The sequence below is a fragment of the Pleurodeles waltl genome, chromosome 4_2 (assembly GCF_031143425.1).
Source record: "Pleurodeles waltl isolate 20211129_DDA chromosome 4_2, aPleWal1.hap1.20221129, whole genome shotgun sequence".
NCBI lineage: Eukaryota > Metazoa > Chordata > Amphibia > Caudata > Salamandridae > Pleurodeles > Pleurodeles waltl.
In genome coordinates, this window is record NC_090443.1 from 468,317,328 (window position 1) to 468,461,506 (window position 144,179).

The following is a 144,179-nucleotide window of genomic DNA, read 5'->3' on the forward strand; positions in this document are numbered from 1 at the left end:
GTGTTAAGGACTTGGTGGTGTTTTGGGTGGTGTAGGCTTTTTCACGGATTGGTGGAGTTTATACATAGAAAGCATTTTTAGAGTTCACAGGTGAGGGGGCTCAGGTGTCATGAATGGGCGTTTCTCAGGTGTGTTTTTTTTTTTTTTTAGGATTTAGGGATGAGTGAAATTCAGGCTTTGTGAGAGGTTTTAAGGGATCAGGGATGGGTGGGATTTAGGCATAGAGAGACGTTTTTAGGGTTCCGAAATGGGTGGGCTTGTAGTGAGGGAGTATTAGGTGGAGATGGGTAGAGTTTAGGAGTAGAAAGGGCTTTAAGGGTTCAGGGATGAGTGGAATTAGGGGTCAGAGCAGGTGGAGTATAGGTTTGGTGAGGGATTTTTAGGGTTCAGGGATGGGTGAAGTTTAGGCTTAGAAAGCACTTTTATGATTCAGAGATCGGTGTAGGTTAGGGGTCAGAGACTGCATAGTTTATGCGTGGGGAGGTATATTGAGGGGGCAGAGATGGATCGTGTTTAGGGATGGTGAGGGAACATCGAATTAAAAACATCCAAATTAATTGGTTGACAATGTAAAATATATCAATCTGAAATAATATCGCCTGACTTAAAGGATTGAAATAAATACCCTTGGCAAAAATATTTCTGAAAATAAGACCTACAACCATTTTATAAACACCTTAAAAAATAAGTATGGAGAAGCCAATTTAGAAAAAAAGACATTCTATAAATTAGTTTCTATGAAATGGTAAATGCCATTCATCCTATAAATTTACATTAAACCATTTGGATGAAATAGTCTCTCAGTAATGGTATTCCATTAAATTGTTTTGTTTTTCTATGCAATCACATACAACTCTGTAAGTACAGTGAACAGGCAGTATGAATTGAATCAATGATTTCTCTTGACGACATATAAGGAGAATTGTAAAATGTCAGGAAGTTTGCTGTGCTCAAATCACAAGAGCTTTTCTAATATTCATACATTTTTTGATATCCTTATAAATGTTTGAGGATTGGGACCCCACTTTATCTTTAGATTTTCAAATGTGTGACAATCATATTGGATATGCAGAACACTTTATGAAACCACTGTTGACCCCATTGAGGTACAGTTTTCCGAAAGACCAAAGGCATCTATTTTAGCTAGAAGAAAACAGGGCTAGAACAGAAGAATGTTTTTGCTGAAGGGACAAAAAGCTTAGCACTTTTGTATATTATTGTAAGGTCTACGTTAAGTACTGTGCATGAAGCTGATTGCAAGGCTTCACATGGAAAAATGTATTTTCACTTGACTGTTCAATTTCCAAACAGCAATTAGAACAAGAGTACATTGAAAAGATATAACTGAAGTAAAACAGTATCACTTCACATATTAACAAGATAAGTTAAGCAACACAGACTAAGGGCCAAATTACAAAATGTGAGCATTGGAAGTGGTATTTTAGGGTACAGTCTGATTCATGTTTTTTGAGGCTGGCCCAAGGCATGCAAAGGTGGAAAGCTCGAGTGGTGTTATTTCAGAAGTTTTAGACCTTTAATGGAATGTGCTGTTTTTGGCTGGAAATGAAGCAGCAGCATTTGTTGAAGTCTGCAAAGAAAGTTACGTAAAACTACAGTAAAAGAACAAAATATCACGTAAAAAACCCACATCAAAAGCAATCTTGAGAACAATACAACAAAGCAATGAAAATAAAAAAACATACAACAAAAGAATACAGCAATAAAAAATATCAAACGATAGCACAATATAACAACTGCACAGTTTTACTCTTTATTATGCTTACATTGTGGTGTTTTCTCATGGTGTAATGCTAATTAGGTATGGAGCTGCGTTGATGTGTTATTGAGATGTTGATATGTTGTGCTGTATTAGGTTGTGCAGTTGTGTTGTATTGATTTATTGTTGTGTTGGTGTACTGTTGTGTTATTATGGTGTCTTTATACTTTGCTTTGTGAGGCTCCTATGTTGCACATTATTTTGTTGGTGTGTTGTGTTGGTGAATTCTTCTATTGTACTGAATTGTTTTTTACTGTGTTGACGTGTGGGTTTACTGTGTTATTGCATCGTGCTGGTATATTGGCTTGTTGTGCTCTGTTATTGTTTTATTGTTGAGATGGTGTGTGTTGTATTGTGTTTGTGAGGTGTGTTGTAATAATGTTTTGTTGCAATGTTGTGCTGTTAGTACTCTCTTTTGATGTACTGTTGGTGTGACTAGGTGTGGTGTGTTTGTTCCATTATTCTGTTATTTAATTGTGCTTTCCTGCTGTGTTCCTGATGTGTTACTGTGTTATGTAATGTGGTGTGTTACATTGTGTTTCTGTTGTATGTTGCATTGTTGCTGTCCCTCAGGCGCAGTTCATGCATTTAAGCATGTACAAATGCTTTTGTCACACAATACTGCACGCAACTTGTCCCTTGGCTCGCACTTTGTCGGAGTTCCTTCTCCTTCAGCCACTGCCTTTTCAATCAAATCCAAGACAGTAACATGAATATCTACATTTTAATGTGTAGACAACACAGGCCAAACTCAATCTACCATATTCCATGCTGTCCCAAAATACGACAAACTGTAATACCACTGGCACTTTGTATGTTCAATACAAGTATCTGTCAGCCATGGTGACCAGCTAGAAATGCCCACATCATAACACTGTGAAAATGATACCTAGCTAACACGGGTCATAATATGACTATTGGCTTTTCATGTGTAAATTTTTCATCCTCATTCCACTACTGCGCAATTCCAGATCTTCAAGATCCATTTATTATTCTGTTTGGTGTATGCGTCTTTCAAACCAAAGCCTTGAGTGCTTACGTAGGCCATCTGTGGGGCAATGATGACACTTGTCAATTCGATTTTAAAAGTCTTTTAATGTTCATCAATACAATGTCCAGTGTACCAAAGTAGTAAAAGGTATATTTAATTGTCCATGAAGGTTTATCGATATTTCCAAAATACCAACGCCCCAACAACTGACAGACAGCTAATGATGATGATGATGACCGTTGCCCAAACAGGAAAGCCATGTGCTGGAAGGTCTAAAAAAGAAACAAACAAATTCGACGTAAGTGTTGGAAGGTTGGCCATGGAAGCAGTCTACACAAAAACTTGTCTCCTGCAATAGGACAGTACAGTATTGCCTCATCATATAGAAAAAAAAAAACAACAATAGGACGATCAAGGTGGTGCATTGCATTTTTGTAGTTCATTCAGTATGAGTTAAGGTAATACTCTTTCTATTTTGTCAATCTTTCTACATTTTTTACCGGTGCATAAATCTTTACTTAGACGTCTGGTTGTGTCTTGTCTCACATCTGGGAAGAAATTGTTGAGAGCGAGTCTGGCTACTTTCACCAGTCAGGAATAAGTGGGCCTTTAGAAACCTGGAAACTCTGATATATTCTCCTACAGTATGTGGAAAATTGGTACTCTTGGTACTTCTCAAAGCTTTATGTAAACTAAAATATAGAAGACGTTCTACTTCTCATAACTGTTAAGTGAATGTCATTGTACTACTCGCGATTGCGCATACTTTTTTGTGGACATCTTTCTGCTTCTTGCATATGCACAGAATTTTCTTTTTGTTATTATTCTTTCTTGTGCATAGGTGATTATCTGAGTACCCTGGTGTATCTCACAGGCTTAAATCATGCTAAAATGTTACTGCTCATTTAGAGTCCTCAAAAAACATGATGTATAGTTCATCTGACCCGAAGGTCACTGATATTTGTGAGGGACCACAAGAATTGCTGAGTCTCTGAGAAAGATAGTCAAGCCCATTCTGGGAAAACGCATACATTGTTCTTGATTTGGCAGAGGAAAGGCATGTATTTTGTTGATTAAAGAAAAAATAAACAAATAGCCTTTTAAAGACAAGGGGTGATGCGAAATATTATCGAGACATAGTGTAAAAACAGGAAAAGAGTACGTTATTAAATTTGCTTTAGACTATATTTATCTGGCAAAAATTCTGACAGTCCATCACAGAGCCACGAGTGTGAACATTTGTATTTTACAAAATCAGAATAGTGGCATCCTTACCTTTAAGAAGAATATCAACTTTCGACGTAATGGTTCCAAAGAGGTTCTGTGCCCTACATTCGTAGGTCCCACTGTGTACCCCTTGCGCAGAGATGATGGTGACTGTTGACCCATTACGTGAAGTTCGTATGCTTTCATTAGAGGGAAAATGCCACTTGAACACTGGAGAGGGGTTTCCTTCAGCGTAGCACTTCACCGTGAAGTTATCCCCTTTTTGGAAATTTGTCTTGTCTGTGGAAATATTAATATTTATCGGTGGTCCTGGGATGTGAAAAGGAAAGAAGGAGAGCAATGTTTTAAGAAAGATGCAATATGATACAATATACTCTCACTGCGTCAAACTAACTGACCCTGTAGCTTAGTATTGATATTCATGTTTTGGGAAGAAAAAAACAAAGTCCCCACTGCGCATGGCATACGTTTCCATATGGAAATTCCTATCCATCAAACTGCACACTGCTCTTGATTCAAGACTAGTCGCAGAATGTTACTTCTGCGCAGCAAATGAGCTTTGACATCTGCCCTCTTTGCTTACAATAATCCTAAATACTGTCCAAAACAACCACTAGGGTATGGTGCAAGCTAAGCAATACCTAAAGAGTGTTTACAAATATTGTAAAATGTCAAGATCTGTTACATTCCATATCCAATGGGAAATCAAGGACATATGTGACAGCAACCATAGTGGAGTTTAAGAACTTTGGCCTAGATGTACAAAGCTATTTAGTTATTTAACATGTTATCGAGTCGCTAAATTGGTATAGGAAATCATAAGGTATCACAATTTGGAAGGGGTGTATTTAGAGCATCACTTCCAAACAGTGATTCCTTATTGTATGTAATATGTTTTTCAACCAAATCCATGTTGTAAAACAGTAATACTTTACCACCAATTCAAAACTGGTTGTAACCCATTCCTAAATGGGACGGGTTCCCCATGAGACCTCTTCCACTGTGAGAAAGTAAAAAAAAAAAAATTAAGAGCAGGCAGTGGTCCCACAGACCAATGCCTAAAGGTAAATGTATTACTTTTTTAACACATCCCATTTTCCTTTAAAAGACTTTACATTATTTAAAAGCAATCACAGACATGGTGGTCTGCTAAAACCAGCACATCCCCCAGATGGCTATCATTCCAGTCACAAACTGCGACCTTCCTCTGTACTACTTATTAGGGAAACCGATCTGTGACCCACTAGAAACCATCTTGACTCTGCATCACAGAGTAGGGGAGAGGCCTCTTCCCCTGTCAATTTTTACATCAGCCCATGCTTTGTCTGGGTCACCGATGGCTCATGGAGTAGGCAGAAGCTTCCCCTGTCAGGTTTCTGGTAGAAGAAATTCATGACGGTCATTTATCTCCTAATAGCCAAGAGAGGATGTCCCAGGCTCCGGGAGCTCAGCGAGTACACATCCTCATTGGTCCTTGCCATGCCATACCCCTGCATTGCTGAACTGTTAAGGTTGCAGTCACAGTGTCACTTTTGTGGCACCCAAGTGTGGAGTACGTAAACTACCAAAGCTGAAAGGATAGGTGGCACAGTCAAGAGTATGAACTTACCAACAATGCTGACAGATTTCCGGAGTGATGATGCATTGAAAACTTCCCCGTTGGGTCTGAGATCTAACACTGCTATACAACTGTACTCAGCCCCTTGGTCTCTTCTATGGGCAGTGATGTTATGTGTGATGGTGACATCAGTGCTTGTAGGCGTGAGATCTTCAGAGAATGTCTCTCTATGGAGTGTCTCAAACCCCCTCAAGATGGACAAGGATAGGTTTCTTTTTGGAGCTACTTTGAATGCTTGACATATCATGCTGTAGGACTCACCCACCAACATCTGTGGAGGGAAGTCAATGCGCACATCAATTGGGGCTTCTAGAAAAGAAGAAATGCAAGCATTAGTTTACCTTTTCTCAATTGTTTCCCATAAATGTTTACCTTTTTTCATTGCTTCCCATAAATGTATTCATCTAGTCGAGTACAGGTATAAAACAAAGTTGACATTTTATCATTATTTCCATACGCACAATACGCTCATGACAACATTCCAAAGTTTAAAGCGAAGCCATTCTCATACTCCATCGCTACTGTACTGAATGTTTTATTTTTAAGACATGTTATGACAAACTAAATTCATTCTGTTTACATTTAGAATGCAGCAGACCAACACTTTGAAATATCATCTGCTCTAAGCCCTTTTAAGACGTTCTTCAGTACATTGTGGTCGACTGTGATTTCGTGGTCTATCTGTCTATTGCTACACATCATGAAGCAAGCAAAGAGATAAGGAAAGGGACAGCCTATGCACCACCTCTCTCTTGTGCATCCACATTCAAAAAGTATTGACGTTTCACATCTGAATACAAACCTAAAATGATTGGGTTTTGTTCAGGTGAAGATGATTAATTTCTAAGGAAACAGTGCCAACAGGGATAGGGAGGTCAGGGCACAGTTTTCAGGTCTCAGAACTCGAAGCATACTCAGAACCCCCTTAAGGTGGTTTGTGGATATGCACATACATACTAAGATCGAGGTAGATATTCCATCAAAGGTCTAAAAATACAGGTCAACTTAGAAGTTTATATCTTTCTTTATTTCTTATTTTATATCTAGGTAACACCTGATTGGGCATTTACTGTGTGTTCATGAAAATACATTCATGGCACCCACAAATTACAGGCAGGGTCATTTGGTTAAAAGGGGGTTGAAGGAATGGGGTTCAGTGATATAGCCTCTTGTGTGAGACTAAGATTGTTGTCAAAGGTCATTTTAGTTTATGTTTTGACAAGTAGAGTGTATATTGTAAACAGAATTTCCACCACCGGTGTAAATATATCCACTGGACAAGCACACATAACAGACAAGTGACTATGAGTAGGTTTCAAACAGATATGGGCCCATACTTATACTTTCTTTGCGCCACATTTGCATAATTTATTTTGACGCAAATGCAGCGCATACTTAACTCCATATTTATATTTTGATGTTGCACACTTCTAACGCCAAAATATTGGAGTTTGCACAGTTTTGTAGATGTGTGAACCTACCTTGCGTCAATGAGATGCAAGGTAGGCGTTCCCATCTAAAAAATGGTGCTATCCCCATAGCCCCATATTTATCCCAGTGCTAAAATGGCACACGGGTGGGAGGAGGGGCCAAATAATGGTGCAAAGCTAGCTCTGCACCATTGTTTAATACCTGGGTCAGACCAAGTGTTGGGGGGCCTGTGGACCCATTTCCGTGGTCAGACACCATGGAATGGGTCCTCAGGTGCCCTCCCCAAGCCCCAGGAACACCCCCACCAGAGGGACAGTAAGGATAAGTATGTTTCAAACTTTTTTAAAGTGCCATTGGGAGCCCTGAAGCAGGCCCCCCTACATGGCACAGGGTGCACTGGCCATGCCCAGGGGATCTTGTCCCCTTTGCTGGCCATTGGGGTGGTGGGCATGACTCCTGTCTTTTATAAGACAGGAGTCATGTGGTATGGATGGTTTTGCATCAGAAAACGAGGCTACGCTGGTTGAAGGCATTTTTTTTTACTGTAACCAGCCTAACGTCATTTTTTGGTTCAAAACCCCCTTCTCCCATACCGCCACCCCCTCCCGGCTAACATCATTTTTTAGACACTAGCCCACCCTTTGCACCAGCTTGTGGGGTTCCATAATTTTGGCCCCAGGCTGGCACTCTGGAATGACAGAAGCCGGTGCTATACTTTTTGATGCAAAACTGCATTTGTGCAGTTTTGCGTCAAAAAGTATAAATATAGGCCATGGTTTCTAAGGATTTGGACTGCAGCACTATAGGCTTGAGCTGTAAAAGGGATTTTGATCTTCGCATCTGCACTTAATGGTCTTGTGGTATGTCAAATAGATTTCAGTATGAATAACTGAATAGAATTATTTTCATAATATTCAATGGTGGTCTTTCATACCCAGACCACCAATCGTAGAAACATTATGCCCTGATCCTTGTACACTGAAATTGCAAATGAATGCTTAGGAGAGCAAAAGATATTTCATTAAAACAGTGGTAGATGGAAAACCTTACTGTATGCAATACAATTTGCAAGAAAAACAAGTTGTAATATCCGGGTCCCAAAATTAGATGCAGCTAGGCTGCCAATTATATGTATCTATCACACACATGCTGAAAACACAATTATCCTGTGACAGAATGATGGCTATCACTGACTTGTATTATATGAAAAATAGTGGTATGAAAATATTAAAGCAGGGAATTCTTACTTAAATGTGTTCAGAGTTTAAACTTGAGGGCAGGTGGGTTGATCCAGGCCAGCTTTCCAGGACATACATAGCCTATGTAAAGTAATCTATATTATAATTTAGATTCATTTTATGTACATTTTTAGCATGTGGCCATCCTGCGTATCTGGAAAGGATGACAGACTCATGAACAAATGTTGGACAGCCTAAGTGAAAGCTATATGAGTCTGTGATATATTTTTAGAAGCTTGTAATTTATAGTAAGTTTTGCATTCAACTGTACTCTGTATGCTTTTCAGATTGAGTATTTCTGATTTTACTGATCTCATTGACTGCTCTTGAACCTTCCACCTTTTTTGTTTCCCCACATAAAGTGCTGTGAGTGTTACTAGAAATATAGATATTTTGGACCATAAATTAGGACACAGTTCATGCATGGGGAGTATGAATGAGTATTTTCAAAGTATAAAATAGCTGACTTGTAAATATATAAGTGAGCAGAATAGGATAAGGGGCTGAATGAGGAGGAGAAGGGACTATCTTCAGTTAACATGAAGTGACCTCCTTGCAATGAACCCATCCACTGTGGCAATGGGTCGTCCACTGTGGCAATGGGTCGATCAGTGTTGCCACATTTTAAAGATTTGTAAGAACACTTCAGCAAAGATACTTAAAGTGTGAGGATGAAGTCTGAAAGACCATTGACGCCTGAACTGCATTGGAAAGATCTGGACCAGTCTTATTTGAGAATAAGGCCCACATTTATACTTTTTGACGCAAATCAGCACTTGGGCAGATTTGCGTCAAAAAGTTTACCGCCGGCTAACACCATTCCAACGCGCCAGCCGGGCGCCTTATTTATGGAATGACGTTAGCCGGCGCTGCGGCCTGGTTAGCGTACAAATAAATGACTCTAACTGGGCAGCAGAAGCGAAGGAAAGACGGGGGTGTGCGCCAAAGAATGGTGCAAGTCAGGGTAGAGTCAAAAATATTGGCTCTAACCCGACTAGCGCCATTTTTTTACTCACAACCTCCATGGAAATGACTCCTGTCTTAGCAAAGACAGGAGTCATGCCCCCCTGCCCAATGGTCATGCCCAGGGGACTTCTGTCTCCTGGGCATGGCCATTGGGCACAGTGGCATGTAAAGGGGCCCAAGTCAGGCCCCCCTATGCCACTTAAAAGAAAAATATTTATATACTTACTTGCACTCACCATGGATAGGTCCTCTCATCCATGGGTGTCCTCCAGGGGTGAGCGAGGGTGGCAAGGGGTGTTCCTGAAGCAGGGAAGGGCACCTGTGGACTGCTTCCCTGGTCTCCCACCATGGAAATGAGCCCACAGGTCCCTTAACGTCTGCCCTGACCCAGGCGTCAAAAAACGGTGCAAATCTGGCTGGATGCCATGTTTTAAGGCCTGCCTCCTCCTGTGCCTCATTTTGACCCCGGAGGATAAATAAGGCGCACATGCCTTAGAGTCATTTTTTGAACTGGAACACCTACCTTGCATGTCATTAGCGCAAAGTAGGTTTTCACTTGCAAAAAATGACTCAAACTCCATAAGTTTAAATATGGAGTTAAGTTTGCGCAGGATTTGCATAAACAAAATGGCTCAAATCCGGCACAAACAGAGTATACATATGGGCCTAAATCTGCCTCAACCCTATAGTTCTCTCAAAGTCAAAGTATCCCGTCTGGGAACTAAACTAAATTCCCCATAGATTTCCTCATCTCTGTTCTAGTGATTTCGTTTTTTAAGCAGTTTCCTTTTTCCTGTGTAATATGTCTCTGGCTTTGTAGCCCCAAGCCAGTGCAGAAGAAGTCATGAGGGGTGGTTAATAGAGGCCTACAGAGCCATAGGCCTGGTAGAAGACGAGGATTATTGATATTTAAAAATAAGTTAAAGCTTAAGTCGTCACTGCCCTCATCACTACGTTTCACCTCAGTCTTCAGGAAAAAAATTGCAAAAACAATTCAAAATACATTTGCAGTAATTTTCTTTATAGTAATACTGATTTGTTTTTTACATAGTGTTGGGCAGTGGAGTGTACAGGGATAGAGTGGAAAAGAATGCTGTGGAGTTATATCGAGTGGAGAAAAATGTCATACAATGATGCAGCATTCTAGTGGTGTACTATTCTTATCTCAGAAAAAGGAAAACTGAGCCTACAAAGGACTTAAGGTTGACTAATATGTTACAGAGGTTATGCCAAAATAAACAAAACTCATCTTTCACCACTGACATAACGAAATTTTAACTCTCGTCTATGACACATCTAAATGTTACACACAATTTATCCTCAGAAAATTTCACAACATACATTCATTAACAGTCAACCACAGTACAGTAGTACTTTAACCATGTATAATACTTAATTTAAAAAACATGCGTTATTCCTCCATTTACCACTATCACAACAAATTCATAAACAGATCCAAAAAGGAACTTTGACATACCCCAGAAATAGTAACACTGTAATATTGAGAGCTCCTGTAATGCTCACAAATGGAAATAAGGGAGACCTGCTTTGGTGGAAGCTTATGTAGCATTCACTCCCTTCTTCACTGTGTTAGGTGCCCATTGTCCATGCAGCATTGTGTTAACTCCAACCCCTGCCTGATGCATCACCACTCTAGGTTGCAGTTGGTGTATGACATCTTTTAAGTCTACACATAACTTAGGGCCAGATTTCGGAGCTCCTACTGCCTCCTTGCGCCAAACTAGCATCATTTGTTTTATGCTAATGTGGCACAACCAGGCCAAAATCGCTGCGCCAAATTTACAAAGTGCCATGATGCATGCTTTGCGCCAATTTGTAACCCTTTGCGCTACTTTATTCCTGCGCCAGGCATAATGTATGCAAATGGGGGGCTGAAAAAATGTCACAAAGAAATCCAAGAGATTTCTCTGGGCCATTGTTTTGGCACTTTTAGCGCCTGCTCACAGCGGGCGTTAAAAGGAGGCACACCATTGATTACAATTGGCCTCAATGGGATTTGCAGGATTAGCATTAAAAAAATGTGATTCTAGTTCCCCTAACTACCACCATGGTGCACCATATCTTAGATACGGTGCACACATTGTGGTGTTGGGGGGCGCTAAGGGGTTCAAGAAAATTGGTGCTGCACTAGGTGCAGCTCCACTTTTCTTAAATCAGGTCCTTAGTGTATTTTGTCATCTCTTTTCTCTAGACTCAATCTAGAGAATTGCAGCTTTCCTTAAATCTAGATATCACCTGGTTAAGCATCTCCTGTTAACTCTAGAGCATGCATTGTCTTCTCTTTAATCTTGAATGAATGTGTTGTTGTCTTCTCTTACCTCTAGAATGCATATTTTTTTACCTTTTCTCCATCTAACCCTTATCCAGTTATTTTTCTCCTCTTTATTCTAGGCCTCAACAGATGCATTGTTCTCCTCTCCACCCTAGGCCTCAGAAGATATATTGTTTTGCCTTTTCATTCTATATCTCAACTGGTGTGTTGTTTTGCCTTTTCACTCTAGGCCTCACCTGAATTATTGATCCTCCTCTTCACTCTAGGTCTAACTGGTATGTTGTTTATACTCTTCTTTCTAGGCCTTAGCTAGTATTCTGTTTTTCCTCTCTACCCTAGGCCTCACCTGATATATTGTTTCTCCTTTTCATTCTATTCCTCGCCTGGTGCATTGTCTCTCCTCTTTACTTCAGGCCTCACCTAATGTATTGTTTCTCCTTTTCATTTTATACCTCACCTGGTGAATTGTCTCTCCTCTTTACTACAGGCCTCACCTAATGTATTGTTTCTCCTTTTCATTTTATATCTCACCAGGTGCATTGTTTCTCCTCTTCACTCTGTGCCTCATCTAACCTATTGTTTTTTCTCTTCATTTTATACCTCACCGCTTCTCTCTAGGCCTCACCTGAAGTATTGTTTCTTCTATTTATTTTATACCTTACCTGGTGTGTTGTTTTTCCGCTTCTCTCTAGGCCTTCCGGTTCTTTGCATCTATGCTAGTCTTTAGATCTCATCTGCAGTTTTTGCTCTTCTTCTTGCCCTAGACCTCACTTGATATACTGTTATTGTGTCTTCTTGTCACTCTATACTTCAGCTGCTGTCTGTACAGTCTCAATTCTCCATGTTAAAAATTGGGATGGCCACAGACAAAATAATGTACCCTGACAGATAGCATGTAATGCAAGGCTTACTTAAAAGAGACACCTCATGCGACATGCATAGCTTCATTTGACAAACAACAGACAGATATCTGGATGTCTACATAGGTCTGGACAGGGGTTGTGAAGAAATTATTTAGTTGTCTCCTTGGAAAGTCCCAGCAATGTGAGTAATATGAAGGTCACGCTTGTGGTCATCTTGTATCAGGCTGCCATCATGAAATGTTGTTTTTCTGTGATTGGTTAGATGCTTGATATATGTGCAACACCAGGCATTTTCTGATCAACACCACACCATGTATTTGCCCACAGTGATGAAGAAATCACCTTTTTCTGTATCCTGATTAGGAGATGTATTTTCACAACGAAAAGTTCTGACAGATATTTCTCTTATAGGACATGTTATTTCTAAACACATGCCCCCATGAATTTATGAATAATACAGCTAAGAATGAAAGTTGACTTTTACTGTGTCTCTTTATTTCAAGGAGCTAAAACACTTTATAATTTTGAATCACAACCTATTTTGGATCTGGAGACTCTAGCCCGCAGAGATATAACATGACAATGAAATTGCAATATTTCTTTAGTATTAAAAACTGTGTTTTTTGTCAGTGATTCTGTATTCGTTTTGCCTGAGTGTTATATGAAATTCCTTCTCTTCTTTATGTCAATCAGCATGACTGATAACGTCTCAGTAACAGGAGGTGGAAAGCTGTGCAAAATTCGAGGATCAATCCATCAAAGATCGGGCTAATAGGTAGAATACTTGGGTAGCGTCTGTAGTGTGAAATTAATGACACCAATTATAAGTGAATGGTGTACTGTAAACACATTATAAGCAGTTTAATATATGTGACTTTAAAAAGCAGCTGTAGTTTAGAATTTTTGGTTGCATGCTGATAGATTCTTACATTGGTCTAATAAAGGGTAGTCATTTATTAATATTTCCACCCTACTGATCAGTGTTCATTTTCAGGGAAACATCTTTCAGAAAAGTTGAAAATGAAGTTCTCATTTTCATTGCTTAAACATCAGTTGCAAATCTACTTTTTTATCTTCTTTTCATACTTTCTGCTTGCTGTGCCAGTAGGCATTAAGACGTCACAACTCAACTGTAATAACTAATTTCACTAGACTAGGTATGTAAATTTCTTTTAACATATGGCATGTGATTAGTGAAGTCACAATTAGAATGTAGCGAAAAAACAGGTTGTTATACAAAAAACTGCACTCCTTAATGTATGATATATGCACACAAGTGTCATGAACAGCAACAATCATAGACGTTTGCATCGGATGCAAATAAAAATCAAAAGCCAAAAAGTTATTAATGTGCCCAAGCTAGCTATATTAAATGTGAAGTAGGCACAATAATAGGAAAATATGGGACAAAACTGACAAGGAAGATTTTCTTATTCCTACAACAAATGTGGTCTATTAACTTTTCTTGTCAAAACAAATGTTAATAAAAAGGCGAGGCTTAAAAACCAGGGAAAGAACATGTTTCAATCCTCACTGCTTGAATAACGAGTCTGCTTCAGGATGTTTGCTTTTTTTCACTAAGAATGGAAGAAAGGGATTGTAACTGAAAATAATGTAAAGTAAGTGCTTCAACAGCTAACAAAGAAAAAATATACAGTGTAATATGCCTGTCAACTAATAATTATGTTGTATAAAGAAAGTTGACGTGAGTTTTTCCAAACTACGCTTAAGTGAGAAAAAAACAGTTTTGATGATTCATCTAAGGAGGTCTGCAGAAACAGCTTACTCTTTAGAGACAGACTCAAATTGGCTGTTCTCCATAACAATTTTTTTTTAAATGGGATATTTTTCAAAATGCAGTTTTTGCACTCATACCTTCTTGAAAACTCACTGTACTCTATTTGCACATAAACAAAGAACATTGATTACTGGAGAAGCTGACTTACGATATGCAACAATGGTGATTTTTGTGGTTCTGCTTTCTGAAGAAGAGTCAATGGTGAAGCATAGTGGGGCAGAGATCCACTGAGTGATGTTAAGGAGATTTGCAGTGATCCAGTATCTGTCCATTGGCCCTTCATCCTTGCGCAGGGAGGTCTCCCAGCCTCGGGATTCTATAGTGTTGTTGCACATCGTCGTGCAGTTTAAAGAAATAGAGCCACCATATTTAACAAAAACTGGATTTGGTCCTGCAATTACTGGTGTACAAGGGTCTAGGATTATCCCTGAGAAAAAACAAAGGAGAAGCATCAGAAAACATCATCATTACCGTATATGTCTCTTTTGAGCATGTCTATTGTGAGCCTTTGGTCATAGGGAACACCCTAATATTCTCCAGTGACTAGATTTTCTACTAAATCATGCTAATCCAAACACATCACTCCCAATCCTCCCAGATCCAGTTTTTGTGTGAGAATTAACCATAAGATTCACTACAATAAAGCGGCATAGTTAGAAGAATTGAACAAGCATTGGCAAAGCCAACAGGTCTTGCCATTGAAACAGCTATTTGTTTTGTCAATGTATCTTAGCCATGTTGTACACCTGTATGGCTGCTGTTCAGCATAGCTAAAAATTAGTGGCATAGAGGAGAGTGGGGTGGAATGGCAAAGTATGGAGTATAGTTTTGTAGAGTGGAGTGGCAAAGTGTTGTGTATTGAAAAGGCATTGAGGGAGTTGAATAGAGTGGCATACACTGGAGTGGCATAGAGTAGCGTAGACTGGTGTAGAGTGCATTGGTGTAGAGTGTTGCAGACTGTAATGGTGTAAAACAGTGGCTCCCAACCTTTTCACTTCTGTGGATCCCCACTTTATCATAACTGGAACCCTGGGACCCCCACTGAATCATAATTGGAATCTGAGGACCCCCCACTGAGTCATTACTGAAAGCTGGGGACCTAATCTCTTAATATTATTTCATTTTCTTAGCAGTCGCGGACCCCCCTGAGAAGGTTTGCAGAACCCCAGGGGTCTCCAGACCACAGGTTGGGAACCACTAGTGTAGAATGCAATGGCATTGAGTGCAGTGGCATCGAATTCAGTAGTGTACAGTGCAGTGTTGTAGAATGCAGGGGAGTAGATTACAGTGGTGCGTGGTCAAGAGAAATGAAACAGTTGAGTGTGCAGAGTGGCGTGGCGCAGAGTAGAGTGGTGTCGTAGAGTAGAGTGGCATAGAGTGCAGTGGCATAAAGGGCAGTGGCGCACAGTAGAGTTGAGTGACATACAGTGCAATGGTGTAGGGTGCAGAGTAGAGTCAAGTGGCATAGAGTGCAGTGGCATAGAGTGGTGCAGAGTTGTGCATAGTGGCATACAGTGCGGTGCCATTGAGCTCAGTGGTGTAGAGTGGAGTAGCACATAGTGGCATAGTTCAGTGGTGGTAGAGTGCTGTGGTTAAGAGTAGAGTGGCGTAGAGTGCAGTGGTATAAAGTGGAGTGACAAAGAGTGGAATACAGTGGTGTAGAGTGCAGTGTGGTAGGGTAGATTGTTTCAGAGTAGACTGAAGTGGCATAGAGTGGAGTGGTGCAGGGCAAAATGCAGTTGCATAGAGTGTCATGGAGTGTAATGACGTAGAGCTAAGTGCTGCAGACTGCAGTGGCATAGAGTGAGGTGGTGCAGAGTAAATTAGTATGGTGCACAGTCGGTTGGCGTAGAGCGCAGAGGCACAGAGTTGAGTGTTAAAGAGTGAAATGCACTGGCATAGAGTGTATTGGCATAGAGTGCAGTGGCGTGAACTGCAGTGTAGCAGAGTGACGTAGAGTGGAGTTGTGCAGAGTAGATTGGTGTGGCCTGGACTAGAGTGGTGTAGAGTGCAGTGATGAAGAGGGCAGTGGTGTACAGTAGAGTGGAGCGAGTGCATTGACATTTGTTAGAGTGATAAAGGGTAGAGAAGAGAGGTGTAGCATGAAGTGGCTTAGAGTGAGTAGTGCAGAATGCAGTGGTGTAAAGTGGTGTCAAGTGGAATGGTGTACAGTAGAGTGTAGTGGTGTGGAATGGTGCAGAGTAGAGTGGAGTGCCACATGGGGGAGTATTCATGGTGTATTAGCACACTGCATTACAGACAACACATTTTCAATTGAAATAGTCCTTACATTTGCACAGATCTACAGTATAACTAATAAAACTATAGAGAGCACAGATTAAAATGTGTGGCAATTACATCCCTTGAATAATGATTTGTTTTGATCATATTAAAGTATTTGTTTCCAACACTCTTCAGAAATAAAAAAAAATGTGCTTTATTTGTGCGTTCATAATTCTGGTATATTCTGAAATATTTTCACAGTTCATTTAAATGTTGTTGTGTTAGAAAATAAGTATTCCCTAACTCTAGTATCCAGCAAGATTGTCACATAAATCCTCACACTTTGAAGTCAGAGAAAGAAAAGTAAACAAGCACCCTCAGAAGACAGCACCTGACATTTGACCTCGGTCTTTGAATGCACACCAAATGTGACAAGAGAAGAACAAGATTTGCAGGCTTGTTAACAGAAAGGGAGCGCTTGGAAGGATACTGAAAATAAGGTTTGGGCAAGGGAAGGTATGAACACAAGCTTGGCAGCCTGAAACAAATAAAGTCAGCAAATGGAAAGCAAGAAAATGTGAGTTACGGACAACAAAGCCAATGGTAAGCAAAGGGTAAAATGCATTCCTAGGTCAACTTTCTGAATGTCCCCAAGATGTCTTTAGCAAACCAGACTGCACTGTCTGGTAGGCTGCGACCTAAAAATGACAAACAACACTCTGAAGTGTCCTTTCTTCACCTGCCTGATTTGTAGATGTAAAGGGTATAACCTCCTTAAAAACTGAAATATATATTTTGATTATAATATTTAATTTAATTAATTAGATATAATTTGATTTAATATTTAATTTATGTAATTAATTTAATTTAATTTTGCAATTCAATGTAATGGTGTCCAAAGCACACCATAACCTTATGTAAGTCTTGAAAAAAACCAAGAAATCGAAATGAGGTTTCCCTATGTTGAAGGAGTTATAAACAGTTCCTACTGCAGAGGAAAAAGGACTTTAGAGAGGAGGATTGCCTTCTATTGCACCACTAAGAGGTGAAAAAATTGAAATGAGGTTTCCCTATGTTGAAGGATTTATAAACAGTTCCTACTGCAGAGGAAAAAGGACTTTATAGAGGAGGATTGCCTTCTATTGCACCACTCAGAGGTATTGAAGAACAGCTCCAAATTCTGGGAGATTGTTAATCAGACATTTTTTTCCAGAATGTATAATAGTGTTTTTGAGTGCTTAGTAACGCCTGACACCATTTTAAGGCAGTATATGGATGCGCATCCATGTGGGCGTCCACTGGGGAAGTCCACGAGCTGAGGTTTGAAGAAGAGGTTGCCAATGCAGTAGTGCTGATGTCTAAAGATAAGGCACCCAGCCCAGATGGGGTGCAGGCAGACCTACTATTTGATTTCATCCCCGCTCTATGAGCAAACTTACTCACCCAAGTCCTAAACGCCACAAGCAAGGTCAGCCTCCCAGAGTCCTGGTCCAAATCCATAATTAGTCTGGTATTCAAGAAGGGCGATAGGTTTGATCCCAAGTGTCATAAGCCTATATCATAAATTGACTCGGCAGTTAAGGTTATGGGGAGAGTGATCCTTACCAGACTAGCCTCCTGGCTAGACAAAAATTAAGTAATTTTTATTCTGCAATATGAGTTTAGACCAGCTATGGGCACTCTCAATCAGTGCCTTAATTTACATCTGATTATAGAAATAAAAGGATTCAAGGAAGGCAGGTTACATCTTGCCTTTATGAACTTAACATCAACTTTGATAGAGTCATTCGGTCACAACTCTGGACCCTGCTTTTCAAACTGAGTATGGCCCGCAAGATAGTGAATTTGTTGTCTGACCTACATCTTAATTTAACTGCCTCAGGGAGGTACAACTCGAATGGGAGTTTGTCCCCCTCATTCATTGTAAATAGGGGCTTTAGGCAAGGCTGTATACTAGCTCCAGTACTCTTTCCTCTATACATTAACAAGCTGGGCCCCATGTTATGTGTAACTTATACTGATATCCCAAGTATTGTCTCCTACTTAATCCCTGCACTACTATAAGTGGACAATGTTGTGTTATTGGCCCAAATGGGGTCACGGTTGCAAAGCCTTCTAGATAGTTTTGTGGACTTCATGACCTCACTTGATCTAAGCACTAATTACACAAAATTGCATTTCATGGTTATGAGCCACAAGCGGAATAATAGGAGCTTAAAGAAATGATTTAGGGGTGAGGTTGAGATTCCTAGAGTTAATGCTTTTTCATACCTGGGTGTTTTGTTTGATGAGAGGGGCTCTTGGTCAGCACTAAAGAGGGTCAACAGAAATGTTATGGCCAGAGCTGGTGCAGCTATCTTTGATTTTGCTTAAAGATTGAGCTCTAAGCTCATCCAGGCCCTTCTTAAAGTATACCACTTGAAATGCATTGCACTGAGCATTTATGGATGTGACATTTGGGGTCATAAACCCATGCCTGATATCCATGTGGAAGAGAACAAGTTCTTGAGAAGACTGTTAACGGTCCCTCAGTCTATAGCCTCTTACATTGTACACAATGAATTAGAAGCCGGATATGTCTCTGACCTCTTGGCCTTGGGCCCAGTGACCAGGTAGCTTAGGATCTGAACTAATCCAGATTGAATCATATTGTTCTAAAGGACTATTTAACATTAGAGAAGGGTAACAATATCTCGTGGCTTAACTACAGGACAAGTTTAATCATCCTGATTTGTTTAGCTCCCCCGAAACAATATCCACAAGAGAGTTGGCATGGGTAAAGAAACACTTCTTATCCCTGGCTCAAGCAGAAAGAGAAGCTAATGAACTGCAGAAACCCCTGGATCAGGCATATGTTCTATTAAATATGGGCCCCATGATTGAGCCTTTCCTCTAAGTAACTATTCCTGGCATCGGTTCCTACTTACCAGATTTAGAACGAACCTTTTGCATTGGTATTTATTGGAACCATCAGACCAGGCTGGAATGTGGTATCCAATTTAGGCCATTTTAGCTGTGATAACGTCTCATCACAAGATACTATACACTTTGTAATTTTCTGTGAACACTATAGATCCTTGAAACAAAAGTATACTATTCCACTATTAAGAGGGTTGGGTTTTGTTCATGTTGGACCAGCCCTTCTATTCTTACAGATGTTGACAAGTGCTACAGTTTGTTTTAATGTAACCAACGTTTTACTAGGGGCCCTGAAATTAAGAAAGAAACGCTTAGCCCCCTTGGATCCTCAGCATTAAGAACTGATATTAATCTTGACACGAGATGCATTTTATATTTCTTTATTTTACATTTTCATCAGAATTGTCTTTATGGATTGTATTAAATTGTCTGGTCATTCATTGTATTTGTGAATGTTTTCAGATATTTTATTGCATGATGTACATATTTCTTCTATGAATTTAAGTAATTGAATAATGAATAATGCACTGACTGACTGAAATGTAATGGTAAACAAGACAGCAGAACAGGAGACCAATGTGCCAAACTGAAAAACTGAAATCAACACTCAACTCATAAGGCTTATAATGAAGACACTTCTTCAGAGTTAGGTGGTAACAGAAGGTCCTCTGAGTTGTAAAGGATGTGGTACATTCTCCACAGGAGGATTCTCTGCTTGTAAAGATTCCCACAGTGGAAAATCCTGCAACCGAGGATTTACCACGCCATAAGTATGACAGTTTGATGTTACCATCCAACATTACAATCCAACTATCAACCGGGTGTTTAATCTGAACATCGCAACTCGATGAAACACAATGCGCAGACAATTCTCAGATGTTTCCTAACCATGTGTGCCTTCTGGCAAGGACCACCGTAGGGAGTTGCATTCCACCGTCTTCTGAAACAGCCAAAGGGGGGAACCAGATTTCACTAAATAGTGTTAAATTGGCCATGTTGTTGGTAGATCAGGGAAGGGCCAAAAAAACATTGTTTCTTTCTTTCTGGAGCTCTGGAAATTATTGCACTAGAGCTGCTCTTGGGTGTGCCAGACTGGTTGCCACAGCCCACAACCTTGCCACAGAGGTCATGCCTGTCTGCATTATTCCCTTTTGCTACTATATATGTGTCTTGGTGCTATACCTTCATTGGAAGCTCTTATGAGTGCCATTGTGACAGTCTAGTCCAAGTCATTGATGGGCATGTTTTCCTATTGGTGGCACCAGTACTATGAGATACTGACTACTGATTTAAAATACCCGCAAAGTTAGTGCAAGGATTTCTCCTGCCCAAAGGCAAATTTTCCTCTACCCTCGTTCTCACTGCTTTTCCCTGCTTTTCTCCCCATTTTTTGTGTGCCCTTTCCTTGCTTTTCCCTCATTTTCCCTGCTTTTGCCTTTCTTTTGCCCCCGTGGTTTATGTGCCTGCTCATTGCTTTTCCCTCATTTACAATGCTTTATCTGTGCTTTTATTGGGTGCCTTCCCATTGATTTTTCCTCATTCTCACTGCTTTCTCTTTGCTTTTTCCCCTTTTTTTGTGTGTCTTCTCCTTGCTTTTCCCTTGTTTTGACTGCTCTGATCTGTAAGCACCTGGATACCCTGTCAAGTGATTAGACACTCTTTACAAATCCTGATTGATTGATTGACCTTCTACTTTGAAATTTGGACATATTTGATGCTTCTGGGTTAAAACAGCACTTGCCAATTGTGTAACCCTAGCTTCACCTTGCCCTGGTACCAAACCTGATTTTCCACTACTCTGTGGCTTTATTGGCCACACCCTACAGAGCTGTGTGTGCCAGCTCAATACCCTCTGTAGTACAGAAACATGTGCAGGCTGCAGAAGATTATTGCCCGTGCCCTCATGACGAAGTGGTTCCTGGCTGTCAGTCTGCTGCACTTGTTTCCAGCAGCAATGTTGATGTCATGTGTGCATGGTGTGATCAGCCACCCCACAACAAAGGTGGCGTTCAAAGACGATATGCTGCTCTCAAGTATATCTTCAAGCCACGTTTCTCATGTTGCCCTTTTTCAGTCACAGCATCAAGAGAAGGGTGTATTGATGAAGTTAATGAAGGGTGTAGGCTCGGAGTGGGTGGTCAATAGAAATGTGTTGTCTTCCCTCAGGTTGATGGCTTATTTTTCCTCTATTTAAAAAGTGTGGATTCACAATGTCTGTTGGAAGGACTCACAAGTGCGTATCCTGGTTTTGTTTGGCATGTTGATATGTCCAAAAGCACATATCCACATGTATGTGCACATCTAAAATGGGCTTGTGGCTTTTCAACAGGAACATTGAGGTGATTGGTCCCTATTCGCTGAAGTGGCATCACAGCAACCAATAGAAAAGTACACCAGTGCTAACAATTCTTCATGGCATGGTGGGTATCTAATAGTCCCATTCAAACAGGACATCAAACATACACTACTTTCAATCAAAACACAGAGGCATTACAATAGGGTAATTGAATTTTTAATTTAACTAAATAGGTTAAAATAACACTAGGGTAAGAGTTAATTATTATAATAAAAATGCAATTCAATTTGGTGATAGGGTAAGGGTGAGTATTAAAGATATGTAATTTAAAGATTGTGGTATGGTGTTGCAAATGCATTTTCGTTCTTCGCAGGAATCAAATGCTTCACTGAGGTCGAAGGACCTTTCAACCCAGAAAGAAGTGCAGTGAACCATCAACAACTTCACATCTACGCATCCCAACTATTTAGACACCATGACAAATGTGGCCACAGAAGAAAACTCCAATCCAGAATACAGTTCAAAGATTTATTTTATAACCACAAAGTTAGTGTCATAAAGACAATGCACAAAATCAAATTATAAAGATATACGATCACGATAGGTTGCCCAAAGCAGCGAAACAAATTCAAACAAGTTAGCATTAACACTATTAGGCATTCAAGAAGAATCAAACATGTCATTAATTAAATTATCTGAAATAAAAAAACATATCTCAGGTCAGATTGTATCAACATTTGTCAAGTTTAATTTAAGCAAAGTATGCAAATTTAGGGCTGGACATAGGTTGTCTCTACAGCTAACCAAACTAGGAAATGCATGTGAGAGGGCAAACACATGTGGGCAAAATACAAAAAGAAGACAAACATAATTTAAAAATATATATATCTCGGACTTCAGAATACCAGCTAGAAAAATAAAAAGAGAGTCAGCATGATAGATTCTATTCCAGAATAAATGAACATGTCAAGTGGCAGTCAGTAGAGAGATATACCATCAGGAAAGGTGCAGAGAGAGAATCTGGGGCCAAGGGGTCTGAAGGTGTTCAGAGACACTGCCCTAAAAGTTCAACGTTCATCCCTTGTATAAAACACATAAATCAAATTGATTTGTTGGTTTAGTGGCATCATGCCACGCAAAAGGGACTTCATCCACTCAAAATGTTAGGCAACCTTCAGGTTGCAACAGTCCGTTATTTTCTCATGTCTAGCCTGAGATCATCAATTCTTTCTGTGTGACTTCAAACATTAGAAAAATCTGTATTCCTTTGCAACAGTTTGTTTTATTCCCATGGTTTACTATGGGATCATCTCAGTTCCATGTAAGTCCACATACTAATAGAAGCAATTAATCTCATGTTAAGTCCATAGGCCCGGATGCTCCTTTCCAAGGTCACTAAAGTAAATGTCTTTGTGCAACTGAACAATTAACCTATTGCTACTTGCAAAGCTTCTCATGTGAACAGAACCTAGAGGAAAACTCACGTTACAACAAAACAATGGTTCACCACTTTTACATGATTGCAAATACAAGTTCTGCAGGCCTAAGTTATGCTAACACAACAAAAAATAAAATGCATTAAAATACTTGGTAATAAAACACACATAATATGCAAACATAAAAATTGTGCATTCATAATATACCATAAGAATACGTAAAACGTCATTATAAATTGTAAAAGTTATAACAGAGAAGTGTATTTTTCTCATTTGCACCTATCGTTAAACTCATAAATCACACATTAAACATTGAAAATGTAAATTTGTTTTGATGCTAGCAAGTGGTCTAAAGACTAAAATACACATTAACATAATTTTTATTTCACTAATATATTGTTTAATAAGGAAGGCACAAATGTGACCCCCAACAAATGAAAACATAAGCACATTTACAAAATGTGTCAGTGCAGCTTTCTACATTAGGATGTCAGACATGAGGCACCTTCTGCTCATCTGGGTCACTAAAATCATTACTAACATTTACACTCAAACAGTATGGTATGGTTTGGTATGGTATGGTCAAGGCCACAGGAATTATATAGCAGAAGAGGCCAAATTATGTGTCAGGTTTGAGTAAATTATGTGGCAAGAAAAGGAAAATTATGCAGGGTTAATGCTGCACATTGTGTGATAGTATAACTTCATTATTTTGACATTTTTACACAACGCTGCCTGGGCATTGTTTGGACCTTATTAGTTCCAGTTTATTATCTAAATATAGCAATAAGCAACAGAAAGGTGACCAGTCAAGCTTTGCAAAGGGCCCTCTACTGTGCAACAATACGTGTTGCTGCGTTTTTAGCATTTTTTTAACCATTTGTGCTAGAGATAAAACGTTTTTGTTAAAATCTGATGATTATGCAGCAGATGATGGATGATGTGGCAAATGCTGCAAACCTATAAGTATGCAAAAAATTCCATGGCCACACAATCACATAATTCCAGTGGCCCTGGATTTAATATGGTATGAAATGGTGTGATATGGTTTAATATGGTATGTTATGGTATTTTATGGTATTTTATGGTATGTAAGGAATGGTATGGAATGTGGACATGTAATGCAGTATGTCATTGTTTTGTATGGAATAACACAGTATGGCATGGTATGCAGATGAGTAGCATACTGCTCCATGGGAATCCGGTGTAAGAGAGTAGATTAGCCCTAGGGTTACAGTTAGTTGTGCTATTTCACTCAGTGTCATGCACCTTGTAATGTCTTTGTAGTCAAATTTGTTGATTGGATACTCAGACTAATGGTATTAAGTGCAACTTGTCATGCACGGGCTCATTTTAACTTTGCTACTTGCCGTTTAGTGTTCATAGTAAGCATTCTTGCCACGCCTATGGATACATGCAGTTTGTAACCTAATTGTCGTGCAACAGTATTTCACATTATTATTTGAGGGCACAGGCTTTACTACATAAGAACAATAGAAAATAGCCATTCAGTCCTACTAGTATGGTCGTTTAAGCTATTCTATACATTTATTTTCATTTTATAGTTAACCTATTCATGCGGCATATTTAGTTTATTTAGTTCACTTAGCAATTATTCTAAAATGCTAGCAGGACATCAGGTGGGCATGACATGCTAGATGAGTATGGTGTAATTTTGAAGTAATGAGTCTTAACTCTTAGCTGTCATTGTTATTATTATTTCATAAACAGGCATTAACACAAGTATTTGCCGGCTCAGGACAAGTAACCATTTACTGCCATTTTCTTGTACCCATTGTTTCAGGATAGGAGCTCTTCTAGCACCAGTTAGCATTGTTAAAACACCTGTGTCAAGATGCTACTTTATTGAGGTGACACTCAGATGGAGTAAACTTGGGGACAGTGAACGATGTGATAGACTTCACTGCACTTTGCCGAGTAGCGTATGTGGGTGACACCAAGTTATGCTATGTTATCTGACCTTTATGTAGCACACAACAGCCACTAGTGTGGCATATTCACGCTCTGGCCAGAGTGAATAAGAATGGATCTGCATGTCTGATTGGAGAGTTGTTTGTTTGTAACATGACCTATGTGTGAAAAGTTGGATGAGATGCGTAAGGTCCTGAAGAGTCATCTGGTTTTATTGTTGCAAACTTGCCAATCTTCAAATATATGCAGTATTATGCAGCAGTATAGAAGGGGAAACAAGAAGTGCATTATGCAGCATTTATTCTATGTACCTGATCGCAGGGCTGTCTGTGAGCAGAAGGGTATCCCAAAATTTTGAGACACCCCGAAGGTTACCTCTAACAAATTTCTCACATTTACTTGATTGGAGATGATGTTAAACCTCAATTTCATGAGGCAGTGTGTCCCCAGTGTTAAGGCACCTCCCCAAACATCAAGCCCTTCATTATGACATTGGCGATCCTTGCGGAAGACCGCCGTGGTGTCGGCTGCCAACAGACCGCTGCAGAGGCGTTAATCCACCTGTCCGATTATGACACACAAAAAGAAAACCGACAGAAACCAGCCACAACCACAAGTCCGCCAAACCCAACGAACGCAAAGACTGTCAGACCCACCACCCTCACCGCTACGCCATCAAAACACTGCCCTCCAAATTATGACCCACAAATCACCACAGCGGACAATTAGCGGCAGTCACCCATTGGCGGTGCACATCGCCACGGCAAAATTGGCACCCAAGAACACTTCAGGCCAACATTGGTCAGAAGAAAAAAAAACACACCGGACACACTTACACACTCCCTACACACCCACCAACAGCACTAAACCCCCCCCCACATAACCCACAATGCTTTGCAAACACGAATAGACTGCTACATCATGCCAGGCCATTCCTTTAGAGAACTGCACACACACACATCTACCCATACATCAGTCACGCTTCACACATCACACATCCTACCACAACACTGAACACCCACTGCACAACACACCCAACACCCAATAGGCATGTCCCCACAGAAGCACCCTTGTTTCACAGATGACGAGTTGCAGGTGATGGTGGAGGAAATCGTCAGGGTAGAGCCACAGCTGTTTGGTGCACAGGTCCAGCAGATCTCCATTGCCAGGAAGATGGAGCTAGGGATGGAGGATTGTGGACAGAGTGAACTCCGTGGGCCAACATCTTTGCACAAGGGATGACATTCGAAAGAGGTGAAACGACCTACAGGGGATGGTGCATTCAATTGCATCAAGGCACTAGGTCACTGTCAGGAAGCCTGGCGGTGGACCCCCTCGTCCTCCCCCACAGTTGACAGCATGGGAGGAACAAGTCTTGGCGATCCTGCATCCTGAGGGCCTCAGTGGAGTCACTGGAGTGCTGGACACTGGTAAGTCAACATTAATACCTACCTCCACTGATACCTGCATGGCATGTCACTCCCTCACCCTGACTCCCTACACCCCACTCCATCCCACACAGTGCACCCCCCAATGACCAAACGCATATGTGTACATCTGCATGCACTACCCACTGCAAGCACACCCCTCCCAGCACTGCATGCGCACCCACCAGCAAAGCATGGACAGCCTGTAGAACTACCAATCCCACAATCCATCACCAAACACTACCAAAGGTGTGAGGACAACAGCAAACCCACAGGGAAAGGTACAAATGCAGAGAAAATAAATGTGACAGACAATGAGCTTAACAAATCACTTACAACCCCACAGGTGCACCAGCCAATGTCAGCGGAAAGCAGGTGCCACGGCAACCCAGTCCTCCACCAGAAGATGCCCTCAGTGATGACACCAACTCTGGATATCCCGAGCTGGATGAACTCCCTGGCCCATCTGGGACCACAGGGCAGTTGACTTCTACATCCCATAGCCAGTCCACCACAGGGGCCCCCTTCCGACTTCAACACCACAGCAGCCACTCAACATCCCCGGACCCTTGTCGCCAGGAAATGTCGATCAATAGTGTGCCCACCTGTACAGGGACCCAAGTCGACACCACCCATGCAAGATAGTGAAGGTCCTGGTGTAAGTGGGAGTGAGCACACCATTCAGGGGACACAGGCACAGGGGGCCAGCTACAGTGAGAGGTCAGCTGTGCACCAGGGGGAGGCCAGGTACAGGGAACCGACTGCCCATGAGGCACTCACACATGTCCTCAGACATACCAAAAATAACATCAGAGGATGGGCCAGGTGATCACATCATGCAGGAGTACCAGCGGATGAAGAGGTACACCACCAGGAGGTCATGCAGCAGTTGCAGGGCCTGCATGCCAACATGGCCTCCATTGTAGGGGTGCTGGGTGACATGGCCAACACCATGCGGGGGAACACCAGCGGCTCACTTACACTAGCCAGTCCACTCACCAGCCGTCAACATCTGCTGCAGCTAGTGGACGGGAGGACCTGCCACAAGACCCACAAGACAACAGCACCCCTCCCTCTGCAGCAGACGAACCACCCCGCAAACATTCTCTGCAACCCAGACAGACACAAGAGACCCATGGACACTGGACCTGAGCTAGCACACCAAGCAGGCCACTACACTGAAGTTTTCCTCAACCATCACCCCACTCCATTGCACTATCCCATTACTTTAGTCACTTTAGTGAACAAAGCGTGTGTAATAGTGCTTTATGAGACAGAAATGTACAATGAAATGAACTGTATCATCCTGTGCAAATGTCCTGTAATGTGTGATCCCATCCAACTAATGTGTCAAAGCAGTCTGTAGTCATCACATCAGTACACAGTTGTGACCACACCAACATCTGCAAAAAGGGAATGTATAAGTGACAGTCAATAGAAATGGATAGGCAGTGACTGGCACAACACAGCTGGCACACTTTACTTAGCTAAATAAGAGATATGATCAGATCTATAGCCTTACCTGAGTGTCATTGGAAGTACTGCTGAATGATATGTGTCCTGGTGTCCACATCCTCTTCCTCTTCCTCATCCTCACTGCCTTCAGTGTCAACTGCTGCCACAGGTGCATTGTCACCCCCTGCAGGTAGGGCACATGGGGCCGGAGGGCCAAATTGTACAGCATACAGCAAACCAGCACAATCTGGCAGACCTTCTTAGGGGCGTAGCATAGGGACCCACCAGTTAAATGGAGGCACCTGAACCTGGCTATTAGTAAACCAACGTGTGCTCTACAACCCTCCTGGCACGACCATGTCCCTCATTGTATCAACTTTCAGCCCCTGTTCTCGGATTCCTAACAGGGGTCAACAGCCAGGACATGTTTGAGTAGCCGGAGTCACCTGAAAGTAGTGAGGGGCACACATTACCAATGTAAAATTGCATAGAGTACAACTCCAGTTGGCATACAGTGACATACATTGTGTGAAGATTCAAGCTTACCTATGAACCACCCTCTGTGCCTCTGTAGTTGTGCCATCACCTGTGGGACGCTGCTATTCCTCAATACATAGGCATCATGCACAGATCCAGGGAACTTGGCAGTGACGTGGGAGATGTATTGATCTGCAAGGCACACCATCTGGACATAAATTGAGCAGAAACTCGTCCTATTTCTGTAGACCTGCTCATTTGTCCTGGGAGGGACCAAGGCAATATGGGTCCCGTCAATGGCCCCAATCACATGTGGTTTGTGTCCCATGGCGTAGAATCCAGCCTTCACAGTGGGCAAATCTTCACTCTAGGGGAATGCGATGTAGCTGCTCATGTGTTTGAGCAAGGCAGCCAAAACCCTTCCAAGCACAATAGAATACATTGGCTGTGACATTCCTGCAGCCAAGCCCACTGTCACCTGGAAGGAACCACTTGCCAGGAAGTGGAGCACTGACAGTACCTGTAGTACAAGTGGAACTGTTGTAGTGCTATGAATAGCAGGAATTAGATCAGGCTCCAATTGTGCACACAGCTCAGTAATTGTAGCCCTGTCTAGATGGTAGGTGAACATGATGTGCCGCTCCTCCAGTTTCCCCAAGTCCACTACAGGTCTGTACACAGGGGCTTGCCTCCTCCTCCTTACCCTCTGCAGTGGTTGGTACCTAATTGAGCCAACATTGAAATTTGTGTGCCTACAGGAAGTATGGACACACAATATCACAGTACACAGAACATGTATGTATGTAGAGGACTGGAACTGTCAAGGTGTGTACAATCGATGCCAATGACGCACAATACTTTGTCCAACATGAGTACTAGTATTAGGAAATGGCAACCGCCTGTCCTGTATGCAGGGACAGGTGGAAGTGACCTCACTCTGCCGGCGTCTGGCATCATGGCAGACGGCGGTCTGCACCGCTGTGCAACACCTCATTGGCTAACATGGAGCTCTATGGAGTACAGGAACCAATGATGATTAAGGCTGGTGGTGACGGTGTTCATCGCCGCGGACGTGACCGCCATTTTCTCTGTATCAATTCACTTGATTCCTGACTCCCTACAGTTCAACATCTCCACTGCATGTGCTGCTGTGACCTGTGTCTGGAACCTGCGATGACCCATGCTACAGGGGAAAGGGCCCCAGCCTTCATGCCAAGGAGTTGGAGAAGCTTGTGATTGGGGTCCTACCCCTGTATGGACATTTGTATAGGTCTCCAAACCAACAGGTGAGTACATTATGGGTACGTTGGATGCAACATGGCTGCATGAAGAGGTATGTGTGTGCTGGCAGTGTGTCATGGGGGTTTAGGCTGCATGCAATGTGTATGCAGAGGTAGGGGTCATGTGTGTGCTTTATGTGGGTCATGTGCTGGATGTAAGCCAGTTGTGTGACAGAATGGATTGTTGAGTTCATTGTATCCTTCTGTCTGTGTCTCCTCTGCAGGTCAGTGCCCATCTGAAGAAAGGGTTGTGGCGTGCAGGACATGCAGACCCTGGAGGTCCATAGCCAGTGGAGCACCCATTGCAGGAAACGGTGGATGGACCGAGATGCTGGGCCTGGAAGACTGCAGAGGCCCAGCTAGGGACGGCCTCCCAACAAGGGAGGGGTGCCCATCGGAACCTGACTCCCCTAATGGCCCGCATACTGGTGGTGGCCAATCCTGAGTTGGATGGGCACCTGAGGGCAGCACAGCAGCCACATAGAGGTGAGTACACACTTTTTTATTATTTTTTGGATTGGCAGGCATGGGGTTTGGGTGCAAGGTTCAAGTCAGTGGGTGCCACTATATGCTGGTTTACTTTTCCTGTGTGGTCCTGCTAAGCTATGTCGGATGGTATGCATATTTGGTATTGATGAGCAGCTAGCATATCATGGCAGACAGGGCTTAGTAAGTCCCAGTAAGAGTGCAGATGGTAGTGTATGGGTTCTTTGCTGCTGTTGTACATAGGTGATGTTTTGGCATTGTGGTCCATACTACAGAGTGTTAGTCCCAGTGAGTGATTGTGATGTCTATGTGATATGTGCTGTTGTTGCTGTGATTGACCCTGTGCTCCCTTTCTTTCTCCCCCACTCTCTCTCCTTTTCTCATCATGTCCTTGCGTGCATTAGCATCATCTGGCGAAAGAGCAGGGGCACCGGCGAGTGGGGGAGAGGCAGCCCACAGTACCCAGAAGGCAGAGAGCACAGACACCGAGGGGACCAGTGGGTTGTAGGGTGAGGGGAGCACCACGGGGAAGACAGGAGCGATGACTACAGACTCAGATTTCTCCTGCAGTGGAAGCTTCCTGGTGGTGGCGGACCTCTCTGGGACCATCACAAGTACGAGATCTTCTGCCACCCTGAACCAATACTGCCCTCCCAGTAACCCACCACCCAGTTGCCCATGCCTGCTCACCGAGGAGGGTAGGCATCTCCTTCACCCCAGGCACCTCAAGCCCTGTCCCAGTTAGCCCTGCTGCCCTCAGTGAGGAGGCTATTGACCTGCTGAGATCCATCTCTGTAGGGCAGTCAACCATACGGAATGCCATCCAGGGGCTGGCAATGCCTACCTGGTGGGCATTCACTGTGGTTTGGTGGCCCTACAGAGATAGTTTCAGGCTCTGGCCTCCTCTCTGACAGCAGCCAGTGTCCGTGGTTCTTCCGTCCCCCTTCCAACTACCTGTTCCCAGTCCCACAACCCTCGCCCCCAACCCATCCTGCACAAATAATCTGACAAGCATTCACCCAAACAACAGACAGGACTTGCACAGACAAACACATGCACCACACTTCACTCCACAAGCACACACACAGCCAACACACAGCTGCACATACTACAACAGCCACTGCCTCCACTGTCTCCCCCTCCTCCTCCTCCCTCACAGTCACATCAACACTCACACCTGCATGCAGTGCATCATCAGTCCAGGATCCTGCCATCTGTACAGCCTTGCCGACAGTCACTACAACAGCAGACATGCAGACATGCACCTCAAACACCACATGCGCAGTTACCACCACCACTGTCACAACCTCATGCAACACACCCACCTCACTTACAGACACCACCACAACATACATACACACATCCTGTTTGTCCTCTTCCACCCTGTCTGCCCTCCTCCAATTACACATAAATGCTCCCACACAGACAACCAACAGCCATCGACCTCACACATGCACACTGTCCATGCACCTGCACCCAATCCAGCACCACTACTCCTCATCCAACCACTCCCTCTACCTTCACTTCCACTCCTCCTCCCACAACCCACCCCTTGGTCCTGAGAAGATTTACCTATCGCGGCTTGACCTTTTCCCTCGCCCCCTCTCCCCTGTCCTGCCCATAAGAGGAAGATCATTCCCCCCACCCAGTACCTCCAGCACCCAGTACCTCCAGCACCCAGTTGAATCCTGTTCCTCCCCCTAAAACTGCACCTGCCACTAAGGGGTAAAAGAGTGGGACTCTGGCCCTCCGCCCCAAACCTACTCCTCCACACCCTAGACAGAAGGGTAAAGACCGGCCCCCTCCCAAACCCAAGCTCAATGACCCCCCTCCCAAGATGAACCCCCCCCACACCCCTGCCTGCCCCCTGAGGTGCCTGCCTCCATCATGATGATGCCCCAGTGGATCGACTGGCTGCCAGGAATCAAGTTGGGCCTTGGATGTTGCCTTGTGGCCATTTGTACACTGTGGACTGGTCAATGGCCCTTGCTGTACATATATATATATATATATATATATATATATATATATATATATATATTTGTTTTGAATTGGGCTCGTTTTCCAACATCATTACAGTCGTTGGAACAGAGGTATGTGTCCTGGCTTTCTTTGCTCCTGGGTTATGTTGCTGTTGATTTACTCTGCAGATTGTTATGTGTGTGTAGTATGTGTGTATGGTGTGTGTTGTGCGTGTGGGTGTGTCACTCTCCCCTCCCTCCCTTGTGTGCTAGGCCGCTGTACTCACCGCCATCGTCTTGGTCAGCGTTGGTGCTCCTGGACTGCCATCGCTTGGTACAGCAGCAACAGGACTTCCAGTTCGGGTTCCATGGCGGCAGCGGACTCCTCTGTGTCCCTGGAGGTGAGTATCTCCTTTTATATGATGTGTTTCTGCCAGGCTTTTAGTGGTGGTGGTCCTGCCCTGGAAATCCTGGTGGTCTGCTAGGTCATTATATGCTGGGCGGGTCGTTGTCTTATGGGTGCCTGAAGAGGGCTACTGCCATGGTCAGTGGACGGACCGCCCTGGCGGTTCAGGTGGTACATTGGCTGCCCATGGGAAGGATCGCTGCCATGGTCATAACTTGGCGGTCCTCACCGCCAGCCTGGCGATGGTACTACCACCATCTACTGTGTTGTGGCGGTCAGCTGACTGCCAATGTCATAATGAGGGCCCAAATCAGCAGAGTAATACAGTTCATTAATCAATTGAGTCTAATGGATTGAGAAGTCCCAAAAGAATAATTGAGTTCTAGATCAATGAAAAGTTAAGTGGTTATGGTACAATTTTTTTTTTTTTAAATGGGAGGTACAGAGGCAATGCCATGAATGCTTTCTGATGCAGAGTAACACAGAGTAGGTAAAAATCAATAAGTATTGTTAGTCCAAACGAGCAACAAAATCATAAAAGTACTGTACAGCATTCCTAAAAGAATAGGAAAGTATTCTGGCTCACCCCCAAAATTGAGGGTGTTTATACACAATTCTTACATAATATAAATTTCTGCACATTCATCATGGTGTGAGCAAATGTAGCATTTATCATTCAGTAAACCAGAGCACAGAAAAAATACACGTCACATAATACTTTAACACCTAAGCACACATTTTCTTGAATTCTTATCGAACACCATCAGTGCTATTATTTGGAGACGTTCGAACAAATGTGGAGCATTAACAATGAGACTTTCAGCAAATGAATAGAGTTCTGGGAAGAAACAGGAGATGTGGCAACATGTATCAAACTGCATCTCAACTGGGGAAGATTCACCATGTACAGAAAAATAACCTCCGTGGAAATAAACATTTTGATTTCAGCTTGAGGGTGTGCTGTGGATCCTTTGTGGAAAGGATGTGCGCAGTGGAGGAATCCCAGTGTGAGTGACAGAAGGACTTCCATCTTGGTCAAAATTGAGTTTGCACAGAAATGTGGCCTGTTTAACATTAATTAGAAGAACACACTTCTACAGATCACAGGAAACTTGTCTAAAAACGAATTGCATTATATCGGTCTGTACACTTAAATCCATGCATACAATTTAATTTTACTAATTTTTAATAATGGACAAAAACATAAAACTTAAATTCTTTCACAGCAGTAGCATGGTTAGTGTGCCATTGCGTCATGGTGCATGCAACCCCAGGGAAATAATATAACGCAGCACTTATTTTGTTAAAAGACTCCATTCAGAAGAGCTGTAAAATGTCACCTGTGGAAATCCCAAACACCTCAGTGAATGCTATAAGCAGTGCTTAATTTGAGCCGGTGGTTTCTGGTGCACAGACCAACACCTAATTATAAACACCGCCAGTTATGGCAGTTTGCACATGGTGGCGGTTTTTTGTCTAATTTAGAGATTAGCACAACCAGTTGTTAATTAATTCAACATGTATTAAAAATGGCTACTATCTGCCCCCCAAACCACTCTTATAACTTTAGGGGCATGGAATAGTCTGAATTGTCACACGTGTAGGAATGTGATGGTCAGTGGTTGTGTTGGTACTGTCATTGTCAGTGCTGGTGGGGGCATAGGTGGTGCAAGCTGCAGTGGCCTCCTGATGAGGACCCTGGCACTTATTTGTTTACAAATCAAGCAATGGCTATCTGTGGGCTCCAAAAGCACTAAGAGTACATGCCTAGATACCTAAGTAAAGAGTCTATGTGGCTAGAAGGGCACCACAGGTGCAAACCGAGAACATCGCTAGAGGCCCCAGTGAAGGGTGTTTGTGGCCATTGAAGCACTAAAGGTGCCCGAGGACATTCCTATAATCTTCAGTGATGTGCCACATAGAGCACTAATGGTGCAGCCCCGGGCATCACTAGGCGCCTGAGAAGGAGTCTATATGGGAAATCACAAAAGGTTTTCATCAGTAACTTTGATGTTTTTTTTTGTTTTTTAAAGACTAATAACACAGGAGAAATTTGTGAACGTTGCAAATTGTTTAAAAAAATCAATAACAGATCCTACGGAAAGTTGGTTTGCGGGAGAAAGTGTAAAAAGCCTACTCTCACCGGGATAATTATCTTGGAAATAAGTTTCCGCAAGAGTATTCAGTCACAAAAAAAAATATTTTAAAATGCGGAAAGTTTATCCTTCGGGTAAAGTTGGGCGAATTTGGTAAACTCTTAGAAGGCACCGTTTGGACCATTGCCCACACTGCTCAAAACCCACTAATTATTGAACACAAATTGCACAAAATACCAACGCACCTCTACGGGCACAAAGTTGGGGCTGCATTAAGGCCTCGACAGCTAAAAGGGCTAACTGATATGGCCACAAGAGGGAACTAGTTACAAGAAATGGCATAAAAAAAGATCTTGCACTCTGGACTAATTAATCATTTCCTACCACAATCATCAGTGACACCTCAACTCACACTCCAGTGAAATCATATGGAGAAAACAGGCGCCTACCTTTAACGACTTTGCAAGAACGTGGCATGTTAGCTTGTTGGGTCCATGCTGCTCCTGCGCGTCTGTATGTGACCTGCATTTTTCGGGTTTGATTATGGCAGAGCTAACTCAGCCTATAATCCTCCTGAGTTCGAAGAAAAGACGGCTATCTAGTTGAATAGTAAGGGCACCTCTTCTGTTATTTTTCATTTTTGTAACCTTTGCCTCTTCTGTTGACTGCTTGACTGACTGACTCAGGCATCTTATACTCTTTCGGTGAAAAGAAAATATTTTTGCTACTTCCCAATCTCAGAGCGCGGCCTCCAGCAGCGCCCTTTGGCCGAAAAGCAGATTTTTTTGGACCGTGTTTATTCGCTAGTATCTCCCAGAGAGGTTTCAACCACTCACCCCGTGTTCACATGCTTGACATTCCTGAATCTCCCCTCCCTGGCCATGCAGGGTAAAGCTTGTGCCAGTCTGGCAGCCTCTCATGCCTGTCTCCATCCTGTTGGGCATGCGGCCCTAGAACCTAGCAGACGACTGCATGCGAGGCCTACAAAAGAGGACAAACCACAACAGGTGAGACTTTCAGAACTGGACACACTATTGCAGGTTAAGCCTTCATAAAGTGGCACTCTACAGGAGGTGAAGCTTCTTGAACTTGACTTCATACTGCAGATGAGGCTTCTAGAACTGGATACACAAATGGAAAGATGTGCGCACTCCTGGAAGCAAGGCCTCTAGAACTGGAAGCAATGCTGCAGTCGTGGCCTCCAGAAGGGGCCACAATATTGCAGAACTAGGCATAATACTCCAGGTGTGGTTACCAGAACTGGAAAATACCATTGCAACTAAGGCCTACAGGACTGGACACAAACAAACTGCTGTTGAGGCCTACAGAAGTTTGCAGACCTGGGTAGAACCCTCCAAATGTGGTCTTCAGATGTGGATACTGCCAGGGAAAGTTCACATGGGGAGTGTGAGGAACTTTGAGGAAGATGGACTGAGAGTAAGGACTGTGGGGCATCACAAGAGCCTCCAGCAGGGGGGCTTGAGACACATGGTCAGACAGTGTGACTGCCATGGAGGCCATGATCAAACAGCGTTAGGAGCTTGGACTGCATGGACAGTGTGAGGGTCTTGAGGTCTGTGGGCAGAGAGTGTGGGTAGCATGGGCCACACCGAACAAAGTGTGATTGTTCTGGAGTTTATAAAGGGTTTTAGGACCTACGAGCAGTGGGTGGTACTGAACCTGAATGGCAGTGAGGGTCCTGTGGGCTATGAGTAGGCAGTACGAGGAGTAGAGGATACATAGACAGTGTGTGGGTGCTTGGAGTTCATACTCAGCCTGTGTGGGGGGTTCAGGGGCTGATGGGTAGATACCGTGGGAGTCCTGGGGTTGATAGGCAGGCAGTGCGTGGAGCTTAGAAAACATGTACAGACAGTGTGAGGTACTGTGGCCAATGAGCAAGCAGTGTAATGATGTTGGGATACATGAACAGACACTGTGAGGGTCACGGGGTGTCTGGGCAGATTGTGTAGGAGCTTGGTGCCAATAGACAGACAACAGGGGATCATGGGGATAATGGGAAGGGGGTGTGAGGAGCTTGGGATACAAGGACAGAATGTGTGAGAGTTCTTGGGTTTATGTGGAAACTGTGTGAGGGTTGTGAAACTCATAGGCAGACAGCGGGGCTCCTGAGACTGGTGATCATACAGTGTGAGGGTCCTGGGCTGACAGGGTGAGGTGCTTGGGACACATGGACAGACAGTGTAACGATCTGTGGGTCTATTTGCAGAAAGTGTGAGGGTTCTCGAGCCCCTGGTCAGACAGTTCGAGGGTCCTGGGACTGGTGGGCATACTATGGGAGAAACATGGGAGCCAGTGGGCGAGGGAGGGCCTAGGGCTGTTGGGCGCAGTGTGAGGAACTTAAGACAATCTTGGAGACAGTGCGAGCCTCCTGTAGCCTGTGGGGAGACATTGTGAAGGTCGTGGAGACCACAGTCAGACACTGGTGGGGGTGAGGGGCTGGGAGGGTGCTTGGAGGTGGGAGAGGAGCCTGGGACACAAGGACAGTGTGAGGAAATAGAAGTATTTTGCCTGCCAAAGCAAAAAAATAAACTGTGTGAAATAGTACCATAAATATTGACATTAGTTTGTTTTATTTTCCCTTATAGAAGTATGGAAAAGTAATTTTACACAACGGTAAAAATATACATGTGTGTTAGACTGGCATAGTCGCAGGAGTCTAAAACTCACAGGGGCTTATTTACAAACACACTGTGCCACAGATGCGTCACTTTTTGTGATGCACCAGTAGCGCATAGTGCAGGGCTGTATACACAAGGCCATGCAAAGCCACTTTGTGTGGCTTTTCATGGCCTTGTAGATATGGTGTAAGGCAGTGATTCCCAACCTTTTGACTTCTGTGGACCTCCACTTTCTCATTACTGAAACCCAGGGACCCCCACTGAATCATTATTGGAATCCGGCGACCCCTTGCTGAGTCATTACTGAAAGCTGGGGACCTAATCTGTTAATACTTTTTAATTTTCTAAGTAGTCGTGGACCCCCTGAAAAGGCTTCACAGACACCTTGACCCCAGACCACAGGTTGGAAACCACTGGTGTAAGGCAATGCAGCTCAAGTCACTGCGTTGCCTTACACTGCATCAGGGAGGTGTTCCATGGGCGTTGTGATGAGTTTTCCCATGCAACACCCATAGGGATTTGACGCATTCCCAGATTCACAAGAATCTGTAAACCTGGGAATGGGTCAAAATCTTACGCCTCCCCAGGGCAGGCGCATCTAGGAGCAATAGATTTATTTCTTGTTTCTCGTTGTTTTTTCCTCTTACTATATGTGATGCATTCTGCAGCACACATAGAAAGAGGAAAACACCATCATGGATTGTTTTTGTGCAGGAAAGTGTCCCTTATTGCAGAGAAAGAATCGTGTATGTGACTCAGGCATCCTTGCACCATCGTGCAAGGGTGCCTGTTCGGCACTAGGCAGCTCATTGTAGATACAGCACATTTCTGCCCTTTTCCTGTGGTGCAGGGCAGCACAGCAAGGTCACTAGCTGCACTGCCCTGCGCCAGGGGCTTTTTAATAAGCCCCTATGTACACAGTTTGAATTCCAAATGGGTGCATCGCAGCCTTTCAACCTTTTATGATTTATACTATGGGTATCACAGGAGAACATTTTCAATGCTGCAAAAATGTACAATCTCTTGTGACAAGCACTACGTAAATCAAAAATATATATATCATATGAAAAAACAGAAATCAAGAAAAATTAAGGTAACAGCATGCAACATATGACCACACCTACAAAAAACAAGCATTGGCAAAGCCAATAGGTCTTGCCCTGCAGATATATTCACCATGCCAATGCTTTTTGAGAATGCAATAGAGCATTAACAAAAATGTATGGTGATGCAGGCGCTGTTGCTGGTGTGACATTCTGTAGGAGCATACGTGCATTACAACTTATGCAAGCACATGCATCACCACGCATGTGCATGCTTACAGAATTACGCATGTGCTATTTCCATCTTTTTCACTGACTGATCTAAGGTAGCAACATTTTAAGTGTGCAAAGGTGCTTTCCTTGTAGCAGAGTGCCTGGCAGCAGCTACCTGCTACCAGCTACAGGAGCCTCCAAAAAATGCAAGTAAAAAATGTTAAATGCCCACAAGGGGTGGGTTAGAAAAGGAGTAGAGAGTAAGAGGGCAGTGAGGAGAGGGTTGAGAGGACTACAGTAACAAGCATTTGGAAGGCAATAGGTCTCACATTTATGAGTGTTAGAGCTATTGGTGTTGTAAATTACAATATCTTTTACGAATGTGTTTTGGTTTGGAGTGTAGTGGATGTATGCTAGGTGCCACAACAACCCTCCCAGGCCTGTTGCTGCAGGAGAGAGAACACAACAAGGCCGCCATCTTGGGAGTGGTTTTGCCTCATTCTTACAAACTGGCTGTGATACCCTAAGTATGCAATCTTTTCTAGTGTGTTTACCTAAACTTTTATAGCACCAAACAAGCTACAAATAGGCAACTGTGTGGCATTTAACCTGGAGAATGAGGGGGGTCAAAAGAGTTAGGAGCAAAGAAAAGGGGGCAGCCATATATTTCTCTGTGTTAAACGTTTAAAGGAAGTATTCCTCTACATTGGCAATACCAGACTAACTTTTAAAAACATTAACTGTATACAAAGAGAATAACAGAAGAGGCAGCTTAACTGCAAATGAATGCTAGAGATGTTGTTAAGAATGGCACCTGCTTTGCAGTGCTATGAAATGGCAGAACCTGTATTACCAAGTGCCATATAAAAAACGAGTTATTCCCAGACTGCCCCAAAACAGAACCCTAGGGAAGAGGATGTAAGGGCCAGAGCTGCCGACCTTAGTGCTGGGGAACACGGTTTGAGTCTTGTTGCTGGATCAACATCCTGTGATTCTGGCCAAATCACTTAATCTCCCCTTGCTACCAAAAACTTAATGTGTTCTTGGGTAAGGTAACCAATGCTCATGTAAAGTGCTGTAATACCTTTGTATTGACTATACGCTAAGTGAAGTGTATTTGAAGAAGCCCGATTTACATCCAAAGGCTAGATGGTTTTTGCTATCAAGCTTGAGGCCGTGAAGTGCTTGAGTCTGAAGTCATGACTTCTTTTCCACCATTTTGGAGTCAACACCTTTCACCATCTTCTTGCCTAGAACTAACCTATGTGCTTGGTTGGTGACCCTCTGGAGGTTATCAAGAGCACATGCTATTGCCTAGTGTTAAGCTCTACTCAAGTCAGTTGGTTAATGCACTCACTGCAGAGGTCTTGACTGAATGAGAATGTCACATGTTACCATCCTGACATAGCTTTTTCAACTCTTCATCTCTGCAAGGTCAATGTAAATGAATTATAGTGATTTTGTTAAGAATAGCACCTGCTTTGCAGCGCTATGAAATGGCAGAACCTGTATTACCAAGCGTTATATATATAAAAAAATAAAAAAAAGAGTTATTTCCAGACTGCCCCAACACGCACTAGGCAAAGAACCCTGTGCCGATGTTGGAGCTGGGGAACACAGTTCAAGTCTTGGCACTGGCTCAACATCCTGTGATTCTGGGCAAATCAATTAACTCCCCTTGCTACCAAAAATGAAAGTGTTCTTCTATAATGTAACTACTGGTGCTCATGTAAAGTGCTGTAAAACCTTTGTATCAAGTTTGCGCTATATAAAACTTAAAAAAACATAAATAAATAATGTGCTCCAATACCTTTGTGTCGAGTCCGCGCTACATAAAACCGCAAAACAAATAAATAAATAAAAAAGACCTCACAAACATCGCACAGGAACAACAAGATGCCCCAAAACAAAGAAAATGAAGAAACAACATACCTCCATGAGCAAAGCCGCGAGGCAAAAGAAAAAATAGTGCGCCAAAACGAAGATATCGGGCTGATTGTGCAATAATCAATGTAACAGGGTCAGTCTCCAAGGCGGTAACAAAACACCCTAAGGTGGGACAAATGTAAAGCATTTACCAACAATATCAAGGGATTTTTGAAAAGCAGGCCCTGAAACAAATGAAAGTGATGGACGTGAGATGGACATGGTTAAAGTCCACAGAATAGATCACAACAGGTCAGAAGGCAGTGCTTGCATGCTGCTATGCTTGACCTAAAAATAAAGGTGAATGAGGAGAAGGGATAACGGAGGGCACAGGCAGCAGATGAGAGAGAGAGTAACATAGAGCACATGGGGAAGGCAAACAAGAGAGGGCAGTACATGAGGAGGACAGCAATATGGAGTGCTGGTATTTGGCAGGGAGAAGCACATGGGGGACCTAGAAAAACACATGAATTCTCATAGAGTGCTTAACAAAAGAGAAAAAAGCTGTGCCCTAAAAGTGGGCAGTGGAATGTTACAAGTCAGCCAACCTGAAGAATGTTAAAGAGGATATGCTCTAGATGAGGGACAAACACAGGAAGAGGAAGGTGAGTCATTGAATAAGAAGCAAGCACATGAAAGTGACAATAAAGCCAACCAATGGAAGCATTTGGTGGGCTATAAGCTCACTGTAAGTTATTAGTTTAGCCTACAAAATGTTTTCCCAACCAGACAGCCAAAAGATGTCTGGTAGGTGAGACTTAAAACGTGTCAATAGCAATGAAATGCATCAGTGAAGTTGCTTTTTAAAATCATGGCCCTTTAAACGCTTCTTAATTTTATGCATTATTCAGGAAGAGTTGTGTTGTGTGTTAACTGTGTCCACTCTAAATTAGTGTGGTAACAGTGCTCACTCTAAATAAGTGAAGGGTTGGGTTTGGTATAGCAGTATTACATTTCACTCAAAAAGCACCTTAGCTGATGCACTTCAAAATATTTGGGGCATATATAGTTTAAGTGTAACACCATGGTACCTTTGTCTTCTAATTAAAACGTTGAATTAAATTAATTCAGTGAATATGGCGAGCTATACAGTGCACAGTACAGAGTTGCCTCGTTAAGTATGAGTAATTTCCAATGGTTATTTAGGATAGGATATTTGTGTGCAGTATAGAGGGAACATTGGTGTAAGTAGTGGGGACCAATAACATGCTTCTTTCTTATGTGGCACATATGTAATTGCACCTAAGCATGAGCTGGAGTGAAAATGAGTGAGTAATATAGCGACTTTCACTTATACATGCCATTGTTTTTTTAGAAAAAAATGTATTTCCATGTTAGCGTTATAACAAGGCAAACAATATTGAACACAGCCCAGTCACACCTCCATCATCTCCCAAATCCTGCCCAATAGTACAATATCAACCCAGTTATGTGCACAAAGTTTTAGCCTGATTACGCTGTTTCCTCAGTTTTTCCAGACAATCGGCCCATAAACTTTTGTCATTTGCAGTAAACATGTTCACCTTTTCATCTCAACTTAAATAGGTTCCATGGTTCAGCCTCCCATATTTTTTCATATTTGTTCATGCATCCTCTACCTTTATATACTTCCTTTTCAGTGATCTTACAATATTCCATTCACATTTCCAATGTTTGGTGTGTAGGAAGAAATCCTACCCCCCATTTGTGAGCAAAACCATGCTTAGCCACCATACATCACAAAAATAACAGGTATTTCTTGGTAGCGTGAATGATCTGCAGCCTCCCATATTCCCAGTGTTGCCAATTGGGGCGATAACTTCAAAGGTATGCTTGTTGCCGTGGCTAGTGGTTTCTCCACCCCACCCCAGAACTTTGGATAGGATGGCAACTCCACAGTATATGATAAATGAGCCTTCGTGGCCTCAGCCCAGTAAGTTACACACATCTTTCATCCAACCTATTTTACAGAACAGAGTGCGCGCATAATATACTCTAAGAAATATTTTTTAGCTAGAGCAGTCAAAAGCTCGCTTTTATGGCCACTTTAATTGGAAATTCTAATATTTCTCTCCAGTCCTCCTAATCTAGGTCTCCCATGTCTTGTATTCATCTGTCCTGCAACTTCACCAAAAGGGTGTGTGTATTTCTCGTTATTGTACCATACCTCTCGGATACTAACTTCTTCTCCACCCGCCCTTCAAGAAGCAAATTTTCCAGTGGGGAGTCTTCTTGCATTTTGGTATTAGATGATATGCTATTTCTGAGTGAGTGGAATAACTGTCTATATTTGAACTACTCTGTATCTAGCATTTGATATTCTTGCTGTAAATAGGAAAAGAGAACTACCCAATTGGCATCCCATACATCTGCCAATGTAGACAACCCAAAGGCATCCCAGCCTTGCCACTATCTGTTTCAACTTAGTGTCCTCCCAGAGTGGGGTCCTGAGAGTCAGTCTACGGCCCCATCCCATTTTCCTACTCAGTCTCTTTCAGCTGTCTACTACAATTCTAATCGCCGGGATTGTTTCTGGGAGCACTTTGGCACTATATATTGCATGTAAGTAACTGTTTGCCCCCAGTCCCATTCTATCTATCCAAAATGCAGGTTTATCAGTGTCTGCGTATGCACAGTCATTCACCACGCTCACCTATGCCGCTTTATAATTCCTTCCTTTCACTTGGTAGAATAATACCCCCTTCATATTTTGACCTCTGTAGAGTTTTCAGGGATAGCTGAGGTTGCCCATCAGCCCACAGCAGGGTTCGTAATAAATTATTTACTTTCATGAAAAAACTCTCCGGCACTTTGTATGGGGTATTCTGGAGTATGTAGAGGAATTTAGGCAGCACCCCCATTTTATATGTGACCGCCATTCCCTAGCGAAGAGAGTGGCAATGACCACCAGTGGCTCACGTCCTGTTCCAGATGGTGCAAAAGGGGTACCAGGTTGGCCTCATAGTAAGTTCCTGGAGTAAGAGTAACCCAGGTCCCCAGATATTTGAACTTAAGCTTCTCTATCTGAAGTGATAGTGTGGGATACTTTTCCAAGAGACAATCTACCAATGGGAACAGCAGAGACTTGTCCCAGTTGATGGCAAATCCTGAATGTTCACCAAATACATTAAAAGACTGCTTGAGCCTTTCCAGTGTCTACATCACATTGGTTAAGTATAAGAGAATATCATCTGCATATAGTGAGATTCATTCTTCTTCACCCCTATCTCCTGGCCAATAACATACTTTGGCATCTACTCTTATCCACGCTACCAATACCTTGGTCACCAAGGCATACAACATCGGCAAGAGTGGGTACCCTTGTCTTGTACCCCTCCTGACACAGAATTCATGTGAGGTGTGGCCATTTATTCTCACTCTTGCCTTGGGATGATCATACAGTAATCTGACCCACTTGATATACTTAGATCCAAACACCATTGTTTTTAGAAGTACAAACAGGTATGCCCACTCCACCAAATCAAAGGCTTTATTGGTATCCAAAGATGCAACAGCTTTTTCGGATTGCGTCTCACGGGCTGATGCTAGATTATTGTGCAGACGCTGTAGGTTCAGTCTAGTCGAATGGCCTGGCATAGATCCATTCTGATCCTGATGTACTAAGTCTGTCACTACAGTCTTAAGTCTGCTCGCCAACAGTTTTGCCAGTATTTTAACGTACACATTAATCAGTGAGATGGGTCTGTAAGAATCACAGTTATCCGGTGGTTTATCTGCCTGAGTATCAGCACCACCATTGTGGTTCGCATGCCATCTGGCAGTTTTTCCTCTTGGTATGCTTTCACAAATGCTGCATGGAATGGAGTCATCGTTTGTCCCCGCAAACTTTTGAATAGATAAATCGGGAAACTGTTCGGTCACGGTGCTTTCCCAGTTTTCATCTGTCCCTTTGCTGTCAAAACCTCTTCCTCAATATCAGCATCTAGGGCTGTTCTTTGATCCCCAAGTCCCTTTATAAGGCAGTCTTTAAGTCTTAAAGAAAGTCTAGTACATATTCGGGGGTGCTCATATGGGAGTCATAAAAGTATTCTAGGTGTTTAGCAACAACTCTGCTATTTCTCTGCTGGTTCTAACTATGCTTCCAGACTCTCCCTTTATCTCTGTAACTGTCATTTTGTCTTTCTCCTTCCTTGCCAACCAAGCAAGCTATTTGCCCATTTTGTTACACCTTCATATATTCTTTTTTGTTTTACCAAATAGTACATCTTAGCCTCATGCTTTGCCAACGCCTGATATTCAGCTGTCTTTAAATTTACAGCTCTTTTACTGGATTCCAGCTGGGTTGCCGTATAGTCTCCTTCTAGGTGTATCAATTCTTCTTCTAAGGTGGCCAATGTTGCGCGCCTTTCCCTCCTACCTCTTATCTCCCCTGAAATAATAACACCTTTTATTGTTGCTTTATACTCCTCCCATAATGTTACAGGACTCTGCACAGTATCTTTGTTTTCCACAAAGAAGTATTTAGAGGCCTTAGTCAAGCATTTAACTTCTTGTCTGTTAGTGAGATGCCATGTCTTCATTTTCCATGACTGTCTAGGTCCCGGGATTCTGAGGTTTAATTTTATCAAAAGCAGGGAGTGGTCACTAAAACCTCTAGCTAAATATTTCACCTTGCTAAACCTCATGAGTGATTCACCAGTGGTGATAAAATAATTTAGCCTGGAATGCATGGAGTGTGCTTCTGAGTAAAATGAGTAGGCCCCGTCTTCAGGGTGTAGGTTCCTCCATGTATCTCAGATGCCCAAAGCCAGTCTCTGAAAACCACCAGTGCTGGAGGGGCCTCCGGTAGTATTGTGCTCACCTTCCTTAGCACAGCAGTCTGAAGCGTTGAGGGTTGGGGGGCATACTATACATACCATTGCTGTGGTTACTTGAGGAAGTGCAGATTTATTAATTGGCATCAGAGGGAGGCATTTTGGTGTAGGGCATGATGGCAGTATTGCTGGGATATTGGAGAAGGCTTAAACTTTGAAGTGAAAGCAAGAGGAGGGAGATATTTACTTTCATATGCTGCTATCTACCATCTATACGTGTGTGACAGGCACAAGTTTGTGCGGTTGCAAAGGTCTGGCACTGTTTTGCTTTAGGAGTGGCATCTCTAAGGGACAGCCAGTTCCTTACTGACTTAATGAATGCTGTGGGGTCTTATTTGTTTGTTATCTTTGCCAAGAGTTAGTTTCAGAATATTTCTTACTGAAATTAAGAAGGGTGTATTGCCAATGTGCATCTTCATGACTGGAATGAATCAGTAGGGTGCCAGTGTTATGGCAGGTTTAGGTTGTGTGTATTGCTAAAGTTTCATTTGGATTCCTCAATGGACAATGAAATGTGCTTTAAAGAAAGAGTGTCTGGTTATGAGTAGCCAGTGAAATGTTTGAGGAGTGAGAGTAAATTGGTCACAAAAGGCATAAGTGGAGTAATTGTGTTATTGCTGCATTGTTTGTAGTCTTCTGAGTAGATACTTTCCATCTGTAAGGATCTCAACTTTGAATGAGTCCTGGTTCAGGTGGTTGGTTAGAATCCGTTGCTCAATGGCTTAGAGGCAGTGGCCTAGGCTGGAGCAGTCTAGGTCTATTTGATCCACAAGAAAATGACCTGGGTGCTAGCTCTTTACAGGTTTAACAGGTTAAATAGAAGGACCTGATATTGAGATGAGCTATGTGTTGATGAACATTGAAAATATGATAGACCCTTGAGACACCTCAGCAGTAGCGTGAAATTAAGTTGATCAGAATAATGGGAGCCAGAAGATGCTTTAACATCTGGAGAGTTAGTCTAGGATGCATCCTTGTAAGCCAAGATCTTCTAACCTTGACAGTACAGTACAGAAATGGACTGCATCAAAGGTTGCAGACAGGTATAACAATTACATTCCTATTAGATGTGCTCTGCCAGGAAGTTTAACCTGTTTGAAAGTTAGGAAGTATGTTATTTCCTTACAGGAAAATGGAGATTTGAGTCAAAGCAACTCTTTCAATTTGTTTGCATTGTCTTATTTGAGAATGGGAGGTGGCTGGCTGAATCAACTGAATTAGGTTCTTCAGTATGACTGGCTTCGTGTAAGAGGCCCTGCAGTCATTAGAGAAGATGTCTGAGTTTAGCAAGTTGTTGATGGCGATTCTGGCCCAGGTAGCATTGATAGTGGAGAGATGGAACTCCTTACAAACTAGAGGTTGACATTATCAAAAGGGAAGCCAGTCTGCATGCTGGGCTTGGTCAATTCTTTGAATTGTTTGAGGAAGTTGCTTGAAGTTTGCCATCATTTATTGTCTGACAGAGGACAATGTCTTATGATTTTGAGTTTGAAGATGGAGTTTGTGGGGACATCTCTGAGATATTGCTTCCAGGGTACTGGGTTTCATGACAAGATGGTTTGCAAGCACATCTCAAAGCGCTTGGTGTAGTGTGATTCTGGTAGAAGAGTAGGCTGGGTTGTGAAATTATGAAAATATCTTGCAAAAGTCCTCTACAGGCATTATATTTTGGAGCACCAATAGGAGAAGTAGCCTTTTTGCTTTCTTTGATGGCCATATTTAAATGCTTGTGTGGCGATAGCGGGCCATGCTGATCAGTGTTTTTTAATGTAGAATCAAAACATGACGCCAGCCCACCTGCCCCACCCCAGCTATTTCAATGATTAGAACCTTAACAATAATGCATAAAAATACACAACTGAACACCATACGAACTCAGCACATCTATTTTCCTCTGCAACTGAGAAGAGCTAAACACCTATACAAAACATAGGTTCTATTCACAAACTAATAGGTAAGCAGGTCAAATGAAAGTTCTTAACAGAAGTGATGGGACACAAGGTGTAACTTGATTGACATTTTTCTCAGACAGATTTAGGGAAGCAATGAAACTTGGCATGGTTAATGCGTGAGACCATGCAGTGCCTTTGTGACAAAAAGGTGACAAAGACAGAGATTGCATAAAAGCCAGAAGACTAGGTACTCATGACAGAATACATACTGCCTAATGGAAAGTGGTACTTAGCATGTGGAACTATTTCTGATCTGCTAAACAGTGTAGGCATGCCTTTTTTTCAATTTAAGAAGTATAGATGCTTAGAAGTCTGTAATTGCCGGTGTGCAGGCCACATGTTAAGGTAATATGTTCATATAAAGTGTAGTCAAATTTGAAGCCGTTTTGAGCCATTTGTACTTCTAAAAACCATTGCTGTGTGGTGTGATAGAGGATAAAGAGAGAGGATGAAATGTTTGGAGGAGAATGATTAGAAGAAGTGCAGTAGTGCCTATATACTTTGAATCACTTTTTCATATGAGTGACTCCTCCGTTTTTCATATTGCCACTATGCAAAGAGCAACCCAGGGCAGTAGAGAGAGAGAAAGTATGAGAGAAGAGGATAGAGGGAGAGAGACATAGAGAAAGACATAGAGAAAGACTGTCAGCGACACAGAGAATGCAATAAATCCTACTGTGCTTTAAAATAAAGAAAAGGTTGACATACAGTTGTAGTACAAGGGGACATTAGTTTGAATGTTTAATTGTATACCTCCTTGTACCACCATAATGCTGCCTCAGAGCACTGAGGAAGGGGAAACATATAAAAAGAGAGACAAGTAGAGAGCAAGGAGAGGCACAAGAAATGAGGGAATGGAGAAAAAAACCTATGTATAGAGCAATCTTCAGAAAGAGTTGGTATCTCACTGGGCAGAGCAACAATGTGTTATGGGTAGTTGCCATAGGCATTGGGTCAAAAGGAGGGGAGAGAAGGAACTTCAGAAATAATGAGAGCAGGTACCAGGAGAGGTAAGGTGGTACATTTTGATGTGACAGATGACAGTGAGAAGAATGGGGGTGGCAGAGAGTTGCAAATAAAGATGAACTGTTCACAAGATATCAGGGAAAACCAAAGCAAGCACTTGGAAGGCTGCCCACCTGCTTCACAGTGTCTTAAGGCAGACCTCTTATAATCCTCCTAATAGTTATATTTAGCCAAAGAGGGCACAAGAGGGATAGACTGAGAGTGAGATGGATTTTCGATAGTGACAGGCCATTAGAATTAGAGATGTCATGTATTTAGCAATGGTTTAGGGTGTGGGAGAATGAAGGATATATTTGCAGGAGGGATAGTACTTAGAATGGATAACACTAAGTGCCAGTATTTTTTTTCTTGAGTTATTGATTCCAACTCAGGGAAGCCAGACCCCCAACTCTGGAAATCAAAGGTTGGAATTAGTTTTGCAGGACCCAGCTGTTGTGCACAGGTGTATGCCGCCATTGCACAGTAGACAATAAGATTTATGCAACCAAGTCTGTTTCTCACACCATGATCACTCCTGTTTTTCCAAAACCTTCATTTGTTCTGATTTAGCCCCATCACTCCTGTTAGAGGCAAGTTTCATGTATTCACCATTCTTCCTGAAAGGATCATGTAATGCTACTACCGAACTTTGGGCCATATGTACGAACACTTTTTCCCATAGACACAGAATGGGTAAAAACCTTTGCTACATCTGGCCCTTTATCCCAAGAGGTTTTATTTTGTTCCTCATTTCCTCATCGACAAATTTGATGAAAATATGCTCACCATGCTATCTGCAAAAACAAATTCACAGGCTTAAGTTATACTTCATCTGCTGTTGCCAAGTATTTTCAAGAAGAGTATTATTATTTATTAATCTGTGCCTGCTGCAATTCATGAGTAGGTTACAAGGGGCATAGGAATTAATTCCCTAAAAAGCCAGATGCCGTTCAAGCAGGATTATCTCCCTCTGACCGGTAACAGTATCATATGCTCACCCTATGTCCCATGCTAAATTCTTCAGCTACTGGTAATTTGCTGTCCACTGGCTAGGTGGAGAGAAAGAATTGTAAACTAATGAAAATTACTTTATGATTCAATCACGTCCCTCATGAGCCCTCAGAACTGAGATATAGCAAGGGTAGTGCTGAAAGGGGGGGAGCATGGCCAAGATGCCAAACGAGATGGACGCACGGTAGCTGTGCTTCATGAGCCTCACCCTCTTTCAGGGATCCTCACACCGTTCACTGGGTGCCTTAAATCTCTTGGCCCTCTTGCACCTTTGAACTAGTGTGCAGAGTGGCATCAACAGGAACATTAAAGGTGGCTGCTTAAGAAATAGTGACAGAGACCTCCTCCTGTGGCATGTCCCTTTACCACACAGGGTGTCTCAGGCCCCTCCCACTGATGGACAATAAACCCTGCCGGCAACCATTGGGTGAGTGGTGGCTACCCCACCACACGGGGAGCACTGGCCTCCCTGGGGACCAAGGCACAAGTGAAGAACGATGAGTGAGGGGATTTTCTCACCCCTCTCATACTTGGGAACTGGCGATCTCTTGTCCTTCGCACGAAGAGCGGTGGCGTAGAGCAGTGCCAACTGTAGTGAACAACGCAGCCACCAGCAGAGATGAGGGCAGGGCCTCTGTCACTCACAGGCCATCAGAGAAGCTGCGCTATTCTTTACGGACCTTCTGACCCCTCTGGTTGGCCTTTTTAGAGAGCGGAGCACACAGGGGGCATATGCAGTGGCATTGAATGGGAGATTAATTTGCTCTACACAGATGGTGCATTGTTATTCTTCAGAGACCTTGGACATGACTTTCCAGAAGTGATGGAGAACTTAGAATGTTTTGGGGCAGCCTTGGCCCTGTGCCTGAATTGGACTAATTCCTGCTTGTTTCCTTTACAGGGTATTCCCGAGGACAGATGCAGGGACATCCGCCACTTTGGGCTCTTGTTGCAGTTTGACACCTTGTGCTACCTAATAGTCAGCATAAACTATAGGGGACGGACATGGTAGGCGGTAACCTTGGTAAAGCATTAATTGGACCACGTTGCTTACTGACATTTTGGACCTCCGTTTCCCTCTCCCCACAGGACAGGTTCTCATCTGCAAAGGTGATGATACTGCTTCAGCTACTGTATAATTTCTTGGCTCTATTGGTCTCCCAGCAGCTTTTTTAGGGACGTAAACTCCCTCTGGTATTCCGCACTGTAGCCAATAATCATGGCTCTGGGACATGGATCAAGGCTGGAGAAGCCACACTGGTGGATCTCTACAAACATCACCTATTGATGCCCTTTCTGAACTTGCAAGACCAATTCAAATTGCCTGGCGGCCAATCCCTGGCATATAATACACTGGTGGCAGCTATTGGGGCAACCTGAGGGCAGATCGCGCTGAGACGCCCATGTCTCCAGTACTGCAGATGCTGCTGGCACATGGCTCTGGCAGACATCCGATCACACTTCTCTATAATGGTTTGCTCACCTTGCAACTGCCCAACCTCTATGGGATTTGAAATAAGTGGACGCTGTTCATTGGGTGTGAGCTAACGGACAAACAATGGAATAATGCACTGGCATAGGTGTGTAGCGTGTCTAGGAACTCCAGTCTGAACTACACCCAATTCAAATATGTTCATCAAACATACCTGACCCCCCCCCTCCCACTTGCAATGTATATTCCCAGGCGTCCCCTCAAAGTGCTCATGTTGCCCACATGATGAGGCAGACTTTTACAATATAGTCTAAGGATGCCCGGAAGTCATGAAATTCTGAAAGGGAGCCACCTAGGCACTGACAGAAATCATGGAGGACACTGTATAGTGTGACCCGCTCCCTTTCCTACTGGGCTTGCTCCCACAAAAGCCAAACAGTAAGTATGTTGTACGCTTTCTTGACTTAGCTTTCCTACTCGTGGAATGCCACATAGCAATGACATGGCAATCGGCTGCCACGCTGCCATTGTCTCTGTGGGTCAGTGAACTCCTCAAATGGGCCACAGCCGAGGTTGCAGCATGGAATACACTTCCCACCATACGGGGAACACTAGCTGCCTTGGATGCTTGGGATGTGTACATGACTAAGTTATCGGCCAAGTCTGATGATCACCCCCCCTGAGGAAGTTTCACTGCTTTTGCATTGGTGATTGCTAAAATGAGTAAGACAACCATGAATCCCCCTGGGTGAGTGGAACCTCCATGCCCTCTCTCCTGAGATCACCCTGCGAGGCCTATGGATCTGGCAAGCCCTCCCCACTCCCTGCCTTCCTTCAGATGAGATGAGTGTGGCTTGAGTGAGCTTCCCTGGGCCCTCACCTTCATCCTCACCTCCCCTACTGCCCACCCTGGTGCTGTTGCCTGCTCCCCCACGGGCCTATCTGAAGGACCAGCTTAGTGGGCTCTTGGATGCTTGTCTTCTGAAGTTAGAGCCTTGATGGCGCCACATCTGTCACCCAGATGGCTACCCACTGCAGACATAACTTTCTTTCTCTTCTTTTGTTCCGACTTCCCGCCCTGATTGACGCATTGCAGGTGCTTTCTGCCATTTGCTTAGTAGAATGAGTGGAGTTCTCTCCCCTCCCTAATATAGTCATCAGTAGTGGGAGGTGATGCCATAGCTCATGGACTACACATTCTATTGGCAGGAAACCAGATGATTGTGTTGCTTTGCAGAGTGTTTATGAATGGAACAGCAATGCTCTATCCACAGTCGTGCCTTGCATGTGTTACAGGGGGAGGGACGGCGCAAGCGGGGGGAGGCCAGGGGGAGGATGTTGGGGGGATGAAATATTAATAAAATTTTAAAAATAAAATAAAAAATAAACTTACCTGCACGCCATCCTGCGCCGCCGCTCCTCCGCCTCCTCTACAGGCTTCAGGCACAGACTCCCAGCCTGCCCTGTGGTCAATCCCGATGCTGCCCAGAACAGGACTGTGTTGCTGGGCTTGAGAAAGCCTACTGTGCATGTGAGAGGGCCAGCCAAACAAACATGCGCTCTGAAGGGGAGTGCTGTGCACTCACCCTCACTGCTCTTCACCCCCTGTTGCCACCCCCCTTTACAAGAATATTATAATAAACAAAGTTCATTATTGTTTTCTTTTAAAGGTTTTGCAGCTGCCACTGCTGGCATGAAGGCGACGCTACTCCGCCTTAATGGAGGAGCCACCCCTGCACAGACGGCTGCCTCTTGAGGAACACATATTGGCCTATATTAATACCTTTTAAGCGCCACATTGCGTCGTTTTGTATGCAAAATTGGCGCAAACTTACAAAATACAATTGCATTTTGTAAGTTTGTGCTGCTTTTGTGTAAAAAAATTACACAAATGCGGTGCTAAAAAAGTATAAATATGGGCCTTTGTATTCATATCAAGCTTGTAATTTTGATCATGTTTGCAGTGTCCCAGTCAGGGATGTGATGTTTGTAATCACTGCCCTTTCCTTTCTTCCGTTTCATATATAAAACTAATAAAGAGTTAAAGGACAGGGATGGAGCATTTACTGCCCTTGCCAGACCAATTTAATATCCATGTGTGATGTGGGGTTACTATGTATAATTCCATTTGTATACTCAGTTTCTGCAAATCTTTCTAAACGTGAATTCTGTTTCTACTGTATAACCATTCACACATTTTAATAGCATGAATATTTACTGAGGGTGGGCCATGCAGGTCCATGGAATGCAAATTCAACATTCAATGAGATAGATAGACTGGACAGGAGGCAACCTTTCACATCAGCAAAAGAGTTGTTTGTTATCCTAACAGTCTACTCTTTGAATAACATAAAAGTGCTATGTGCTGGTAATGGAATATGAACAGAACAATTTTAATGCTTCTATTATATATTATCACTGCTGATAAAAATATGAGGACACAAATATCAGCTTTACATACTTTCCATGTAAATTACACAATATCAATCACAAAAATATAGTGGGACCAACTATTGTCATTTAATAGATTAGCATAATACATTTTAAATGTATCACATTACATTAATCTTATTACATTTAAAAATACACATATATATATATATTAGAGAGAGAGAGATATACACATGCATATATATATATATTGAATCAACACATTTTATAACTTTAAAATACAAAATAAAGATATATACTTCCCAGGAACTTGCTATGGCTGACATTATCTAACATGGGCGTTCCCAAAGGTCTCCTGAAACTTATTGTTCGACTGCATAAGAACACTTACGCACAAATTAGGAGCGGTAAGGACGGGGATCTAACATACCCAGTTGCCCTTAAAAAAGGAGTTAGGCAAGGCTGTGTTCTAGCGCCTACCCTCTTCCTTTCATACATAAATAATTGCATCAAATATTTAGCAAATTGTACCAATGACTCGCCTAAGCTGACAGAGAAGAAAGTGCCATGTTTGCTTTATGCGGACGACACTATCCTGCTGGCCAAAACATCTATGGGAATCAAAAATTTGGTTAACCAATTCAGTGCATTTTGTAGAGATTATGGGCTGGACGTTAATGTTAAGAAAACAAAACCTATGATATACAGCGCCCCGAAAAAGAGAATAAAAGCAAATATAGTAATGAACTCAGTCCTTTTGGAGAGTGTCTCGGAGTATGATTATCTGGGCATTAGGCTATCGGATTTGGGCAACTGGGATGCAGCTATCAGAAAAGCGGCACTCACTATAAGTCAAAGAGGTGGAGCACTAGAACGAAAGGCAAGAGCGGTAGAGAGCCCCCCCTCTGAATCCCATCTCTGAAATATATAAAGTCCAAGTCCGTGCCGCTGCCCTGTATGGAGCGGAACTTTGGGGTTCCTATAGACAATTGGATATCCTACAAACTAAAGAAAATAATTTTCTCAGACACATATCTAGGTTAGGGAAGGGCACACCGATGATCCCTCTCAGACTCGACTTGGGAATAAATAGCATCAAAGATACAGCGGGTCTGAGACCACTTTTATATTGGATCCGATTATGGAAAACAGAGGAATTGGAACCTTTTAGGGCAGCAATCAAAGATCTTATAATACCCCATCAGGTCTGGGAAAAAGTCAGTTGGTTGAGGGAGATGAAATTAACTTGGGATAAGCTGGGTTTCCCCTACTAATGAAAGAACCCTGAGTTGATCCCCGCTAATGCCAGGCTGCTGTTTAATATTGGATATCATATTATATGTTATATTATTAAATTGGGGGAAAGTCTATGACGAGCCCTTCCACTGTAACGGAACAGGCCGGTTGACAGCAGAGTTTTTGCTTGTCAAACACGAACCCCGGCCTGAGATTTTTTTGGATCGCCGTATTCCCGCACGTGCCTGCGCTCTGTTTCTCCAGCTTAGGTATGGTACTTTATCAGTCAACAGTTTCATGGCCTGTTGGTCGACTAGTAGCTCCACGTCCGACAAATGTATAAATTGCCATTCATGCAAGGAAACACCTGAGCATGTGTTGTTTTTTTGTCCTTTATATAAGAGCCCTAGAGGAAAGTGGATAATCCCTCTGTGCAAGGTTCTGCTATTGCACAACCAAGCTAGCGCCTATAGAATATGCAAATATGATTCATTTATGTTGATAGTAAGCTCAGTCACCAAATATTTGTCAGCAGCTTGGTCCATTCGCCATAGGATTATCCTAGGCTCTGGTCTTTGAGTTGGATAGGGGTCTAGTAGTTAATGGATGGGGATTTCAATCATACCCATATTTTTTTTTATAGCTATCAAAATATAAATATGAATGTTCATGCTGTCCTGCTTTTGGATTCGTTTCAAAGGTCCCAGGCTTTTTATTGTTGCTCGGTTTTTTATGTGATTTTTTATCATAATATTGACATGGAACTTTCTGTAATTAGTGTGTGTATTTTAAAACTTCCTGTTGTTTTTATATGTAGACTTATGGTCTAAGAATAATGGAGGATATTCGGTTATGAGCTCTGGAATGTTTATATTATTTTCAATTGCCTCTAACCTTGGGTACCTTTTAACAATCGATTTATAGTATTGTAGCACATAGCACTTTATAAGTATTATGAATTACTTCCCCTGAATGTTTTATTTGCGAAGTGTGTTTTAAAAGTGTACATATATATATATATGTTTAGTCCAAAGTACACACCACTTTACATCCTATATAGATAAGATTAGAAATGCATCAGCTTATAAATTGGTTTTGTTAAACTGCAGTGGCAAATGGCATCCATCAGGGCGAGGAAGCAATACGATAGGAGGGCTTCCCGTAATCTGTTTGGTTTTTTAATGAATGTATCAATCGTATTTGTTTCAGTGATGGTTATGATTTTTATCTCTTTTATCTATGGTTGTTTTATTGCATCTTAATGGTCTAACTTTAGACCGAATAAACAATAAAGTATATACTTTAAAAACTCAAATAAAAAATAATATACATTGGAGAGGTCATGTTCACTATTACCACTCAGAGGTAAATAACAGTAGGGAAAGTGTTGAAATTTCGAAGGGTCAGATTTACTATTCCCACTAAAATGTAAGCAACAGTAGAGAAAGTCATGGACTTTCGACTGGTCAGATATATATATATGGGATAAAGTACCCCCAGATGTACATTTTAAATGTGTTCAATCTATCTATCTATCTATCTATCTATCTATCTATCTATCTATCTATCTATCTATCTATCTATCTATCTATCTATGTAAACAAACACACATACTCACACACACACACATACATATATATATATATGTATATATATATATATATATATATATATATATATATATATATATATATATATAATCCTCAACAGATGGAACAATAACCATCTGACGGCTTCACCAATCCCATTAGTTGAATCTCGACCATTTGAACGAAATCATATTCAGCAATGCCGAATTAGATTAAATTGTATCAAATGTATTGCTTGTAATGGGGACACAGAGTCCTGCAATGAAATGTCAACGTGTTTCGGTAGAACGCCTTCTACTGGACAAATCCGGCCAACAAGCCGGCACCATATATATACAAGTTAAAATCCATCATTTGTTTTCATAGCATTCTAATGTGATCTACTGCAGCGGCCATCTTAGAACATGCAAGAACCTAAAAACAATCAACATATCTGTGCCCAGTTTTGACTCGGCAAACATAACATGAAATTTTTTCAATGGTTTAGACATAGAAAGATTGTGTATACCTTACATATTTCATAAATAAAAATGACATATCCTTATTTTGAAAAAATAATAAAATAAATAGACGAATTTATGTATTAATACATTATTTAGACCAATATCATCAATCTTTCTACTCAGCTATCATCACATTAATTAATCAAATATTTATAGGATATAATCTCCAATGTGGGTTACTGTATATAAATATGAATGTAAATATTTCAAGTATTCCAATTATTATAAATATTACGAAAAACTATAAAATATTATATAAAGTTAATACATATAGACCAATCAGCATAAATAGCTACTATTTTATAATTCGATGTAAAAATGACATCCAAAGTGGTTATAATTTGCAATAAATAAGATCTCATTCATTATTAAATTCAAAATTTAAAACCAATAATAAAATGTCAAATCCATCTCATATAAACAGCTATTCACAATGTCAAGCTAAACCCCATTGGACTTTGATCTTCTGTGTAGTCTGCATCTTCAATGTCAACATATGCTATAACCCTTATACGTAATCGATAAGTTCAACGAACTTTAAAGTTACCTTATTTTATCATGATGTATAACATCGACATCCTGAAAGCAATGAATTTAAATTATGAAGTAAATCTTCTCTACTTTAATCTATGTTATAGGATCCTAATAATGCATGTATATGAATGGATAAAAAGAGGCCACAGACTAAAGTGCATAAGTTCTAATTAAACCAAATTATTTCTCTATTAAATAAAGTGTCTTTAACTAGTGAAAGATGGTGATAAAAACCTATTATCTAAATGTCCACTCTTCTGTACATTTTGGTTTCTGAAGGAAGAAAAATTCTAAAAAAGTGTAAAAGATAGAAAAATCGCAAAGAATTCCATAAATATCAATTGAAGACTAATACCTATTACCAAAATGTCTGTAAAATCACATATATTTCATTTATGTCATTAGAGTCACCCCCTATTGGTGGCAGTTATAGAGTTTGTAATATATCCACAGTATTAAGTAGGCAAAGTTTCACAACATTTTTGATTCCTCTACTGTTATTTCATAAGTGCAATAGATATTCTATATTTTATCTGAGATGGACATGTAGTTCAGCATCAAGGTTATGTCCCCAGTGGGATTCAGAACCCAGTAATAAAATCATTTTCGATTCCATTTGTCTAAGCTCAGATGTTCTGTCACCCACCCTAGGATTATTTTTAATAGATGTAATACCATAGAATGATAGTGTGCTGGAATCCCCTTTGTGTATATCCCAAAAATGTTTGGCCAGGGGATATGTTCTATCTTGATTTTTAATGTCTCTAAAGTGTTGTAAAAATCTGACTTTTAACTTGTGGATAGTACTACCAATGTATTTTTTATGACATCCACATTCGACAACATAAACCACAAATTCAGTGTCACAAGTAATGCGATCCTTGATGTCACAGTAGCGACCATCAAAAGTTTGATACCTTTGCATATTTTGTGCATACTTGCATGCCTTACAATAGCCACACTTCCAAAATCCCAAACTTGTTTTGCTCAACCAGGATGTACTCTCTTTTGTAGAGAAAAAACTTCTAGGTAGTGATCCCCTAGTGAGCGAGCCTTACGATAGGTTATGGATGGATGTGGACCAATACTGTCTCTAATAATGGGATCATTCTGAAGGATGTGCCAATTTTTCTGAAGTATAGTTTTCAAAGTGTTATGTTGTTGGTGATACTGCAAAAATATTCTGTGAGAAGATTGTATTGTCTCACTGTTAGTGGATATGTTATTGAATAGTAACTCATCTCTGCTTTTATTTTTTACTCTGTTCTGTGCATCCACCAAAATTTTAAGAGGATATCCTCTATTTATAAATCTTTCCATCATAGTCCTAATTTCCAAATCATATCTACTCTCATCTGAACATATTCTGCGAGCCTGCAGAAACTGGCTGTATGGTATACTCCATTTTAATGTCGTGGGATGCCCACTATTAGCATGTAGAATAGAATTGCATGCTGTGGGTTTACGATATATGGTGGTCTCTAGATGATCATTCCTCACTTCCAGTAAAAAATCTAAAAATTCAATAGTCTCTCTACTGAAAGTGGGTTCCAAATAGATGTTAAATGGGTTATCATTTAGTATGTTTATATAATCCAACAATGACTGATCAGTACCATCCCAAATGATAAAAAGATCATCAATGTAGCGCACCAACAGCACGACCCTATCCATGTAGATGTTATTATTTTCAGACCGTGCTACCTCCTTTTCCCACCAGCCCATATACAAATTGGCGTCTGTGGGAGCAAAAGAAGCTCCCATAGCCGTCCCTTGTTTTTGTAAAAAACAATGATTATCAAACAGGAACAGGTTATGGGTTAAGCAAAACTGTAGCATGGATAAAAGCATGTTAGTATGCTCAAGAAATTCAATAGGTCATGTTTGTAAGAAATATCTACATGCTTGTAACCCATATTGATGTTTGATAGAGGTATACAGCGAGGCCACATCCATGGTGACCATTAGATAATCTTTATGCCATGGAATATTGTATATCTTAGCCAGAAAATCATTGGTGTCTCGTAGATACGATGGCAATTCATTTACAAGGGTGCACAGAAACAGGTCTAAATATCACGAGGTGTTCTCTAGCAGCGACTGGTTCATGCTAACTATTGGTCTGCCTGGGGGATGTAGTTTATTCTTATGGATTTTAGGCAGAAAGTAGATACATGGAATTTTGGGATAGTCAATCTTCAAATATCCAAACTCATCATAGTCCATAAGTTGTTTAGAGTACCATTCATTAAGCATCTCATGATACGTTACTTGATATTGATTTATAGGATTGATCCGCAACTTGTCATAATGCTCTGTGTTCATCAATTTTCGGTAAGCTTCTTTGGTATAATCACATGCGTCCATGATAACAATATTGCCGCCCTTGTCAGAGGGCTTCATTATAATAGATGTATTGGATCTCAGTACATTTAGATCTTTCCAGTCTTGTTGAGTAAAATTAGATCTCTTTGTTGTTTTGGATGGAGCTTTTGTGCGGAATTTATCAATGTCTCCAATTACTAGCTCATGGAACGTATCAATCAAATTTCCACTGGGTAGTGGAGGATTGAATCTGCTCGATGATTTCAGATGACTGATGTCATAAAGATTGGTCACAAACCCCATCTCATAGAGCGTAGAGGTGTTGGTGTTAGTGTTGTCATATGTCAAGCATCCAAATTCTTTACTCTCCTTAGCGAGATCATTAATGGCAGTCAATTCTGTACTATCCGCTATAATAAATCTTGAGACTGGGGCCCTTCTGTTTACATTGTCTACAAGGAAGTTTTTATCCTTGTTAGAAAAATGTTTAATTAGACGTAATTTGCGAACAAATTTATAGAGCTCAATTCGTGTACTGACATAGTCCCATTGGACATTGGGACAGAAGCTTAATCCTAGATCAAGTATACGTATTTGATTATTTGTGAATACGCTACTGGAGATGTTTACAACAGTACTCGAGTGGTTCAAACTACTAGGAGACTGCGGGTTCAATCCTATTCCTATTGTTGATTGCTTCTTATTCTTGCCCCGCCTCGTCTTCCTCTTCCTCTGCCACATCTGCGATTTTGACCAGAGGGTGGCATGACCATTTGCATAAGAAGCATTTCCCCCTGAAAATCCAATTTATTTTGTGGTGTCTCATCTGCAGAGGAACCTATCTCCGTGCTGTCATCAGCGGATATGTGATGTATAGCAGCCTCTGCTCCACTTATGGACACATCTTTTGTTATTGCAATGTCATATTTCCGAGCAAACGTGTAGATTCTTCCGTGCTCATAATCCAATCTATCTCTATTAAACTTATGCGCATTACGTAATTTGAGTTCTTCTTCCTTACTTTTGATCCTTTCTTCCATTTTGGCTAGCTGATTAAAGACTAAGGGGGTCATTACAACATTGGCGGTAAAAGCCGCTTACCGCCGTGCAGAAGACCGCCAATACACCGCCGCGGCCGCGGAATTCCGCCACAGCTATTATGACACACATCTCGGAATCCGCCGAAATTCAGACACCCACACAACTCCTCCACACCAAAGGTCAGTGTTAAACTGACGAAAACAAATCCTCCACCTCCAAGCCAACAGAAACACGCCCATGCTATCACGACCCACGAATCCACGCGGCAGTCTTTCAAACGCGGTATTCCATTGGCGGTACACACCGCTGCGTTCAAAATACACACACATCTCCAAAACACCGCCACATTGGACAATTCCAAATACACACACCTGATACACATACACACACCACTCCCAAACACCCAATACAATATAAAACACATACCCACATCACCCACAAACCCCTACAACCAGAATTCAGAAAGAAGGCCAGAGAGACAGCACTGATTAGACAATCCCACCACACAGAGGCACACAACACCATCACCCACACAACATCCACGCACAAAACACCACACCACTACACATCACTACACTCATCACCACATACACCACCCCACACATCACACACGCCACCCCATGGCACGCCAAAGACACCCCCGCTTTTCCGAGGAGGAGCTCAGGGTCATGGTGGAGGAAATCGTACGGGTAGAGCCACAGCTATTTGGCTCACAGGTGCAGCACACATCCATAGCCAGGAAGATGGAGCTATGGCGCAGAACATTCGACAGGGTCAACGCTGTGGGACAGCATACACGAAATCGGGAGGACATCAGGAAGAGGTGGAACGACCTACGGGGGAAGGTGCGTTCAACGGTCTCCAGGCACAACATCGCGGTACAGCGGACTGGCGGCGGACCCCCACCTCCTCCCCCACAACTAACAACATGGGAGGAGCAAGTCTTGACCATCATGCATCCAGAGGGCCTCGGAGGAGTCGGTGGAGAAATGGACACTGGTAAGTCAAATCTTAACTATCATATCCCCCACCCTACCTGCATGCTATCACACACCCCCACCCTCACCCCCTCCCCTATCACACCAACTCCTCACTAATGTACCAATAACACAAACCACACTTCCCAACACCAAGCCCTGCATGACACAACTAAGCATGGACACCCAGCACTGAAGCATGCCCACTGCACATACCCAGATCAACCCCCCCAACCATCATCACACAAGCCCACACACAGGAATGCTAGCACTGGGGTACACGCTCACCCACCCATTGCACATCATGACACACACACATGCAATAATCATGCGCTTATGCCCCTGCAGGATCACGAAGGACCGTCACCACACCGGAGGGTCCAGACATCTCCACTCCACCCACAGAAGAGGCCCACAGTGACGATAGCAGCTCTGCCCTACTGGAGCCTGATGACCAGCCCGGACCATCGTGGGCCTCGGGACAGTCGGTTCCCCTTGCACAGGCACAGCCCAACACTGACCTTCCACCCTCTGGTAACACCAGCACAGGACCCACCCAGCGGGCCCAAACCTCCGTACCCAGGACAGGTCAATCAGCTGTGTGTCCACCACTACAGGGAACCCAGGATAACCCACCACCCCAACAACAACAGGGACCTGGGGGCAGTGGTAGTGGGCACAAGGTCCAGGGGACGGAGGCCCAGGAAAACAGGGGAACTGGGAGGGCTGCTGTGCGACAGGGGGCGGACAGGCCAAGGGAACCCACTCTCCACGAGGCCCTCTCCTCCATCATGGGAGCATACCACCACTCCCAGGAGACGATGGCGACGGTCCTGGTCAAGTTTCAGGAGACCCAGCGCCTGCAGGAGGAACAATATTTGAGGTTCAGGGAGGAGCTCAGGACCATCAGCTCCGCCTTGGGCACCATTATAGGGGTGCTGAAGGACATACAGCAGACCTTGAGGGACACCGTGGCACTCCAAGGGGCCCCTGACACTAGCCAGGACGATGAATTGCCCACCACCTCCGCCGGCGCTAGTGGACAGGACGTCACGCCACATGACCACCACACCAGCACCCCATCCCCTGCAGACGGACAACCACCACGCAAGCGGTCCCTGAGATCCAGGAACAGGACAGAGCAAGATGGCAAGACCCCCGCCAGGAAATGAGACCACCCTGATTGTCCCCCCACCGTCCCACTTTGTTACCCTGTCCATACTTAAACTGGCCCAGCTCCACTTCCTATGCCCATATGGGCAGTGCACCTGTGAGACTAATAGACTGGACTCTGCCATGGACAATCCTCCACCATCACCCATCACCATTTTACAACCCCCCTCCATTTTACAGCACTTAAATAAACACCCTTGAAACACAAAACAATCTGGAGTCAGTCTATGATTTGGTAAAATATATTATCAATGACAGTGTCAAAATGCATATTTTTGTTGTAAAGGCAACATACCAATGTCACACATCACAAGTCCTTGAAGGATGCATGCAGATGACACACGTTGGTAACCACACCTGTGAAACCGTAATGGAAAGGAACAACTCAGTTACCAAATAATCCCAGTAAATTACACACAGGATAGAGTAAGACGTGTGACAGTGAATGTAATGGTAAAAATTAAAATGTTCTCACCTGTGTGTCACTGGAAATATTGCTGTATGACTGACTCCCTGTTGTCGTTGTCTTCTTCCTCAGCTTCCTCCTCATCACTGTCCACAGGCTCCACAGCTGGCACAACACCGTCATCTGGACCATCCTCCTGCAGAAAAGGTACCTGGCGTCGCAAAGCAAGATTGTGAAGCATCGAGCAGGCGATGATGATCAGGCACACCTTCTTCGGTGAGTAGAATAGGGAACCACCTGTCATATGGAGGCACCTGAACCTGGCCTTAAGTAGGCCGAAGGTGCGTTCGATCACCCTCCTAGTCCGCCCATGGGCCTCATTGTAGCGTTCCTCTGCCCTTGTCCTGGGATTCCTCACTGGGGTCAGTAGCCATGACAGGTTGGGGTAACCAGAGTCCCCTAATAGCCACACTCGGTGCCTCTGGAGTTGACCCATCATATCAGGGATGCTGCTATTCCGCAGGATGTAGGCGTCATGCACAGAGCCAGGGAACATAGCATTAACCTGGGAGATGTACTGGTCTGCCAAACAGACCATCTGTACATTCATGGAATGATAACTCTTCCGGTTCCTGTACACCTGTTCAATCCTGTGGGGGGGGGACCAGAGCTACATGGGTGTCAAAGCCCAGCTCACCTGAGTCCTTGTTCAGTTCTGATGGAGGTTGAAGACAATCCGACCCCACCCTGAAACTGCTTGTTCCAGCACACTAGTTTTTTAAAACAGTGCACTAAGAACAGAAGCTCAAGGGAAGGGGGGAAGTGGATAAAATAAAAGAAAGAGAAAACAGCGTTCTTGCGTTTCCACTGTTGAAGTGCTGCACAAATCTGCGGCCCTCTCTGACTTCGGTAGAAACTGGTGCCTAATGAAACATAAACAAATAACAGATAAGTACATCCTATTCCTAACTGGGTTCCTGACTATCCCTTTATTTATTAGAAATTTTCTTCTAAAAGTACCTCTTGGATCCTGGTCTCTAGTTTCCAGGTTTGGAATGTGTTACTGCTCTGGGATGTGCTTTCTATTACTCTAAAGCTTCTAAAACATTAAACAAATACCGTTATCAGAATTATCAATATCAAACATTCATCTTAATATAACTAAAGCCTAAATTGCCAATAGCAGACTCACTTTTCCCATATTTCCAGAATCTTTTATAAAACAAATACTGTACTTTTACGTCAAAATACAGCATGTAATTTGTGCAAGTCCTTGATTTACTGTTTGCCTTGCTGTTAATGGTTTCCACGGTTCGATTCTTAAAAGTTCCATAAAAAAAAATGTTTGCTTCACAAAGTTCCGCAAAGTATTGTTGTAACAAAGAGTTTGAATCACAATGTTCGTGGAAGGTATCTTGTTTCAAATTGTCTATACACGAATCCAGAAATTGTTGTCAAAGTTCTTTCAGGTAATAAAAGTTTTGCACTTACTTGTTGCTGGCAAGAGATACTGATCAGTCTAACCTTGTCTTCTTTCTCTTTTGCAGGTTGCTTGTAGGAGAGAGGCTGAGGCAAGGAGGAACCGGAAACCGGAAGAAGGAAGAGCCAGCAGCTGCGCCCATTGAAGCCAATGAAAGTCTGTAGAGAGCAGGAGTGCCAGCGCCGAGGGATCTGTCCTCAGGTAAGCGGGAGGTAGACGAGCACAAGCACTAGGCGAGGCTCGAGGGCTGCCTTTTATAGACAGGGCTGGGTGTGGTCCTCACATGCTGCACATGTTCTTGAAAGGTGTGCAGAGCTGGGTGTGGTTTGAAGAGCTGGGTGTGGTCCTCACATGCTGCACATGTTCTTGAAAGGTGTGCAGAGTTTCAGTTATTATGCAAATGAGTTAAATTAACACATGGCCTAGAGAGGAGTGTTTTAAAGAAGCCTTGGTAAAAGCAAGGCCCAATGTGTAAACAAAACAGCACATTAAACAACATACACAGAAGCCTGGGGGGGGGGGGAGGTGAGATAACAAGAAAGGCTTTCAATAGTAAGTTTAAAAGGGAGCTATTACAGAACCCACTAGTGCAGTGAGAGGGGACATGCTCTTTGCTGTGCACAAACCCTAACAATGGGTCCCATCAATAGCACCTATGATGTTGGGGATATGTCCAAGGGCATAGAAGTCACCTTTCACTGTAGCCAAATCTTCCACCTCAGGGAAAATGATGTATCTCCTTACGTGTTTCAGCAGGGCAGACAACACTCTGGACAGCACGTTGGAAAACATAGACTGGGACATCCCTGATGCCATGGCCACTGTTGTCTGAAAAGACCCACTTGCAAGGAAATGGAGCACTGACAGCACCTACACGTCAGGGGGGATTCCAGTGGGATGGCGGATTGGTGACATCAGGTCTGGCTCCAACTGGGTACATAGTTCCAGGATTGTGGCACGGTCAAACCTGTAGGTGAAGATTAAATGTCGCTCCTCCATTGTCAACAGGTCCACCAGCGGTCGGTACACCAGAGGATTCCGCCATCTTCTCAAATGTCCCAGCTGACGGCGCCTAGGAAGGACAACAACGACGATTGAGTAAATTTTTTTCCAGATATGTACCCACAGTTACACCGAACACGACACCAAACACCAAACCCTTCCTGTATGTGTGTTCAGTGTAGGCCTAGCTATGTGTGACGCAGAAGTAAATGAAGCCATGTGGGCCCCTGAAATGGCGGCTGCCTGACCTCTAAACTGGGACAATGGGATTGTGGGGTAACTGCGTTGCCGTTGCACACCGTCACGGTAGGCGGTCGTAGACCGCGGCGCAATGCTGCATTGGTTAATATTGGACCATATGGGTCCCAGGAGCCAATGAGGAATTGCGCCGGCGGTGATGATACGCACCGCCGCGGACGTCACCGCCGCGGACGTCACCGCCGCGGACGTCACCGCCGCGGACGTCACCGCCATTTTCTGGCTGTTCAATCACTAGAAACCCGATCTTGACAGGAGAGGACCAACACTGCAAGTGCTGCTGTGACCTCGGTCTGGAAGCGACGATGGCTGCTGCGTCTGGGGAAAGGGCCCCTGCCTCCACTGCTCAGGAGTTGGAGAAACTGGTAGACGGGGTCCTCCCCCAGTACACGCTACTCTATGGTCCTCCAGACCAACACTTTAGTACACAGGTAGCACGTTGTATGGGCTAGGCCTGGGTGGAGAGGGCTGGTTGTAAGAGGGAAGGGTGCAGAGTTCAGGGAACATGAATGCATGTGAATGAATGTGCCGCATGGCTAGGGTAGGGAGGGGGGCCACTCACATGGACAGTGCAGTTGGTAATGGCTTCGCTTCTTCCCTTGTGCATGTCATGTAGGTCAGCGCCCACCAGAAGAAGGACATTTGGCGTGCCATTGCAAAGGACGTCCGGACCCTGGGGGTCCACCAGAGACGGGGCACCCACTGCCGTAAAAGATGGGAGGACATTCGCCGCTGGAGCAAGAAGACGGTGGAGGCTCAGCTGGGGATGGCCTCCCAACATGGGAGGGGTGCCCGTCACACCATGACCCCCCTGATGTTCAGGATCCTGGCGGTGGCCTACCATGAGTTGGATGGGCGCTTGAGGGCATCACAGCAGACACAAGGGGGTGAGTACTCTCTCATTCTGCGGACTTTGCGCGCAGTGGAGGGGTCTGGGTGGGGAAGGAGGCCTGTGTGTGTACCTAGACCAGGCAGAAATACGTAGACTAGGCCCCTCCGTAATGCAGGCCATGTGGCACTCTACCCCACTGCAGTAGAGTGCCAAGTACAGGTATAGATGCCCCTGTGGCATCCATGTGTGCAGATGTCCACCATAGCCATGTAGGCCAGATCCCAGAAATTGCATCTGCAGAGGCCAGGAGCACAGCGTAGTGCAGGGGGCTGCTGTGTCTGTATTGTCCGCCAACGGTAGCGGTATGCCATGCACTCAACCTGTCTTTCTTCTGTTCCCCCCCCCCCTTTTTGTGCTCTCCCTGTTCTTTTGTGCATCAGCATCATCAGGCGGAGGTACAGTGGCACTGGAGCACGAGGGAGCTGCATCCCACTTGGCCCTGGAGGGCCACACCATGGACTCAGAATGCACCAGTGGGACGGAGGGCGAGGGGAGCTTCACGTCGGGCACCGGATCACCAACCAGCGACACGGACTTGTCCTCCGATGGGAGCTCCCTTGTGGTGGTGGCACCATCTGTGCGCCCCACTTCTACAGGTACAGCCGCCACCACCCCTACCAGCACCGCCCTCCGAGCAGCCTCTTAGCGTTCGAGCCGTGCCCGCTCACCCAGGAGGGTGGGCATCACCTTCGCCCCAGGCACCTCAGGCCCTGCCCCAGTCACCCCTGCTGCCCTCAGTGAGGAGGCCATTGACCTCCTCAGGTCACTCACTGTTGGGCAGTCTACCATTGTGAATGCCATCCAGGGTGTAGAAAGGGAGATGCAACACGGTAATGCATTCATGGAGGGCATTCATTCTGGTCAGGCTGTCCTTCAGCGAACCCTGCAATCTCTGGCCTCAGCACTGATGGCAGCCATTGTCCCTGTGTCTAACCTCCCACCTCCAACCTCCTCCACCCAGACCCAATCCCCTGTACCCCAGCCCATCCCAAGCACACCTACAGACCAGCATGCACACACCTCAACACCCAAAAGTAGCTCAGGCAAACATAGGCACCAGACAACCCACAGGCACACACACAAGCATCACCGACGTGCAGACACAGCAACATCCACTGCCTCCACTGTGTCCCCCTCCTCGTCGTCTCCCTCCTCCCTCCCAGTCTCGTCTACACTCTCACCTGCATGCACTACATCTACAGGCACTAGGATTCACACCAGAACACCCAGCACCACACCCTGCTCACCTGCACTCACCACCTCCACTCCCATTTACACGTCCCCTGTGTCCTCTCCCAGTGTGTCTGTGACGCCCCCTCCCAAAGTACACAAACGCGGGCACCCACACACCCAACATCCATCCACCTCACGACAGCCTCCAGTACCTGCACCTGCACCTGCACCCAAAACACCTAAAGTGACACCTCCTACAACCACTGCCTCTTCCTCCACTCCCAGACCCCCTCCAACTACCCATCCCAGTGTTCGTCAGAAACTGTCCCTCTGTAAAGTTGACCTTTTTGCCCCCACCCCCTCTCCAATTCATCAGTCCCGTCGTAGCGCCTCAGCCAAAAAGCCTCCAATACCAGTGGTGCCTGTTCAAGGTGTGTGGAGTGCACCGGCCACCAGGGCAGGCAGTGTGACCCGAAGCCAAAGCACTGGCAGCCCACCCCCTGTAAAGGCTCTGAAATTGGAAAGTGGCCGACAGGACCCTGTGAAGACTCCTGGAGGCAAAACAACTCACAGGGGTTCCAGGGGGATTGCAGATTCAGCTGTGACTCCTTCAAAGGTGGGGAAGGGCCAGAGGAAGTCTGCACAGCCTGGTGTGAGCAGCATGGCGGAGAAGGGGGGCATCCTTCCCGGCAGTCGGGACGCCACCCCCAGCACCATCGTCACTGGTCAGGAGACCACCGCCAGAGTCATTGCCCAGGAGGGCCCAAGTATCGTCACTGGTCAGGAGACCAGCGCCAGAGTCAGTGCCCAGGAGGGCCCAAGTATCGTCACTGGTCAGGAGACCACCGCCGGAGTCAGTGCCCAGGAGGGCCCAAGTATCGTCACTGGTCAGGAGACCACCGCCGGAGTCAGTGCCCAGGAGGGCCCAAGTATCGTCACTGGTCAGGAGGCCACCGCCGGAGTCAGTGCCCAGGAGGGCCCAAGTATCGTCACTGGTCAGGAGACCACCGCCACCGCCAGAGTCAGTGCCCAGGAGGGCCCAAGTATCGTCACTGGTCAGGAGACCACCGCCACCGCCGGAGTCAGTTCCCAGGAGGGCCCAAGTATCATCACTAGTCAGGAGACCACGGCCAGAGTCAGTGCCCAGGAGGGCCCAAGTATCGTCACTGGTCAGGAGACCACCGCCAGAGTTAGTGCCAAGGAGGGCCCAAGTATCGTCACTGGTCAGGAGACCACCACCACCGCCGGAGTCAGTGCCCAGGAGGGCCCAAGTATCGTCACTGGTCAGGAGACCACCGCCAGAGTCAGTGCCCAGGAGGGCTCAAGTATCGTCACTGGTCAGGAGACCACCGCCAGAGTCATTGCCCAGGAGGGCCCAAGTATCGTCACTGGTCAGGAGACCACCGCCAGAGTCAGTGCCCAGGAGGGCCCAAGTATCGTCACTGGTCAGGAGACCACCGCCAGAGTCAGTGCCCAGGAGGGCTCAAGTATCGTCACTGGTCAGGAGACCACCGCCAGAGTCATTGCCCAGGAGGGCCCAAGTATCGTCACTGGTCAGGAGACCACCGCCAGAGTCAGTGCCCAGGAGGGCTCAAGTATCGTCACTGGTCAGGAGACCACCGCCAGAGTCATTGCCCAGGAGGGCCCAAGTATCGTCACTGGTCAGGAGACCACCGCCAGAGTCAGTGCCCAGGAGGGCCCAAGTATCGTCACTGGTCAGGAGACCACCACCGGAGTCAGTGCCCAGGAGGGCCCCGGCTGCCACAGCCCCGCTGGGCAATGAGGGAACTTCATTCCACACACCAATGCCCAGTCCAGAGACCGTCATGGCAAAGCACCGCTGAACAGTCCCGAACCGCCATGGCAAAGCACCGCTGAACAGTCCAGAGACCGCCATGGCAAAGCACCGCTGAACAGTCCAGACACCACCATGGCAAAGCACCGCTGAACAGTCCCGAACCACCATGGCAAAGCACCGCTGAACAGTCCAGAGACCACCATGGCAAAGCACCGCTGAACAGTCCCGAACCGCCATGGCAAAGCACCGCTGAACAGTCCAGAGACCGCCATGGCAAAGCACCGCTGAACAGTCCCGAACCGCCATGGCAAAGCACCGCTGAACAGTCCCGAACCGCCATGGCAAAGCACTGCTGAACAGTCCCGAACCGCCATGGCAAATAACCGCTGAACAGTCCAGAGACCGCCATGGCAAAGCACCGCTGAACAGTCCAGAGACCACCATGGCAAAGCACCGCTGAACAGTCCCGAACCGCCATGGCGAAGCACCGCTGAACAGGGCATGCACCGGGGAAGAATGAAAAGGCCGCCACATCAAGCATTGTTATCCCATGTGCAGGTGGGACAGTGACGGGACAGGAATTTCCACGGGGAGACTAATCCAGTCTGGGCACCAGTCCCCCTCCAGAACCAGTGGAGAGTGTTATCCACTTGAGAGACCTTGGCTTTACACTCCCCAGGATTGCACAGTGGGCAAGCCACCCACTGTAGAGACTTGAGAGACTGTGGCTTTGCACTCCCCAGGATGTTATAGTGGGCAAGCCATCCACTGTAGAGACTTGAGAGACTGTGGCTTTGCACTCCCCAGGATGTTACAGTGGGCAAGCCACCCACTGTAGAGACTTGAGAGACTGTGGCTTTGCACTCCCCAGGATGTAACAGTGGGCAACCCACCCAATGTAGAGACTTGAGAGACTGTGGCTTTGCACTCCCCAGGATGTAACAGTGGGCAACCCACCCACTGTAGAGACTTGAGAGACTGTGGCTTTGCACTCCCCAGGATACATCAATGGGCATGGAGCCCCGTCGTGGATCTGGCTTTGCACTCATCCGGCCGAGGTGCCCCCCCTTCCCTTCCCCCTGAGGTGCCTGTAGTATTTCGATCTGATGCCCCGGTAGTGTTCTCTCTGTTTGTGGACAGGTATCTTTTGTGGGCCTCGCCCATGCTTTTTTGGACTAGTGGTGCACGGACATTGATATGTACATATCTGCACTACTTCTCGTAATGTATATACTTTTGTATGATTTTATAATATATCTGTATAATTTTGAGACATGTATATTGATACATTACAATGTTTGAACTGATTTTGTTTTGTCTTTGCATTCTTCCGGGTGGGTTGTGGGTTGTTACTGTGATTTTAGTGAATGCATTGGTGTGTGTGTTGTAATATGAGAGGGTGGGGGTGGGGGTGGGGGTGTTTCGTGTGTGTCCCCCTAACTTTTGCCTCCCCCCTCCCCTATGTTGTATGTGCAGTACTCACCGTTGTCTTCGCCGGTGCCGGCGTTGCTCTTCGTAGATGAGTAGGAATACAAGGGCTGGTAGGATTTGGAGTTCCGGCTCCATGGAGTCCTCCTTCCTCGTGGGATGTGTTCAGGTGAGCGTTTTCCCATTGCAGTAACTGTTTCTGCCGTGTCTTTATCCACGGTGAATCCGCCCCGGAAAAGGTGGCGGATTGGTAGGTTGTGATACTATGGGCGGTACATTGTCTTCCGCCTGTCTGTTGGCGGTGACCGCCGCGCTGCTTGTCTGTACCGCCGTGGCGGGCGGTGTGTTATAGTGGCTGTCTTTGTTGGCGGTTTCCGCCAGGGTCATGATTCCCTTTTTTTTTCCGCCAGCCTGTTTGCGGTATTACCGCACCTTTAACACCGTCCGCCAGGGTTGTTATGACCCCCTAATTGTTGATTACTTATTTTCTCTAAATCTTTACTTAATTGTTCAATCTTAATAATTTATTCATCCATTCGTCTTTTAGCCTGGGTAATTAGAGTTCCCATAAGTTTGGACGAACAGTCTGCTGTTTGCGTCCTCCACTCCTCCAGCAAATCCGGATCCATGTCACCTAAAGTGGGTAGTATTAAGATACGAAGGCCCCTTGGCACTCTACCACTTTCAATATACTTGGTTAATGATGTCATCTCCCACCACTTTTTAAGTTCCTAGATGCGTGCTTTCTCTAACTGATTAATAATGCTGGAGGTAGTGTGCATCTGAACCCCCGGGGGTCCATTGCTGATCTTGGTATTGTCAAACAATTCAGCTGCTGCTTGTTCCCACAGCCTTCCTCTGTTTAGCCATAATTGTAATAACCAGGAATTACCAGAGCTATACAGTCAAAAGATAATGTTCAATTTAACGCCACTAAATGAAGGAAAAAACCACGAAGAGTGAACGAATCTAAAATGCAGGACGCTGTGTAAATAACCACCGATGTTGAACTGGATATTTTTTATACTTATCGATTCGTTCTTGCAAATGGATTCTATGCTTGTAACAATGTATCTAGGGAGCGCCGTGTTATAAACACTGACTTTTAGTCTTTTTGTTGTTTGTTTTCTGGGCTGTGTGCCAATTTCGAATACGCTGTAATGCACCGAATGTTTAATAGCCGAACTGCAAAGAAGAATGAAACCTCCACCCTGCGGGCGTTCTCCAACCCCCCAGAGGAAAGTAACAATCCTACCGTGTAAATTCAGCTGTGTTCACATCCAGATAGCCAGGGCACGGTGCTGCGTGTGAAACACTTTTCAAATTCCTCCAGTTGATAATTCCACGCGCACTCAACCGGCGTACCAGCCATATCGTGTACCGGAGACCACGTAAAAAATAATACTCAACAGATGGAACGATAACCATCTGATAAATAGCTTTAGAAGGTAATAGAACTCCGAGGTGACTTGCAATATCCTAATAATGCCAGCAGAGGGTACTTTAGCACATGTAGTATATGGTTCCACCATTATCTTTCCCGTGAACCACGATGCGTATCTCTTTCATTTCAAAGATAGAGCATGTTTGCAAACATGAAGAATAAAAATAGAACCAATAGTGCAAAATTTAACACATAAAAAACCTGTTACATATTTGTTGAAAAAGGTATTAGCAACAGTTTAATACAAGTCAGTTTAAAAATGCTGCAGTAGTCAGAATGTATAGAAACATTCAGAAAGATGTCTGCAATTATCTAAGGAATGCAAAAATAAACATGTTCTTTCTGGTAGTTCTGTAAGTTAGAAAAATAAAGCTTTTAACGGCTGCTCCATGACCTGACCTGCCTTTCACCTTGGCTACTGGCAGCAGGCATTATGCCTTCAGAACTCGACTATAATAACTTATTACAGTTCAACTATTACACCTTTTCTTTATTATCAGTAACTGGTTGTGTGCCAAGTCGTAGATTATAAAGAAATTAGAGACAAGTGTTTATACAGGGATTGGAGGGTTAGGGGGTTTGGCCTAAGGTAACTGTAACTCTTGCCCCCACCATGAACAGTTTTTTAATGAATAATTCTACAGCAAATGTTGCAGTGATATTATCAATGATGTTATAAAAGATGTCATATGTACTGTAATATCTGGGGTAATTTGCAGTGCATGGCGAGGGTGTGAGTTATAGTTACCTTAGGGCTCGAGTTATAGTTACTTGCAATAACTCAAACAGGTGAATTTCTATGGGTTTGTATGTTTAAAATGTGTGTGTTACAAAACCGTCACTGTAACCTTTAGTTTTTAAGTGCATTTCTATGGTTTTTTTAATTCTATTTCCTAACTATAACATTTGTGTAACTTTTGTTTGTTTCAGTGAATTTGTATGTTTTCTAAGGTAATGTAATTTCAACTATACGACAAACCAACCCCACGTGACACTTAGGGTGGCCGTGCCCTGAAGCCAACCCCCAATAACCACCCAATAACGCACAGCCTACAGCCAGGTGTGGCAGGGGTTGGCCGCAGGGGAGTGATAGAAGAGAGAAGAGTCTAGAAAATTGTATTTTGGAGATCATAGTAGTAAAATGAGGCTTGGGCATAAAATCTGATGTGTCTGTCAGCCTTGCACAACCAATTTCAGCATCTGTCCTCCACTTCCCTTCTCTGTGAGTCTCGACATTTAACTGATAAACCCATTCTTTATGCCAAATTTTCTAAGCATCATGTTCAAAATCAACACTGATTTTTGTCTTATTACCTGGGCAACAGCATACATTGGATCCAGGAGATCCGGGTACCCCGAAAAATAAATAATTCACCTTCCAGGAACCAAGATGTAAAATAGAAGCTGATATATTTTGAGCATTCAATCATCTGACTAGCTAACGGATGGGCAATCAAACTAATCTGGCACATCAGAGCGATCTAATAAAACAAGAAACGTGAGCCTCTTAAATTCTTCCAGGTATGTAGTGAGCACTTTGCATGCGGTACCTGGCAGAAAGGCTGATCGAGTTGTGAAACATAGTATCACATTAGAGGAATAACAACCACATTATATCAATGGTGATAGGTGTTCAGGCATTTCTTTGAGCAGGCACTATGTAATAAAGCCTATTTAATACACCACACTGAAACGTTACCACAAAGGTTGAAAAATATTCAATTCATTATTCATGAGAGCAAATCCATCCAGTGGCATTAAACGCAGCCAGTTAGGTTTGAAATGTTAGACACTCGATGTATGAGAGCTCATATTTTCAGCACGTATCAAATCAATTTAGTTAAAATAGCTGCATGTCACTGAATGATTTGAAGTGAGCATTTGTGAGCAGTAGACAGAACAATATGCATCAAACAAAAAAAACAGTCCGCGCTGGGACTGATCAGAAGACTTAACGAAACCAAAATATATGATTTACAAAATAAAAGTACACTTCTGAACAGACAATGGTGACCAAACGTGTGTGTTTTCTCAAAACAGTGTTTAATACCGCAAATACGATTTATATGTGTAAAATAGAAGAGGGCTATGCAGTTCATAACCCCGCCCTGCCTCGCTGAAGTGTTCTTCTAAAGACCCTGGATAGGTTTGTGCACCTTTAAAAAGCGTGCACATAGTGTTAAAGCTGCATTACTTTTCGCCCAGTCTGGATCTTGTATAAACTTTATTCCGCCCAATGGCCATAAAAGTTGCACAATTAAAATATTTTAAAAGCAAACACAATACAACATCAAATATAATGTATACAAATATCATATATAAAAAATATTCTTAAGAGTATCCACTCTAGCTCTAAGAACACAAAGAAGATAAACAAACACTCGACCACAAAAACCTAGTGTGGTCCGTCAAGCCTAAAAGTACAGTTTATACATGTCATTCTGTAAAAAAATGTATTTATAAAAACTTCATACCCGGCTAAATAGTCATTAAAAAGGGATGCTCAAAACATTACTGGGCACACGCATACTACGTTTCACTCATAGGCATAAAAATTAGTTCATTAGGAACAAAGGGGAAACATCACTTACAACGCAGTAAATGCAACAAGAAGCATTTACCACAATGCCTTTAACGCATATGCGTTTACCACGCATGGCTTTACTACGCATGCCTTTACCACGAATATACCTTTACCGCGTACTCCTTTACAACGAATTTCGTTATAAAGGCATGAATGGTAAAGGTGTATGCGTAGTAAATGTTTTAAAGGTAAGTACAGGTAAGTATTAAGTGGGTTGAGTGATATATATATATATATATATTTATATATGTATATAGTGTTTAAGGTGAGTAACAATTATTGGTGGTAAATGCATTTTCAAGTTTTAGGGTGGGTACAGGATTTGGGGTGGTGAGGGCATTTTTAGATTTTAGGGTGGGTATGGCTTTTTGGGTGGTAAGGACATTGTTAGGTTTTAGTGTGGGTATGTGTTTTGGGGTGGTAAGGGCATTTTTAGGTTTTAGGGTGGGTATGGGTTTTGGGGCGGTAAGGGCATTTTTCAGGTTTAGGGTGGGCATGGGCTTGGGTGTGTTAAGGGTATTTTTAGGTTTTAGGGTGAGTATGGGTTTTGGGGTGGTATGGCATTTTTAGGTTTTAGGGTGAGTATGGGTTTTGGGGTGGTAAGGGTATTTTTAGGTTTTAGAGTGGGTATGGGTTTTGGGGTGGTATGACATTTTTAGGGTGAGTATGGGTTTTGGGCGTAGTAGGGGCATTTTTAGGTTTTAGGGTGGGTATGGGTTTTGGGGTGGTAGGGGCATTTTAGGTTTTACGGTGGGTATAGGTTTTGGGGTGGTAAGAGCAATATTGTCCTGCTTGCATTAATTGCCAATCCATGATCTAGGTAGAATCTGTTAAACTAACTCAAGAGGGACTCTAGGCCCTTGTGTTTTTTGATAGTAATAAACTATCATCCACAAACAGTAGGGCAGGTAATTGGTTACCCCTAGAATCAGGGAGTCATTATCACAGCCCAAAAGGTAGTCAATGCTGACATTTATAAAGAGCAAGAACAATGTGGGGATGAGGCGGGATCCTTGCCGGGCTCCTTTTGCAACCTTAAAAGGTTGGTATTTTCCCCATTTATAACCCATCTAACTTGTGCAAAACGTTCTGGGTGGAGTCTAACTAATAGATCGAGGAGTGGGCGGGGGAGCCCTTGGCCACATAGTCTGCACCATATCTTGTTGTCAGGCACCATATCAAATGCCACATTGAGGTCAACAAAAGCGGCATAAAGGCTAACCCTTTTTATATCTATTTCTTTGCACTTTATTAGTTGGAAACTAAAAACTTGGTCGACTGTGGGTTACTTTTTTTATGGAATCTAGCCTGAAACTGTGTTAAACGTTTATTTCCATTGACTCAAGTAAGGAGCTGATCTAATAAAAGCTTACAAAACTGTTTTCGTCTTGAATGAATAAGACTAATTGGACAGTAGTTGGTTGAGTCAGACATTGGCTCCTTCTTGTATATTGGAATAATCTCTGCCCCTTTTCTATGAGGTTGGAATCTCACCTTCTGCTAAAATGGCATTGAGAAAGTGTGGAAGATAGGGTGCCCAGATTAGCGGTTCAGACTTAAAGAGGTCCACCTATATTCGATCTAGCCTGGGTGCCTTTCCAGCCTTCTGAGATCTAATGGCCACAGCCTCTTTGGCCGCTGTAAATATCCAAACATCTTTAACAGCATCTGGTTTAAACAAATTCTCACAGGGTGCTGGAGTTAACATAGAGCCAGGGTAGTCAGAATTTGCTGGTGTCACAGGGGAGCTACTATATAAGTATTCAAAATGGTTCACCCAGTCTTGAGGAAGAATGTGTGATTCTGGCTTCATCCTGTGTGTCTTAGTGCCACGTGCTACTATATCCCAGAAGGCTACCAGGTCCCTTGTGTGCCTTGCAGGCAAAATTTCACTCCAAATTGCAGTATCCCATGTAGATTTTGCTTGTGTTAAGGTTAGTTTATAGTCTGCTCTAGCTGACTGTATAACCTGCAGAATCCCTCTTTTAAGGGCACTACCAAGATTGCTCTGGGCTGTCGTACAAGCCCTGATGTACCATATAGGGTCTGCCTTGTGGGGGAGGTTCTTAAGTGGGGGGTCAGGTTTAGTAAAAAAAATAATTTTCTGGTTTTCAAACCATTCAGAATGGATATCCAAAATCAAATTGGGGGCTGCCTCTAAATTAGCTTTGTAGGACAAAATTGGAACTAAGGGCCATATGTATCAAAAAAACGATTTGCGTTTCTTAAATAGCAAATTTTAAGAAATCGCTATTTAAGGAATGCAAAATGGTATGTATGATTTTTGTGATTCGGTAATAGCGATTTCTTAAAAATCGCAAATGCTATTACCGAATCGCAAATAGAGAATCCAACCCCATTCTCACCTATGGGCCTGTTGCAAATGTTTTTGCATTTCCCAAATTGTGAATTCCAGCTAGGAATTCACAAATTAGGAAATGCAAATCCCAGGGTGCTGGGGGCCTAAGGCCCCCTCAGCTGCACCCCAAAACATTTTTTACGGACATGTGAAGCACACACATGCCTTAGGGGCATGTGTGCGCTACATGTCAATTTTAAAAATGCATTTATAATGCATTTTTAAAATTCGCAAATGCTTACCACCAAAACTTTTATTTGTAGTAATTGCATTTCCTAAATGCCCAATTCGCATTTAGAAAATGCTTGATAAATTTGATTTGGAAATCGCAAATAGGAATTCTCTATTTTCGATTTCCAATTTAGAGAATCGCAGTTTGTGATTCTCTAAATGGGGTCACAATTATAAAGAATCGCTATTTTAGCGATTCCCCAAAATTGCACTTTGAATGCCTTTCATACATTGTGAAAGCCATTTTTGCATTCGCAAACGGATGAATTTTGCAATTCACACCATTTGCGAATGCATAAAAGCTTGATACATCTGGCCCTAAATCTTGATATAATAAGGCATTCTTGGACTCATTGTCTTAATGCTCTCCCACTTAATTCTTCTCCAATTATTACGGACCGAAAGGAGAGAGTTCAGTAGTCCTACTCCTCCCTTCACCACTTTCACAAAGGGAGTGGTCACTTTCATATCTCGACAGGATTTCCATATCAATAACATTTCTCCAGTATTGGACATGTAATAAAAAGTAATTAATGCAGCTCTGATAGATATTCCTCTTGAATGTGGGACATATATCCGAGTCAGATTTAGTTCTACCATTACATGCCCTCAAACGACAACTCATACAAAGATCCAGCATTTGCAATGCAGCCCCTGGAGGTAAGGGGAACAATAGACTAATAATTTGTGGAATACCCCAGAATTGGTCTTCCTCTCCTGCTTCTTTGTTATAGGGAGCCGATGGTTCCAAGCATACATTAAAATCCACAGCCACTATCACAACTGCATCTTTAGCAGCCTGTCAGATGGTCTACCTGATTTAGACTTACATGCTGGTACATGAAATGTTTTAAAGCCCTGCCCATATGAATGGGAGATCTCCTAAGTTTCTTAAAACATAATTATGTCAGTTGATTCTATAACATCCCCCCAGTCCTATTCCAAGAAAACATTGTCAAATGATTCATATGTGCAGTGAGCGTTTCTGTGGGAACTGTATGTTTAAACTCAGGAGGACGCTACCTCTCCCGCAGGCTAAAATCATTCCTTGGGGTAAAACAGCGAACCTCCCTTTGATCGTGACTTCAATGAATGGTAATGGGTACTGTATCCTCTAAACTTGGGGTCCCGCTATAATTTCCCCCAATTGCACCCTCAAACACACATACTGTTTTTTGGGCTAGGTGTGGGATTAAAAGTACATACGGAGATTTTGCTGGGACAGGGATGCAAAGAGCTATGCTACATTCTTCAAAAGCAGTCCTTTCGGCCCTAACAGCATTCCATTGGGCTGTTCTTTTCCTAATTGTTTTTACTATGTCCCTTGTCAAATTTACCAGGGGGTGGTTCAAATTTAACCCGATCAGGTCTTCCGCGGTCACGTTCTCGTGCACAGGAATATGAGCAAACAGCCGCAACAAGTTCCCTCTAATGAGGGTGTCCATAGAGCCCTTCGGAAATTGAGGCATAAAGAGCAGTACTAGATGAGAACTCTCCTCCCTGTTGCTCTAATGATGGTTTAAATTTTGCTGCTCGTTCAACTGAGCTATAGAGGGGCCTCTGCTGGTGGCCATAAGCTGTGCCAGGGAGCTATTGTTTGCCGTAGAGGTGTGCTCACCTTTTGGGTGCTCCAATTAGGAGTCCTCACCGTCCTGCCAGTGAGTTTAGAAGAAAAATGCCCCCACAGGGTATGCCATTAGTGTGGGGTGGGCACACACACACAGACCTCCAGTCACCCGTGTCCGCCACAGCAAGTCATCCGAACCCTCCAAGGTGCGCGAGTTCCCTGCAGTGAACTCCTCTGAGCCAGCCACCTGCGTCCACTCTGTGCGGGGCTGAACTCCAGCACTCTTCAAAAGGAGTAGCACGTCTGGGGCCCTCCAGGGCCTCCCATGAGGCTTCTTTACTGAGGGGAAGCCTCCCAGGCCCTTCCTGCTTCTCCCCGGGCAGCGCAGCGGTGAACAGACTAGCTGAGAAAAGTGCTTGGCTCTCAGCACCTCAGCCGTCCAAAATGGATTCCTGCATGTGCCCTAGGGGCACTAGATGGTATATGCCTTGTCCGCACACTCCAGAACGGTCAGTGGTCGTCGCCGCACTTTTCCTTCACTCTGGACCCTACACAAAGTGGGGAACCAAAGCAACAGGCAACCAGGACACAGTCACTTGAAGAACAGGGGCGCTCACCATGCACTCCCGGCAGATTTGAGAATAGCACTCACCTTGTGCTACGTCTCCTGTGCTAAAGCCCTCACCTCACACTAGAATTTAAAACAAAACAACCACTGGAGAACAACTGGAGAGCACAAAGATGCTGGGAGCAAGCAGCAAGCCACCACATCAGGTTTCTTGAGCAGAGTGGCAATCTTTCTGGTAGCCTAGCAGGCCACAGGTCAGCACAACAGCAGGTCAGTCTTAACGGCAGTCCTTCCTAACATAACAGCTCCTTCCAGTAGCATCTGTTTACAGGTCGAAATAGTGTCTAAAAACATGCAACTATGGCCCTTGTACTTATTTTCAAAATGCCTTTGATCTAGAAGTGCACAGCTCTCCCTCTCAACTCCAACCCTGGCTCCAGACTTCAGTAGGGGTTAAACGAGCCCTTTGGCGAACACAGCTTATACGAATGTATGTACGCCCCACCTTCCAATCTCCCAGTCCAGGAAGACCATTCAGTATGCAGATGTAATCCTGTTAAACCCAACTCCGTGTGACGGCTGTCTAGAAAGTATGTACAAAGCCCAGCTGTCACTCTACACCAGACGTGGATTGGAGTCAGGCTGCAAAGGACAAGAGCCATAAGCACAGTGAAATGCCAACTTTTTAAGAGTGGCATTTCCACAATAGTAATAAAAAATCCACCTACACCAATATGCAGGATTTCTCACTACCATTCCAAACATACTAAACATGCCCACGCTACTTCTCATAGATCAGAAATTACCACTTAGACATATATAAGGGAATTCCTAATGCAAACCTATGAGAGCGACAGCAGTAAGAAACCACATAAGCTGTTCGTCACTACCAGGACATGTCACACAATGAAGGCACATGCCCTACCTTTTACCTATACAGCACCCTACCCATAGGACTACCTAAGGCCTACCTTAGGGGTGACATATATGTAGTAAAATGGGAGTTCCAGACTTGGCAAGTCATTTTAGATGTCAAGCCGATGTGGCAGTAAACTGTGCACGCAGGCCCTGCAGTGGAAGGCCTGAGACAGGTTTGAAAGGCTACTTCTGTGGGTGCCACAAGCTGCACTTCAGGCCCACTAGTAGCATTTAATTTACAGGCCCTGTGTACATGGGATACCACTGTACAAGGGACTTATACGTAAATTAAATGTGCCAAACAGGTGTGAGCCAATCATACCAAGTTTAAAGGATCAGCAGTGGTAAAGTGCCCAGAGTCCTGAAGCCAGCCAAACAGGATCAGATAAACAGGAAGGGGAAGGCAAAAGGTTTGGGGATGACACAAAAATGGGTCAGGTCCAACACTTACATGCTCTGAAGATGCAGGAATATTACCACATGTCAATAGTCTCTCACTTCCAGCCGCTTGGTGAACAGTTGCACTACTGGAAATTTGTGGGCTCATTTGTGGCCCTCAGGGATCCGAAGGACTCCCATATGACATTGGTGCCTTGGTCCACCTTTTCACTGTGTGTGCCTTGGGGCACATCCAGTGCTGTAGGTTCACTTCCCCTATCAAAGGGAGTGGGCCCCTAGTCCTGGTCACCCACACTCTGATGATTCCTTATCTCATGTTGACTTTAGCACCGACTGGCCATCAGTCTTCAAGTCCTCCCTGTGGTGATTTGACTCTTCTTCTTCAAGTAATACAGGTGCAGCTGGGGGGCTACGATGGATGTATGAATGGGAAGCAGGGGTTGATGTTTTATCTGTGTAGGTGAAACAAAAATTGGTAAAAGATTGCTGGAATTCGTGGATTTCTTCATCACTACTGGGTGTCTTAGGCGACGGGGTAGTTTTTTTTAAGAGGTGCTGCTTTTCTGACTGTTTTTTCAATCTTTTTTCCCGTTCTTGTTAAGCAGGAAGTTAGTAGCGACTGGGATGCTGATCCTGTTTTAGATATCACTTGTGGCCCTCTTGTAATATCTGATGGGTCACTTGCAAGGGGCCTTTCTTGAGACTCCTCTTGTAAAACCATTGGATTGACTGACATGGAGCCGTCTGGCGTTTATTTACTACAAGTTGCATCAAAGAATTCCCAAGAGTCCACCAGAAATCGTAATGGCGTGGTTCGCTGATGTCCTGCAACACCTTATACCATGCACAAAGGACCACACAAATGACACTGCGCAGATCTTCACTAGGCCCCACGATAAAGCAAACATAAGCTTTAAGTTTGAGGTGGAGAACAGGTGTCAAAGAAGCAGGAAATGATAACGGTCTAGGAAGGGAAAACGTGAGCTTTTAACCGGAGGGTGCCTGCAGCTTCTTGGTGAGTACAGCCCTCCTGCAGTCTCCTAGCAACTGACAACATATTCGGGAGCATGTGACTGCCAAGCCATGGGAAACACAAGCTTAGAACAGAAACCAGTTCACGTCACCAACTGTCATACCACTAAGGTGTGCCAGGGATGAGTTCGGATGAGAGTGGTCATGCAGAGGACAGGGTTTGGTGAATGGAGGGCACCACTTAATTTAAAGGAGCCGCACGGGAGAAAGGATCTCAGCTGCAAACACAATCAGCTAGCAATTAAGTATAGTGCTTGACAGCAAGAGTAGGCCACTTCTTAGTGCTACAGTAAAGAGGTTTAGTGGCTACACAGTGTGGAGCGTGGAAACGGAATTATATTAATCCCCACTTTGTTATTTCACCAAATTGTGTTATCCTCAGTGATTAACTGGTTTTCCTCACGTACCTTGTTTTTAGAAATAATCACAAATGTGATCCCTTAGGAACTTATCAGATATTGATATGACGTACAAAGTGGAAATGTGGGTTATTATTTAGATTGTGCAGACTGTGGTGAACCTAAGGGGTGAACCCGTTTTAGGGGGGGCACTTGCTAAGCGAAAAGACAGAGAAAACAGGAAGGAGCTCTCTCACACTGAAATGCGTGTCTTTGTGGCAACGCATGGGATACAGTAATGAAATAGTGGGATGATGGAGGCGGTGCATGGACAAAGACAAGCAAAACACCACCATGAAAAAACAGCATTTGCAATGCAATGGGTCTCGCGTTTCTTCGAGTTAAAACTATTAGCGTTGTAAACTCCTAACTGGACTTTTCTTGCCACATAAATTAAAAATGAAAAGTAAAAGTTTCACATAAGTGAGATGACGCCCATCATGAGTGCAGAGCAGACACACAAAAGGAAACAGAAGTTCGCTCCCAGTGAAACGTATTGGCAAAAGTGTAATTATCCATGTAACCAGCAAAAGTGCAAATATCCATGTAAAAGGGTTGATGTCATGCAAAGCCCTCGACTACTGCCCAGCGAGATCACGCTGCTACGAATTAAAGGAAAAAGTAGTGCAGAGACCACACGGAAAACATGGACCCTTGTATGTTTTCAGTTGTTGCCCGGTGCGCTCAAGGCGGGCCAAACACCAGAAAAGACATGACGTATGCATGCCTTTCACTAATTAAATCAAGTGAATTTTAAAAGGCAAGCCCACGAACCAACCAAACTGATGGGCGTGTGGTGGGTGTGGTTATAAGCCCACAGAGAGAGATTACACCAGGAACACAGCGCTTTGCGCTCGACCCTAAAGACCACACTTGGATGAAAATAATGGGTACTTTGTGGCTGCATGAAGCCCCAGAGGGATACCTGTCCACCCACAGAACCCGTGGGTGGCTCAGACAAAGCTATGTTTATAAAGCTGGTGGAGTTCGCTGGCTGAAAGGGCAGCCGGCACAGATGCTCTGAAAACTAATGGAGGTCCAACATATTACAAGAGACCGATGCCTCTAGTCTCATAGTGGTGGGGTATGGGCAGGGCTGGTTAAAGGGCTAGAGGGAGAAGAAGCCATTCGGAAAAAATGGGAGACAGACAATATGGAGTGGGGCTGGTATAGCACATGGCAGTGAGCATCTGTGGGGCACATGGTGCAGGGGCCCACATCACACACCCACACGTACAGGGTGGGAGACTTGGCTAACACATGCAACTGAATGTTGAAGGGTTGAGTGGGTGCTGAATGCAAAGAGAGGGGGCACAGGAAGTCTCCAGGGGCAGATGCCAAGGAGTGAATCCTATAGATATGCGCACCATGCAAGGATTGCAGCCTGTCATGCATTCAAGGGGGCGTGCCTGCTTACTGTTTACCTTTGATGTCCAGCTCCACGTGGATGATGCTGGTCATGACGAAGTATTTTTCAGGTGAAGTACCGCCTTCTTTACCCCCTTCACCGAGGAGAAAACCATTTACTGATACCCAGGTGCTTCTTGTTCGTGGGGTTATACAACAATCCCACCTCCTCCACCTTTCCATATTTCTTACACATATCACCCAGGAAGTTCTTGCGGATGTTGTCATTCAAGTTGCCAAAAATGACCTGCTTGGGGGGCACAGGCCCCACGTAGTACTTGTTGATCATGAGTTTGGGCACATGCTCCGGGACTTGCCCCACCAAGGGGCAATATTAAAAGCCACTGCGGGAGACAGCGCTTGCTTTTTCTTTTTAAATTCACAGCAAAAGTTGCGAAATTTCTCAAATTTCTTTGTGAATTAAAATAAATGCTTTTTTGCCTTAGTAGGGTGCCACGGGCACCCCTACACCAAGTCTAGGGGCTTAGGATAAATGTACACTGCCCCCTTTACTTTTTTTATGTTTGTTTTTAATTCTCGGCTGAAGCTATGTCTCAAAATGGCTGCCAACATTTACTGGTTGAAGTATTGGCAGCCAATTAGATCTCTGCACAACTTCTGGAGGATTTGTGACGCCTTAGCGCCTATAGAGCTACAAATTTTGTTTTCCTTTAATTTATCTTAAACTACTGAACGGATTCACACCAAAATAACATAACAAAAAGTGTAATCTGCGTACCAAAAGCTACCTTTCTGACAAATTTGGTGTAATTCTGGCTGCTTGTGCTGTAGTAATTTTTAAAACTCCTATGGGAATTAACATGGGAAAGGTACTTTTTTTAACCCCCACCCCTTTTCTCTGCCCCCGCTTGACAAATCAACCCAAAACTTCACATGCACAACAAGATTCTTGGGCCCACTGTTTTTTTAACATTTTGTGAAGATTTGTCAAATGGTGCAAAAGATATAGGCAAGTCAAAATGTCAAAAAATGCTTTTTCTGGGTCCTGGTGACTGACAGTAGGTATATATATATATATATATATATATATACTCACTTTAAAAAACCCAAGGCCCAAATTTAAGAAGGCCTAGCGCCACATTAGATTAGTTTTTTTAAGGTAATGTGGCATAAGGCTTGCAAAATCGCTGCGCCATATTTACAAAGTGGAGCAATGCATGCATTTCGCCACTTTGTAACCCTTCGCGCTACATTGTGCATGCGCCATGCATAATGTATGCAAAAGGGTTGTTACGAAGCAAGGAGGCCAGCAAAAATGGCACAATTAAATCTACAAGATTTAATTGCACCATTTATGTTGTCACTTTTGACACCTGCTGAAAGGCATAAAAAGGATGCACCCATTGTAATCAATGGGCCTCCTTGCACTTTGCTCCACTAGTGTCAACATTTTTTACACTAGTGGAGCAAAGCACCACAATAGTGTCAAATTGTTTTATGCTATTGTTCCTAATACTGCAATGGGCACCGGATCATAAATAGGCACACACATGGGGGCATTAGGAGGGTTCAGGAGGGGTGCAAGAAAGGTGGCACAGCATTGAGTGCAGCTCCACTTTTATTAAATTCAGCCCCAAAGGTTACATGGGCGTTATAGTTAGGCTCACATTTTAAATGTATCAAACCATAGAAATTCACCACTTATAGTTAGAATTACCTCAAGTAACTATGGGCCATATGTACAAACACTTTTTCCCATAGACACAGAATGGGTAAAATCCTTTGCTACACCTGGCCCTATATCTCGTGCCCTAAGGTAACTATTAATCCCACCCCCACCATGCACAGTTTTTTTGGTCAAAAACTTTACTGCAAATATTACATTGATATTATCAATGATGTTATCAAAGAGTGCCGTAATTTGTGGGGTCATTAGCGGTGCAGGGAGAGGGCGCGAGTTATAGTTACCTTAGGGTACGAATTTTAGTTACTTGAGATAACTATAACAGATAAATTTCTATGGTTTTCTACCAAGCACAGCCTTTGACCTGGCCTGTAGCCAGCCCCTGTGGCCAACCCCCCTAACCACCCATCCCTACTCTGCACACGCCACTTTGGCTGTGCGCGGAGGGAGTTGGCTGCAGCCTGTCTCTCTGGGTGTCAGAATGGGCGTAAGAGGGTGTATCTGGGGTGAGAGTGGTTGTGAGAGTCTCTGGGTATGAGTCAGAGCATCATTGTCTTAGTGGGTGCGTCAGTGTCTGTACATGTCTGTGAGTGGGTGCGAGTGATACTGACAGATTTTATAAAAAATTCAAAAAACATTTAATGAACAGATTCAAAATAACATTATTTTTCAAATTATACTCACATGAATTAAAGTTCCTTACAACCCCAGTTTCAAAGCCTACCTCGATACCTATGGGGCCAACAACTAACCTAATTACCTTTCATTTTTACATTACATTGGTGTCAATAGTGCCAGTAAATCACTGAATGAATGCACAACCCAGAGTAATGTCTCAGAGCCATTGGCTTTATCAGTGGCCATGATGAAGTTCTGATATATTTACACACCCTGCAACATTTTTTTAAAGAGATATCCATCAACAGAGTCATGCAAAATCTTAAGCAATCAGACCATCCCTTTTTGTACAAAATCAACCAATGTTCACAAACATTAACCTCTGGAGGTTGGTCCAAAGGGTGCAAAGCCCAAAATACCCTTCAGCATAGTCTATATTAAAGCTAATCAGGGAATATGTATACATGAATTTAACACATATCTATCTCAGTTAGCCTAAATAGAGACCAGAAAGGGATAGGCATACCCATTTTCCAGATTTCACTCCCCCAGGTGTGTGGCTAACTCCTTGTCACTATTCAAACCCCTAGGCATTCTGGTCTGCAAATTAGTTTCATATCTTGATTCCAGGCATCTTAGATATAAGACCCTATTGCCAACCCTTTCTTCTCCGGGGAGATGATACAAACAAAAATACCTACTGAGATCTCTGATGCAGTTATGGAATAATACAAAATGTCTGGCTACTGGGTATGATGTATCTTTATTACTGACTGCTCGCATATGTTCCAAAATTTTTTATTTGGTAGGATGTATTGTGCTCCCTATATATTGCTTGCCAAAAGGGTAGACAAGACAATATATGAGCAATGAGTGGTGTACGTCATAAAAGGCTTAATTTTAACTGGCTTCAACTTGGCAGGTACTGAATATTCTCAAACTTTATGGCTGTTTTTACAGGAATTGCATTTTGAGCACAGGAAGAAACCACCTATAGCCATATTGTCAGCCTTATCTCTTACCGTAAAATGACTATGTACCAATGTATCTTGCAGAGAGATACCTCTCTTCTATGTGATCAATAGATGGTCTGACAGAGTTGAACCTAAAATATTATCAGATTTAAGAATGTGGCAGCTTTTCTGCATGATATGGGTAATATCTGGAGCACTATCTGAATATTCAATGATCAAGCGTAACTCTGAGATGTCAATGGATTTTTGCTTTTCATACAGAAACTCCTATCTTTGTAATTGGCTCTCAAAAGGGGTGACTTCAGAATATGTTTGGGATATCACCTGGATTCAAAACATGTGATGGTTTCCTCAGCTGCTGCTTGATATTCTTGCTCCCTCATACAGTTGCATTCATGTTAACAAATCCTTAGTGTCTTTAAAATACGAGCTCTGGTTTGTCACAAAAGGAAACAGATAAAAATCAATGTAGATTAATAGGTTTTCAAGTATACTGAATTTGGAAGAGATTAATGGGCATCCTGGTGGCGTAGATGCATGTTTATGAACGTTAGAGAGATGGTAGAGTGTGGGTATCTGTGGATATTCCTTCTTAAGGAAGAGGTACTATTCCATATCTAAAACTCCCTTGTCTTTCTAATCATCAAGAGGTCAGGATAGTCATGTAGATTTCTGAGATAGATCTCTTTCACAATAGGTTCATAACAAGTCCCACCATTCAGTTGGCGTAGGGCTTCTTGGTGATAATCTTCTTTGGTCAGAAGAACATGTTTACTCCCTTATGAGAGGGTTTGATAAGAATTATATCGTCTTTTCTCAAATTCTCCAATGCTTTCCTCTGATCTTGTGTTAAATTGGGATGTTTCCACTTATTATGGGAGGGATTTCATTTCTCCAACTCGACAATTGTGACTTCACGGAAGGTGTCAACTGCATCATGTTGAGTCTGCAGAAGACATTTAGATTAAGGTTTACACTCACATTTCTCACCCTGTTGTTTAATGCCTGCATTTTGAAGTATTTGGAACATATTTGTCTCTTCTTCTTGTGTGACGGATATTTCTTCTTGCGCTAATCCTTGTAATATAAGCAAAGTTTCCAAATCCTTTGCTGTTAGTATAGCTGTGTGATGCTTGACTTCACTTGTCAATTAATATATGAGTCTTCAAATTAAATATTGTTTCCTCAGTTTCAATTTTCCAACATATTTAAAGATATGAATCATAGTTTACACAACGTTGAATCCTCCTGAAGGGTAGAAGGATAGTCCTAATTTTAACACTTATATTTCCATTGCTGTAAGAACTTTATCAGTCAGATTGACAGTAGTTAAATTATTTTGATGTACCTCCTCCTGTTTCAATGTTTGCTCCTGGTTATTCTCATATTTTGCGACTCCGTCAAATTTTCCCCTCCTTCTGGAGCTGTGTCCTGTTTTCCTCCGTCTTTGTGATCTGGAGGTCTGTTTCTCTGGGATGTCTTCTGCCACAACTTCCTGATCAACTGATCCTCCTGAAAAAAGGCCCCCTTTCCCTGTTTGCAATCAAGCCACTTTCCCCTTCTCCTCCTGAGTAATCAGTATATGTAAAGTCTTATTCCTATGTTTCCTTCCTTATGTTATTAGTCACATTTTCCAGTCTCGCTATTTCCCTTTTTGGCGCATCAAACTTTTTTGCAGAAGCTAAAATGTACCTTAACTCATAATCCTTTCTGTTTCCTCTGTTTGATTTCTTCCTTGTATTTAGTGAGTCTTGCCTTCATCTTTGATCTCAATTTGTCAATTTTAGTAGCATCAGTAAATTTGCCAATCTCTTCTTATAGTGTCCCAATGTCGTTCAATTACTTGTCTCTATTACTCCAAGCAAATTTGATTAAGATTTCTAACATTCCTTTGGAGGAGACTGTGGTGTGTTCTGCCCATTCCATTAATAACTTAGTAACATGGAATCTGGGTTTCCATAAGATGATACTGTATAAATGTGTAGGCTGATTTGGAGAATTATCTTATGTTATTTTAATTGATATCCTTTTAAGCAAATGGTGAAATGAACCATTGTAACATGTATGCCACTACAAGGAGTTTTTCATGGAAGCCCGTTTTCAGGTTGACCCTAGACAGCGCTTGCACTGTCTCTTCAAGACATGTAGTGTATGGTATTGGGCTTTAGCCCTCGCATTCACTTTTATCTGTTCTTTCCTCTGTCTGTTGTAAATGTTGTTTGCTGTTGGTTAAGTCATCATTTTTGACCCACCTTCTGTGGTTTGTTTCCTCCCACGGAGCACCACCGTAGTCCTGGTATGTTTACGAATTTGTGATTATCTGCCTCTTCTTTGGGACTCTTCTTTCCTTTCGTTTCTGGTGGTTTCTGACTCCATCCTCATGTTGCTTTCATTCTGACTCCGTCCTTGTGTTGTTCTTTCTGTTCTGGTGGTTTCCGAGTTCATCCCATTTTGATTTCATTCCGGGTCATGCTCAGGTTGCTTCAATTTACCTTCGTCCTCATGTTGCTTTCATTTTGACTTTGTGCTCATCTTCTTTTAAATCCAACTCTGTTGTCATAATAAGCAAATTATCAATTTGACAACATTTTTTTATTAGCGGGTTCCAACTCCATCCTCATGTTGCTTTGTTTTCGACTCCGTCCACAATTTAATTTGAATCCAACTCTGTTGTTATGTGGCTTTCATTCTGACTTGAGTTAATTTTGCTTTGATTCCGACTCCGTCTTTATGTTGCTTTTATTCCAACTTTGTCTTTCTGTGGTTTTGATTTCAACTCTGTTGTTATAAAACGCATTCAGTAATTAGGTAACATTTTTTATTAGCAGTTTCTGACTCCGTTTTTATGTTGCTTTTATTCTGACGCCGTCCTTATGTTACTTTTATTCTGACTCCGTTTTTATGTTGCTTTCATTTCAACTTCGTCTTTATGTTGTTTTAATTTCAAATACATCGTCATGTTGCTTTAATTTTGACTTTGACCTCATCTTCTTTTGAATCCAACTTTGTTGTCATAATGCGCGATTCACTCTGTCTTGATGTTTTTTGGATTCTTACTCCATCTTCATACTTCGTGGATTCCGACAAAGTTTTTAAGTTGTTTTCATTCTGAATACTGGCTTCTTGTTTGTTGGATTTCGACAAGACAAATTTCAAAATAACTGATTAAAGTTATTTCTGGAGAGAGAACATACTTTTGTCTAGTGGAAACTTGGACTCATCATGAGGTAGCGCAGAGGGTTAACTTGCCTGCCGCATGGAACATGTACTAGGCAGATCACAAAGTGTATATAATGTAAATATGGCAACATAACTCTTGTGATTTATGTTCTTTCTGGAGAGGGAACATACTTTTTTGTCTAGTGGAATCTTGGACTCTTCATAAGGTAGCACAGAGGGTTAATATGCCTGCTGAAAGGAACGTGTACTAAGCAGATCACAGAGTGCATATAATGGAAAAATGTCAGAATAACTCAGGTGATTAATGTCCTTTCTGGAGAAAGAATGTACTTTTGTTCAGTAAAAGCTTGAACTCATAATAACGTAGTGTAAAGGGGTAATATGCCTGCTGCAAGGAACGTGTACAAGCCAGATCACAAAGTGCATATCATGTAAACAGTTCACTGTGTTACTGCTTTTGTCAGAGAGATCCTTTTGTTGTTTGAAAGAGAAAAGAAATTGCTTTTCTCTTGTCACTCTACCAAACAGTGATTTGGGCTAATTCGCAGTATTATCAGCCTATTTACATCCAAGGCTTTGACATTCTTTGTAGTGCAAGATAACACATTCAGACATGCAAGAGCCAGCCACAGTTAACACTATTTGAATAGTTTAGTTTTCACTTTGATGTTTTAAACCTAGGGAGTATTTAACTTTTGTCTACCTAAGATGTTGTTTTGAAGTTCGACAATGTTTTCGCATAACTTTGAAGAAAAGATTAATTCACAAAACAGTGACCTTGTCGACATGCCCACTACAAGCACTTTGATCATGCTTTTGTACTGTTTTTTGGTCCAACATGCTTTCTCTGATCTTTATCTTGCTTTTATTCTGACTCTGTCCTCATGTACTTTTCATTCCGAATTCATCCTCATGTTCCTTTCAGTCCATTTCCGTCCTCATCTTGCTTTCATTCTGACTCCGTCCTCATCTTTCTTTCATTCCAACTCTGTTCTCATATTACTGGCAGTATGACTCTGTCTTAATGTTCTTTGGATTCTTATTCCATCTTAGTATTTCTTGGATTCTGACTATGTTTTTAAGTTGTTTGCATTATGACTCTGTCTTCATGTGTAAATGGTTAATTCTTATTTTCAATTTTTTTTTACAATCTCACGAGCGTCTCATGGGATTGAGAACAATAAAAAGAGTAAGTGATCTTTGACTATACTGTAGCATGCACACTTGATGATGGAGGAAGGAATATTACTGAAGATGGTGTTTGTCAGAGTGTACTCTTCACTCCCGTTGGCTTTGTAAGAGGTGTGAGTAAAGTATAGTCTCTTCCCACACCCTACTATGCACACCCATTATCAGAGAGAGGGGTGTAAGCAGGAAGGACAGTCTCAGGACAGAGCATACTATGCATACCTGTCATCCAAGAGAGAGGTCTCAGTGGAGAGGGCAGTCTCTCTCCACACACCCTACAATGCACACCCATCATCCGAGACAGAGGTATCACTGGAGAGGCCAGTGTTTCTTCACACATCCTACTACGCACACTCATCCTCTGAGAGAGAGGTCTGGAAGGAGAGGCTAGCCCATGTACACACCTTAAAAAGTACACACTTCATCTGAGAGCGAGGACTTGGACAGACTGTCTCTCTCCATACACCATACAATGCAAACCCATCATCTGAGAGAGAGGTCAGGAAGGAGAGGGCAGTCTATGTACAGATGTTACTATGCACTCCTGTTATCTGAGAAAGATGTATGGAAAGAGAGGGCAGTTCATGCAGAAACCCTACTATGCTCACCTTATGTAAGAGAGAGGTCTGAGAGAAGATGCCAGTCTCTCCACACACCCTATTAGGCACACCCATCATCCAAGAGAGGGGTCTAACAGAAGTCACTAGTTACGTTCTATACTCAGCCATCATCCAAGACAGAGGTGCCTGTAGAGAGACCTATCCCTCAACATACTCAAATATGCACCCCTGTCATGCAAGACAGAGGTTTGACTGTAAAGGCCAGGTCCTCTCTACCCCATACTACACACACCTGTGATCTAAAACATAGGTCTGAGTAAAGATGCCAATCCCTGCCCGTATCCTATTATGCATGCTTGTAATCCAAGAGGGAGATGTCAGTGGAGGGGCCAGTCTCTCCCCAAACCCTAGTATGTACACTCGTAATGAAAGAGAGAGGTCTCAGTGGAGGGGCCAGTCCCTCTGGACATACTACTAGGCACACCCATCATCTAAAAGAACGGTCTCAGTGTAGACGCCAACATCTTCACACACACTACTACATGAAAGTGTCATCTGAGAGAGGTCTGTGTGTAGAGGTCAGTTTCTCCCCACACCTTACCTGTCATGTAAGAGATGGATCTCAGCAGAAAGGATACTCCATTCCACATACTAATATTTCCCTACAGTTTCCCTACAATTTTGTCCTGATCATGCGAAAGTTGCTCATAAGTTTCAGGGAGTGAATCTTGCTGCATGGACATGTGTGATCTGGCGAGAGGCTCGCAAGACCTGAGGGGAAATTACTGAGCCTCCCATGAGGTGTTTTATGATCCTGCATGAGACGTGTGAGATCATAAAGGGAAGAAGTAGAAAAAAAGGGCCAAGGATCAATTAATGATTACCATTTATATTACATGTTTGAAGAAATGCTGTGATGTGATTGGGTGCAGAACCAGAGATAATGCATATTGTTCTTGCTGTTGGGTTGTGCTAAACAGAAGTGACTGAGGCCCTCATTATGAACCTGGCAGTCCAGATCACCATGCCGGCGGTGGCGGAAATTTCCGCCACCGGCATGGCGGTCCAGACCGCCATATTATGGACATGGGGAGACCACCACAGGCGGAACTCCGCCACCGCCAGCCTACCGCCGCCAGGCAGCCTGGTGATGCAGCACTGCCCCTCGGATAATGAACCTGTTTTCCCCCAGCCTTTCCCTGGCGGATTATGCAGCCAGGGAAAGGCTGGTGGAATGGGTGCCCCGGGGCCCTCTGCACTGCCGATGCACTTAGCATGGGCAGTGCAGGGGCCCCCATGCACAGCCCCGTCACGCATGTCACTGCCCAATTTATGGGCAGTGATATGCGCGACGGGTGCTGCTGCACCCGCCGCACTGCTACATTGCCGACGGTTCCATGTGGAGCCGTCGGCAATGTACAGGCCCAGCATTCCGCTGCGCCGGCTGGTGGAAACACTGTTTCTGCCCACCAGCCCAGCGGAATGTTGTTTATTGGGCAGGTGGGGTCTTCAACGTGCTGGCAGTCGTTGTTTCGACCACCAGCACCAAACTCGGTGGGATTTCCCACCGAGTTTGTAATGAGAGCCTGAATTTGGAACTGAGACAGACTGGTGTGTCTTCAGTTGCATATAACAAACTGCTCTAAGTTCAGGGACCTAAAAATATACTTTATGAACTTTGTTGATAAATGTCAGTAAGTGCACTTCTGTTGGTAAACTTATTCTTTACAAGGTTTAGAGTGTCAAAAGCTGTTAGTAAGGGTATATTTCTCTTAATATAGGTTTTGGAGAGGTATACTTAAGAATGTAGAGATATATCACCTAGTATTGGCAGTTGTGGTAAAAACTGAATTGTTCACGCTGTATGTAGTTGTAAGTAAAAGAGGCAGTGTTTCTGAAATTATAAAGCAAAGAATCTACAATATGTTAATACAAGGCCTAGTGTTTCTCTGAACCTTACTATACACATATTTTACCCCATGAGATGTTGATGAGTGGAGATATTGCTTTTTCTTGAGTAAAACACTGTGCTCACTGTTAGGAATGTGGTGTAAAGTGGAAGGTGTTACTTTCCAAATTGGTGTGGAACCATGTTTGAAAGCATGTTATGATTTAATAGTGGATCCGAAAATGCAGTGTTTTAGGGAGTGGAATTTGTTAAGAGAAAGGAATATGAAATGAGTGGTACAGTTCATACAAATATGCGATTGTTGGTGAAAAAGTTAGAAATTGTCAGAGAATACAGTGATGTATAATTGTTATCAATTATTGATCTGTATATAATTTTAGGTTTTTGGGTATTTTCTCTTTTTTATGAGGAAATGGAATACAGAAACTCTGAAAAACAGAAGTACCATGTCACAAAATATACAGAGGAGGAAAACAAAAACTGTTAAATTTAATTTAGAAGAAAGAAAGAACAGTAACTGTGTAGAAAGTCAGGAAAAAATGTAATTGCACAACTGATGTTGTTCTTACTACCTACAGCGACATTTGTACCCTTAGAGAAGTTTGATCTTTGGAGCTTTACTTGTTTTTATTGACAAAATGCTTAGCTTACTTAAACAGCAAAAAAAGTGTTATTTATATATATATATATATATATATATATATATATATATATATAGGAAGGGTTGTTATGGTTGTTATCTGCTTGAGCAGTAAGGGCCACATGTACGAAATTCAGGTTTTGCGACTCGCAAATTGGGAGTCATAGCAGCTCGCAATTTGCGACTCGCAAAACCTGATGTACAACAGTGTCAATGACACTGTTTGCGATTCCCAAAGGGGTCGCAAATGACATACCTCATGAATATTCATGAGGTAGGTCGCAATTTGCAAACTCATTGGGAATGTCCGCCCTCACAGGATGGTGGCCTGCTGGAGACAGCAGACCACCATGTCTGTGACTGCTTTTAAATAAAGCAGTTCTTTTTTTTTTTTTTTAATGCAGCCCGTTTTCCTTAAAGGAAAATAAGATGCATTTCAAAAACAAAAAATTTTAAGTTTTCTTTTAATTTTTTCAGAACAGGCAGTGGTCCATAGGACCACTGCCTGTTCTGAAAAAATATTTTCGTTTTTTAATGGGTTAGCACCAGTTTGAAACTGGTCCTAACTGCGATTGTTTTGCTACCGCATTTAGGGTCACAAAACAATCATACATGGGACTGTGAACACCCCTTCCTAATTGCGACTTGCAAACCCTTTTTGCGATTCGGTAAATAGATTACCGAATCACAAAAATCGGTCTGTACATCCCAAATTTCATTTTTCCAGTCGTAAACGGCCCAATCTGCCATTTGCAACTTGAAAATGTGTCGTAAATCTGGCCCTAAGAGTCTAGGGAGAGGTTGTATTTGCAACTTGAAAGAATGTGTAGGCAGCTTAAGAACTGTGTTGTTTGGCTGCATGAGCTAAGTTTGTCTTAGCTACCCTTTCAGAATGACTGTATCTACAATACGTCTATATTCTTCTGGATCTACAATACTTCTATACTCCTATAATGAATGTAACACACTGGCTGTTTCTAATTTCCCGGCTGACTCCTGTTTATTTATTTGAACAGACTTGTCAGAAAAAGACTACTAAAGGATATATTGTTGGGCAGACTAGGGTGGGTGAAACACAGGAAAAGAAGATCTACGTACATCAAAACCCACCAGGCAAATGAAGCAAAAAGGGAGGAGAGGTGATTGCCCAGTAATGAGAGGGAACACAAATTTACAACATTGGCAACATTTTTTTACAATTGTTGTTGTAGTTTGGTAATGTAGTTGTTTGTAATGTTGTTAAATTGTTTTTTAATAAAATGTTTAAAGTTACTACTGGTTTATTTCCTTAACATCTTTTCAATATTTCAATATTATTACAATCTTGCAATGTTGAATTAAAGTGGCAGTTCTAGCTTCAAGAACTGTCACTGTGCTGCTGTATGCATTTGTATGTTTAAGATACTATAGAGAGGTTAGTGTTTCTTCCCACTGTAGTATACAGATTGTTATACTAGAGACAGGTTTTGGCAGGGAGACAAGTGGATTCTCATAGTATGGTATGCACTGCTGTCAGCTGGTGGAGAGCGCAGTTCTTTTGCACATCTTAGCATATGTTCTTGTCACTCTGGAGATAGGTTTCAGTGCAAAGATCTGTCTCTGTATACACATTACTATACATGCCTGTAGAAATAAGGAGATGTATGAGAGAGAGGTGAGTGTGTCCGTACATTCAAATATGCACACTGGTTGTCCAAGACACAATTGTCAACAGAGAGAATACTCCATTTTACATTCTACTAATGTCATTCATTATCGTGAAGAGAGGTAAGAGCAGAGAGAGTAGTCACTACCCATAGCCTACTTTGCACATGTGTTACTCTAGGGAGATGTCTAACTGGACCCGGCAGTCTTTCTATAACCTAGTCTGTATGTTTGTCAGAAACATCTCAGCTTAGAGCTCGTTTCTTCCCTGCACCCTAGCTGTAGATCTGTCATTCAACAGATATGTCTCAGCAGAGGGGCCAGTCCCTACCAACACTCTACTATGCATACCCATCATCCAAGAGAGAGATCTAAGGATAAGGGTCAGTCCCTCCCCACACCCTACTACATGCACCTGTCATCCCAGAGAGAGATCTCAGCAGAGAGGACAATACCTCCCAACACACTACTAAGCACACCTGTAATTTAAGAGAAGTCTGAGTACAGAGGCCAGTTTCTTTCTACATCCTAGTACACACAGCCTTTATTCAAGAGACAGTTCTCAGTGTTGAGGCCAGTCTGTCCCTAGTATATTACACATACTTGCAATGGTCCGTCCCTATTATAGCCTACTATGTAGAGTAGTAATCCTGTGGTGAGGTATTTTTGAAGAGTCCAGTCTCTCCTCACTCCCTACTATATACTGCTGCCATACTGTGGACTGGGGTGGTCATTTTTGCTTGAAGTCCTAAGAGAAGGAAGTAAAAGTTGCAAGTACTGTAATGAAGGAGAGTGTACATTATGAGACTTAAAAAGATTTTATGATCTTGTGAGAGTCTTGCAAGACCGTAAACAAAAAGCTAGGGGGTGGTAGAGAAAGTTGTTTGTAGAGAAAGGTGAAGCGCACAGTCTTATATGTTTGAATACTCTACTAGCCACACTGAAAGATACAGACCTGTTGTCCATGAGAAATAGACTAAATGCTTGAGCTCGCAAGCCTCTCGCAAGAGATGGGGAAATATATGGCTGAAAGCACGTATTTGGTTGCTCCCATTCTCACTGAAGGCTTGTGGGATCATTAAAAAACTGTGGTATAGTGAAAATCTGTCCCAAGACAGAGTTTTTAGTTGAGACTGTTATGTGTGTGTGCAGACTATAGAAAGGAGTTGTCTAAGAGATAACTACTGAGAAGAAAATAAATGTATATTGTTTTTAACTCCTTTTTACAATCTCATGGTATTGAGAATCGTAAAAAGGAGCAGATAAGTTCTCCATACGCTCCATTAGTTTTAACGCCTACTGTGATGCTTGTTTTTGAGAAAAAGTGTGTGAGAGAAAAGTACTGTGATGAGTAGATGGACATTTATATGAGGCCTGTTCGATCTTGCGGGCATCTGTGAGACTCACTTAAAAAATGTCTGGGCCTTCCACAGGGTGTTTTACAAACCTGCTAGAGTCTCGTGGTATATGTGGGGCAAAATAAAAAAATAGAGCCAAGGTACAAACATAAGGTACCATTCTTAATACATGGTTGGAGAAATGCTGACATGTGAATTGATGTAGAACCAGCAATAGCTCAGTTTGCCCTTGGTGCTTTAGAAGAGCAGGAAGTGTCTTTGAGTTGTGCTCAGCAGAGGTTTATTTATCTGGAGCTGAAAGATACTGGTGTGGTCATTTGCATTTAAGAAAGAACTCTATGTTAAGGTATTTAGCAATATATTTCAAAAACATTGTTGTGAAGTATTAGTAAGTGTACTAATGTTGGTACACTTATTTTACAGTATGTTTACAGTGTGAAACATTATTTGGGGTGGTGTAGATTTGTTAATATAGCTTTTTATAATTACAGATCAGAATGTGTAGAGGTGTGAGCAGGGTTTGCAGATTGTGTTAAAAATTGAAGTGTACAAACTGTCAGTACTTGTAAGTAAAGGAAGCAGTGTTTCTCAAATGATAAAACAAAGCATGTAATAATACAAACTGTACTGATATTTTGAACCTCGTTGTACCTATACTTTAGCCCAATGGAATGTTTGAATGATGATATTGCTACCTGTTGAAAGTGTCTCAAGAAGAATGTGTTACTTCATAAACTTTTTGAAATAAGTTTTGATGGTATCTTATAGTTTATTTGTAAAACAAAAACTACACAGGTTAAGGGTGTGGAATTGTATAGGAGAAAAGAATAACAAGTTACTGGTACATTAGAAGTAAATATGTTATTGTGGGTGAAAAATGGAGAAATGCTTAGAAAATATAATTATGTATCACTATTATCTATTATTGACCTGTATGTAACTTTTATATTTTTGGTTATTTTGTCTTTTTTTAGGAGGAAAATGGAAACTTGTCTCTGAGGAAATAATTGTCTGATTACAAAAACAGTAAAGTCGAGCCTTGTAAGGAGAAGCAGGATTATTGTGCTGTTCAGCAATAACTACCTCTTTAGGCAGTTTATTCAGGTTGGAAGGCTATGGAGTTATCTGAACAGTTGAGTATTTCAGCAACACAAGCTAACTCTGGACAAGCAAGGCTTTGTGAACTGTATATAGAGGTGTGCTGCTTTGCTGAGACTTTCTTCTCACCTAGCCTGCCGTAACATAGAACAAATCTAAAGACGTTTTGGCAGGATAAGGTGGCTAAAAACACTGAAAAAGAGGTGCTACCTGTATCAAAATCCAGTAGCCAAATAAAGCAAAAAATGTAGTGGGGTTGGTTTTAGGAAATGCTTATGAGTGTCAGAAAAATGCTATGTATTTTAAAGTTGTTTGTTTTATCATGTTATAGTTGTTCATATTATTTGTTAATGTAGTAGTTTTTTATTGTTGTTAAATTATTTTCTTGTAATAAAAAAGTTTAAAGTTACTTTGGATTAGTTTCTATAATGAGTATTACAAATTTCAAGTTTATTATAGTATTGTAAAATTAAGTAAAACTAGCAGTACTGTATTGAGGGACTGTGAATATGCTGTTATATGTACATGTATCGGTACTATGCACATCTTTTATCCTACGGAGAGTTGGCAATAGAGGAGCCAATTCTTTTGCAGTCCGGGTATGGTTACTTGTCATGCAACAATGAGGTATTGCATGCTGTAGTATAGGTAACTGTAATGCAAGAGAAGGATATGTGCACAGAGGTAAGTGCATGTTTATATTCTAAAATACACTATTATCAGCTGCTGTGCACACCCTGTTATGTATGGGTGTTGCAATTGGGAGGTTTTTGAAACACAGGTAAGTATATCTCCACAATCAAATATATGCATGATTTATCAAAGACACAGTTCTTAATCCAGAGGATACTCCATTTTGTACTCTACTACGGACATTCATCAGTATGAAGTGAGGTATGTGCATAGAGAACTGTTTCTACCCACAGCCTACTTCTCACATTATTGTGGGGAGATGTCTCACCTGAGAGGGCAGGGTGTTTTCATATTATAGTCTTGACAGAAGTTATCCAAGACATACTTTTGAGCATAAAGGTAATTTCAATTCCATACTTTACTTGTATATATGTCATACTAGGGAAAGGTTTTCTTACCCTAATTTGCACAAACATTATCCAGGAGGCACATCACAGGAGAGAAGCCAGTCTCTCTACACACAATACTATGCAGAGTTATCATGCAAGATGCTTGTGTCAGGAAACTGGGCAGTTTCTCCTCACAGTTCACTATGCATACCTATCAGCATGAGAAGAGGTATGAATAGATAGATACATTTCTCTCAAACCCTACTAGATACACCTCTTATCCTGGTAAGATGTGTTAGCAGTGAGGTGAATCCCTTCTCAGACAGCACTGCATATCACTGTTGTTCTGAGGGGAGGTGTGCGGGCAGACGCCACTGGTTCACAGCACCATACTGTGCATCCAAGTTGTCGTAGAGATAGGTGTTAGTGCAGAAGACAAGGTTTTCCTACATACTACTGTATATATTTGTCATACTGGTGAGAGCTGTGAGTGAACAGGGAAACACATCCCATACACTATTATATATGGTTATTTCCCTGGAGAGAGGTATCAGTGGGGGGTGCTAGCATTTTTTATACTGAGGGCAAGATTTACAAGGCCCTAGCGCCTCCTTGCACCACATTAGCATAATTTTTTTACGCTAATGTGGCTCAACAAGGCACAAATCACCACACCATATTTACAAAGCGGCTCAATGCATGCATTGTACCACATTATGCCTGTGCCAGCAACAATGTATGCAAAGTTGGGCGTTCCGGCATTAGGAACCCAAAATGGGCGTAATTAAATGTACAAGATTGCATTGCACCATTTATGGCATCATTTTTAATGCCTGCTTAAAGCAGGTGTTAAAAGGACACACCCTTTGAAATCAATGGACCTCCTTGTGAATTCTTACATGTGAGGTGTTACCATCCCCACCTGAATATGCATACTACTGATCCTCAGACAGGTGTGAATGGAGAGGCAGTGTCTCCTTACACCCTAATCTACACATTAGTTATCTTCATTCAAGGTCACAGTGGAGAGGCCAGTCTCTCCCCATAGTGTAGTAGCGGGTATTATAAGAAGTAAGGGCCTGATTTAGAGTTTAGCGGAGGGGTTACTCCATCACAAATGTGACAGATAGCCTGTCCACTGTATTGCAATTCCATTATAGCCTATGGAACTTGTAATATGGCAGGTGGGATATCCGTCTTATTTGTGATGGAGTAACACCTCCTCCAAACTCTAAATCAGGCCCTAAATGTTATAATGAAGGAATATGAAAATTCTTCCTTTAAAGTATTTTTCTTGTCTCAACGAGTCTTGTGGGATCAGTTTACAAAAAGGGGCCTCGTGGGATCAGTTTACAAAAAGGGGCCGTTAAAAACTGGTGTATATAAATTATACCTATTACAACAGGATATGTTCAGTGAAAAGGCAAATTCCATTATAATAGTATGCTCTCCAGAAAGGCTCACAAGTGTAAAGCAGCAAACACTGCCCCCTCGCAGTGGATGCGGAGGACAGTGCAGCGTGCTCTCACGAAAGGCCTGTGATAGTCAATCACGCTATACATGACAGCATAATGGCTGTCGCGAGTGTTGTGCAATAGTCATCAAGAAGAAAAGAAAAGAGTAACAGTAAAAATAGCATTCATAATGAAGGCATAGGGTAGCTCTGAAAAAGCTTTTTAATTAACATTTTTGAACAACTGTATTTTTTGTGTTTTTTAACATTTTTTACTTTTTTGTATTTTTATTTTAAAAAAGAGAACAACAAAAATAAGAAACTGGGAATAACTAAAAAACAAAATCTCCTTCAAAACAAAGAGGAGAAAAAAACAGGAAAAAATGTTTAAAAAAAATACTGCCTAGGTAGGCATTTATGGTCCTGGACAAAACCTTGCCAGTGCAGCCCTGCTTGTCTCAGAGTAAAAAATAATCTGCTTGCATAAGCAGCAAGAAAGGGCTTTGTTCAGAGAGCAGGGTTGATATCTGTTTGAGTGGTGAGTACCTGTGCAGGTACAGTGTCACCAGGTTGAAAAGATGTGGATGCCCCTGATAAGTTATCAAGCTTTGCAGCATGGGGTATGTAAGCCCGAGCAAGGTATTGAGGGTGCAGAGCCCTCAAATGTTGCCATATCCCAGTGGTACTCATGCTGTATTACATATTATGGCTGTCCTGACTGAACTCCTTTTTGCATATTTTATAAATCATATATTTGGCAGACACATTTTTTCCACCAGAACTCATTTAAATAAATTGCCACTCCAAGGAATCCTTTGGTGGCTGAGGTGTCTGAGTTGCAGGAACTGTAGTAAGGTTTACATCTGAAAAGAAGGATGACATTCTGGTGACAAAAAATCAGCAATGTCAAAGAGCTAGCCAAAAAGGTCTAACCACAGCAAAAGCCAATAGCCAACTAAAGTAACAAGCAAGGAATGTTTCTTTGCTAAATAAAGATATTCAAATACACCAATCACCATACTTTCTTGGCATACCTTTCCTCTCCTCAGTGACTCATGGGTGTCTTGCGGATGTCTAATGGTTGTCCCACAAGTCTCTTGCAAGCCTTTCCACAAAAGCATAAAAATAGATAACTTTGTTTATATTTGAAATGCAACAATACCTCAACTGTTTTTCTACTTCAAACAACACTTCTCATGTCTTAGTTTCTTCAGAACAACAAAAGTACACTGTTCTGAACTTAATTACATAAGGTACAATCTCGCTAGTGGATTCGGAGAGCCAGACAGAAAGCACAGTACCTTTGTAGTGCATGCAGAGAATTGTATGTTTGGCTCCCGCAAGGGCCATAAGTTTACAAAAAAATATAATTAATACAATATACATACTGTATTGAATTTATCATTAAAAGTTAGCATTTAATAATAACTGACTAGATGAAAGAGAACTCTGTGCAACAGAGTAGAACCAAATGTATACCTTTATGATCAGGCTAGTCTCCTGTGAGCCACCCAAGAGCCTCACGCGAGAGCGATCACACACTTAAAAAATGAATGTAGATAGTGAAAAAACTTAGAGGCTTATTTACCAGCCCCTTGCCCCGGCGGTGCTTCACTTTTTCCAATATAAACAGAGACTCACCGGAAGCACAAGGGACTTGTAAATAAGCCCTATAGATTACAGTACATAAAAAGATGATCAGGGTATTTTTGAAATATAAATATGATGTTTATTTAAAGACAGTTAAAAAGACTATGAAAAATATGCTAGGAATATTCCTGAATATGTTAGTTACAACAACTAAGAAGTTCAACATTCTCAGCACAAACATTGTTGAAGTAGTTAGTTTCTAAGTATTTATAAATATATTTGTATTTAAATAAAAACCCTAGAAGTTCACTGAAAAAATACAAAGGTTAAAGTAACATTGTAGTTCGATGTATTAAAAATGTGTTTTGATTTTAAAAAACCTTAGAAGTCCGCTGAAAAAACAAAGGTAAAAGTAAGGTGATAGTTGAATGTCTCAGTGACAATGTTAAAATGTACTAAAAAACACAGAAATTCACCAGTTATAGTTAGCACGTTAACGTTGTCACTGAGAAATTAAACTAACCATAATGTTACTTTAACCACTGTTTTTTTACAGTGGATTTCGAAGGATTTTTTTTCAATCAAAAACACATATTTATTACCCCAAACTATAACGTTACTTTTTTGAGTTAATATATAAATATATATATATATATATATATATATATATATATATATATATATGTGTGTGTGTGTATGTGCCTGCATGCTAACATTGTATAGTTAATATAAATACTTCAAAAGTAGCATTACAACATTAATAATAAAGATTATAAAATAAGATTAAAAACTAGTTATCAAGTAAAAACAAGATGCAAATCTATATTTAAAACACTCCCAGTCTACTACCCTAAAACCACAACATCCACAAAACCAATTAAAAACAATACTAGGAAAAATATTGGAACCAGATGAATAAAAATATCACACTACTATAAAATTATTATATAAAAATACTTAAACATAATACTTTTAATGCAAATAAAAAGATATTAAAAACAAATAATGTATATAGTCAGTATTCTAACCAGGTAACAGGTAAATTAATTAAGTACCATTTACAAAAAAAGAATCTAACAAATAACTCTTAAACACAATGGTTAACATAATTAATAATCAAAGTAGCAATTTAAAATGTATAAAATACATAAACTACCTATAAACAATTAAAACATAAGGATTGAAGGAACTTTCCACCCTACTCTTCTAAAATTCCAACAACCCATCAATAGTAAAAAAAGTCAAATAAAATCAAAATATTTTATAAACATATTACCAAAGCAAGCATAAACTAAACTAAATAATTGCACATAATTAACATTAAAATAACACAAAAAGTAATACAATACAACAAACGTTTACAATACAATATTGCATACAATTATATTTAAAAAGACATCAAATGCTTAAAAAATAGTTTTCTTACCAGCAATATTCTGCCCCACGATATTCTTGACATCATGCTATTATTGACAAGATATTTGTGCCCAACACTATTTTAAAAATAATAATACGGTTGTGCACCTTTTAAACTGCACTACTTCTACCCATTTTCCAAGGCTCTCTATGAGGAAAGAATGCTCAAATATCTTGTAAACACCGCCAGCTATATTAACAACCTATTTTCCACAAAATACAAAAATATTGTGCTGGTAAATAGAGTTTTGGCAGAAACATAACTGAAAAAATGTGCATACAGTGCACGATTTCCTACCAATTTACCACAATTTCTATTGGAGGCAAGATGCTCAATTATCTTGAAAAAATTTGTTTTTTAATTCTGCTAGGATCTTGTAAATGGCATAGTGGGATTAGAGTGTGTCATTTGCTATGGGTTGTGCCATCAACTGGCACCTGACATTCAAAGTTGTGTTAGGGTATTGGCTCAATGTGTAGTAAAACAGAATATTTGCCAATGACTCAGTTAACTTCTTATAGGTCATATTATTTGAACAAATCTTTCCGAACACTGGTTGTGCTTCAGGCTATAAAACTACCCAAGCATTTGAAAAGCAACAATATATACTGAGGACTGGTCCGTAAAGTACCACGGAAAACAAATTCAACATTCTATATGCTAGAGAGCATGGACAGGGCACAAACGTCCATGTCAGCAAAAGATATGTCTGTTCTACTAATAATCTATTCTTCGAACACCATAAAAGTACAATGTGCTAGTAACTGGAGGATGAACAGAACGATAACTAAAGAAATGTGTTTTAATTAGGGATTGTTGCTAAATTCCGCTCTGTCTGTGGAGTTCACTGAGTGTTGCCAATCCATGCTTCGCTTGGAGTCATGCGTGCCCTCTGTAACATCACGCTGAGGTGGAGCTGTGATTGACCCCGGCAACCCCCGTGCCCAGGCTAATTATTGGAAGGGTGCTATTGATAAAGTAAAGGGTGGCCCAGCACTGGCAGCATGTCCTCTCCCGACCATGCTGGCCCATCACTGTGCATTGCTGCTGACACCTCCACCAGCCACTGAAGAGCTGTTTCCACCTTCCGCCTTCCAGACTCCTGCCCACTGGCAGGACATGAAGAACAGCCACATTTTTGAGCACTCGCGTGCCCAGTTTGGGGACTCCTTGGGTGGCATTGTGGCCTTCCCCTACCAGCTCAGCCACCACCACTATCTATACAAGCTGGCTGCTGGCGGGGTCCAGCTGCAGCCGTGACCCAGCCCTTTTCCATTGATGGGATGTTGGGTGGCTTGTGTGCGATGTCCATTGTCCCCCCCAGCCCGCTGCTGCCCTTCAGCTGCAGCCACAACCTAAAAGGATAGTAGTACAAGATGTCAGGTAAGAGAGGGTGCAAGGGAAGTGGAGGTGCTGGAGCTGAGTGTCAGCAGGGCGCAGTCTCCCAACAGGTTCCACTGGTTCTGTTTAATAAGGCGATGCATCAAATCACAGGATGGTGACGAAAGTGATTTTGGAAGATAGTGATATAAATGTATAAAGGGTCGCTGTGTGGGTCAGTACCTCTCCTCTCCCCCTTTACCAGCTGTAAGCCATGTCCAGGTTCAGACCGCGCCATCCACTTGCACCCGCTAGTAGAAGCTAAGGGGACTTGGAACTTCCACTGGTTGTGAAGCGCTGCTTTAGAGCTAGGAGAAAGTAGAAAATCGAGGCTTGTGAGGGGCTCTTAGGGACGAAGGCTCACACATCCCCTGCACAGGAGGAGTGAGCAACAGTTTGTATAATGTTGTAGCAACCTGCATAGTCAATGTAGTTAAGTGATTGCCGGTGTACAATAAAACAAATAGTGCTACACATTGGACAAATCAAAGTCTATATATAGTTATTTATTGGTTGTGATAAGGTGTACAGTGACCCGGGGAACACCACTGCATAATGGAGCATTTCATATTATGGTCAACAACTCTGGCGCTGGGCTTTGGAAACTTCTAATGTGTTGTACTGTATGAGTGGCTGGATACTAGAGATCAAAGCTGAACTCTTCACATGCTATTTTGTGTTCATGCAGTTCTCTTTATAAAGGGAACGGTACTCTAGTCAAGGCCCCTTCTGGCTGTTACAGTGTCCTATTCCAGGCCTGAGAATGCTGTGGGTGGAACTCCGCAGAATTCCGTGGAGTACAACTCCCCGAGTTCTGTCCACCTCTACTTTTAACGCTTCTATTCTATAATATAACTGATAAAAATGAAGTGTTTCCAGTCTTATCAAGACGCTTGGGACTGTGGTGAGTCTTCCCCTTTTCAAACCTAGCCCAGTTGCTCTGTAAGGCCCCTCACTGGGAATGATGTCTTGCTACTTACTACCCATGTCCAGCAACAGAATCTGCTGTGTTACTGCCATGTAAAGGAAAAAGGATAAAAAAAAAAAATACTATTCAGTGTTGTTCCTCTGTGCATGTGTGAGTGAGTGTGCGTTAGTGATTGAGAGTGAGAGTACAGGTTTTAGTATGGTGTGTTTGAGAGTGTCAATGGCAGTGAAAATGAGTAAGAATAGAATCAATGAGTGAAAGTGAAAGTATGAAAATGTGAAAGTGCGGGTGATGGACTGAGTAAAGGAGTGTGTGAGATAGAATGAGTGAGTAAGGGGCAGATTGTGAGGAGGAGTGGGAGTGAGTCAGGGCTGCAGCTATCAATAGTGCAGCAGGTGCATTTGCACCAGGCCTGGAGGCCTGAAACCTGTCTATTAGAGTAGAGCACCTCAGGAGTTGAAATCAGAGCACAGTGTACACTAGTAGTTGTAAGTGAGGGTCGGTAATTTTGAAAGAGTGTGTGTTCATGTGTTTGTGAGTGACAGAATCAGTGAGTGTAAGTGAGTGGATACATTTGTATGTGAGTGATAGTAAGTGGCAGTGAGTATAAGTCAGAATGAGTAAGCGATAGAGTGTGAATGAGACCGAGAGTGAGTATGAGTCAGAATTATTGAAAGAGAGTCAGAGTGTGATTGTTGAATAAGCTTGGGAGCCTGCTGCTGACCATGGCATGCTCAAAAGAATTCTCGGGCTATGGGGACAACCACGTCAACTTGCTGACACTCGCGTATTTGGAGGGTATTGTTTGTATAAAGAAAGGGCACCCATTTAAAAATACAGCCCCTGACATACACATTGTAATTTTTGGCATACAGTGGACAGCAAAACGCTGGTGCTGCCATACTGGAAGTGATACTTGGCAACTCGGGCATTTTGAGGGTAGGAGGACTTGCTGGGGAAAGCAAACCATGAGAAAATGCTGGCTCTGACATACGGGGGTAAATTTTTACATATGGGGCACTCATGGGTTATGGGTAGTATCAATCGAAAAATTCTGGTACTGACATATTGTATAAGATTCTTGGCATAAGGGGGCTCTCATGACAATATTCTGGCACTGACACACTGGAATCATTTATTAGCCCCCAGGCAGGGCCACTGGAATTATGTAATTCTGCAATGTTTTCCTCTTAATTATGGATTTGCTGCATTTGCCATATAATCCATAACCTTCTGAATAATCTGAGGATTTTAACAAAACATTGTTTCTAGCTCAGACAGATCAAAAGTTACTAAAAATGTGGCAACAAGTGTTCCTATACAGTGGAGGGCCTTTTGCAAAAGTTCACTAGTCATCTTTCATTAGCTTACTTCTGCGTTTCGTTGATAAACAGGAACAAATGTGATGACATTTATTTTTTCCCAGTGTTACCAGAACCAAAAATGTAAACATAATAAAGTAATACAATCATAAAATGTGCTGGATTATGCCTCACAATTTTCCTTTTCTTGCTACATAATTGAGTCAACCCTGCGCATTATTTGGTCCTCCCCCTCCACATAATTCAAAAGGAACTGCCTATGGAGTGCACTGACAGCAGTGGTATCTACATAGGGGTGTGGGGGCATTGACTCCCTGCGGCCATTGGATTACTTTACATGCAATACCACACATACAAACTGTGTTTGTGCCAATACGCCAGTGGTCTCCAACCTTTTCTGTAGTGAGAACTACTTTTGATCAGAGAAAATAATCACAAGCTACTAAAGGCCAAGCAATTTGTGCACTGTTCCCATAGACCTCCACACCACACTCAGCATTGTAGGCTGCAGTCCACGTGGAGAAATAGCAACTCTAAGATACAATGTGCCCTGGTCCGGGTGGCGGACTGCTTTTTTATAGAGCGCCACAATTCAGATGGCGCAGTTAAAGAACTGTGGCATAAAGCGCACAACAATCTGCCACTGTAGTATAATGTGCATTGCTATAGGGGATGGAGCCACAACAGATGCATCACGGTCCTGGAGGAGGTGTTGCCAGCTGGTTGCTTACAGTGCCTTAAAGGCAGGGCTATACTATGCTTTCTCTTTGTCCCTCTAAGGACGCTGCTGTTTCCCCGCTGACTGACAAGCTTCACATATCCTGGCATCTAGAGCCACCTTAAACACCCCACTCTTGTCGAGATTATGCCTTGCAAGGTTTTCATAATCAAACATGCTACTAGTGCTTCACTGAGATCCATCAAATGAAACCACATTTTAAAATGGAGACAAGTTCCTAAATGCCACCCCCTCTAAAAATGTAGTTGCTGTTAGGATAGGAATACATGTAGTTGAAATGTTTTACTGTACGGCTATTTATTTTGTCGACTCAATAACCAGATCGCCTCCAGGGGTTTGAACGACAGGTGTTATGGTCAGCCACGCTTCGCGGCAAGCAGAAAGTGTGGTCAATGCATGGGAGAGGGATAAATAAAAATTAAATAAAAAATAATTTTAAAAAACCACATACCTCCTCTGATGCTGCGGTGCAGCTCCTATGTCCCTTGTTGCTCCAGGTTGGTGGCACAGGCTCCCAGCCTGCCCTGTGTCCAATCCTGACGCTGCTCAAAGCAGTGTCAGCATTAGCTGGGAGCGCCCAGCTAGGGCGCTCCGAGGCAGACTCGGAGCCTGTGCAGCCTACTGCGCATATGTTTTTGGCCAGTCCGAGATGGCCGGCCAAACACACATGCCCTGTAGCACTCCCTCTCACCGCTCGTCACCCCCGTGGCCCCACCTCTTTTACCAAAAAACGATAATAAACACAGTTTATTATTGTTTTTTTGGTAAAAGGTTTGCAGCTGCCGTTGCTGGCGGGGGTGACGCGCCTTCGCCTTAACGGAGGAGCCGCCCCTGGTTATGTTTACACAACTGAACATGTTATTGACCTTGTGGGGATGTCTAAGCAAAGTAGGCCCTATAGGAATTCAACCCACATCCTGTAGTTCTGGGAGTGGGGTTTCAGGCAATTGAGGCAACCTACCCGCCTATAAACCAAGGACACTATCCATCACACAGTGTTATTTACAACAGAAATATTTTAAATATGATGTGAATTTTGTGCACTTAACTGTGCATGTGGAGGGCTGCAGTCCAATTAAAGTGAAGACATGCAGTTGAAAGAGTACTATTCAGCATCCTGTAAATTCGTTTTTATTGTACAATTCTTTACACGAGGACCTGCTTTACATTAAACTTGATGTAAAGATTAAATGAAAGCAGAATCACAGGGATCTTTTTTATATAAATGAAGTACCTCACATATTTCACATTTTTCACCATTAAACAGCGTTTCACAGTTTTTTTTTAATCAAGTACCTCTCAAGTTTGCCACAAACTGGAGCCAGGAACCTAATGCCTGTGCTGTGGTATTCAGTGACAGAAAAAGCCAACAAGAGTTCCATGCCTGATAATACGGCTCGTTTGGAAAAGCTGACCCTTCAGCCGAACAGGATTAAAGCCTGCAGTTGCTGATCTAATACTGCTCCTGCCGGGCTTCTTACACTGACATCCTCCTCTTCACGCCGCCTCTCCCCAACTAAATCCAATTCAGTTAATGTGAGCAGCTGCTTTGGGTGAGGACGTGCGAGTACTGTAAAAGGCATCAAATTAACAAAACAATAAGACAAGCCTCATTTACTTTTAATGCAGGGCATTAAAAGGCACTAAAACGGATAACAGGGGCATCAAGCTACTCACAGGGAGTCGGTGAGCTACCATTAACTTGTGATCGACCTGTTGGAGACCCCTGCAATACAGGGACCTGCTTCTCCCAGCAGACAGTAGAAGGTGTAGCTTTACTGCCAACCGGCAGCAAGTGCTGTTTAACTGTATTGCGCATGTCAGGTTGGTTGGTATTTTACTTATAGCCAACCTGACATGTGGAGTTTATGGTTTTCCCAAGACATAGTTGTCAGCGAGCTAGACAAGCAACACAGCCCCATCAGTCTCAGATGGAGTGATGTGGTCACCTGTCCCAACCAATCCTCTCGCTGCTCTTATGATGTTTACTATTCTAAAGAGCATGAGAGCAGTGCTTTCACTGGCTGAGAGGCATGGTGTTTTAGTTTCATGTTGCCCACCCACCATGCATTGCTCAACTCTTCACGGACATATGGTGTGGATTTCAAAAAGTCAGACGGGTTGTAGGTAAAGAAGATTGGCTGCTGGCACCAATCTTTTGACACCACTGCTCCTCCAGGACAGGTAAGAGCTGCTAACTCCAAAGCCAAACGTGGAGCCATTGCTCCGGATATTCTTAGCAAAAGCCCAGACCCCCGGGATGTGGCAGTATCCAGCCACAGTCATATAAATACATGCACTAAAATACCCTCTTGCTGAATTTGGTATATTCTGTTAACCTACCCAGTGTCCTCTATATCGAATCTATGATCATGACTTGTTAATTTCAGAATATCGCAGGCAGTCTAGTACATGTGCATGGTTGTGCCAGACATTGTCCCTTTATCGAAGTTTTTTGTGCGTGTTTTATTGTGTGCCGTCAGTTGCCATTGTGCTTTTTGCGAAAATAGGACAATGGCCTGCATTGTACTGCGGCGTTTGTACAGCGTGTGCCATATCCTTAAACTAGGCCTGCTAGGGACTTCTGAGACAGAAACTTGCTGCACATTGAACTGCAAGCACATCAAAAAGATAGGAGTAAATGTTGGCAACTTCGAGGTGAAAAATGCTGTGTTCTTCGCAAGCCCGCCGAGACAAGAGGCGTTTTACCCTATATTAGCAACTTCTTTCTAATCCCCGGGTCTTGTTGTGCAAATAAAATTCTGGAGTGAGCCTGGGAGTTCCCAAAGCAGTACAAGTCTTTCACATGGGATCCCTGGAGTCAGTGCGGCAGGTAGTAGAGGATCGTACCCTTTTGTGCAGTAGGCTTGTCCCAAGTGAGTTTTCTACTGTATGGAGATAAAACTGGCCCTATCTTCATGCCCTTCACATTAATGCCAAAAACATGGACTGATTTATGGCCAATGAATATTAAAAATGATAGGGCAAAGCATGTCAGCGATTTAGTTCCTCTCTTATTTAAAATTTTCCTAGTCTTGCATTCCCGAAGAGTGTCAGCTATTTTATCATGTTGTGTTCTGTATGTTTCTGTACATCTCATTTCTCTTCCTGCAATAGTGCATACTTTGGGCTGGGGTTTGATTGAGAGCCCTGATACTGAGGCTAAAGCCAAAGTAAATCGCCTATCAGTGTGTCTGCAGAACACACTTAACAATGGTCAAGTGTGCCTGTTGTAATTGAAATTCTGTGGAATGTGTGTAAATGGGGTACACAGATGTCAAATATTTACATGGCAAAAGCAAAATGAAAGGCTGTTGGTGCTTCCCAAAGCCTGCTTAGAGCATTTTCTTCCAAAGTTTATACCACATGCATTGTATGACATTGGGCAAGCACACACTTTAAGGGATTGAAGTTGTTGCAATGAGCAATTTGAACATTACAGTAACTGTTGAATGTATCAATGCAGTAAAATATGCAGTTTATGTTTTTAATATTTTATATTTCATGACTATACATTCCCACTGCTTTATAAAGCTGTCTTTATCACAAAATGTGTTTGCTTTGAAACGCATCATTTGCCAATCTGGACTTCAAATGTTTTCTTGGGAGGAGCACCCACCCTGCACCCCATGTTTGTCCATTAAGCTTGATCGCTTTGTTCGCTACCAGGGGGGTGTAGCTTCAGGAGGGTGTATTGCTTGTTACAGCCCCCTAATAAAAGTATTTTGTGATAAATAGTTGGCTGCAGGTGACTTCATGCTGGTATAGTGAGGTGTCTGTCGGATTTCACTAGGAATTTTTATACACACAGACAAAAACACCCACCCACCCACCCCCTCTCTCTTTGGAAAAACGTGGAAAATGATGGTTATTCACAAAATAACGAGCTTTCTCACTCTGCACACCTACCAATCTGCATTCCTTTCCCTTTCCACTGCCTCTTAAACCTCCCTCTCTTGTGCACCCTGCCTGTCCTACAATATATTTTAATATCATGTGCCAGCGAGATTGTCGGGAAATCTGAAGCTAAAACCCGCCACCCCATCATACTAACGAAGCAACGCCCCTGCTCACCACATAACTCATACTGAACTTTTACACCCCACCGCTTTCAAATGTCACCAGCCGCCACTGTGCACAGAACAAATTTTTGAAAAAATGACGTGAACCGCTGACAGTATTTACGGCCCACCACTTTCACTAATCATCAGCCGCAGCTACAAATACACCCCCGCCCCCTTCCCCGCTAACCCTCCCGCCCCCATCTCAGATAGAGTACTCACCCGCAGCTGCCCCTCGATGTATGATACTGGCACCAGCCAATATGCAAATCAGCCACTTAGAGAACCTCATGGTACTTGGCTTTGCTAGCAGCGCAAGAACTTGGCAGGGCGGATCAGTGTGAAGTTCACGAGTCTACTCAATAACGGTACCCCAGTCCGTGATCACAGCCCGCTGACCACTCTAGGACGGGGCCTGGGGATCCTCTCTTCTGCTCTTTTGAAGGTCTGTAGCTCCTGGCATGTCCCGCCCACAGACCCACGGCGCCTCCCTTGCTCACGTCCCCCTAAAAGAAGAAGCTTACAGGCTTGTGATTTACCGGAAGGGTGCCGCTTCTCGTATGCATTTGTAAGTGCGCTTTCGCTTCCGGGCTTTTGAGGGGCCCCTTTTAATTAATATTCAGTTAATAAGGCGTGCGATTTAGTGGCAGAGTTGCTGCCTGCGGAGGATAGAACATCGGACCTCTCCTCCGTATCTCCATTGTAAGATCCTGGATAGATAGGCATAGTCCTGAGCTTCTGTTAGTGCTTCGAAGTGACAAAACTTCTGTATTCCAGTCGCCACCCTGTTTCTACTAGCTGTCATAGAAATCACCTGGAGAGTCTCTAGTGCCGAAAAACTTGCAAGTCAGTATTTTTGAACTAGTTCCAACGCGTTTCTGCTGTGGGAGTCAAAGTTCCCTCTAGTTAGGATTGCCACCTGGCTGGTTACTAACGGCACCACCGGTATTTTAATGTATCGCGGGTAAAAAAATAAGCAAAAAAGCCGGTATTTGTAGCCCTCATCTGTACATTCTGCAAACAGTAAATAGAAAGCACTTTTAATGTGTTCTGGAGCTGCATTAACGACCCCTGACTAATAATGAAAGTAAAAAAAATGCAAATCATGCCATACTGGAATACATACGATGTTCTTCAAAGCCATATTTAGTAAAATGTCCTGGCTTTTGCAGACTATTTCAACAACAACAAATGGCTGGTATTTGTCTCTTGGAATAGTGGCAACTCGACTTGTACTCCAAGACACAGTTGAGAGAACTGGGTGGTGTGAGTTGTTAGCATTGTCCTTCCTCCTCAGAGAACCGTGGATACTGGTCTAAGCACTCCTAATCGGTGGCCCACCTCACTGTAAACTCAAGTAGGCTTTTCAGAGTGCCCACCATCCACTACACAAATAATCTCCTAAAGTCTACTACAGGGGTCTCCAACCATTTCAGAGAAAAGGGCTACTTAAGTTTCATGAACATCATCCTGACATACTGATATTCTTAGTATTGTTCGAGTGACCACAACAGGAAGAAAGAGTACACTGATGGCCACCATATACAAGATTACTAGCTCTGTTGCCAGCAGTAATGTTAACAAGCCAATAGGGCTTGCCTATGCAAAAGCTACTGGCTTTGCCAATGTGTTTTAGCCATTTTGTACACCAGCGTAGTTGCTGTGCAGCATTGCTGAAAATTAGTGGTGTAGAAGAGAGTGTAAATGAGTGCTGTAGAGTTGAGTGGCATACAGAGGTGTATAGTGTTGTAGAGTTGAGTGGCACAGAGTGGAGCAGTGTCCTAGAGTGGAGTGGTGTACAGTGGATTAGTTTGTGGTAGAGTGGAGTGGCCTACAATAATGTAGAGCAGAGTATTGTGGTGTGGTATAGAGTGAAGTAGAGTGTCGGAGTGGAGTGGCATATAGTGGAGTGTTGTGGAGTAGACTGGACTGTCATGGAGTAAAGTGGAGTGTAGTAGAGTGGAGTGTCGTGGGGTAGAGTGGAGTGTCATAGAGGAGTGGAGAGCAGAGTAGAGTTCAGTGAAGTGGAGGAAAGTGGTGTAGAGTGGAGAGGAGTGGGGGCATCATGCAGAGTAGAGTGTTGTAGAGTAGAGTAGAGTTGAGCAGAGTGTTGTGGAGTGGATTAGAGTGTCATAGTGTGGAGTATTGTGGAGTAGAATGGACTAGATGGGGCGTAGCAGAATGGAGTAGAGTGGCATAGAGTGGAGCAGAGTGGGGTAGGGTGGAGTAGAGTGGCATAGAGTGGAGTAGCGTAGAGAGGAGTAGAGTAGCCTAGAGTGAAGTGGCATAACCTAGAGTGAAACAGAGTATCATAGAGGAGAGTGCCATAGGTTGGAGTGACGTGAAGTGGAGTGGCATAGAGAGGAGTAGAGTGGCCTCGAGTTAAGGGCGTAGACAGTTGTATAGTGGAGTGGCATAAAGGAGAGTGGCTTTGAGTAGAATGGGGTAGAGTGTCATAGAGTGAAGTATCATAGAGCAGAGTGTCATAGAGTAGAGTGTTGTGGAGTGGAGTGTCGTAGATTAAAGGAGAAGAGTGTTGTAGAGTGGAGTAGAATACAATGGCCAAGGATAGAGTGGAGTGGCATAGAAAGAATTAGAGTGACATTGATTGGAGTATCATGGAGTGGAGTATCATAGAGTGGAATGTTGTGGAGTGTTGTAGAGTGGAGTGTTGTGGGGTAGAGTAGAATGAAGTAGAGTGTAACAGAGTGAAGTATTGTGAAGTGGAGTAGAGTGGAGTGTACTACAGTGGAGTTGCATAGAATGGAGAAGAGTGGCGTAGAGTGGAGTAAAGTAGCGTAGAGTGGAGGGAATGGCATAGAGTGGAGTGGTGTAGAGTGGCATAAAGTGGCATGGAGTAGAGTGGAGTGTTGTAGGGTGTAGTGGTGTAGTGTAAAATGGTATAGAGTGGAGAGGCATCGATTAGAATTGAGTAGAATGAAGTAGAGCGGAATGGTATAGAGTGGAGTAGAATAGAATGATGCGGAGTAGAATGGCGTAGAGTGGAGTGGTGTGGCATAGACTGGCGTAGAATGGCGTGGTGTAGAGTGTTGTAGAGTGTCATAGTTTGGAAGGGCAAATGTTGGCATAGAGTGTCATAGAGTGGATTAGAACATTGGACTGTTGGGAGCTCCATTGGAGACAATAGAGTGCTCTGGGCTTTTACTGGCTGGTAAAAGCCCTGAGCGTCAACATTCCAATGTTCTTTGTTCACAACAACAGCTGTGAACAAAGGCCTCATGGAGTCTGAGGGTATTACAGTGCCCTCGGGCTCCGTGAGGACTTTGTTTTATTTATTAGAACATTCTGCCCTCTAGTGGCAGAATGTTCTAATAGCCTTATAGCCCTTTGTAGCTGGGCTCTACCGGCAATTAAATTCCTGCTCACTTGTTAAAGGCCCTCACCTTTGGCTCTGGCCTTTAACACTGGAGCGGGTCTTTAATGTCCGGTATTGTCCTCTACGGCGGGCTCTAAGGCTATAGTGGTGTAGAGTGGAGTAAATATGGTGTGGTATGTCACTGCCATTACAGACAACACATTTTCAATTGAAATAAAGTTTACATTTAAACAGACATGTAGTTTTACTGATACAATTATACTGTATAGTGCACAAACAATAATGCTACTTTACAGACAACACATTTTGAATTAAAATGGCCATTACATTTGTGCAGACATACAATTTTACTGATAGAATTAAATGCCGCCAAAGCGATAATGTGTGAAAATGTTATCACTAATGTATTGATTTGTTTTGATTGTATTAAAATATTTGTTTCCACCACACTTCAGAAGTGCACAAAAATGTGCTTCATGTGTGCCTTCCTAATTCTGATATATTCTGAAATATTTGCACAGTTCATTTACAGGCATTTACATTTTGTTGTGTGCTAGGAAAAAGTATTTCCTTTCACACCTCCAGATTGTAACATAAGTTTTCTCACTTTGAAGTCAGAGAAAAAGAAGTTAACACCCAGCTACCTCAGACAATGCCTGACGTTTGACCCTGTGTTTAAATGCATAAGAAATGCAATAAGATAAAAACAACATTTAGAGACCTGTTTACAGAAAGCAAGCACTTGTGAAGAATACAAGGAGCGAATCAGAGAGGTGGTAAACAGGTTATGCTCCACAGAAAGTCAAAGACATGCTGGACAGCCTTAGACAAATCAAGCCAGCAAATAGAAAGCAAGAAAATGTGAGTTACAAACCACAAAGGCAATGGAAAGCAGAACAATTCCTAGGTCAATTTTCAGAATGTACTGAAGAAGTCTTTTGCAATCAAACAGCTGCACTGCATGGTAATCTTCGAGCTAAAAAAGCCTTGTCAAATTGGAGTGCCTCTAAAAGGGTAATATATAACAGCTTTATCAGCAATCCTCCCACACTAATATAATGTTAGTAATATGCTGCCCAAATTCCACATGATTTTTCAGCCAAATAGCAGTTTAAATATATTTTGGAAGTTCTACCATTTTCTATAAACATCAGTTGATGAGTTCTCAAAATACAAACGTTCTAGTTCTTGAATTTACTCTTAGGTTTGATATACACAGTGCTTAATTTGTGCTTGTTTTTTCCGGGGTGAAGCTCCGGCGCTTATTTTTGAGGGCCGGTGCTTATTCTTCTGCCTCAAACATTTACTGCAAGTAAAAGACACATATGGGAAAGACAGGGTAAGGGAAAAATGAAAAAGCGTTGCAATGGGAGAAAGTAGAAAGCATGAGCTGAAGGGGCAGGGAATGGCTTTAAATGGATTGACAAGGCCCGAGATAGCTTCAGGATTACACTGCCCCAGTATTCCTTGTTTGCACAGTTCATTTCAGCAACTGCATTTTTAAGAGGAGGGCTTTGGGCACCTGGATGTTTTTATTCACAAATTAAGCACTGGATATACATATGTTAATTCTACTAAACAAAAGCTCTAAATATATTAGGTTGAGCTGCACACAGGATAACTACTTACAGATAGCTGGAGAAGTTCCGGTAGCTCACTAGCTGCTCATTGGAGAAGCCTAATCACTGTATTAATATTTATTGTAGGCACCGTCAGGAACTCCATCTAAGTTTATTAAGCAGCATGAGTGGGTTAACAAGCTCAATGTGCTTTTAGGCAGTGCTTACCCAAGACTCCTCCAGTTTCCTTAACTTTCAGATAGTAGATGTGGCCAAGCAGCAAAGGCCTGAAAGTGGTGAGGGGTCTGGTGACGCAAAGCTTATCACACTTGAAGAAGATACATATCCAGTCAGAGATATTTTGTGAAAAACAATGCTTATTTAATAAAACACAACATTCAAAAAAGAAAACAGCAAGAAAAATCAGAAGGACCTAGAATTTACTCTTACTGAGATATGACCGTCAACACTATAGACGCTGAGTTAGTAATGTGTTTGCGGGAAAACTGACAGTCAACAAAAGGGTACACAGGAGTTTTATGTGCCAGCTCTGTTTAGTGCAACAGGCTACTATATATCAGTGCAACTCAGTAGGGCTGGATCCTGCTGATGAATTTGCACCAGCATTTTGTTAGAGTCCACCAGCTAGAAAATGTAGAGCTGCTGAAAAATTGCAGGTTTTTAGAAAGGAGGTACGTCTTGTAACATATGCAGGAGCCTTGCTTAGTTGCAAAGTACTCTATTGTAGCATTTAAATAGTACTTCTCGCTCACATTTTTGGACGTGTAGCTCACTCCATGTTGTTCGTGGAGAGTTGTATTTGCTGTAATCATATGTGGGATGCATTGAGGTGGTATGCGTGAGTAGAGGTGGATGAGTCACTAGAAGCTCGAGCCATACTCAAACCAGATGCCTAGATCTGGTTCAGCTTGAGGTTCTCTTGAAACCTGAAGCCCAAAACAAGTCAAGCTTTACAGGAGGCTATGTGGCCTAGTGGCTACAGATGCTCTCCATGCAACATAGGCATCCCGTTTTAAATCCCATCCTTAGATCAGCATCATGTGAATCACTGCAAATCCACCTGTGCTTTAAAAAATGTGTACCATGGTCTGTGTCTGTTGTGAAACACTGTCATGTATAGTTGGGCAACATTTGTGCTCTGTAAAACTGCCCAAAAATTTGGATTCTGCTTCCTACACACTCTAATCTCAAACGCTAAGAATTCAGGACAAAGCATTATCTTTTGATGTCAGTAAGCAATACCCATGTAGTAGCTGAATTGCACACTGTTAAACTTTAAATCTGGGATCATTCCCGGCTTTTCTGCTTGACCAAATTGTGTGAGCCTAAGCAAATACTGTATGTCACCGAGTCTCCTTTTTGTTCATTAGCACATATGAGAGCACCTTCAAATATGTGAGTTCATGATGTCTGCTGTATAAAAACATTTCTTTTGTATGATTTAATAGTGTACAATATGGTATATCCAGGTCACATTTAGGGTATGCATGACAAATGAATTCTCTAAATTCATGTTTAAAAACCGTCGCTTTTAATAACTGCCTCTCAATGGGATGTCATAATCTGCTGTAATAAGATGAACTGTGTCTGCTTGTTGAATACATTTTTTGTTTTAAGGAGGGTCTAGCATATTCTGATTCTTGCATGATTTACAGGTCAGCTATTTTCATAAGCTTGGCTCATACAGGGCTATTAGAACCAGAGCATGCCCTTTGGATAGGTTGTGGCTTAGCTATCCCTGTTAATTTGTTGACGTGAACATCTCCATGCATAAGTGACCAGAGAGGAGTTAGTTTGCAGAGTATAGTAGTGTGATGGAGGATGAGGTATGATAGACGTGCAACATAGTCTCTAGCTGGTTCCTAGCCATTGAGGGATCTCTTTCTTGCTCAGTTCCAATGAAAGGTCAGTGCCTAAGGAGGATAAGACCTGCCAATTCACTCTGTGCCACTGTATGACACACGATATTGGCTTCCTTCACACAGTCACCCAGTGAGGAGCCAATATCAGGAAGTGGCATGGCAAACAAGCTGAAAACCACTGTTAACAGTGTTTTTTTCCAGCTCGTTTTCATAGGCTTTTACCAGCCAACGTCCATTAGGGTGTGTGAAAACACCACAGGACAAGTGCACCAACCTAGAGAAGCTTTTTTATACTTTTTTGGAAGAGAGGCCTTGGGAGGGGCTGGGGCAAATATGCCTTGTAGGTACTTCTTGGCTCGTGGCCCTGCCCCCTCCTAGGCCTCACCCCCTCCTCACATGGTGATTTTTTAATTTTAGTTGGCAGGTCTGGAGGATCATCTCTTTCCGCTTTGATGAAAGTGGGTGAGAACACTGATCAGCGAGGCCTGCCCAGACTTCGTTTCAGCTGTAGAACCAGCTGATGCTGTAGAGGCAAGCAAAAGAACTAGGATGAGATCTGCAAATGTTAATGGAAAGCTATACTAGATAATCACTTGATGATAAACCACCTAGACACACACAACCTGTAGAAGTTCATTATTACGCTTTATGATAGCATATATGTTTTCCTTTCACAGCTGCCATAAGGCTGAATGGAAAAGTAAATATCCCATCTAAAAAAGCAGCAGGCCACTGAGTGAATCTGTGAGGTGACCATGGTTCGGGGGTGGACTGTTCATGTGTAAACTGACACACACATAGCAAACCCAATTCAGGCCTCCCAGCCCCAACTATCAAGCCAAAAATATATTTATTTGGTGGAGAGTGTCACACCCCAAACATCCCTTCCCCCGAATTTGATCTCTGAGGGAGAGAGAGGCTCTTACCATCCTTACACATTTTCAGTGAGTTTTTGATAATGATATTTGGAGGGTCATTTAGACTGTGGCGCACAGTCTGCCAGCCTGCCAGCTCTGTCAACACTCTCGCCTTTGTACCTACAGGACAAGGATTGCCTCCCTTATCTAGAGATTGAAGCTTGCCTGACGAGAGTCTCTTTGCTGTAAGTGCAGCCGCATTGTCGCAGTCCACTTACAGGAGAGCCGAATCTCATGTGAGTGCAATGTGTTTTTCACTTAATCCACAACTTATTTTTGTATTTCACATGCAAACTACCAAAGCAAGAGTTTCGTTGCAAAATATAAAAGTCATCAGCCCTGATGATCAGGCAGTTTACTCCCTGTGTGTCAAGGCAATTCACTGTATTTGTTATGGATGGGGTATTGAAGCAGGGAAATCCAATACAGGTGCTGCCTTATATACTATGGGTCAATCGTCATGGTGATTTGGCACCCCTTTGGCTGATGAACTACTGTGTCAATAGAGTCTACCAGAAGAGTAGACTGAGACACCACTGGCCGAAGCCCTGCAGTTCCAACACTTATAAATGGCATACAGGATGTTGGCATTCCGGAAGGGAATGTGCCATTATTTGCCTAATGTTCAGCATCCCCCACCCTCTGAATGACCTCTTTAATCTGAAAATGCTGGGCAACGGGGATCTGGGGGTGGGGCAGCTACCAATCACTGCTGTATGAGAAACATAAAGCTGCTAAAGCCCTGTTGCTGAAATGTGAAAATGCCTTGATGAAACAAAAGACAAGAGGAGTTTGGCAAGCAGGAACAGATGGTTAATGTTAGAAATGCGGTCTTTGGTTGGCAGTCAGGTTACCCCCTGTCCAAGCAAGGACCCTCACTCTAGTCAGGGTAAAGGAGAATCACCCTCAGTTAACCCCCGCTCACCCCCTTGGTAGCTTGGCACAAGCAGGCAGGCTTAACTCCAGAGTTTAGGTCTAAAGTATTTGTGCAAACACACACAGTAACTCAGTGAAAACCCTTCAAAATGACACAACACAGGTTTAGAAAAATATTAAATATTTATCTAATCAAAACAAGACCAAAATTACAAAAATCCAACATACACAAGTCAATATATTAATTTGAAAAACAATAGAGTCTTAAATTCTTTTGTAAACAGATAAAACACTGTTAGCGTTGAAAAGTACCTGGGTAGCGTCAAAATTACATGCACGGGCGAGTGTGCGTCGAAAAAGGTAAGCAGTGCATCAATTTCTCACCCACAACCGAGACCGTGCGTCATTTCTCCTTCTCTGGTTGGGTCGGCATGTGTTGTTTTTCCTCTCCACAGGAGAGCGATGCGTCGATCCGGGCAGCGCTGGGGTCCAGGCAGGCATTGCGTTGTTTTTCTGCGCCCAGCAAGGTTTGAGTCGAAAATCCTGCCGCACAGTGATACAAAACTCCGCCTTGTGGGTTGCAACGTTACCAGCCTCCGTTAGCGATGCAGCACATTGTTTCACTAGCTGCGAGTGTCAAACTCCCAGCTGTGCTGCAAGCGTTGTGTCAATTTCAGCCACGGAGCCGGCAGCACGTCGTTTCTTTGGCCGCGTCTCGGAGGTTGCGTGCGAAATTTCCCTGCACAGCAGTCGGTGCGTGGATTTTCAATCTTGGTCTGCCAGCTTCACCTGTCAAGGCCCCAGGAACTGGATAGGGCACCACTTGGCAGGGCAGGAGTTTCAGCAGAGAGTCCAGGTACTGGCAGGGGAAGTCTTTGGTGGCCCTGAGACTTCAACAACAGAAGGCAAGCTTAGGACAAGCCCCTGGAGATTTTTTCACAAGCAGGAATACACAACGAAGTCCAGTCTTTGTCCCCTTTCACCAGGCAGAAGCAGCGACTGCAGGATAGCTCCACAAAGCACAGTCACAGGCAGAGCAGCACTTCTCCTCAGCTCTTCAGCTCCTCTCCAGGCAGAGGTTCCTATCGATGTCCAGAAGTGATCTAGACCAGACACACACCAGGGGGTTGGAGACTGCATTGTGTGAGGGCAGGCACAGACCTTTCAGGTGTGAGTGACCACACCTCCCCTCCCTTCTAGCACAGATGGCTCATCAGGATATGCAGGCTACACCCCAGCTCCCTTTGTCTCACTGTCTAGAGAGAGGTGCAAACAGCCCAACTGTCAAACTGACCCAGACAGGGAATCCACAACCAGGCAGAGTCACAGAATGTTTTAAGCAAGAAAATACTCACTTTCTAAAAGTGGCATTTCAAACACACAATCTTAAAATCAACTTTACTAAAAGTTGTATTTTCAAACACACAATCTTAAAATCAACTTTACTAAAAGTTGTATTTTTAAATTGTGAGCTCAGAGACCCCAAACTCCACATGTCTATCCACTCCCAAAGGGAATCTGTGCTTTAATCATATTTAAAGGCAGCCCCCTTGTTAACCTATGAGAGGGATAGGCCTTGAAACAGTAAAAACCGAATTTGGCAGTATTTCACTCTTACGACATACAAAACACATTAGTATATGTCCTACCTTAAACATACACTGCACCCTGCCCATGGGGCTACCTAGGGCCTACCTTAAAGGTGTCTTACATGTAAGAAAAGAGAAGGTGCAGGCCTGGCAAGTGGGTACACTTGCCAAGTTGAATTGGCAGTTTAAAACTGCACACACAGACACTGCAGTGGCAGGTCTGAGCCATGTTTACAGAGCTACTATGGTGGATGGCACAACCAGTGCTGCAGGCCCACTAGTAGCATTTGATTTACAGGCCCTGGGTACCTCGAGTGCACTGTACTAGGGACTTACCAGTAAATCAAATATGCCAATTGTGGATAAACCAATTACATACACGTTTTGTATAGGAACACTTCCACATTAGCACTGGATAGCAGTGGTAAAGTGGCCAGAGTAACAAAAACAGCAAAAACAGAGTCCAGCACACATCAACAACCTGGGAAACAGAGGCAAAAAGTTAGGGAGACCACGCCAAGGATGCCAAGTCCAACAGTTAAATTAAACACTACGACCGGGAGAACAGTTACAGAAACAGGGTCTGAGGACTGTCTCAAAGTACAATCAATCTGAGCGGTGTTTTACAAATTTCTCTGGGCATCAGCATTCCTTTTTAGGTGAGGAATGTGGGTTGATGTCTTGGAGTTCTAAATAAGCTCCATGATAACAAATGCAGGTGGGTATCCACTTTGTGTGGACACAATGAGGGCCAGTGGATAAAGTGTCCAGATGTCCGTATTGAGGGGTGCATGATTGCTGCGTGTTACTGTGTGTGGTGTTCTGATTGGCTAAGTGTTCCTCACTTCATGTGGCATCTGGCTTTATGGTGCTTTGGGAACGCGTGCACTCATCCTTCCATGTGTGATTTATTAGTGCCAATCTCCTTGGACTATTGTGGTGTTGCTGCGCCTATCTGTGAGATTGATCTGAGTTTCCCCTTCACACATTTGTCTGCCGGCTATGTGCCAACCCACCTGTGACCTGTCAACCAGTAACCTCAGTCCTAGGTCTCAGAGCCTGCCTGACCACATATTTCTGAGTCGGGGTTGATGGACAGTTCATGATGCATGAATTCGATGATAGTGATGCGATTTAGGGCCTTATTTAGACTTTTTGGTGCAAAACTGCACTAATGCAGTTTTGCACCAAAATGTTTTGCACCGGCTTGCACCATTTTTTAGCACCAGCTGGGCACCATATTTATGGAATGGAGCAAGCCGGTGCAAAGGGTAGGCTAGCGTAAAAAAAATTACGTTAGGCAGGTTAGAGTCAAAATAAATGACTCTAACCAGATTAGCGTCATTTTTTGACGCTAAGGGGCATATTTATACTCTGTTTGCACTGAATTAGCGTCATTTTTTCTTACTCAAATTAGGTGCAAAACTAACTCCATATTTATACTTTGATGCTAGACCCGTCTAGCGCCAAATTTATGGAGTTAAAGTCATTTTTTGGAAGTGGATACCTACCTTTCCGTAATGAGATGCAAGGTAGGCGTTCCCGTGCAAAAAATTACTCTATGGCCTTAACGCCATATTTATACTCCAATGCAAAAATGGAGCGAGGGACTTATTACAGGGGCGTGGCTGGAGGTCACCCAAGATGGCCGTTGCTCTTTAGAGCTCCGTGAGGCTTACGTACTTCCTGTGTTTTCACATCAAAATTATTAATTTCTTCTGCATTTTTTAGCACTGGAGCATTGCAGCTGCATAAATATGCCTTTATCTTACCGAGACATCAAGTTTTGAAGTCATTTCAGAGACTTCATGTGAGGGCCTGAGGTAATTATTTATCTGTGTCATTTGTGTTTCACTCCATAAACCTCTGCACAAACCTAAACTTTCACAGAAATGTTTCTATTTGACTTTTAACTGCTTGCCTGGTTGCGATTCTACAAATCTAGTTTCCTCTGCAATGTAATATTTATTACCGACTGACAGCCAGCTGAACTTTTGACCTCTCTCTTCAAACACATTTAGCTGGGGTTTTCGACTTTCAGTATTCACTGGCAGCAGCTCTTGTCAAGGAGCTCTTTCAAATTGCTCTTCATAACATGGTAAATGCTTTTCTTTGACAGAGGTGATTTTTTTCCTTTTCAGAAGGTTCCCTTAAAACTAGTCACCAATTGTTTGACTATGTGCAGTAAAGTGCTTTGCTCTTGTGGTATTCTGTCATGCCTGTTATGAGAGAATAATTTAGGATTTTCTATTTATATATTTTTTATTATATTTTGCTATGTTGTTGGAAACTTCTGGCAGCAGCTTCTCATTGTGATATAATTTCATCAACACCTCACATTACTGGCTTCCTATTACCAAATTGCTGCTGGCTTTTATGGGGAGACCACATAATTCTCAGAGTTGCCAGTCATCATCTTTCTCCAAGTCTAATAATCCTCTTCGAGTGGTGCACACACATATAACTAAATCTTCTCTACCATCAACTTTAACAATGGATAGTGCTGCAGTCTTTTTAAAGGATGGTGCCTCTTCATCTCATGCTGCTGGTGCAGTTGCGAAAAAAACATCTAACACCTCCTCCGTCAAGCGCCCAAAAAAAGACCTTGATTCTCCCTCAAAATCACCTACACATCTTACTCTAGATGATGTAATGGAGGAATTACGTGCACTAAAGCCCTTTATGATGGACACTAATGCCTCTTTGCAACGTATTGAGGAGCAATGGTCCCAACACGAACAACGAATTTGTACTCTGGAACAGAGAGTCAGTAGCCTTGAAGATTGTAACACTGTCAATCCTCAGATCTCTAAAGACATAGCTCAACTTAAAAGGCTTACTGAAAGCTTAGAAAACAGAATTAGGAGAAATAATCTTCACCTTTTTTGGGATTCCAGAAGGTTCTGAAGGCTCTAACATGATTGCATTCCTTCAAAAAGCAATACCTTAAATTCTTTGCTTGCCTCCTACCTCTCCCCTCTCTATCCAACGGGCACATCGTTTAGGTCCACAGACTTCAACTGGCCCTCGTGCACATCCTAGAGGAATTATTATTCTCTTTCTCCAATTTACTGACTTGATGCAAATACTCTCGGAAGCCAAAAAGATGGTCTCTTTGCTATGGTCAGGTCATAAAGTATTTTTCACAAAAGACTTCTCTCCTGCTACAGCTGCACGTCACAAACAGTTTTTGGACTTAAGTCCAAAACTCAAATCCTTGAATATTCGATATGGTCTTCTTCACCCATGCCTTTTCAAAATTACATTCAAGGACAAATCTTACTCGTTTGAGGAACCTTCAGCACTACAAACGTTTATTAACCAACACAAAACAGAAGCAATGGAACTAGGAGCATCTGCAATTACTTGAAGATGTAATTTAATTTGTCTTTAATGTCCTTTTTTTTTCTGGACAGTTTAATAGTAATGGTTATGTTTAATATTTATATCCATGGTTTTCCATCTCTGTATCTTCTTATTTTCATATATATATATATATATATATATATATATATATATATATATATATATATATATATATATATATATATATATTTTAGATAGTGTTCTTTGTGCAATCCTCATGTTCTTTTCCCAACCGTATCCCTTTCTCACCATCCAAACTGTTCTCCTACACGTTCCACTGTCAAGCTTTGATTTTTATTGTTTTTCATGTCACAGTCCTTTACTGTAGTTTTTACGTTATTTGGTCTCCTGAATGGTACATTTTTCGTTTGTATGTTTTTTTTTTTCTTCCATGTTTTAATATCTAATATCACTTTTCTTGTACTGAAGCCACTCTTGCCTGTCTTTTCAGGTTCTCCGCTGTCCCTCTACCTTTCGGGGTATTCACTTTCTATCTTGTTTTTTTTAGCTTTTGTGGACTTTAGTCCCTGTATTGCCACATACATGTATATACAACTTCTGGAGGTCATCTTCCTCTTTTTCTTTTTCTTTACTATCTTGTTTCTTCCTCATTTCTTTGCTTTTGCAAAATTGATATGCCTAGTTTTTTCATTGTTACAGCAGTTGTTTATTAATACTTCTTGTTATGCAACTTAGAACTGTTACTTGGAATGTTAAGGGGCTTAAACACCTCATTAAACGTCAGCGTGTCTTATCTCACCTAGCTCGTTTGAAATGCCACATTGCTTTGTTGCAAGAGACTCACCTCAACGACTCTGAGGCAATTAAGCTTAAAAAACAATGGGTGGGGGACATTTTCTACTCCCCTTCCATCACAAACAAAGATGGGGTAATTATACTCTGTCATAAATCTCTCAAACCTACCATAATTTCACAGCATCAAGATACAGAAGGTAGCTGGGTACTTGTTACATTTACAATTGACAATATTTCTCTTACTATCCTTAATATATACGGCCCCACACATCCAGATCCAAATTTTTGGAAGAATCTTTCACATAGTGTCTCTGAACATTCCTCAAACAATTTACTAATAGGTAGTGACTGCAACCAAATTCTCGATCCATTTTTGGACAGACGTTCCATGTCACGTTTCATTCCACATGCCTCCCACAAAGCTTTTAAAAACTTTATTTTACACCATTCTCTCTCTGATTCCTGGAGAGTATGCAATCCCGACCTCTTGGAGTACTCTTTTTATTCTCCTACCCACCATTCCCATTCCAGGCTTGATTATATCTTTCTGAGTAAAGGTTTATTGCAACATATGGTCAACTCTGAAATCGGTGCTATTTTGATCTCAGATCATGCACCTGTGATTACTGACCTTGATCTTTTTCTTAATGGTTCTAAAACATCATCATGGAGGTTTAATAACTCTCTACTTTCAGATGATACTTTTATCGCTTCCTACAGTAAGTTTATAGAAGAATACTTTCACATCAACGATAGTGATCGACTATCATTTCATTTTGTGTGGGATGCATTCAAAGCAGCCTCTAGGGGTTTCATCATAAGTTACGCTCACTCAAAAAAAAAGTCTGCTCAACAAAAATCGACTTCCATCCTTGAAAATATAAAGTCCCTAGAACGTGAATACTATACTCAAAAAACTAGTAAATCACATCTTGAAGCACTAGTCTCAGCTAAAATGGAGTTTAACCAATATACCACTGAACAAGCATGCAGCACCCTCCTGAAAATAAATGCCAGATATTATGGTGGTAACAATAAAGCTGGTTCTCTTCTAGCTCGATATTTGAAACAAAGAAAAGAAAAAACAACTATTAAATCTATCACAGATAACAATGGTGTTAAACACTTTAGAGATAAAGATATAGCATTGTGTTTCGCTTCTTACTATAAGGACCTGTACACTACAGAACACATACCAACAGTTGTATCTCTCAACCAATATTTCTCTAATCTCAAACCTAGGGACCCATTGCAGATTGACCTCTCATCTTTAGACCAACCCCTACAACTTACCGAACAATATACAGCTTTACAATCTCTCCCCAAGGGTAAGGCTCCAGGCCCAGATGGCTTCACAGTAGAATTCTTTATTCAGTTTGCTAAGTCTCTTTTCCCCAAACTCTTTCAATTACTTAATCATTTTATAATGTCAGGTTCTGCATCTGGCTCATTTACGGAGGCCATGATTTGTCTTATTCCCAAAAAAGATCGGGATGCGACTGACTGTAAAAATTATAGACCCATATCTTTAATTAATACTGATTGTAAACTCTATGCCAAAGTTTTAGCTCTCCGTTTACTCCCATATATACCTGACCTTATTGATTCTCATCAATCTGGTTTTATCCCTTATAGAAATGTAGCAGATAATTCCCGTACTTTTAAAAATATTATTAACAAGGCATCTAAACTTAAGATTCCTCTGGCAGCTTTATCATTGGATGCGGAAAAGGCCTTTGATAGGGTCTACTTGGGTTTCTTGTAGAAAGCATTGGAATGGCATGGACTAGGTACTAAATTCCGACATTTTATATCCATTCTTTATTCCTCACCATGTTCCTCGGTTAGAACAAACGGTATCTGATCTCCTTTTTTCCCTCTTAAAAGGGGTACTCGTCAGGGATGCCCATTATCTCCTTTACTATTTATTTTGGCTCTCGAACCTTTTCTATACCAATTAAAAACATCTGAACAACTTACGGGGTTTCAAATTAATAATGTACACATCAAATATATGGCATATGCTGATGATATTCTTTTGTTCATGTCTTACCCTGACACTTCTCTTCCTGCATTCCTGCATGAATTCAACTTTTATTCTGATGTATCTGGCTATAAACTTAATATAGACAAAACAGTGGTCTTACCACTTAATGCTCATTGCACTGGCTCTGTATTCCTTGATGCAGGATTATCTTGGAATTCTTCTAAGATTAAATGCCTGGGGTTATGGTACTGCACTACTCTCAAGGATACATTAAGGACTAATTTAGAAATCCTATCTGCAAAGCTTGTAGATCTCACACAGAAATGGTCTCCGTTATATCTCACGTGGTGGGGCCGCTTGGACACCATTAAGATGATGCTTCTCCCTATCATTAACTTCTTCCTTATGATGCTTCCTATTAAGATACCTAAACTATTTTTTAGTTCAATTGATAAAATTCTATCCAAGTTCCTGTGGAATGGTAAACAATCCCGAATCTCTCTCTCAAAATTAAATCTTCCTAAAGTACAAGGTGGAGTTAATTTCCCTGACTTTATAACTTATCTTTTGGCATTAAGCAAATACATGCCTATTTATCTACACTCAATGATGCCCCTAAAAAGCTATGGTTCTCTTTGGAAGAAACATTTATTTCTCCCTTTTCCCATAAACACATTATATTTATGTCTAACCCCCCAAAATTCTGGTTGCCCAGCACTATCTCCCATTCAGTCAACTTACTGAAACCTTTTTTTATTTTGCATCTTACCCCCATTAATCAATTCTTTAACAGTCCTATTTGGCACATTAGTTCGCTTAGGAAACAAGGTAAAACCTTGTGTTGGAAGGCTTGGATGACTAAAGGTATTCTTCTAATTTCCCAATTATATCATAAAGACTCTATCATCCCTTTTACTACTCTCTCAGCAATTTATAATCACCCTATTCGCATGAAATCCCGATATATCATTCTTTCTACTCTAGACCAAGAGGCCCTCGATAAACTTATACATCATAATCATTCTTCTCTTGCATCATCTCCACACCCGATTGTAACTTCTAATTATCCTAGCGCAGCTGGAATTTATAAACTTTTAAGAACGTCTGTTTCACCTAGACTCAAATCACCTATTGAGACATAGTGGGAATCAGATCTTGGTGTTGTTTGGCCAACTTCTTTATGGGATAGAATATGGTATAAGATACATTCCACTGCACACACTGCAAGCCTCACCCAGAACCTATATTTTTTTTATAATAGACTTTTCTACACTTCTGTATGCCTTTACAAATTCAAACATGCACAAAATGACAATTGTTGGCGCTGCCACACTCAGCAGAGTACTGACTTTCACATCTTTTTTTCCTGTTCATCCCTATCTACTTTTTGGTCCTCAATATGGTCTCGCATTTCAGCAATAGCTCAGATCTCCTTACCAATGTCATATGAATTACTGTTTTTGGGAGGCGTACACGATATCTGGAGTTCATTCAGGCCTCTTGGAAAATTGGTGGACCTTTTGCTTTCTATTGCAATCTTTATTATTACTTCTAACTGGAAATCTTCGGAGAACATTACTCTCAGACAGTGGTGGAATTCTGTATGTTATCATCATAGACTTGACAGCTACAAGCTTGATTCAACAGGAACTTTCTTCAAACGTCATCAGCTATGGTTGCCATTAAGTAACTATCGCTCACGCACTGCGAAGGAAATTGATTTTTCTCCTCCTTTTAAATATTTTTAAATATATTTCCTGTTTTTCTTCTTATATATACTTATTTCATCTTACATTCGCTGTAACTAATGGCTATTGCCTTTCTCTCCACATGCTATCACTTGATTCCCTTTTGTATCCCTAAAGCTCTTCTCCCTCTCCCTCTCTCTTTCTTCTTTCTTTATTCAAACTTGGAGTCTTTGATACTATATTGCTGTATATGCCTAATTCATGTACATGTTTAAATATGCATTTACAAGTACAATATTCCTTATGCATATATATTCACAACTGCATATCTCTGTCCTGGCAATGTTAAGTTAATGTTCTTGTATTTGACTCAATAAAAAAACACCTTTAAAAAAAAAAAAAAAAAAAATGGTGCGAGGGAGAGAGGAGGGGTCAAAAAATGGTGCCAAGCTTGCTTTGCCCCATTTTGTAAAGCCTGGGTCAGGGCAGGCATTAGGGGACCTGTGGGCCTATTTCCACGGTGGAACACCATGGAATAAGCCCACAGATGCCCTCCCAAGGCCCCAGGGGTACCCCCACCCACGCCAGAGGGACTGCGGAGGATGGGGGACCCCATCCCAGGTAAGTATTGCATTTTATTTTTGAAAGTGCCATATGGGGCCCTGAAATGGGCCCCCATACATGGCACAGGGTGCAATGGCCATGCCCAGGGGACCCTTGTATCCTGTCCTGGCCATTGGGGTGGTGGGCATGACTCCTGTCTTTTCTAAGACAGGAGTCATGTGGCATGGTAGGTTTAGCACCATAAAATTACGCTAATCTCGTTAGAGTCATATTTTTACTCTAACCTGCCTAAAGTCATTTTTTGGTGCTAAACCCCCTTCTTCTGTACTGCCAGCCCCACCTGACTAAAGTCATTTTTTTTTTACTCTAGCCTACCCTTTGCACCGGCTTGCACCATTCCATAAATATGGTGCCCGGCTGGTGCACAGAAATGGTGCAAGCTGGTGCTAAAGTTTTTGGTGCAAAACTGAGTTAGTGCAGTTTTGCACCAAAAAGTATAAATAAGGGGCAATATTTTGTAAGCTTGCGTCACTTTTTCGTCACAAAATGACATTAATGCGGCACAAAAAAAGTATAAACCAGAGCTTTGGTGCTAGACGGGTCTAGCACCAAAGTATAAATATGGAGTTCGTTTTACACTGAATTAGAGTAAAAACAAAATGACGTTAATTTGGTGCAAACAGAGTATAAATATGCCCCAGAGTATAAATATGCCCCTAAATATGGCGTTAATGCCATAGAGTCATTTTTTGCACTGGAACACCTACCTTGCATCTCCTTAAAGCAATGTAGGTCTCCACTTTTAAAAAATGACTTTAACTCCATAAATTTGGCGCTAGATGGATCTAGCACCAAAGTATAAATATGGAGTTAGTTTTGCCCCGAATTAGAGTAAAAAATTACGCTAATTCAGTGCAAACAGAGTATAACTATGCCCCTTAGTTTTTATATATGAATGTATCATTGTGCACATTGGCATCAACTTTTTAAAATATTAACAGCGTATACTCTCAAAGGTCTACAGTAGACTCAAGCTACAGGACATTTGCACATGGCTTGTTCTTGCCAGCCACCCTCACCGCATCTTACTTAATCTATTATAGACTGCTAGCACCAAACTTTAGACAGCAGTTTGCTCATTTAAGGTCTTGGGAAAGCCCCAAGCTATTGGCCATTTGAAGTGAAACACATATTGGATGATTGAAGCCAAGTATTTACTCTAGTGATTGCTGTCCTATCCCATGGCTGACCTACTGACAAAGAATCAAACCAGTGAATCAAAAGGATTCATCAAACAGGAGTTCTTTCTCTTGTAATTTGTTCTGGGAATCTATATTACCCTCAATGAACCTATAGTGTCAGCATTCATGCATTTTCTGCCTCTCTATTTGGCTTCTGAATTTTGAGCGATACAAAGCTGAATCTTAACCTATGCAAGGCTGAGGCAATCCATTGTGACAGAGGGAAAACCCATGTCATCTTGATGGTTGATTACCTCGGAATGGTATTTAGAAGGTGTGGGAATTGCAAGTCTTGCAATTGGGGAGCAGCACAAAGTGCTCCAAAGAATGTAAGGACATATTACTCCTAAATGTTGAAAGTATGTGAAGTGAACATTCCCTGCTGCATGGATTTGAGCTGTAGGTAGGAGATAATGTTGAAGCTTGTGCCTGGTACAAAGAAGAAAGTCTTGCGCTCCTTGGTACTCCATTGCAGGCGGCTGGAGAGAAGAGTCCAGCAACTCCCTTTTCCTGCAGAAGATGACCCCCTGACACAAGTCTTCAAGAAATAAAAGCACATTCTAAAATGGCTTTTTTGTCTTTGCACATTTGTGCATCACACTGGCATGGTTCACTTTAATGGAACCCAGAGAAGGTGAAAGGGAAGGGGTTCTCAAGCCATGTCAATCAACAGATATCATGTGAAACTGGCAGATGCCTGGAAGATATGGCTCTGATGAGGGGAAAGGCCAATGGACCCAGGTGTTCTGCAGGCTGAGTTAAGGGTATTAGTTGCGCCACAACATTGGCTATCTTCTTCTATTATTTTTACTGCAAATCAGGAACAATTTGAACTATTGTATGCACAGTTGTTTTATAAGGTGTTTTGTGACAGGGAATGTTACTAGTTGCAGAGTGGGCTCATGCCATTTGAGACACCTTTAGCAAATCTTGGCTTTTAAGCAAACAACACTTTGCATGCTAACATTTATGAGCCAAGTATAAAACGGTATATTGAGAGAAACAAAACTGTATATCACAGAATACAGTACACATTGGGGAAATAGCCAGGGCACGCTCATTTCATATGGAGCTTCTTGGCAGCAAAGGATGGTCATAACTTGCTCAAAATAGTATGCAAATAGGCTACTGCTAAACATAGTTTACTCAAGACAGCTAATAATTTAGTTGGCTAACCCTCACTGAGCAAATTGGATAACTAAATCAAAGGGGTTCAAATCAGTGTAGAAGTGTTGCAAGTGTTTGCAATCTTGGATTTAACCAATTTTGAAGATAATATATGCCATTATCTTTTGCTTGTTATAGTGAGTTATATTTGTGCCTGCATTATAAACATGTGAATGGCTAGTGGCTTCTTAGTGCCATGTAACTGTTTGTGACACCATTTCAATGCCACTTCTAGTGATGACATTAAGATCAAAGGTCGTGTCTGATAACTCAGTTCCTGGGGGAAATTTAGAAGTTAGCTCCAAAAAGTGAACTGGGGCGCAGAACATGATTTTCAGAATATCATTTGACAAAACCTTTGTCTTAAATACCATTGACAAAAATATTGACTCACTGGAGTTAATCATAGAAAATCTACAACCAAAGAATTATATTTTTTTGTACGATGTTTAGAACACAATACTCGAATCAGATGGCATTTTGGTATACAATACTCTGACATACAACATGAATTAAACATGAGCTGGCTGTTCTTGAAAGCCAAGATTAAAACAGCATCATTTTGGTATTACCTAAAAAAGTCAGGAGTTAACGTAAAAACAATGTTACAATGTCAAGTTCTTCCCAGTACCACGCATCAGGGGTCAGACTAACGTATTTTATTGTGGTGTCTGCATCACCACACTGAAAAGCATTGGTCCCTTTTATTGCACCCTGTTCTCCCGTGTGGGGTTAGCTCAATGGGAGCTGTTTTTAAAGAGTAAGCACACTGCCAATGAGTGCACTCTATGCTTCCTGAGAACCTCCTGTAAACAAATGCAATCAGAAGGACCCTGCATTGCCGTCATGTAGATCCAGGGTGGCTCCTTGCCTGTTGCTGTTTTCCAGCAAGGCTCCTCTCTACTGTGACCAAGCACAGAATATGAATGTCCAATGGGATAATGAGGCAGTAGACAGCAATTTGTTTTTCCTTTCCCCTTCCGCCGCCAGTGCAGTGGTCGAAGTGCATTAAAAAAAAAGTGTGGGAACTGTGATGCTGCATGTAGTGGGGGCAAAGTCAGTGAGCATGGGGGCGGGGTCAAAGGTGTGTCTAAAAAATATATATATATTGTAAGTTTTTTGGTATTTCATCATCAGATAGGTACATATAAAATAGGATGCAGCCTAAATGAAAAAGAAATAAAAAAAGTTGTTACTCATTGTGAAATGCACCATTGTACATTATGAAATCTCTTTTAGGAAATGCATTGCAGTGGTCTGTGTGTATCCAGAGAGCCATAGAATGAAGGGGCATATGTACAAGAATCTGGCGCATCAGTGCTGATGTACCAGGTTTCTTGCGTCACCTCTGCCCCACCTAACACCACCATGGCTGTGCCGTATTTACAATATGGCGCACCATGGCGGTCGTTAGGACAATAGTGTCAGAACTGTTTATGCTATTGTGGCACTTTGCTGTACTACCAGAAAAATGTTGCCACTAGTGCAGCAAAGTGTAGGTAGGTCATAGGCATCTTTCAGCAGATGTTAAAAATGAAGCCAAAAATGGCGCAGTGAAATCTTGGAGATTTCACTGCACCATTTTTGTGGGCCTCCTCGTGCCAGAACGCCCCCTTGCATACATTATGCCTGGCACAGGCATAGTGTGGTGCAAGGAGGTGCAGAGTGACTCAACACAAGCATTGCACAACTTTGTAAATAGAGCATGGCAAAAAAGCCTTCCTTATGCCACATTAGCGTAAAAACAATGATGCTAATGTGGCACAGGAAGGCACTAGGGGCTTGTAAATATGCCCCTAAGTCTTGGTTGTTCAAGTGGAGAAAAGTGATGTTTGTATTTTTAGTGCTACGCGGTCACAGCCTGTGACATAAGGTACTATGAATATGTAATTCATTATTTTAAACTTGCATTACACATAGTATAAGATAGACTGCTACAAAATGTGCAAAATGTTTAAGAGAAAAAGGTTCTTTAAAAATATAGATTTTAGTAATACCTAGAGTGTACTTAGTGTAAATGTTTTACATTACTGTCTTTTCAACACCTCCTGGTGAAGTAAGGGTGATATAAATGCAATTCCAATTAAAAACACACACTTCACAGCCCAGTAGTTAACTCTTTGAACTACCGCTCAAAAATAATAAATAATTGTAAATTGCAAAGCTTTGAGTGAGTAGGTCAATTAAAGCTAGTACGACTCCAGATCATTCTTTACATTTGCAGATTAACTTGCAGCTCACATTTGCATTTCTTTCAGGCAAGCAGGCACCCTGGCAGGAAGGCTTCTTTAACTGTCTAGCGGCTTTGGTTTCACTGAAGCATTTAATCTGTCGGAATTATCTGCCCCGGAACGGTTGTTTTTTTACAAAAAGTAGGGAAAGGGTGTTTCTTAAATCATAAAAGTACCACTGTATAGGTGTGACAGGTCAGTGTGTGAGCTGACTCTTTTGGGCTTGTTTGTGATTATGTTGGGTTTTGTGAGCACAGTTTTTTTTCTGATCTCCTTGATTTCACTAGAGAGCATGCCTGAAGCAAGCTTAACTGCACACTGTACCATACCTTGGATCAATCACCGAGACATTGATGCAGCGGGCGGCAGCTTTTCTTTTCTTTCACGTCAGCCACCATTGCAGTCAACAAAGAGTAGATGTGACAGTGTGTGGGGTGATATTTTGGCTGTTTGTGGGACTGTCGAGTTTAGTGCTCTGGCTTTTGCTGTACATTTTCCTGATATTACCAAAAGCTTTCCTGCAGCAAGATTAAATGTACTCTGTCTCCAATACTGTGTAAAACACCCCTGTAACATATGGGGTGGAGGGTGACAGCTTTCTTTTTCCCTGTTAGTTCCGCTGCCAGTACAGTCAGCGAAGGCTGTGACAGGTTCAGTATGTAGGCTGATGTTTTGGGCTGTTTGTGGGCTTGTTGGGTCTGTTATGCAGGGTTTTACAATTGATTTCCCTGATACTACCACAAACCTTACGTGCAATAAGTATAAATACTTGTAGTCTCCCATACCTTGCAAACATCTACACAGCGTGTCTTGACAAATTGAAAACTGCCCTTTGCAAATGCGGGCCGCGTTTTTAACTGTCTGATTTGCTAATGCGGGGCTGATGAATGTTTTCTCTCTGGTCTGACTGGCAGCTCAGGACTGGACTGTCCGCCGCTTATTAGCCTTACACGAATCAGCACTGCTTGCTGCACCAGCCCAGTGGCCCCACTGTGAAGCCCGGCTGAACAATGTGGAAAACACCCATCCTGGCAGACGCACTTCCTTAGAAACCTCTTGTGGCATAGTCTAGTCAGGTGATTCATGCACTCGCTCTGCACTGAAGTTCACTCATCTCTGCAGCAGAGAATTAACCTACTAGGCCTCTCTTTACCTATATTGTACTGACATAGAGGAATGCTCTTTCTGAATGTAATTGTATTTTCAAGTGCTCTGGTCTCAAAAACGTACTCGGTGCCTCTAGCATAGGGCTGATCCAGAATTCATGTCTTTTCAAGTCATGAATATGGCTTCACAGGCCCCCTGAGAACGTTTTCATTGTGTGTCTTCATTACGATGAATGATGAGGTTTTTATTTTTGCCGTAGATAATATTAGAAAGAGGCTATAGGTTAGTGTCCTTCCATTTCAGGAGATTTGCATTAGTTGCAAGATATTATTAGAGCGTCTAATTGCTTAAAAGGTTGTAATTTCTGATAATATTCACTTCCATTACACGTTATTGCTTGATTTTACTTGTGAGAAAGTGTCACCCCAGGCGTCACACACTTGACAGTTGAATGTCACTCGTAGGGGCGTTTAAAAAATTGAAATGTCACATATTAGCAATCTGAAAACTTGGCAGCTATGAATGTCTTTAGTACATTTAAGTATGCAAGAACAATTATTCCCTTTTCACTATTGCAGAATGTTTATTGTTTTATGTAAGAGTTGTGGAACTCTATTTTATGATATTAGAGATATAATTTCACAAGTAAAAAAAACCAGGGCACAACCACAAACACTGATTTATTTTAAAATTTAAAAGCATCAATAAATACAGATCAGTACATATAACTAGAATAAAATGCAAAAGTATAAAAGTTGAGATAGAGTCAGAAACAAAATTGCCGACCCCAGAGAAACTGAACGAGATAGATATTTGCGATGATAATCTAAAATGAAAAAATGCCTAGGAGTATGAGGAAAAATGACCTGTTTGAACTTGCTAATAGCGTGGCAGAGATTTATGAAGTCGAGTGAAACTTTGTAGCTGTAAAAACAGACGTAGAAGATCTACTGCTTTTTATGCATAAATGCCACTTTTCTCTGAGGGTAGAAGGTGAAGCACACATTAACAATGGAGTTGGTGATATTTAATCCATTTGCGAATCCAAAAGCAGAACGTTTTAAAGAAAGCAATGCTGGGAAGAATTGGGAATCAAATGAATTATTCTTTGACAAGTGCTAGAAAATGAGAAAGCTGAACATAGGTTGGTCATACCATGAGAGTCGGCATTGTGGCCCCACAAGCACCACTTATGCAACCATCTCACAGAGTGGGCGTGAGATTATGATGTTCTGGTGCTTGGGGCCAAGAGTGATCATCTTGGTTCACCAAGAGTCCTGATATCGCTTTTCCCAGTTTCCCAGCTGAATCATGACGAGGGGCACATATTCAGCCACCAAGGCAGAGAGTAGGGTGCTGAGTTTATCACTTCCGCCTTACAGCAGTCCCAAAATAAGATTGGCCCAGAGCCAAGCGTGCAACTCTCTCTCTTCCAGCTGTCTTTAGATAAGGCCTCAGTCTGGAAAATATTACCAGAACCTAGGACGCTGCTTGGGACAAGCTAAGAAACAACGCTCCTCTCTCATGCCTCAGCCATCACACATGCCTTCCCCCAGGAACCTGTCAGTTTCAAATCTCCCGAACTGATACTAAACGACAGAAGGCCTGCTAACTATGCTGTACCGAGACATGCAAAGTGCCATCCCAGAACACATGATCCTGCCTAGGAGAAAATGGAAGGCAGATTTCGATACTGTCTTCACAGACGCAATATGTGAGTATTGGTACTCTCAGACAGTGGGGACTGTTACCAAGTAGCAGGTATCGATTTTTATATCTTAGATGCATATACAGAATTTACTATACTCTGCTGTGCCTGTATAAGTGAGGCCAAGACCGAGCCCTCAATGAAAACGATGTGGGGAGGAGGGAGCAGACTTCTTACATCTAGCATGAACGTTTCCCAAGATTTTATATTTTGGGGAAAAGCACCATAGACACTCTACATACAAGTTACTACTGAAGCACCTAGCCAACTATGACCACTCATGACTGTCCTTGGATGGGAAAGGAAGTCTCCACATGCTACTCGAAAATTCACTGCTCTCTACCTACTATTGGCTAAACATCCAGTGATGTGACACAGAGGGTGATGATGAGCTCTGACACAAAACCAGTCAAGGCATGCTTTAGGGCAGTGCGACCTGCGCCACCGCACTCGGGCCGAGCTTGTGGGGAGCTGTGTTTATGGTTAAAAATACCTGCTGCAGAGTACCTTGTGCTTCCAGCATCCTTCAAGCAACAATAAAAATGTCAAGATAACTGGAGATTAATGTACTTGCTGCAAAGAGATCAAGTTTTGTCTAGTGGCAGTTTTGACTCATCATAAAGTAGCGCAGAGGGTTAAAATGCCAGCTGCAAAGCACATGTAACATGTAGACCATAGAATTTTATTTTATGAAAATAGTTCAGAGGGTTGCTGCTTTTGTCATAGAGATCATTTTGTTACTCGCAGTTCGTAAATTACAATCCTAGTATAGCAAAGTGAGCTATGAACTGTCATCAGAACTGAGTGCAACCAGCCAGGTATAGGTTAGAGCATTATGGTATTTTTCCCATCTTTCATTATCCTAATTTTGCTGAAAAGGGTTGGTCAGAGTAAAAATAAATTGTTATCAGTAAAACCAACCCCAACCACTGCGTTATGTTTTGAATCCTGAGTGTGTGCTTCTCCAGGGTAAGCACTCAAATTTATGCTACCTTGGCATGTGATTCCTAAACCTTGTAGTTCTCTTTGTCTTGTGAACTATTTCCTCCACTACAATTTATACACAAATGATTCTTTTCTCTGTATTTGTGTGATGTAAATTGCCCTGATACCCTACATTGGTATGAGTAGTGCTATAAAACCAATAAAACAAATGAAATACATGTGAGAGAGGGGTTATGGAGAGATGAAGGGCACTGTTGAAGGGTGGTAGTGAGGGAATCCATGGAGAAGGCGGTCATTGGGGGGAGCCAACAAAGATTGTTGCACCAGGCGCCACCAGCTCTAAAGCCAGCCCTGCAATGATTGTCAGATGTAATGTATTGCTGTAACTGTTAGAGCTATAGGGACTTAGGGGGTCATTTTGACCCCGGCGGGAGCCGCCGACCTGGAGGGAACCGCCAGAATACCGCTGCGCGGTCAAAAGACCGCTGCGGGTATTCTGGGTTTCCCACTGGGCTGGCGGGCGACCGCCAAAAGGCCGCCCGCCAGCCCAGTGGGAAACACCCCTCCATGAGGATGCCGGCTCCGAATGGAGCCGGCGGAGTGGAGGATGTGCGACGGGTGCAGTAGCACCCGTCGCGAATTTCAGTGTCTGCTGAGCAGACACTGAAATTCAAAGTGGGGCCCTCTTGCGGGGGCCCCTGCAGTGCCCATGCCATTGACATGGGCACTGCAGGGGCCCCCAGGGGCCCCACAACACCCCTCACCGCCATCCTGTTCCTGGCGGGCGGAACCGCCAGGAACAGGATGGCGGTGAGGGGGTCGGAATCACCATGGCGGCGCAGCAAGCTGCGCCGCCATGGCGGATTCCCATGGGCAGCGGAAAGTTGGCGGTACACCGCCGACTTTCCGTCAGAATGCCCGGCGGAGCACTGCCAGCCTGTTGGCGGTGCTACCGCCGACCCCAGCCCCGGCGGTCAGAATGACCCCCTTAGTCTGGAGGTTATTTGGGGACATTCTGACATTTCCTGCTCCAGAACCTTGCTACTGCTGAATATCATGAACAATAAGCTAGATACTGGAGTAATAAGCATAAAATCGAAAAACGGGTTCATCCTTTTGAATGTCGTATCAAAGCTATGCTGTGTGTAACTACAATATGGTTATCACATGGCATGGAGTTGTAACTGTTATTGTTTTTATTTTTAGGAACTGAAAAAATACATAAAGTATCACCAGGTCCGCACTGCCACTTTATATTAGGATTCGAGCTCTGGTACACCATTTATTTATTGGCATCAGAGTGCTTGATTGCCTCCCTTCAGAGACAAACAAAATGTACTCCCATGATCTTCTCATAAAATAGGGTAATTCTCCAGGAATTCCCTTCAAAGATCAAGAAAATGTTCTGCCAATTAGCCTGTTGACCAAGTATACACCAGGTTTTATTCTGACAGGCAGGCAGCTCCTTTCAAACACCACTCTCAATCATCCCTCATTTATTCACCCATCAGAGGTTCCCAGGAACATTGAGGCATTGTCTTTGTGTGGCGCAGGGTGCCGGAGCCAGACTGTCAGTCTCAAATTTGTTCTCATCCTACCCATAGGTGCTCATTTGCCATGTGCCTTTGCAAGTGAGCTCCTGACCTCAAAGCTGGAGGTTAGTGGGCCTAATGGGTCTCTCTGGGCCTATCATCCCAACTCCCTGTCCATCTTGGCTCCTGACATATGACCTTTTAGCCTTGGCTTTGAGTCTTGGTTTTGTCTCGTCATGATCCTCAGTGGCCAAGGAGCACTGAAACAGCTCTCTGTGTTTTCAGACCAGCAGTGATTCCTCCATGGAAGGCTCAGCTCAGTTACACTGACCTTGCATCTTTTTAGTCCTTTAGGTGAGTCTCTGCTCCAAGTAACTCCACTAGGAACCATTCAGCCAAGTGCATATTAAGTTGAAATTCGTCATCCTAAATTCAATAAGCTCATTGTGGCATAGGCTATCTTCTGAATGATAGGACTTGTAACCCATAAGGCAGCATGATGATATTTAAAAGTAGGAAAGGCGTTACAGCCAAAGCTCCTGACTTTGGAACTAGGGATTCAGTTTCCGGTTAATACAGCTCCTATGAATCAAGTAGGACTGTGTATCTGGTCAACATTTACATCAGAGCATAGGGACTCAGTCTGTGTATAGCATCGGGAAATGGTTGCCTGGTTCCTAGCTAGCTCACAGTGCCCCATCTAAACCCTTAAACAGACCAAGGTACCAGAAAGATGACGCATCCTCGAACATGATTACTTAGATTCCAAAAGAAATTATGGAAACAGATCTACCCTTTAGTTGTCACTCAAAGTACCCAAGATAAGACACAAGAAAGATACAAAAATGTTGTTTAGAGCATCTATTGCAACAATCTTATTCTTGTATCAAAACCATGAGCTGTAATTATTAGGCAAATGAGCCAAAGCATGGTAACCAGCAACCAGCATTACAAAGATCGTAAAAAGATAAACAGTTAAAAAAAGGTTATGTTTTTGTGTTGGTGCACTCCTATCTGTTACTACCTATACAGTTGACAACATAGTGGGAGTAACCTCTTCCATATAATTTGGGAAAGCCTTACCTCCCAAACATGGGTATGATGTACCAGGAAGCTAGTTAGCCTGTTTGGTGTAATGCAGGCGATTGGTCCTGTGGATGGTAGAGGTCAGATTTAGGATCAGCATCAGTCAGCCAAGCTGCATCTCGGGCACTGCGTGCCACGTTATAGGATAACTTCAGTGGAAGGTAGTTTTTATGACACAAGCACCATTTGTGTCACACATGTCAGAGGTGCAAGCTCAACGCTATATCTACAACAACGGACAATCAGAATACTTAGGGCATTGTGTTCTGTGTGCTCAACCTTGGACGGAGTGTACGCACTAGATGGCATCAACGCTTACTAGAAACAAGCAACATGTACAGTGATTTCTCAATACATTATCTCATGAATGAAAAGCCACAAAAAAAGTTTATCTACACAAAGGAAATGCTAAGTTAAAATGTGCATTTTAAAATGGAAGCTCTATTTGGGCCCTAACGTGCTTTACCACAGCTGGACGTCTCTTCACATATGGCAAATCAGATTGATAATTTAAGAGCTTAGGGTTGTAGGACTTCTGCTTTTTCTGCGTGGTCACTCAGACTTTTTGCCTCTTGCTGGCCCCTATATTTTTGTTGGTTTTAGGACTCTGTACACTTTATCCCTACTAACCAATGGTAAAGTGTTTGTGCTCCCCCTTTGAACATGGTTGAATAGGCATATTCCTAATTGGCATATTTAACTTGCCTATAGGTCCCTAGCATATGGTACAAGGTGTACCCAGGTCTTGGAATTCAAATGCCACTACTGGACTTCAGCACCTATTGTACCATCCACTACAGCAGTAGTTCAAACATGGCTTCAGGCCTACTCTGTGTAGTCTGACTGTAGAAGTGTAAAAACTGCAATTCAAACTTTAAAATTAAACCCTTTTGACAGGTACAATCCCCCCTTCAAATATCAATAAGTCACCTCCTGATAGGCCTTGTACCCCATAAGGCAGCATGCATGATATTTAAAAGCAGGACGCGTGTTACAGCCAAAGCTGCTGACTTTGGAGCTGGGGATCTATTTCCAAGTCCCAGAGTTGGCTCAACATCCTGTGATTCTGGGAAAACCATCTAACCTCCCTGTAACTAAATAATATGAAGCATCCTTATGTGATGTAATTGGGGCTATGTTCACTGTGGCAGTACAGGCTGTACTATGTAGAAAACCAGAGTACAGATTACAATTCTGATACTGCATCTCATGGATGGGACTAGTTAGACAAATAATTAAACTTTATTTAATAGTTATTAAAAATTCAATTCAACTGTGAAGCTGATTTTTAATAATTATTAAGGAAAAGGTACTTTTAGAGAGTTATTGTGTTCCTGCCTAAAGCCTCTGGCATTAAACTCCAGTTGTAGCCCTCTGAGAGATCAAGCCCTGAATAGGTGTGAAATTCCTCCCAGGAGCTGCACAATAGGTCACTGTGATTGACATGTTGACCTCAATGGGCAGGGATGATCTGCTTGAGCTCAGCCGAAGAATGGGGGCTCTGAGCATCCTTTTTGATATTCCAGTGGCAAATCCTGCTTGAGTGTCAAATCTTGCTTGACAGGTCTGCTGGATTCACATATAACAACTGGGATGCCCTTGAAAGGAAGGGAATATGATGCCAAGAACATTCTTGTGTATCTCTGTCTGGTTATTAAAGAATCCTGCTTTAGGTTGGTACAGCGACTGTGGTAAACTGAATTTTAGTGTTAGATGTAGGATGGCCCGAGGACTATGATTGTACACTCTCCAAATACACCTCCAGCCCTCAGAGATCACATTTAGTGTGGCTGAAGGCTTCTGCCATCTATTAATGTGCAAAGTTTGTATGGTTGGTACCAGGATCTTTTATGCTTTTGGTTATATCATGCCTAGGAGTCATTCCCACCTAACAGGCATAAATGTGGCATTTTCATGCACCCACTTTTGAACCTAAGTAAGAACAGAAGCGGACTGGGCCTGCTGCCTGCACCCCAATAGGAGCCATGAGGGACTGGGCCTGCTCCATCTTATAGCCAGGACTCAGAACATGGACTCCGAGGTTCAATTGGCTGACTGTGTGGTTACAAGGATACCACAAGCTGCAACAGATCTTTTCCTGGAAAACCCAGGTGACCAGTAGCAACTGGACCTGGACTAGACTCCTCTTTTTGCCTTCTACACTGTGAGT

General features: G+C 42.7%; 1 protein-coding gene across 2 annotated transcripts; it reads right to left on the bottom strand.

Annotated features, from left to right (window-relative positions):
- Positions 1-2,852: 2,852 nt before the first annotated feature.
- On the bottom strand, positions 2,853-113,118 carry ICAM4 (intercellular adhesion molecule 4 (Landsteiner-Wiener blood group)). 2 transcript variants are annotated; one of them, XM_069231798.1, is made up of 5 exons: positions 112,693-113,118; positions 14,351-14,629; positions 5,605-5,922; positions 4,044-4,304; positions 2,853-3,040 (listed from the first exon to the last, which is right to left on the bottom strand). In XM_069231798.1, the coding sequence occupies exons 1-5, from the start codon at positions 112,760-112,762 to the stop codon at positions 2,940-2,942; spliced, it is 1,029 nt and encodes a 342-aa protein (XP_069087899.1). In that variant the 5' UTR covers positions 112,763-113,118; the 3' UTR covers positions 2,853-2,939. The 2 variants fall into 2 exon arrangements, with proteins under 2 accessions (XP_069087899.1, XP_069087900.1); XM_069231799.1 differs by lacking the exon at positions 112,693-113,118 and adding an exon at positions 72,093-72,188.
- Positions 113,119-144,179: the final 31,061 nt, after the last annotated feature.

Excerpts from the sequence above, each read along its gene's own strand:
- ICAM4 (XM_069231798.1), bottom strand. The coding sequence starts at position 112,762 with ATGAGGTTCTCTAAGTGGCTGATTTGCATATTGGCTGGTGCCAGTATC. Across the intron at positions 14,630-112,692 it reads ACATCGAGGGGCAGCTGCGG|GGATAATCCTAGACCCTTGT; the intron begins GTGAGTACTCTA and ends GTTTTTTCTCAG. Across the intron at positions 3,041-4,043 it reads AGTTGATATTCTTCTTAAAG|ACCTTCCAGCACATGGCTTT; the intron begins GTAAGGATGCCA and ends TTTCTTTTTTAG.